General features: G+C 37.8%; 4 protein-coding genes across 4 annotated transcripts; 1 reads left to right on the forward strand and 3 right to left on the reverse strand.

Moving 5' to 3' along the window:
* The first annotated feature begins 39185 nt into the window (after positions 1–39185).
* On the forward strand, positions 39186–52669 carry adra1d (adrenoceptor alpha 1D). The gene is made up of 2 exons (XM_026945165.3): positions 39186–40668; positions 50029–52669. The coding sequence occupies exons 1-2, from the start codon at positions 39741–39743 to the stop codon at positions 50580–50582; spliced, it is 1482 nt and encodes a 493-aa protein (XP_026800966.1). The 5' UTR covers positions 39186–39740; the 3' UTR covers positions 50583–52669.
* Positions 52670–53942: 1273 nt separating this feature from the next.
* On the reverse strand, positions 53943–56618 carry LOC113545740 (5-hydroxytryptamine receptor 4). Its single transcript, XM_034301326.2, has 2 exons — positions 56427–56618; positions 53943–56027 (listed from the first exon to the last, which is right to left on the reverse strand). Exon 2 carries the CDS (start codon positions 56010–56012, stop codon positions 54939–54941), a length of 1074 nt encoding a protein of 357 aa, XP_034157217.1. The 5' UTR covers positions 56013–56027; positions 56427–56618; the 3' UTR covers positions 53943–54938.
* A 12186-nt stretch (positions 56619–68804) lies between these two features.
* Positions 68805–94433, reverse strand: si:dkey-37g12.1 (atrial natriuretic peptide receptor 1). The gene is given in 28 exon segments (XM_053230704.1): positions 68805–69317; positions 70230–70321; positions 70509–70607; positions 71726–71900; positions 72014–72082; positions 73186–73309; positions 73567–73710; positions 76843–77017; positions 77742–77895; positions 77897–77916; positions 79380–79527; positions 81001–81072; positions 82846–82950; positions 83896–83973; positions 84192–84290; positions 85041–85140; positions 86693–86771; positions 88066–88204; positions 88327–88418; positions 88567–88702; positions 89805–89959; positions 90044–90190; positions 90835–90956; positions 91849–91994; positions 92156–92245; positions 92382–92503; positions 92619–92810; positions 94221–94433. Coding segments are annotated over 28 exon segments (3177 nt in total). The 5' UTR covers positions 94276–94433; the 3' UTR covers positions 68805–69269.
* A 3306-nt stretch (positions 94434–97739) lies between these two features.
* Positions 97740–111764, reverse strand: smox (spermine oxidase). The gene is made up of 7 exons (XM_034301323.2): positions 111608–111764; positions 106618–106852; positions 106206–106432; positions 104225–104398; positions 101515–102214; positions 99871–100031; positions 97740–98041 (listed from the first exon to the last, which is right to left on the reverse strand). Exons 2-7 carry the CDS (start codon positions 106823–106825, stop codon positions 97895–97897), a joined length of 1617 nt encoding a protein of 538 aa, XP_034157214.1. The 5' UTR covers positions 106826–106852; positions 111608–111764; the 3' UTR covers positions 97740–97894.
* Between the last annotated feature and the right edge of the window lie 480 nt (positions 111765–112244).

Consider the following 112244-nt stretch of genomic DNA (forward strand, 5'->3'; position numbering starts at 1 on the left):
GTAACTGCCCATGAGGATGCTGGGCCAGAATTTATGAAAGAGCACCACTTGAGTTAGAGTTCTGTCTGAGGCATCCATTTTATTCTTTTTCACCACAAAAGAGACAAAATCTTTCACCTGCCAAAAATGTCTTTGTAATATACAAGATCTGGAAAACAAAATGATATCCAGCTTTGATTTAAAATCGGCAAAAAATATATCACCATTTTTAAACTATTTTATTTATTTATTTCTTTGTTTGCTTAACTTTTTCCTAATTACTATATTTTCTGTATTTCCCTAATTTTGTCATTTTCCCCAATTACCTAATTAATTAATTAATTACTTTGTTTTAATTTGTTTAGTTATGTTACCCACAAACAAAAACACTTCCCCTATTTTATTATTTTTTATTTTATTATTATTTTTTGTTTAAGTTTTTCAACTACTTTAAGTGTTTGTTTGTCTGTTTTATGCTGAACTAATTGTTTAGTATATATATATATGTTGTTATTGTTGTTTATTTGTTTTATTTGTTTCTGAATCTCATCGTGTATGTAATTATTGTCTCCGTCGACGTCTCGCTGAAGATGCTAAAGGATTTGACTTTGTCTGGTTAAATATTAAAGCCAGAACTTTGTAAGCAATCTTCCGGATGTTTAACCAGAACATGCCCCAATACGGAGTCAGTGATGTGTGTAGATGTGTGTGTGTGTGTGTTTTCTCGCTCCTAGCAGAGCGTTTCTCTGAAGACTCGTGACGTAGCTCCAGCTCTGAAGTAGCGATGTGAATGCAGGTGATGGTGATGTGCTCCATCTGCCAGCTGCCTGTGGGAGCAGCCAAACTCCTCGATCTGCTGCTTCCTTCCCCAAAACACTGCAGTGAGAGATTTAACCACACTGCTCTCCAGCAAACATCAAGCACATCTGCTGTCCCTTTTCAGCTTTCCTCTCACACACATCAACACTGAACACTTCAGTCTGCACCTCGCTGACAGTCAGCAGGAGCACAGAGGCATCACATTTCATCTACGACTCATCAGGTCCTTTTTATTTGTTTTGGACTTTTGAAGCACAGACAGCTGGGAGTTACAGGAGCTGCTTGTTTATCAGACACTAGATGGGAATAAAACACTCAGTTTCATGCTGTTTTAGAAAAATAATCAGTGATGGGGTGGGGTGAAGAAGCTGAGTTACTGTAATAGAAAGTCCACAGGTTTTATTCCTCTTATACCACAGCAATTTGCCAATGATTATATATTTTTTTATTTATTAAGGAACGCTACTCTTTAACCATTTATAGCTCTATTTAATGTTATAAACCTGGTCTCATGGAATTACTGTAAAAAAAAATGAATCGTATTTCACCGAAGACCTAGTAAAGTGCACTACCAAGTATACAACACGTTATAGGCGATCACAGCTGCATAGATAACGAAATCTGAGCCAGTCAAATGCGCATATTAAGTTTGCCATTATCGATATGTTGTAAGAGCCATAAGTTATTTATTTCTTTATGTAGATGTGGATCTAATAATTGTGCATAATGTGTACTATAATATTTTTAAATATTTCTGAAAACTTTGAAAGTGAAGCTCCAATAACATTGCTTAATGATGGTGACATTATTTCCTGCAATGAACATTAGTTTACGAAATGTAAGATTGGAGCGATACAGTTTTTTGACAGTGTAACTTTTTTTCTTTTTCCAGGTAATTTTGTTAATAAATGTTCTTAAAAGAAGTTACTGATATGTTGAATGTTACTCGTCTTCAACTCACACTCACAAATCACAGGTGCAAAGAAATACGAAAATTGGACGGATTGCTACTTCAAATGTTATGATACATCTTTGAAACAAAAGCTACCATAAGCAATGACTTCACTGTAGACCCACTCGAGGGCACCAAACACGTGCTAAAATGTATACAACACGATATAGGCCCTCTCAGTTGCATAGATAATGAAATAGAGCCCACCAAATATGTGTATAAAACTTAATATACATACAGGTACTATTAATATATGTATAGGTATGAAGTCTTTTATAAAATCTCAGAGTGTGAGCGCTGCTACGACGCTCATCTAAAATCCACCAACAGGATGATGGCAAACTCATGGTACAGCTACAAATAATGGTAGTGGTGATAACGGGCAGAAAAAAAAAATCTACTTATTACGTCAAACTCAGTTTCTGCAGGAGCTGATTTCCGGATCGCGCTGATTGATGACGTAAGTCGGAAAGTAGGAACTGTCTTTAATTACAGGTCTAGCTTTAGAGAATCTTCATTATGTAATCTGATATTAAGCCACTGCGATGTCATACAGTGTGACAAGTAATAATTTTAAAAGATGGCTTAAATCACAGTTTTAGGCACATCTTCCATATGTTCACTTTAAAAAATGCTAAATATATATATATATATATATATATATATATATATATATATTTTTTTTTTTTTTTTTCATGAGGACAGAAAGTAGGAAGCACATCAGCTGTTCTGAGTCAAGGGAAGAGCTGAAGAAGAACCTAAACACTGTATATTATTTACATGTAAAACCTACTCTGTTAATTACATTCCCACTTAAAATGGCCCCCAACTGGACTCCAAAACAAGTCAGTGCAGTGAAAGGGATAAAGTGACAGACAGAGAGACGCTAGCTCTGTAAGAGGTAACGTAAGCGACGGCTCAGAAGACAGTGTGTGTTCAGGATGTCTCAAAGAGAAGAATCACTAAAACTTAATAAGGTCAGAAACGCTGACCTTCAGCTATGGGAAAGTCCTTAAAATGTCACAAAAGTGCAAACTTCGTCCCCTGCTATTTTATAGCAAGCGTGAGCCAAGACAATCAACAGCGTGATCTGATTTCGGCTGAAAACCTCGGAGTGAAGATGGAACTGAAATCCCAAATCCAGATTCATCTTCGGTATCTTTAGAAGCAACTTTTAGCTTTAGCTTTTATCAAATATGTTTGTTGTATCATTTAGCATTTTATAAGAGAGAGAGATGGAGAGAGAGAGAGAGATTGTGTGTGTGAGGTACCGTGTTTCTATTAAATACTGAAGCTGTGAATTTAACTACCGTATGCAGCTGTAACTGTATGTTACTATGGTTACACTTGTTTATAGGAAGTGTATGAATTTAGATTAAACTGACTGGAACTACCTGCACATTCAACGGTTTGAACGCACACCTTACAGCCAATCAGAATCGAGTATTCAGACACACCATGGTATACATAAAATATGAAAATCTTCTTCTATAATTTTTGAATGTTATAAATTATGAATTGGTTTAATAATTTATAACATTTTTATTTTTTTTTTTTCTGAGCTGCAGTTCCATGCTTTACCAAATTCATTAATTAATGTTTTATCACGAATCCTTATTTATTTTATCATTATTTATTACTGTTGTTTTATAATTATTCAGATTTTGACACGGCCATGATGGACAATTCCTTCCTAATCCACCAGAGCGCATCCTCACTCACTTTTGAAGCACTTCTTCTGTTGTCTGCTCCATTTCCTGTTGTGATCCTGCACACCTGTTGTGTATTTCCCCATTATCTCACCCTATTTAAGTTCAGTGTGTTCCCTATTTGTATGTGGAGCATTATGTTTTGTGTGCGTGGTAGATTACTCTTATTGTTTGTGCTTTGTATGGCCTTTGTTTTCTAGTTCAAGTTTTCCTTGCCTTGTCTTAGCAAGCATTAGGCTAGCATTAGCCTAGCCCCTTGTTATTTTAGTTTTTGGGTTTTTTCCCTGGTTTTTGTTTCTTTCTCAGTGTTTTTTGTTCCCATTAAAGAGGTTCTACATTTGCATCCATCTCCCTGAACAGAATTTTAGAATTTCTATTAGTTTTATTCTACCCAATTTTTGCTTCTTCTTCTTCTTGCTATTGTTGCTGTATAAAGCTGAGATGATGGTTGGCACGCAGCATTGTAGGACTTTTGAATAGAGATTTATGACTAAAGGCATGTGATTATCTCCACTGGAAGGTTAGCATAATTGCCTGAGGACAGCTGATTAGCTTTATTGCATTTACATCTGTCCAGCCATTTGCTTCCAAAACAGATGTGTCCCCTTGATTTCTCCCCTCAAAGCACTTTCACGTGAGCTTTGTAAAACTGAGGAAGTGAAAAGGCTAACTCCAAGATTTGAGAAAAATGTGATGTCTGTCATTTTTGTTTAGCTTGAAATTCCAGGATTTGTTCTATACCACAGAGTGCTTAAAATTAGCATTGTAGCTCACCAGCCACTCTAGCTAGCATGCTAAATATAACTGTATACACCTTACATTTTCTATTTGCAACAAAACAATTAGTTCTTCTTCATAAATCTGGTTTGGGGAGGTGCTTCACTGCTTTTAATTAATCACATCCAAGATTAGAAGATGACAATGTGGTATCTGGAAAATTTCAGCCAAAGAACTTGCATGCTAACCTAGTTAGTTAGCTAAACTAGCTAAACAGTGGTGTTGTGTTTTTTTTTGATGGTGATGAAATATAAGTAACTGTGAAAATGACAATGGAGATCAGGACTCTGATACTGATGCTACTACATTAGTAGTAGATACTAGTTAACTAGTAGAGATTAGTTAGCTAGCAGGTAACTAGCCAGCTAGGACATGAAGCCATTTCCAGTATACATCCATATTCTATGTTTTACTAAAAGGAAAACTGTAGGGTATTTGTAAACAAATTCAATTACATTAAAAACATATTAGACAGTTTATTACTTTATGACTTTGAATGTGATTTTATGAAATTTTGCATAGCCTGATAGCCTGGTGTTTCTTTTCCCCCATAAGAAAAGCTAATAAAAGCTCCACCATGTTTGTTTTTTTTTTTTATCCTTTCTGATGACTTTCCCGGCACAGGTCTGGTTTATTGCACCGAGATCAGACACTGTTTTGTCATACTCAGCTTTTATGAGGTGAGAATGAATAAACTGTATATAAATCTAGCTTTATGTGGGAGCACGGTTAAGCTAAGTAAGCTAAGAAATTCCACATGCAGTACATACAGTGTATATATACTTTTTTTTTTTTTTTTTTTTTTTTTTTTTTTTAAGGATTAGCATCAGTGCAAGGTTCCTCACGTTATTCCCCAAAGTGGTTTGTAAATGAACAGAGCTTCCTGCCAGTGTTGAGTTTTGCCCTCATTTGGCCAGTGGGCTTGCTGTTAATCTCACGCTGTGCAGCCATCACTAATCTAATTAGTGTGAAATCAATATTGTTTGTTCGTCAGACCCCTCATGATCATGCTGTAATTAGAAATGATAATGGATTAGCTGTGTCGTGGAAGCTGCACTGCTCCTCACACACGACTGTATGGAGAACTATTCCGCTGTCAGTGACTGTCCAAATTCACTGAAGGTTGAAGTTCAAAAGTTACATCAATATTTCCAGGAAAAGTTCCTCGTATTCAGAATCGGGTTACGCACCTTCTTAAGTGGATTTTCTGAGTGTCACATTCAGATTATTAAAATTACCAGCTTGTAGTGCACAGGGATTCCAGATTTTTCTTGAGACTTATTTCAATGTGGGCTGAACCAAAAAAAAAAATCAATTTAGTGACAATAACAAATCAACATCTCTTGTGTTTGTTTACCAGCAGTGATCTGAAAAGTAGGTTCTGAACATACATCACCTACAAAAACACAATGAATAACTGCAATTCTTTATCAAAAAAATAATCACAGTTTCCAAATTATGGTTTAACTTAAGATAAGATGTACCTTTATTGATATAGTGTGTACCCTACAGTGTGTTGCGTAAGTATTCACCCCGTTGTGCTTTTCCCCTTGGAACTTGGAAGTGAAATAGACTTACCTGGGATTATATTTCCATTTTATAGGTTGCTAATTAAGAATTGCATTGTCAGTAGCTGATTTTATGTCCGTAATGAGTTTATTGTTCTATTTCACCCCTTAGTGGAATAATAGACACTGGCTCTTTACAGTCCACAAGACAAAATTTAACATAGAACACGGGTTATAAATTTATTTGGTCAGATTAGACCCGTTATTGGACCGGTCCTGGCCCACAGGCTGTATGGTTCACGCCCCTGATCTCGACCACTTAAAATCTACTATATAATCCATGTACCAGAAACCACTAGTAGCTATCTCATTTAATATATTTTTTCAAAATAGATCAAGGAATTGAAACGATTACACTGCAAAACCCTGTCCAAAAAGCTGGGGCATGTTTAAATATGAACACCATCAGAATAGCATTTAAAGATTGTTGTGTGTGTGAGGAACATCCTGATCCTTGTGTCCTTGTGTCCTTGTGACGGGCGCTGACAGAGGGGCTCATGGTCCACCTCAGAGGACCAGGGCTATTTTTATTCCAGTTTGGGATTTGGGCAAACAACAACTAGCACCATTGGGAACATGGGAAAAATCTGATGCTGGGTCAACTCTCTGCCAAACCAAAAGTAAATCCTTCCTTAATTTCCATGAGGCTTTGTGACAGCTCAAAGGACAGGTTTTATTGCAGCTAAATGATGTCTTGTACAAATACCTCTTTTTTTTTTTTATAATTCTGCTAATAAACCCTGCAGGTATTTTCCTAGGATTTCTATGGATTGTGTTTTTGTCCTCTATTAAATGTTAAGCTATGTCAATTACATTGCTCAGTTATGACTCGGAATTAAAGGATCACGCAGAATCACAGCCCGAGGCTGAACTCCGACTCGGAGGATTTACAGAATGGACAGAGAGACATATTTATGTCTTAAGGTAAAAGTTGATGTCTCATTCAGGCAAGAAAACAGCATTAGTTTGCAATAAGAGGCTGAATGGAGGTCAGATCCAGGGCACCGTATTTTCTGAGAAAAATAAATCACAGGTTTAGTGGAGGTACAAAAGCATTTCAGCCTGTTGAGTTGCGTAGACGTGGATGTGGACTACAGAAATATTAATAATGTTAACAATGCCACAGTGCGGATGCAACGATTTCAACAACTCGTCATCTTGTATAAAACTCTAGGAAGCTTGGTAGAGCTTTATAAGATATTACAGATATATTTTTCTCATGCTTATGTAGTTAAATCTGTTGCAGTGGAGAAAATCACAGCTTACCACAAACCACACCAGTTTCACTGGTCAATTCCATTGAATTGGTTTCAATTCAAAATTCACTAACTAAAAAAAATAATGTGTTCAGTCTGTAGAAAGTCCAGGAATAAAAAAGTTCTATATCTATGGAAATTTCTAAAATATTATCGTACTCATTTGAATAGTTGGATTTTGTGAATTAAGTAACTGTGCTGAATTTTTTACAGTTAAAGTTCCTGGCTACAAAAATGTTTGAGAACCGCTGATGTAGAGCATCGGTTTCACTTATAAAATCCCACAATGCAATGCAACAGGTTAAATGATGTTCCCTAGCAGCATGCAGAATACCCATAATGCATTTGCATGCTTGTAGGGAATAGGAGCCTCATTTCAGACACACAGAATCCATCTTACAGGAGCTACATATATGGTAACTCTGAGTGATGCTTCCACCACCATGCTTCACAGTGTGTTCTCAGGGTGATGAAGTTTGGGAGATGTATATATTTTATAACCAACCGCTAACTGACACTTTGACAACTTTATCCTGGACTTGTCTTGATAGTTCTTTGGTCTTCATGATGCTGTTTGTTCAGGTATGCTCTCTAATAAACTCTGGGTTCTTCCAGGAACAGATACATTTATACTGAGCTCATGTGACACTTGAATTGCACTCAGGTTGACTCCATTCAACATAGTGTGTGCAAAATTACTTTACACACTCACACACACACACACACACACACACACACACACACACACACTTCAAAGTTGTGAAGATTGATGACATATAATCCCAATTCCAAATCAATTTCAGTTCCAGCTTGCAACACTGTCACTGTAAAATGTCAGCATCAGTTTGTCTTTATGAATCTAATGTGTGTTATTACTGGAATTTAAACAGTCCTTTAACCTTCAGCGTGAGAGATATTGTAATCTGCCACTGGTACAACAACACAATTCCAAGAGAATGACTCGAGTGTGTCTGTGTGACAAACAGAAGAACAATTCGTCCTCAAGCAGCTGACGTGATAAAAGAGAAAAGAAGAAAGGACACGTCTCTGCTCGTGATTCATCTCATTCATCCAGTCACACACACACTCATACACACACTCATATACACACACACTGCTGCTGTAATCTTACATCCAAATCAATACCTACTATTATTTTGTTCCAGGCAAGTCAAAAGCATGACTAAATCATGACTGTTTGGATATAATGAGTATTACATTGAACATTAGACATGAGAACAGGGAAATTTTACTAGTGAAGGTGTAATATTTTTTTTTTAGGGTACATAATATGAGACAGTAACGTAATATTAGCAATCACAGATCCATCAAACCTTGTTATTTATTAAATATAGTACATGAGGGTTTTTCTTGCATTTCCATATACTTGAAGAATAAAAGTATGCTTTAAAATATATACTAGCAATTTATTTTATGCAAATTATTTATTTTGTAGCCAGGTTCACTTCTGAGTGTCAGGTCAGCTCCTTCCCAGAACACACCATGGCCTACAGACATGGCTGCACCGGACTACGCTTCCCAGAATCCATCACTGCTAATACGTTTTCAATCCCTGGACTTCTGGTTACTTTCACCTGTTCCCAATTACACACACACACACACACACACACACACACGCTATAAAAAGGACTCTCACTCACTACACATTGTGAAGTTTGTGTTTGCATCTGAGCTTCCCAAGCTGTTGATTTTGTGATTGTTGTTCTGGTTTCAACTTTGCATTGTTTCCTGTTTTTTTGTTTGTTTGTTTGTTTTCGATAATCTGATTTGTCTACGCTGTCCTTTTGCCTGTTTTTGACTTTGATCCTGCAAGTTGTTTTGGAGTTTTATTCCTGACTTTCATTAAAGTGAAACCAGCCGCATTTGAATCTGTTTCCACCTCTGAGAATTTTTATGCAAAAGTGTTTTGGTGCTTTAATTTTTTTTTTTTATGTAAAAAGAAAAATTCTCAGATACAAAAGCAAAATGTTGTCAAAACTTTTTTTTCCCATTTAAGTGTAGTTTGGTGACTCAGAATAAATGAAATTCTGGAATTGGCCATAAATTCAGTGTCATGTGACAGGAATTTCTTCCAGATAGACAGATAGATAGATAGATAGATAGGTGCTTGGCCCCCGAACAATCACTGCTAAGATGTTGGTGAGTGTGTCGGTCAGTGAAAAGGTTAAAACACAGACTGAGTTAGTGAATGGGATTAGAGGCTTAACTGTAGTGGAATCGTGGCTTCTGTGAATGTCATTATCGTCATCACACACTCAATCCCAGAGCCGTGCCATTCCTGCCTTTCCATTTTCTCAGGTCTCTGAGCCGGAAAGTTCCAGAGTGGAGCAGTTTTAACTTCTAATAATTTGAGGCACCATAACGCACACGGTTATTCACCCAACAATTAGCATTTTCATTCCTTTCTCATGATGAAACCAATTCATTTATATATTTATTTTCATTTTAATTTCACTGAAAAGTGAAAGCATGGAAGAGCTGAGCAGATCGAATTAGCTAGATTTTAGCCGTATACAACAACTAATTAAAAAATCTGCCAAAACTAGGGCAGGATTTTACGGTATTATAATAATGCAAATGATTACTTTGTGTGTTTGCAAAAAAATGCATAGTAAAGCTAAGCAGTGCTAGGTAATGTTACGCTAGCTAGGTAGCTAACGTTTGCTAACTAGGCTGATATTTTATATTTTAAACTGATAAACAGATAACTGATTTAGCTTACTTTCTTGATGTTTAGGGGTTTTTTTTGTGTGTTTTTGTTCATTTTGGCAGTTTCCTATTGTGAATTGTTTTTTTTTTTTTTTATTTACCTGACTTTTTATTTGACAAAGTTCTTATTGTTCAATTCAATATCTAGAAATTCAATCAATTCTTCACTTATTATATAGTTAACATTTTGATGTCATTTTAATTATTAGCTCAGCTTTTTAAAAGCAGAAGAAGATCTTTTTTAAAAGCATTTTTATAGAATAAGACTGTTTTTATTAACTGAATGAACTGATTTACTGATGCTTCAGTAAATTCTTTTTAGGATCTTTTGTCCATTTTAAATTTATTTAGAAAGTATATTTTCAATTAATGAGTTAAAATCGCAGTATATAACTGTAAAACTTTAGCAGTGGTTCTATAATATACAGTACAGCGTTTACAGTAATATACCCATAAATTTCTGCACTCTATTTAAAAACACAGTACAGTGTGCTGGTAAATATGAATTACAGTAACTAACTGCAACTCTGCTGCCAGTAAAAAGCTGTCATTGTTTGTGTATTTTTTTTTTTTTTTTTTTTTTTTTACAGCGTAGAGTTATCTACTGGTTTGAAGAAAAGTGATGCTGTAAAGCTGATTAAATTTTTAAAAAGTGCTGTTTTCCCATTAGATATAAATGCCTGGACTGAACAGAACGTGTGCGATGGAACTGAATGTCTGATGTGCTGCTATTTTCTTTTTCCAGTAAACACCAGGCCATAAACAATCTCAGAGCCTTCCGGAGTCATTTTAATCTGCTGTGGGCGTCAGAAATGAAATATTTCCACACAGATGGATCACACGAATGGTTGTGTATACAGGTGGGATTTACAATTCACAGGATCCATGAAGCAATAAAACAAGCAGTGATATGAGCAGCGCTTCAGTGATGCTACAGGAAGCTTCCGAGGAAAAAAAAAAGACACAAGTGCGCTTCTTTGTTTGTGATAATGGGTGTAATTTAACGCTTGAATCAAAATGCAGTATTATTTTGTTCCATGTAAGCCAAATGCATTATTACATAAGTCAGTCTCACTCACAACATTGCATGTAGTACCACATTACTGAAAAAATTGCATTAAACCTTCATAACATGTTCATAAGCTTGCATAAATCTTTAAAAATGCAACGCTGGAGAATTTCTGCACAAGCTAATGTCAACTTGTCTTATAGAAGAAGCCCAAATGCCAACTGTGTTAATTATTTTCAAGTTCTCAAACTAAACTGGCTATCAATTTTGTTATGAAGCATTATGAAGCATTATACTCTACTCAAGAAGTAACTTTATCTTCACATAGAAGAGATAAAGAATCTTCTCCATTTTTCATTATGACTCATTGTTCATGATTGTCAGCATAAAATATTCATTTTTATTTCACAAGGCATTAGTTTGTTTTGACCAACAGCATGTTCATTAAGCTTTAAGGCTCTTCTATGAAGTATCTATTCCTGTACATTTAGCTGACATATGTGCTGCTTAAATAAGCAAGGTTGTATGTGGTAGACAGAGTGCTGGATAAATTGAAATTAAATACCACTTTAGTGTGAGAACTTCAGTGTTCAGGTGACAGAAAATTCTAGACAGTATAGATAATGCTTCATTCACTGCTAAATTGATTACTATTTTAGTTTGAGGGAAAGAAATCATTAATTCAGCTCACATCATGTTCTAAAAGGTATACATAATGCTTCATAACAGCAACATTTATTGACCACTTTGTTTTGTGGACGTGAACATCATTATTAAGCTGACAAAGTTATAGATGGTGTATAATACTTCATAACAGTCTTATAAATGCAAAACTCATCACTTTAGTTTGAAGACAAAAATACTTATTGTCATGGACATAGCATTCTAGATGGTATACATAGTGCTTCGTAGCAGAGTTATAGATGTAAAATTGTTTACGGCTTTAGTTTGAGGACATGAAAATTGTTCATTCAGCTGACATATGGGCTTCATAAACAAGTTACACAGTAACAGGTGTACATAGTGGTTCATAAGTGTAAAAATGCAAAACTGATTAGTCTGAGGACAAGAAAGTCATTAATTCAGTTGACATAAGGGCTTAGTAAAGATGTATAAGATGTACGTATACATTCATAACAATGCTTCATAACAGTGTGCTTCATAAGAATGTTATAAATGTTATAAATTGATCACCACTTTAGTTTGAGGACATGGAAATCCGTAATAAATGAATAAACTTTGCATAAGAGTTAAATACTCCAGCATTGCTTTATGAAAGATGTATGCGATGCTTATGGGTGTGTTATGAAGTCCTAATGTAGGCACTCTTTAAATAAGACTATATTCTGAGCAAATATAGCAAACAAGTCAGAAACAAATCAGTATAAATTCCCAGTATTTCTTAAATACAATCTGATACTCAGCTCTCTGTCCAAACTACTTGTTTAAACAAGCATTCGTGGCTAAAAAGAGTTCCTGGACTTTACAGAACAAAAAAACATTTGCTGTTCATGCAAATATGGTAAGAATTATACTCTCCACACACACACACACACACACACACACACACACACACACACACACACACACACACATAATTACACACCTCGACTAACACAAAGAGATCTTTATGAACACAGGGAGAACAGAGAACATGAATTTTAAAGACAGAAGAGGAAAATAAATGAAAGTTTGTCATAAAAAGTGAAGGCTGCAGGATGATGGATGCAGGTTGATGGATGATGATTGACGGATGACGGATGGAAGTACTGTACATATTTTGCATTTTTTTTTTATCTCCACTCTAGAAGATGACTCATACATCCCTGAGCCTCACAGGCGTTTCACTTGACATTTTACCAACTCGGCATGTAACAACACTTTGGAGGGTGAAAGTCATTTTGTGGCATGAGTGCAAAGAAATTATGTGTAATTATTTCATTTTCAGTCTTCAGAGACAAAGAGAAAACTGTGTACCAAATAATGCATGTCGATTCTTTTCCCTAAAGGCTCTTGAGTAATTAGTGACACATAATGGAGCTCTATAATGGAAATCACTCAGGACACCTGTACAGTAAAATAAATAAATAAATTCCACTTAATTTCTGTTCAACTGTTAAACAGTGTTATAAATGCTAAATTGATTAGCACTTTAGTTGCACGGACATGGAAATAATTTATTCAGTTGACGAAGTAGTAGACAGTATACATAATGCTTCATAACAGTGTTATAAATGCTAAATTGATTGATTTTCATGTCTTTAAACTAAAATGGCAATCATTCAGCTGAGGTAAAGTTGTAGACAACATACACAGTGCTTTATAACTGTTATAAAAATAAAATTGATTACCATTTTAGCCTGAAGACATAGTAATCAATTTGGCTGGCATAATGGCTTCATAGTGATTCATAACAGTATTCTGTACGATTTTATGTATTCAGCAATTCTTGAATAAGTGAAACCGTAGAAGATGTACATAGCGTGTCATTATAGTGTTATAATTGTAGTTTGAAGACATAAAAATCATTAACTTAATTTACAAATGGCCTTCATAATGATTCATAACAGTGTTATAAAGGCTAAATTGATTAGCCCTTTAGTTTGGAGACATAAAACTCATTAATTAGAATGACATAGCAGTGTTGTAAATGGTCAATTGATTAACACTTCATCATGTTTTCAGACATGAGAATCATTCTTTCAGTTGACATAAAGTAGTATACGGCATTCATACTGCTTCATAGCAGTGTTATAAATGTACAATTAATTACCATTTTGGTTTGATGACCAAAAAAAAAGGCATCCATTCCACTGAGCTGAACTTGTAGACGGTATACATAGTGCTCACTAACAGTGTTTTATAAATGCAATAATCACAATAATCACAAAAACAAAGGAAAGAAAATAACAGCTGTTGTATATATGGTTACATGGTTGTTGCTATGGTTACATCTTGCAGGATGTTATCTTAGACTGGTCTTGTTGCTAGTAATTGAGATGTTTTACAACACTATACCCTATAAATAATTCAGTTTTCTTATTTTCTTTTTGTGTTGGGTTATTTTTTTTTTTTTTAATAATTATTGGCACCTTTCAAGAGAATGAAATGACGCATCTAATCAGCCTGTCTTATGAAAGTATGAAGTAGGAGACAGTAGGAGATCAATACGGCTAATCCTGTTTCGCAGTGGGGCTAATAATGTCTCAATCAGTAGTGCTAATTAGTTTTGTAGAGATCAGAATGCCAGGCCACTGACATGCCTCGACTGAACCTTTTGTAATTAACCGGAAATAGAGAGAGGGATCACAAAGGAAATGGAAAGATATGGAAACCATTGTTCATTTTCACTTCATTAGTCTTGTCCGACTGAAATTACTCATTCCTCTAAAGTTATTAGATCAAAAATAATCATTTTGGTAACCATCTTTGTTTCCGTCACATCACTTCATCACTTTAAAGAGCCCTTTATGCGTAATTAGACAAAATGATTTCCTTCAGCCGCTTTGCGCTGATGAGCCATTAGCATTATCACACAATCCAGCTTCATTAATCCATAATGTCAGCTTCGTAAGGGCGTGCCTGCGTGAAGGCAATATGCATATTTAATTATGTAATCACCATCATTATTATTATTTTTGCTACCCTGATATTATACATAGGACTGTAATTAAAGCTTAGCCAATTATTTCCTGAGCAGAAATCCATCCTGGGAGCCGATGTTTATTTTTTAAGGTTAAAGTGAACGGGAATCATTAACCTCGGAAAAGGTATGTGTGTGTGTGTGTGTGTGTGTGTGTGTGTGGAGTTTATCATCAGTATTAGCGCTGACACACAGAAAAGGTCACATCGTGTCTCTCGGCCGATTTACAAATGTGGCTAAATATCAAACGTCTTGCGTGCATCACAGACGTCATGGCTGACAGCGCTGTTCTATTTTATCCCTGTCATTAGACGTGAGACACGTTTAGGAGGAAACTGGCGATTTTTCAATGTGAGCGATGGGACAGTTTATTAGACATGGTATTCATGCTCACTGCCCTGTAATTCACCAAATTAAGGTGAACTGGAGCATGACAAAGTGTGACACATAATAGAAGTGTGAGGCATTATAAACCTTCATTGGCTTGTGTCGTGATTATTCTGTCCCTGTCTGTTTGTCATCATTACTGTACGTTTTCAGTTGCAAAATACAAGTTTTGTTCACGAATCATTTCCTTTTGTCCTTCTTTCTAACACACTTTACCTCAAACTGCCATCATACGACTGACATGACAGGTTTCATAAGCGTTCGTAACAGATTATGTCTACCTGAATGTGTGTGTCATAATTCTGTCATAACAACATCATTAACATGCCTGCATCCATCTGAACATTGCATCACAACTGCATCATTTAAATATCACGACAGATCATGTCCACCTAAGTGTTGTATCATAAGACTGACATAACTATATCATTAATGCATCATGACAGATGTCATGAACAGTCATACCAAATTATGGCCAGCTGAACATGGCGTTATAAGACTACTGTTATAACTATATCATTAATGTCTCATGACAGGTGTCATCAGTGACCATGACAGAATGTCTTCCTGAACATCGCCTCATGAGACTGTCATAACTGTGTCATTAACACATCACATGTCATCGGCCATCATAAGTATGATTGTCTGCCTGAACATTGCATCATACGACTGTCATAATTGCGTCATTAACATATCACTGATGTCATCCGCTGTCATTAGTGTGATTATGTCTGTCTGAACATCGCGTCATAAGACTGTCCTAATTACGTCATTAAGAAATCATCACGGATGTCATCAGCTTTCATGAGTATGATTATGTCGGTCTAAATATTGTGTCATAAGACTATGACATATGTAGTTATGTCATGCATATGATGTTTTCCGTGACAGGTTAATGACCTGGTTATGCCATTCTTATGATGTAATGTATAAAGCTTTATTGCATTATTACATATACTGCAGGCTTTCGAAGGTTTTTGAAGAGCTGGTCTGGAGTATAAAATGGCAAAAAATAAGGAATAATATTAAGCACGCTTTCAGAACAAGTCAAGATTAAGATCCTAATGTTTTATTAAAACCTGCTGTACTTGGAGGATAAACCAGACGAATATACAGTGTGGCGTGATTAAGCGTGATTAAGATCTCAGCATTTTCAGATTGGATTGTGTCCAATTAAAGATTTATCAGCTCACTAATTCCTGATTATTGCTTAGACTTTCAAATTTAAGTACTTTTAAAATAGCTCTATTTGCAGCATGTCTCATAAACGAATATTAGAAAGGTTTTAAGCAGTTATATATGCTGTGGAGATTAGAAATGATGTCAGAAATGATTCATACTCCTATAAGCCTGTGAACATTCATCATGTCTCTTTGTGTGATTTGTTTAATATCTTCAATGACAACTTCAATAAATCAGGGTGAAGGCTGCTAGTGACGAGTTAATAATTCTGTGCGTTCTGCAGTAAGAGCACTGGTACAGAATGTCACCTTAGTGGTCAGAGTGATGAGGTTTGGTTTTGCTGAATAAAGGTTACGTAAGGAATAAAACACTGAGTGGTGTCCGCTAACAACGTGTCCTGTATTCCTTTTATAACACAAGCAAGTTGCTTGCTATTGATTGCAATATTTTTATTTTCAAAAGTATAACATGTTGATGCATCCAATCAGAATCAAGAATTCAGCAGCATATTTTGTTGACTTTAGTAATTAGTTGGATATTTATACAGTCTTTTGTGACTGTGCTCTCTCACAGACTCTGGTGTGAGACGCGCTCTAATGCTGAAATCCTCTCCATCCATGCATCACTTCTCGCCAGCAGGGACAACTGAGGAAATCCCAAGTGAGTCACTGCGTGCTTCATCGCTCCTGACTGCGTGTAATTCATCCTTTTCTCTTCTCCCGCTTGTGGTTAGCGCTGGCTGCGGCCTGCGAATTGAGGCTGGATTTATCCATTTCATGTCTCTTTGGCTGATGAAGTGCTAGCTGCCAGCGCCGCTCTGATTCACGGTGGTTTGCCATTTCCGTGCTTTCTTATTACATCACGCAGATGGTATATACAGGATTTGCTGTACTGGGAAAAATTCCATAGCTGTGAATAATATTGTGAGTAAATGGTAGAGACATTAGCGTAGAAAGAGTGTGAAGAAAATAAACACGTGACAGATGTAGAAATCTGGAAATGAGCCAACAAGTAATGGAAGGATTTTTCACTCACAATCTTCTCCTTAAATGCAGTATAGTCAAACACTTCACACAACACTGAGCTATATAATCTCTTTTTTTATTTTTATTTTTATGGAGAATAGGAACTAACTTCTTTCGCAGAAATCCCACAACATTCAGTGTAAATATAAATGGATAAAATGTGTAATTTGTTGTTGTTTAATTAGTAAAAAAATTGTAAATTGTGGTGTAAAAGGAATAAAAAACTTCAGGATGTGCCACCTTAAGAAAAATAATCAACTTCAGGGTGGCAACAGTAACTCCACTTCATCACACCCTGCTGTCGTTGATTATTTTCCTATAACAGCACAAAACCGAGTGTTTTATTCCTTAAAAATGAATCAATATTTCAACATAACATCAGTTACACCCTAATAAACTAATTTAATGCCTTCAAACTAAAGTGATAATCAAATCTGCATTTGTAACATGAAGCTCTTATGAAGCTGTAATGTAGACCTTCTACAACCTGTCATGAACATGTTGTTAGTTATCAACAATTTGCAAAATAAAGATATAAAATTACAGTAAAAATCTCAATAATTTGACTCTTAATGTTAACTGAGGCTTTATTCTTTCTTCGTTCTCAAATGTCATATGTCACCTCGTGAGTTTTGACGTAAAAGAGTTATTTAGTGCTCATGAATGTGTTATAATGGCTTTATGTAGACACTCTTAGACTAAATTGTTAGATTAAGGAATCAACATAGAGACTGTAAGAAAAAAAATTACTCTGTAAATCTCTCAATGACAGAAGAAATGAACTTCCTGGTTCTAATCCCGGTTCCTCAAAGTTAACTTGATATACCATGTAGATAACGAACAAAAAAAAAAGAAAAAAGCCTTAGAGACTCGAAGCTGCGAACCTGGCAGCTGTGTCTGCACCACTCTGTGTGCCAGCTTGAAAAAGTGTTTTTATTTCTCTTGGATTTTCTCTTTGCTTTTATAAAAGCAGTTTACGCTCCACAGGTTGATCTAGCAGAGTGTTTTTTTTTTTTTTTTTACAGCGGAGAAGGGCAACTTTGGGTCAGCGTCATTTTGAAGTGAAAATAAAAGCAAGCTCTTGTGTGAAATGAAAAGGTTGGACATTTATGGTTCAGGATGGAGAGCTTTGGCTTTGATTCGGTCTTTACACGGCCGATTTATAGAGAGTGAAATAAATAATTCAGTGGAATTGAGTTTTCTTTTTCTAACTCTTTGTCCAGCCGGAAGAAGTGGCACATCCACTTATAAGGGCAGTGAAGTCATTGAGGAATCATTTTAACCCTTACACCTCTTAAGCATTAAACTTTATATTTTATAACTTTTCAATACAGAAACTAAGAAAGCATGAATTTAATCACAGTCAGTTTTAAAGCGATTTCTTTGCTGCTCTTAAACCACTAACAGGGTTTAGAATTTTTTGCTTTTTTTTTTTAGCTAATACACAAACAAGCGTCTGTGCTAATGACATGGAGACAATAAGAACATTCGAATGATATACTTTTTAATGAAAGTTAATTTTTTTAATTAATGATTTACTTTCAGTTTAGATGACAGGGTTGTACTTTCGCAGTGACCTCATCAGTCAATATCACATCATCATAAACTTGAAAAGAGAGCGAAAGGATTTTCTTGCTTTCCTTGTTTTTCATCAATTTTGCAGATAAAATTAACAAGCGATCTCAATTGTCCTGGATGCGAATTAGCGATGAAAGATCAGCATTAGAGTCTGATGCTAATCTGGATCGCTATGTGCTTTTTAAAAACACTACCAAGAGAACGTCAGTAAAGGAGGACGACATGTCAGCTGAAACAATTTGCAGGATTTTACAGGGGCTTCAATCTCCGAAAATCACCCGAAATGTATTTATATACATGTTGATCCCCTTTTTTATCATATATGTTATGAAACCAGAAGAAGGTTCCAGAGATATCGAATATTTGATTTCTAGACTTTGTGTGGTGAAATGTGGAAACAATTTCAAAACAAGTCAATATAAAATTTTTTTAATCATTTTATTTTAAAAAAACATGAATTAATTCCCTATTTTAGTGTGTGCCAAAAAATGAAATAAAAAAAATAAAAATCTGTTTCCTTGACTTCCTATTTTCATTTTAAAAGGAAAACTGAATGAACACTCCAAACAATAGACTGTTATTGTACTCTGAGTAAAAGGTGAAAAGGTGAAGAGTGTTGCCTCCACCGTGCTCGCCTTGTTTTCCTCTCTCACCTCACCGCTCTCAGTGCTGCCATCACACAAGCTTCCTTCCTGAAGACTCTCTGTAGGTACCGTCTCATAAGTGTGATTCTCTGTACATAAATAAAGTGAGGACTTTGAGCTGAGGCTGAATATCAACTTCTCTCTCTGCAGAAATCTGAATCTCACACATGCACCACCTCCTCACTGTTTCCATCCTTCACCCCCCACCGCTTTTGTTTTCTTCTTTTGCTCTTTTTATTTCACCTTTTCTTCTCCTTTGAGATGACCAACACCCATTTCCTCTGTTTAACCACTCTGTTTTCATTAAAATGAAATAACAACCCTCAGAAAGAAAGGATAAAAATTGCATGACTAAACACTGGAGGCTCACCAGGAGTGTGTGATCGGTGTGGTAGCAAAAATACACCAGACTTTCATTGGATAGAGTTTACAGGATGCTTAGCTATACGACACGTGTCAAAATAAACTAGGTAGTTATGTATGGAAGACATGGTGTCAGTAGTTTCCCTTCAGTTCAGGTAATATTAGTAATCTAGCGGCAGCTAATGAGTGGTCAGCACTGCTTCGTGAACAGGCATCAACTATCTGGTCTTAAACAATCTGGATTTTTTAAGCATAATTATTATTAGATTATTATTAGAAAAGTGGAAAGAATATGGAATGAAAATGGGACAAGGAGTCCGTCCTGTGAGGAATGTCAGTGAAAGAAACAGAGACGGGATTAGTCAGAGAGTCAACCAAGTGGCCAAGGGTAATGGTAAACACAATGCTACCACCACCGTGCTTCACAGTGAATATGTTGAGCTCAAATTGTTGGGTTTCTGCCTAATGTACAGCTTTGTACCATCCAGGATTTGGTCTCATCAGAACACTGCCTTTTGGCAAACGTTTATATTTCAGTAATGTTTTTCTTCTCACCAGGATTTTGAGGTTTGTCCTGTAAACAGCTTCTCTATTGAGCTGTGGATCTCTCCAGCTCCTTCAGTTACCCTTGGCTTCTTGGTTGCTTCTTTGACTAATCTCCTTTTTAACCATTCACTGACGTTCGGCAGAGTCAAAATTGTGCCATATTCATTAAATTTTGATTTAATGAAAAATTTAGTGTTGCTCTGTGGGATGTTCAAACTTGATTGATACTTTCCCAGAGCTTTGTCATGGATTTGTTTTGCTTGTAGCATCTACATGATGCTGTTTGGGTAGTATGTTCTCTACCAGACTGTTCTTCCAGGAACAGGTGTATTTATATTGATTCGATTGGTGTATTTAACAAGACACTGATTGGTGTATTTAACATGACATTCAACTAATTATGTCACTTCTAATGATAACTGATTGCACCAGAATTAATTTATGGGTTTCACAGCAAGGGTGTGAATACTTATGCAATCACAATTTTTCCTTTTTTTTATGTATGTAATTTTATATCCCAAATAATCCCACTGAAGTCCATTTCAGTTCCAGGTTGTAACATTATACATTGTGGAGAAGTCCAGTGGGGGTCGAATACTTATGCAACACACTGTAGACAGCAGCTCTATAATGCATGTATTCATGACGAGTTGAAACAATCCACACAAGACTCGGACTGTTGACATGCGAACACTCGATCAATCAAACTCCCTGTCCGTGTCTTCTGCTGCACTGAACATCATCATCAATAAATAATTCCTGTGAATTGTGTGTACTTGAAGAACACAAGCCCAAACACCTGATCATCTCGTCTACAGGGAGACAAAGAACACTGCTTTAGCACCAGGTTACAGCAGCAGATCTCTCTCCTCGCCTCTTCTTCTGAGTTCATTCACACTTTGTGTTAAAATCTGAAACTATTTGACCCTCGAGTCCTGAGATAAAATCTAAAGAAGGGCTTCTAGCTCTGAGATGTTCAGGGGTTTGGAGTAGACCAGCTCCTTCTCCTGAGGTTCTGCTGCCTGGATCAGATCAGAGATGGACATTATGATGAAGACAAGACAAGCTTTATTTATAGAGCACATTTAAAAACAAAAGAAGTTGACCCGAAGTGCTTTACAGATCGATCAAACAAATAAACAATGACACATATTGTGTATTATTATTATTATTATTATTATTAGATACCTTTAAATTCAGCATTAAGTATTTGCTCATTTCAACATAACAAAGGACCTATTCAAAAGCTAAAGTATAAAAATATACTTTTAAACAAGATTTAAAAGTGGCTAATGAAGAAGCTGACCTCACATACAGCTAAATAAAGACACGATCGCCTTTAGTTCTATAGTGACAACGAGGAACTCTCAAAAGAAGTTGATCAGCAGACCTGAGCGCTCTAGTGGAGGAGTAAGGAAGAAGATCACTGATCTATTGGGGTGCAAGACCAGAAAGTGCCTTATAAACATAAAGCAGAATTTTAAAATCACTCCTGAATTTCATGGGAAGCTAATGTAGAGATGCTAATAGCGGGGAAATGTGATCTTGCTTTCTTGACCCTGTTAAAAGCCTAGCTGCCGCATTTTGAAACAGCTGTAGGCGGGATAACGCAGTTTGAGAGAGACCAATGCACAATGAGTTACAATAGTCGTGATGAGATTAGCGAGTGAATCACAATTTCCAGGTCTTTACTAGATAGAAAAGGGTTAACTTTAGCAACAGATCTCAGATGGAAAATGCTACCCTTAACGACAGCACTGCTTTGCTTGTTGAAAAGTAACGATGAATCGAAAACCACTCCAAGACTCCTTACATGATCTTGTACATTCAATGACAGAGGATCTAACTTGGCAACCAGTCCAGGTAAAGAGGACATGGAAGAACTTAAAATCAGAACTTCAGTTTTGCTTTCGTTTAATTGTAAATAATTACAAATTAAAAACTTTTTTGCCAGCCATTGCTTAATATTTTTGAAGAAATAAATGGGAAATAAATTGATAATCGTCAGCATAGCAATGATGAGATAAGCTATACTTCTGAAAAATAAAGCTCAGAGGAAGCATATACAAGGAAAATAGCAAGGGTCCTAGAATCAACCCTTGAGGGACACCACAATGTAACTGAGCCACTGTAGAAGAAAAGTTTACAGAAAACGTTCTATCTTTTAGACAGGAGACAAAGTACTGAAAGACCATACCCTTGAGAAGAATGTTATGGTTGATAATGTCAAACGCGGCACTGAGATCTAATAAAACTAAGTCAACATGTGACCAGAATCCATGGAGAGAAAAATATCACTGGTGACCTTCAGCAATGCAGATTCGGTGCTGTACAAGGGTCTAAAGCCAGACTGAAATGTATCTAAAATGTTAAATGCATTTAGATAGGAGTAGAGCTGCGAATATTCCACTCTCTCCAGAATCTTGGAAAGAAAAGGCAATTTGGAGATCGGCCTAGAATTATTGTGTTTTGCCAGATACAAAAAAGATTATTTTTTTTAACAGGGGATGTAGAATTCATGTTTAAAACTGCTTGGAACAACTCCATTCACTAAGGAGCTGTTAATTATAGATGTCACACTGGAACTAAAAGTCATAAAAAAGGCATGGAGAAAGAATATCCAGCTTGTAACTGGAGCACTTCTTCTTGGAGACTGCATCTGCCAGCTGTGCTGATGAAACTGGTTCAAAGTGAGTCAGTGAGTCAGAGAGCCAGACGGGGAAGGTAGTAGTGGTCGATCAAATGGGGAAGGTACAATAGCGCCTTTAATCTCCTCAATTATGTGAGTGGAAAAGTTTAAGAATTCCTCACAGGTCTCTTGGGTAGCATCCAAAAAAGCATGTCTCCTAGGGTTTAAAACAAAATCAATCGTATTAAACACTACTTTTGGTTGATTTGCATTATCAGAGACTACTTTAGAGAAAAACTTAGCTTTCGCTTCCTTCACTGCTCTTTGATAGTTTGTTCAACACACCTTTAAGATGTCAAAAGAGACCTGAAGCTTATCTCCATTCCACTTGCACTCGGCTTTTCTACACACTTGTCTGAGAGTGCGTGTGACGTCATTTAGCCAAGGCTGTGAAACACACTTTACTCTCCTTGGTTTTAATCGGAGCGGCATTATCACGAGTGAAAGTACAAGATTTATTGAAAGCTTCACCCAGTGAATCAGTGTCTACTCCAGCTGAGACATCATTTATAAAATGCAATAGAAATGAGATCTGAAAAAAAGATTAGCAGTAGACGAATTAATAGACTGGGAGTAATGGAACGGCTGAGAAAGAGTAGGGAGAGGACAAAGACAGACAGACACAAACACTATCGAGTAACAGTCAGAAATGCCATCATCTAAGACCTCTAAATTAGATACAGAGATAGCATAAGATAACACTAGTCCTAATGTATGACCCATATTGTGAGTAGGACCAGTGACATGTACCAGTAAAAAAATTATTTTAAATTTAAAGACTCAGTGAGGGAAAGAAATTCCTTTACTATGGACAGCAAACATGAAAATCCCCGAGAATCAAGAGTCTGTCACCACGAGACACCAGTCCAGAGAGACAGTCCAAACATTGTTGGATGATGATGTCATATCGACACTGTGATAAATTACACTGTATGTGTTAATCCAAAAAAAAGCCAATTTTAGTTTTCCATCCATTCATCTGCCAGAAAGATTAAAGGTTAATTAAACAAACAAACAAATAAATAAAAAATAAATAAAACAAATTTAATATTTCCAACCACCCTACAGTAAAAGAAAGAAAGAAAGAAAGAAAGAAAGAAAGAATTTTAACATTTCCAAACATTAATTTGCCAAAAATATTAAATGTTAAATAAACAAACAAGCAAATAAATAAATTTTGAAACATTTAAACATGCGTAGTTGGAAAAACATTTAATTGTTAAATATTATATATTATATGGAAAATATTCAGCATAATAACATACGGATATTAACTAAAGCTGGACTGTAACTGAACTATTGCGAGAGGGAGTTTCAGCTCTTCACTTTTCTTTCTTTCTTTTTTAAATAAGACTCAAATTTGCAGAAGCCTGAGTAAAACAAAGGGCTCTTTTTGGTCGTTTCCAAACATCTCCATTACCCAAAAGTTCATTAAAGTTCATTAAAGCCATTAGTGCAAATCTGATTGTGGTAAATAATTATCAAATCATTTTCTCAGGAACGGGCACGGTACCCATCTACACAGAGGACCACCGGAGCAGCCGGTGGAAGGGGTGTGTGTGTGTGTGTTGCGACACTTCCTGAATATAAGATTTTTTTAAAACTCACAGTAATGAGCCATTTGCTATGTTCTGTAAGGAGTAAAACACTCTGTGTTGTGCTGTTTTGGGAAAATGATCAACAATGTGGCGGTGTGATGTAGCAGAGTCACTGCTACCACCTTGACGTTGATTATTTTCCTGTAACAGCGCATAAAGCACAGGTGTTTTATTGCTCTTATATCGCAGGAATTTACCAAGGATTACTTTTTTTTTACTTACTAAAACCTTTTATCCATTTATAGTTACTTTTGAATGTTGTGAGTTGAATAGAATTAACTGATTTGTGTACATCTGAGGTAAAGGGAACATATGTGTGTGTGTGTGTGTGTGTGTGTGTGTGTGTGTGTGTGCATATGATTTTTGGCTAAACTCTTTGTTAAAGTGCTTCCAGCGGATGGCAACATCTCAGTTATTCCAACAGTACTTGAGAAGATTGTTTCTTCCGTCTGCTAATTTTTTTCTTTTACAATGTATGAGCTGTTCGCTGAATTGCAAACATGCATCATTAGTGTGCATATCTAAACACGCTAGTCAACTGCGTAGATTACAAATCGTTAGCATCACAGACTCGCTCCGAGTACGGCTGATGAGGTGGAGATTGCGTTTGCGTAACAGGTGGTTAAAGCTGTATAGTGGAATTATTCCTGTAAGGAGACACGTGCACTGGCTAACAACGAGTGTGTTTTTCTGTCTCACAGGATTATTCTGGCTCTTACACACAGGCACGCTAACTATGATGGGCAGTAAATATCCGCTACACATAGGGAACACTTCTTTACAAATTACAAACAGAGAGCTTCTCTGCATCAAGTTTCCAGTGTTGTTTTACGCCAAGACAGTACGTGCACTGGCACACATCGACACAAACACCCACTCACTCAATACTCACCAGTGTATCGCTACTTACACACACATGAGATCAAATTAAAGAGAATCTCTGCTAATCAGTCCTGGTTTTGTGTGTGTGTGTGTGTGTGTGCCCATGGGCAGGGCTAGGAAATGCTCCTTCAGCAATTTGTAAGATTAAAACATCTTAGCAGAGCAGGTAGAAATAATCATAGACAATTTGAATTGGGTCTGAGTGGAAAACAATCTGAGTTTTAATAAATGACTCCTGTTTGGCCCGAGTCTGTCTACACCTGAAAATAATCCATCACTCCTCCTGAAGTCTGGCGTGTCAGTGATGGATGAACAACATCATGCAGTTCATACAACCAGAGGCTCCAACTGGACTCACGATTCACAGTGCAGGTCATATTTTATAAAAAAAAAAACACTTTTACCCAAAAAGCATTGTTCAGTTTGGTGTCCCTTTAGGTTAACAAACAAAGAAGCAAATAAGTAACTAGAAAACTACCACTATTTATTTATTTGCTTGTTGCTTGTTTATTTATTTTATGCTCATTTGATTATTTATTTGTTTGTTCGTTAACCTAATGACAGTGTAAACTGAACAAACAACTAACTAAATAAACTAGAAACACTGAAACTCATTTTACTGTTATATTTTATTTATTTATTTACTTACTTACTTACTTATTAATTTGTTAACCTAATGGGGGAGTAAACTGAACAAATGAACAAACAAACAAACAAATAAATAAATAAATACGAACATACATTTCATGACCTTAAACAATCTCTTGAAATAACATTTATATTAGATGGCTTGGGTTCTTGTGATACGTGTTATAAATGAGAGATATTTAACAAAATGGAGCGTTTTGTCCCTGTCACATGACCTCGGGCGGGGCTGTCAGGGAACCGCCGCACTGCAGAAACTTATTATTCTACCTTATTAAACACACTTGATTTAATTCATTAGCTAATTAGCCATGACTTCATGGGCTGAATATGTTGCATTAGAAAAGGGAAAACACAAATCTCAGTACAGCTGTGACTCGACAGGACCCAAGCGTGACACTCCCGCTTTAGCGCCAGCTCTAATTTACACTCACATCTGCGCACACGGGAAGCAGCATCAATGAATCCAGATTATATTTCACTGAAATGAAGATAAAATATATCCGTCAGCTCCAGAATGGCTGGAAATCTTCTATTTCAATTGGGTAGAAAATTTGCTTTAATCCAACTGAGCAGATCAGAATGTGGACAAGAAGCAAGGAATAAAATCATGTTGTGTTCATACAGGAAAATCATCAACAACCTGGAGAACTTGTTGTTGTTGCTGTCACCACCGCAAAGTTACCACGACTCGCACGTTTTGGGGTTTTTTTTAAGTGGGAGGAAATTGGAGAACTCAGAGGAAACCCACAAGGACACACACATGGAGAACATGTGAAACAAGCAGTAATCTGAACTCAGGACCAAACCGGGGACCAAACAAACAAACAAACAAACAAACAAACGGCAATGGCTCAATTTTCAAAATGTTCCTGCCTGAAATTTACTGTCTACTATATGTATATATATATATAAAGGATACATATATATATATATAATGATTTTGGCAGGCTTTGTACACTAACACATGTTAAACACATAAAAAAGACACATGCACAAACACAAACACTTTATTACTCTGAGTGAAATGGTCCCTATTTACTCTGTTTACTTTGTTTTAATCGCCTCCTGTCCACTATTTCTGGACGCAACTGTAGCGTCATTGCGTCCAAAACGGAACCGCTGTTACAGAGAGCAGCGTGAGAACAGACGGGTCAGAACAGACGCATCCGGACCTGAGAGGAGCTGAACCCGTAGAGAACCGGTCCCAGGGGAGCAGAACTGGGAGAACTCTGTGTGTCAAGCTCAGGACATGAGGACGTGTGTGTGTGTGTGTGTGGTATGCATGACTAGCGTGCAGTGAGTGTTTGTATGAACACCAGTCCTGTGTTTTTATAACCACACTGACACAAGTTCACAACAGAGTAATACGTAATGACCAAACAATCCCACAATGCATCAGTCTGCATTGTTATTTTAGTTATTGTTGTTGATTTTTCCATCTTAGAATGTAAGATAACAGGGATAATACGAGAGAAAATGTTCTCTATATTTTGCACCACACCCCAGTCTTATTATTCTCAGTGTTCTCGCCGTCCTCCTGAGTGGGTGAATAAATCAGTTTTTTGAACTCGTCCTGAATCTGGATGAAAAATCTCATACTGAGGCCACTGATGGTGCAGAACGTCAGCACCGCACCTCCCCGCGGCTCACCGGGGTCCTGACGGGAGTTTTTCATTTATAATCCATGTCTTATCACCACACGGTATTGTAGTAGAGCCTCGGTGGGTGACGAAGAGTGTGTGTGTGTGTGTGTGTGTGTGTGTGTGTGTGTGTATGTGTGTGGAGCTTCTCTATAAGCCTGTCTGAAGATCTGGCTGCAGATTACAGCTCATTGTAACACACCTTTCGTGGATTAATGAAAAAAATCATGTCCTGATGTTATGGTGAGACCAACCACAGAGACGGAGCCGCTGTACATTAGTGTATCAAGACAAAAAAGGAAAAAAAAAAGATAAGAAATGACAACTAAAATACAAATACATACAGTATTTATTTATTTATTTATTTGTTTATTAGGAAAGCAATGAGGAAAAGAACAAATTTATCTTAAACAAGAAAAAAGGAAAAATGACAACATGTACTCATCTATAATAGAAATACATATTTAAAAAAATAATTAAATGAATGGATTAAGTATGGAAAGTAGAGCTAAAAATAATAAACAAAATTCCCCAAAATTATATTATATTATTCAGAAGGAAGTATCTGTGGTAGTTGTGTGGCTCTGTTGGCGTTTGGATACACAAAGCGAGTTCAGGAACATGTAAAGTAACCAGAACTAGTTTTTACTCTATTGCTCCAGTGCTGGAAAGTTCAAACTCAAACTCCATGGGCTGTATTCGGAGTTTTACAATGTAATACCAAAAATGCACACGTCGATATTCAGGCAATTTAGACGTAAATACAGACTTAAGCGCTATTCAGAAGTTGCGTACGCGTTACGAGTGTTTACTCTTGTGTAGTGGAGTTCACGTTAAATAGTCACATATCGACAGAATTCAGCAACTGAACTAAAGACGTTCGTTGTTTTTCTCCTTTCAGGGAAACGTGTGGAAATTCTCGTTAGATGCAATCACACGTACGGTACAGATACTTTGAACAGAGATTAGATCGAAAGATGCTGAAGTTTTCCTTTAACTTTTTTTTTCTGTGCAAATGTAAATTGTGTGTATAATGAAATGGAGCTCATAATTACCTTCAGGATTATTAGCATAATGTATTTATTGTGACACACACACGCAGAAAAAGTAACGACGCATATGCAAATCATACAGAAGGAGCTCTTACACAGCGCAGTGCAATTACGCAAACGTCCATATGGAGCCGAGCGATGTTTCTCTCCTCCTCAGAGCATTAGCATTAACAGGAAGACAGGAAGTGTGTGATATACTCAGTCATTTGCACGTCGAGAAACAAAATGAAAGTGGGGTTATTTTCCTTGTTTCTGTGTTTTAAAAAGGTTTCTGCAGGAGAGTGGAGACAGATGGAGCATTAAAAAAGTGGAGAAGTGCTCAAACACGGATAAACTAAAATGAATTAAATTAAACCTGACTAACTGGGACAAACTATTTTAAGTCGTGTATCACGTGTAAAGATTTTTACACACACTTGCACATGTCTCTTGTCTCTTACTTTAGTGCTGTGTTGCGTTTTGAGTGTTGAGGTGTAATGTTTTGGCCTCTGGTCAAGGGTCAGGCCGAGGATCAGAAGCCAGTCAGGAGTGTGTGTGTGTGTGTGTGTGTGAGCATGTACGTGAGAAACAGGGCGGTCTTACACTCTGTGTGATGCGGATGTCTCCCCTGCTGGGAGAGATCTGTGAAAAGAGTGACCCCATGGACCGCAGCTTTCCCTGTCCTGCCCCGCACCGCCCCCCTGTGCTGCCCCCCACCACCCTGCCGCCCCCCGAGACCCAGCTGTGAGTGCTGAGGAATGACTCGCTGAGATCATCACAAATCGCTGAGCACAGAGCCACAGGACGCTGTTTGAAGTCGTTCATCTGATCATCAGCTGCTCTGAGATCAGTGTTTGTTTAGTGTTTCTTTACTCGTGTAAAGAAATAAATTCCAAAATATAACCATTATAGGTTGGTCATGCTAGTTAGGGACTAGTAAAGCTGAAAAATAATAGGTAATAAAGTGAAACTATTACTAATGTCAATAATGTGAATGTTTTTATTTTTTCTAGTATTAAAGTCAGACCTTATTATTATTCCCTGATGAAGAACAGTATGTTATTAACCCTCAGCACTGTTGAATTCTCAAAGCCGATTGGTCAGAATGTGTTGATTAATTTCCTTTAACAGGTTTATATTATAGCTCTCGTTCTAATACGTCGTTTCTATGGTAACAGCTCATTCAGAGGCGGATGCGCCACATAAAGTGAGTAAAAAAAGTGTGTAATCGTCGATATGGTGAAGTTTTCTAAAAGTAAGGAGACGTTTATTGAATGTTTCTGGAAGGAGTCTCCAGTGTCAGCGCTTTGTAACAGTCAGAGGTAAAGTTGTAACTGTGACAAACCCGAGGGAGGTGGATGCAAGTGAAGATAAGATTTATTAAATTAACAACTAACAAATAAACAGAGGCAAGGAAAGAACCAAAAACTAGAAAAACTATAACAAAGGACTAGACCAAGGCAAGGAATGCAACGTAACCACAAACTAGACACAATACACACAACACAACAACATAACAGTAATGCTTAGCTCTAAAGAGGGAAAACACAGAACTGACACCAATCAGTCATAACATTAAAACCACCTGCCTAATATTGTGTAGGTCCCCCTTGTGCTGCCAAAACAGCTCTGATCCTTCGAGGCATGGACTCCACAAGACCTCTGAAGGTGTGCTTGGCACCAAGATGTTAGCAGCAGATCCTTTAAGTCCTGTAAGTTGTGAGGTGGGGCCTCCATGGATCAGACTTGTTTGTCCAGCACATCCCACAGATGTTCAATCAAATTGAGATCTGGGGAATTTGGAGGCCAAGTCAACACCCTGAACTCTATGTCCATTCCTGAACAAATTTCGCAGTGTGGCAGAGAGCATTATCCTGCTGAAAGAAGCCACTTCCTTTAGGGAATACCGTTGCCATGAAGGGGTGTACTTGGTCTGCAACAATGGTTAGGTAGGTGGTATGTGTCAAAGTAACATCCACATGAATGCCAGGACCCGAGGTTTCCCAGCAGAACATTGTCCAGAGCATCACACTGCCTCCACCGGCTTGTCTTCTTCCCAGAGTGCCATCTTTTCCCCAGGTAAACGACACACAGGCACCCAGCTGTGCACATGATGTAAAAGAAAACGTGATTCATCGGACCAGGCCACCTTCTTCCATGGCTCCATGGTCCAGTTCTGATGCTCACGTGCCCATTGTAGGTGCTTTCAAACTGCATTGTGTGTTCTGACACCTTTCTATCAGAGCCAGCATTAACTTTTTCAGCAATTTGTGCTACAGTAGCTCTTCTGTGGGATCAGACCAGACGAGCTAGCCTTCGCTAACATACGCAGCAATGAGTCTTGGGCACCCATGACCCTGTCACCGGTTCACCAGTTGTCCCTCCTTGGACCACTTTTGGTAGGCACTAATCACCGCATACTGGGAACACCCTACAAGACCTGTGGTATTGGAGATGCTCTGACCCAGTCGTCTAGCCAACACAATTTGGCCCTTGTCAAAGTCGCTCAGATCCTTACGCTTTCCCATTTTTCCATCTTCCAACACATCAACTTTGAGAACTGACCGTTCACTTGCTGCCTAATATATCCCATCCCCTGACAGGTGCCATTGTAATGAGATAATCAATGTTTTTCAGTGGTTTTAATGTTACGGCTGATTGGTTTATATAGGGTAACTAGGATTTAGATTAGAGACAACAGAAGAAGACATTAAAAAATGTGAGTGAGGATGCCCTCTGGTGGTCTGGGGGATTTGTCCATCATGGTTAGGACTAAACTTTAAGTTTTCCAACATCTACAGATCTGAGGAGTTTACACTTTGGGTTATTTTTCTATAATAGCATGATAAGGAATGTTTTATTCCTTACTTATATGCACAGTGCAACATAAGTGGTGTTAACATGATGACGTCCTGCAGGCCATGTTCACACTGCAAGCATGTTGATTGATTAAAGAAACAAACCTTAGAAACTACAACAACTATTTATTTACTATATTTGTTTTAGGATTTCAATCTAATTTACTTTCAGTTTAAAAGAAATTAAATGTTACAATAATCCAATGTACAAAATTTAAGCACTTCCCTATCAGAGAAAGTTCCTTTAGCAAATCAAGAACATTTTCTCGCTGAAATATTTTTAGATGTAGGAACACTTTTTCATGTTCACATTTGTAAGAACATTGTGAATCAAACCATAATTACAGCAGACGTTTTTTTAATGTTACAGCTTTAACCTTCTCAGAATTTGTTGAACATGTATTAAATGTTCTAATAATGTTCTCTGACAGCTGAGGAACCTCATTAGTAAAAGGTGAAAATACGTCCTTTATATAATGACAGGAAGAAAAGGTGATCATCTAATATACGTAGATTCACAAATCAAAATCCGACAGAAATCCCCTCTCAAAAATAAGTCAGTGAAAGAAGTGTGATTTAAGGTGGAAGGTGGTGGACGTGAGCATCCAGCGTCGGCTCAGCTCAGTATGATGATGATGATGAGGGCTCTTATCAGTGCAGCTCCAGCTCCTGGGGATTCATTTGCGTTGTAATGGCTCTAATCTTAAGCTCCTGAACAGCTTTTTACTGCAGTGTGGAAGACATGACAGCATTCAGACCTATACGGAGGTGATGTCGGGTGTCACGTCAGGATTAACGCAACCTGTGAGCATTAAGGCTCGCAATGTTTTAGCTCTCTAAAGCAATAACCTATTAGAATGAGTGCATTAATATAAAAATATACGAGTCTCTGTGAACGAGCTGCTACTATAGAAACGATAATGTATTAGAACGAGTGCATTAATATAAACCTGTGATTTTCAGCTGCACTACTGTCAGAGCTGCTGTTATAGAAAATTAATCAGCACCTTCTCATTCACCAATCAGAATCCAGGATTCATCAGCATTAAGATCTTTATGTTCAATTACAATTTGTTATATGACTTTTACGCCAGAGATCGCAAGTTTGAATCCCGACGATGCCACACACGTCTGTAGCTGGGAGTCCAAGTGAGCAAAATTGCCCGTGCTGTCTGGGTGGGAGGGGCATACCCTGTCAATCTCAGAGACACTAGCCAATCATGGGCATCTGTGAGCTCATGTATGCAGAAGAGGGTAGATAGCGCTTTCCCCCGAGTGTGTTGTGCTCTAGTTCAAAAAGATGTGCTTGGTAGCGTCACGTGTCTCAGAGGGAGCATGTGTTAGACTTCACCCCATCGTTGGAAGATGTAATAATAATAATACTAAGAAGAAGAATGCTTAAAAGCTACACATAAATGCAAATCCACATTCCATAACCTTTGTTTAATTATTTATTATTTTTGAATTTTTGCTTTTTGACGTCAGTCACAGCAGTAATTAGGTCACTGGGATGTTCAATAAAAACCACAACACTTTAAAATTAAACACATGCTTGGATTCTCCTTCTGCAGGCGATGTTGGGATTAACTCTTCTCAACCTCCTGGTTAGTTTCAGAGCATAGGTTGTCACGGTAATTAATCCTGATTTCATCTAATCCTTGTATCTGGAATGGAAAAGTCCACATTTTCATGAAGGTTATCAGGCTAACTCGCAAATCCTGCTTTCTGGACTGGAGCCCAGACTTAATTAAAAACACACACCTGAAAGTCAGACAGGCATGATGTGAAAAAACAGTTCACTCTACCAAAAAACCTAAAACAACAATGGACTCAGATCTGTACAGGGACGTACCAAAGGTCTTCAGATATGCACGGATTCTGGCAAGGCTTGGTTAGGAGCACTGAAAGCGAGTATAATCCATCAAAGGAAATACCAGGGATGTTTTTCCAGTGCAGACTCGGGAGTGTCAGGGTGCTCAAGGACGAGCCTCTGTCTCATCATGTCACACATACGGTGTGTATAAAGGGCCACTCATAAACCTCCCTGCTATAATTCACAATGTGTCACAAGACCTTCAGCACATCACCAGGAATGCAGGAAGCAGCATTTAGGATGTGTTTAAACTGCTGTTTTTTTCATGTATCCACATGTTCCAGATCACGTTTTAACCTTAAACACCACAAACAGACAGATTATTGCTACGGTAACGATTAAAACCACACGTACAAATCACATTTACTGTATAACAGGATAAATGCAGGTCCATTACGAGTATGGATTTCCATAACAAGTTTAATAAATAAAACACTCTCTGATGTGCTGTTATAGTTAAATAATCAACAATGGCACAGTCTCATGAAGCAGAGTCACTGTTACCACCGAGAAGTTGATTATTTTCCTATAACAGCATGTCCTGAAGTGTTTTATTCCTTTAACACCACAGCGATTTGTCAACAATTGCATTTTTCTAATTATTAAAGAACAACACGTTGTACTTTGTATCCATTTATAGTTACGGTTCAGTGTTGGGGAATGTTTGTGAAAAAAGGTTAGTTCCTGTTCTCACTTATAGCAGCTGTAAACAGTCGTTCCCTCACCAGCCTTTCTTTTTTCTCTTTCTGAAAGTTAATAAGACAAAAAAAAATGCAGCTTTTCATGTTACCGAGAATGCAATAAAACGCAAACTCCTCTGTCCGGAAGATGTCAGAAAAAAATGAAAGTTACAGGTTTACAAATAAAAACCTGCAAATACAACATATCAGCATGTCTGTGACCCGGGACTCAGTTGTAGGTGCACAGAGTGTAGAGGAGGGGGCTCAGCTCTGTTACAAAGTCCTTAATCCATAGACACAAGTAGTGAATAATGCCCAGGTTGTTTAATTTGGCAACCATTCTGCTGGGGATGATTGTGTTATAAACGTCGAACTATAGTCTGTGAACGTTATCCTTACATACTGTATGTCCCTCTCTGTTCAAGATGGAGCAGTGTAGTGTGGAAGGCTGTGGCAATGGCGTCTTCTGTAGACCTGCTGGCTCTGTAAGGATCCTCGATCTGGGCTAGTGTGGGTGATAGGGCAGACTCAATGTAGATAAATAAGTCCCAGTTGAAACAGTCCTGAAGTTGTTCAGAAGCCCCCTCAGGGCATACTTGCACTGTCCTGACAGTTGGTTTGACCCTGGATGCTGGGGTTAGGAGCAGAGAAAGGTGATCAGATTGACCCAGGTGGAGGAGGGGTGAAGCATTGTATTCATTCTTAACATTACTGTAGAGATGAGGTTGGCTTGATTAAAGTCTCCTGTGACTTTGCAAACACCATCGAAGTGAGCAATGTGTCATTTGCTAATGGCTGTAAGCATATAATCAAGAGCTGCTTTGCTGTTAGTATGCGGTGGGACGTAAACAGCGGTAACAATAACGGCAGTAAATTCTCTTGGCATGTAAAAATGTCTGTATCTTATTATAAGGTACTCCAGGTCTGGGGAGGAGTGTTTGTCGATTATGTGTGAATTGTACACCAGTTATTATGAGTGTATATGTAGAGCACTCCTCCTGAACAATTCACGTAGACCCCGGCAGTCTGATGAGTTACGTTGGGATGCTGTAGCTGTAACGAAAGCTGCTCAAAACTACTCACCGTATATCAATCCGATGTGCAGTAAGTCATTTCAGCTGTGTGTGAGATTCACCGATGTGAAGACAGTGCTACACAGTAGACATGCTATTAAAAAATACTTTTAAAAAAGTAAGAAAATGGCAGCGGATTAAGGAGCTCGAAGCTGCTGATTCTGCACAAGCCGCCATCTTGCCTAAACTTGCCCAAATACGGTGGGTTTGTGTGAAGCCAACATCCGAAGAGCATCTCAGGAGCTACAGCAAATAAAGTCATCGAGTTTGTTTATCATTTGCCAAGACGTATGTACATTGAAATGCTTGTAGCCAGGTTAGGAGTATGATTGTCCGAGTGGCACGGGGGGGAAGTAGGGGGAAAAAACAGCAGAAAAGTGTGTCAATTGACCTAAAAAGCAGAAGCTGGAGTAATTACAGCTCAGTAACAGAGGACGATCAGATACAGATGCCTTGTCTCTGTCCATAAACCTGTCAGATAGGAGACACCAATGGCAGAGGACGAGAAACACACCAGCGTCCCTGACATCCCACCACCGTTTCAGATGGACATTCAGCTGACATCCGAGGACAGAGGGACTCAATACTTCATTCCAATACTGAAATAACTCAAATAATCGACTTTAATTAAAACACCAGGGGACTGTAATGTGAACTCAGTCACAAATAAGTTCATGACTTACGCAAAACAAATATACGACTTTTAAAATGTAAAACATTTTTATATATCTATAATATATACGTATGTAAAAATGTTTTACAATATAGAGCTTGTCATCACTTCTCATGGAAATAGAAGAACGTGTTGACTATAGAGACACAGTTTCATGTATTTCACATATTTTATGGTTTATATGGGTTAAAATATTATAATATAATGTGTAATATGGCAGAAAAAAATAACACAGCAACACAGCAAACTGGAAATATTTTTTATTAAGTGAAGGATATATTGTCATAGTTTTTTTTTAATCCATTTATAGTTACATTAATGTTATGGAATGTCCACAAAATAAGTTAGTTCCTGCTATCCCTGAAGTTAATTAATGATAGTTCCCTCAGCCACCTTTCTTTTTTCTCTCTCTTGAAGTTAATAAGAAAAAAAAACAGCTTGTCATGTTACAGAGAAACCACAAAGCATAAACTCCTATGTCCTGAAGATGAAAACTTCAAGTTACAGCTTTACCTCTGACTGTTACAAAGCACTGACACTGGAGACTCCTTCCATAAACATGAAATAAATGTCTCCTCACTTCACCACATCAGTGATTACATGTTATTTTTCTATTTCTGTCCCTGTGAATGAGCTGTTACTATAGAAACGATAATGTATTAGAACGAAAGTGTTAATATAAACCTGTGATTTTCAGCTGCACTACTGTCAGAGCTGCTGTCATAGAAAATGAATCAGCATCTTCTGACCAATCAGAATCCAGACGCCAGCAGCACTGTGGGATAAAATGATTATAAAAAATGCTCTGCAGTGAATATTTTACACAAAATAGACACAGTTTATCCTACACAGTAAGCGTGGATCATCATGGCCAAACCAGACTGTCTAACCGATGAAGAATGAAAGTGAAGATTGTAAGTTTTCCCGTGGTACTGAGCAGGGCTTCAGAGAAGCTTGTTAAAGGAATGTGGCTCTGAGTTCCATCTGATTTTCATCTCATTTGCAAATGGATGCTTGCAGTTGCCAGTTAGCTGCAGGGCTAATTTAGTGCGTGTTGCAGCATGGGGGTAAGTGCCTTTCTGAAGTGTATAGTGGTCGTTTTCAGCCTCTGTTACTTATTAGTTCTCGTCAGAGCTAATCTGATGTTTAAAACTGAGAAGAAAAATTCCAACACAATCACTCAGAGTGGTCAATAATGTATAAAAAAAAAAATAGTTCCTGAGCAATGTTCACAAAACTCTGGACAGAAGTGAATACATCTGCAACTGCATTTCTCCACAGCATTAACACTTAACCAAGATCACTTCTCCTTCATGCAAATTGTTCTCAGTACAAAAACAATTTATTCTGTAAGACTTCTTCGGTTCCACTCTGAGGGATCCCTTAAGATACCTTCACGTTAAACAGGAGGAAAACAATGACCAATATCTATCCTTTGGAGTTTGTTCTGTAGGGGTTCATTGGATAATTAATGGTGCTTAGCTTCCAACAAATCATTCTGCTTGGAACACTTTCTGATAAGAAAACCTCTTTGTTGAAGACATTTGAAATTTTTCAAAAGGTCTTTTAGATAGTTATATGACCTAGGTGGAACCGTTTCTACTTGAAGAACCCTTTGAACGATGTACAGGTTCACTGCACCCCAAAACAGTTTTCAAAATCCTACAGGATTCTTATTGGCTAACATAAGTATTAACTGGGTTAACAAACACTTAACTCCAAATTATTGGTAATTACTTTGTTCTGGGTTATAACCTTAAAAAAAACTACTTACAACCCATCATGTGTTTAACATTTAGCTAAACCACCTTGGTACTTGGAACCTTTTCTGATTGTGAAACACTTAGCTGTAGATTTCCTCACAGAAACACCCCCCAAAGAGGCAAACAAAGAATCCTTCAAATTGCACCTAGTATTTCATGCAACTTCTCGCTTGTACAAATGTACAAAATGTATTGAAGTCCAGCTATCAGTGGTTTGGTCAGGACTGATTTTGTTTAACGTAATTTACAAATTCGCTGTTCACCTAGTGTTCTGTTATCTTTCTCTGATGCTCTGCAGTGCCATTTTCTCAGATCTGTCCTGTCCAGAGTTGTTAACCCCTCATCTACAGCCCCCAGGAGTATCATAAAGACGTGTCCCTTTAGGTTTTTTAGCTTTGTGTATTGAACCCAGGGGCAGCAGCTGCACTGCGTCATCGTAAAGAGAACTAACAGACTCCACCATGTTACTTAACATGTTATTATAAGCAGGATAAAAGACAAAGACAACACGTTGTGTTCACGTCATATAACAAAATAAGCCACATTTGTAAAAGAATTGAAGGTATTTAGAAATAAGATAAAGTAATTCACAGACCACCTCAGCTCAGATTTATTTCACACACAAACCAATGTAAAAATTATGCACATTATTTAGATGTGTTTATAGGATTTCATGCAAGTACTAAGCATACAGCAAATTTACAAAATCTGACTGAGCTGCAGTTGTGAGATACAGTGTTCCCAATAACCAATCACTGATCACCACTGTTCCCAATAACCAATCACTGATCACCACTGTTCCCAATAACCAATCACTGATCAGCACTGTCCCCAATGACCAATCACTGATCACCACTGTTCCTAAAGACCAATCACTGATCACCACTGTTCCTAAAGACCAATCACTGATCACCACTGTTCCCAATAACCAATCACTGATCACCACTGTTCCCAATAACCAATCACTGATCAGCACTGTCCCCAATGACCAATCACTGATCACCACTGTTCCCCATGACCAATCACTGATTACCACTGTTCCCAATAACCAATCACTGATCAGCACTGTCCCCAATGACCAATCACTGATCACCACTGTTCCCAATAACCAATCACTGATCACCACTGTTCCCAATAACCAATCACTGATCAGCACTGTCCCCAATGACCAATCACTGATCACCACTGTTCCCCATGACCAATCACTGATTACCACTGTTCCCAATAACCAATCACTGATCAGCACTGTTCCCAATAACCAATCACTGATCACCACTGTTCCCAATAACCAATCACTGATCACCACTGTTCCCATTAACCAATCACTGATTACCACTGTTCCCAATAACCAATCACTGATCAGCACTGTCCCCAATAACCAATCACTGATCAGCACTGTCCCCAATGACCAATCACTGATCACCACTGTTCCCTATAACCAATCACTGATCACCACTGTTCCTAAAGACCAATCACTGATCACCACTGTTCCTAAAGACCAATCACTGATCACTTTTGATAGGATTCTGTAAGTATGTAAGTATAGAGTATGTGTCTGAGTGTCTTCAGAAGAGCTTCCTTCTTCATGTAACAAGTTTTGCTACACAAATGATCATGATGATGGAATCAATATGCAAATTACGCCTTTCGTGACGTCATCTGGCGACTTCTAGCGAGTTTTTCAGCATGCATTTAGCTACTTTCCCTTGAAACCACTTGGCAACACTGTAGCAGTGGTTCTCCAGAGCTCCAGTCCCTCTGGTGGTGTTGCTATGAACTGCATGACTGGTGCAGCGCGTCACTCATTCGGGAGGAGAACCTGTTCACAGGGTTACGCACAGCCAGTGTGGAGCGCGCGCTGAACGCGAGCCACTAACACCAGTGACAAACCTGACGGCGCGTCCGGCGCAGAACAGCACTCTACCTCACATGACTCAGCAGGTGAACGAGGACCTGAGAGAAGATTCCGAGATGTATTTCAGCCCGGTGAATCGCTGAAAGGGACGCTTGAGTGAAAGGAGGAGAAATGGATGGATGGAAGGATGGAAGGATGGATGGATGCGCGTTTCTCTCTCAGCTATGGAAAAGGAAAGTGTGCTGCGCTTTAAAATGAGCCTCGCTGCCAGCGGAACACACGTGTAAACTTTTCTTTATGGAGTTTCAAAATGACCTTGTCTAATCTGAACCAGAGTCATGACGCGCTCAACCTGTCTTTTTCCGAGCTTTCCAACAGCAGCGGAAACGCGACGTGCGCCGGCACCGTGCTGGACGCGCAGGTCGTGGCGGTGGGAATCTTCCTGGCTGTCTTCATCCTGGCTGCGATCGTCGGGAACATTCTGGTCATCCTGTCTGTTCTGTGCAACAGACACTTGCAGACGGTGACCAACTTCTTTATAGTCAATTTAGCCATCGCGGATTTGCTCCTGAGCGTCGTGGTGTTGCCCTTCTCCGCGTCTCTGGAGGTGTTTGGATGTTGGCTGTTTGGACGCGTGTTTTGCAACATCTGGGCTGCTGTGGACGTGTTGTGCTGCACCGCGTCCATTCTCAGCCTGTGCATCATCTCCATAGATAGATACATAGGAGTCAAATACTGCCTCAAATACCCCACGATCATGACCGAACGCAAAGCCGGGGTCATCCTGGTGCTTGTCTGGGTCTCCTCGGTGGTCATCTCGGTGGGGCCGCTTTTAGGCTGGAAGGAACCTCCGCCGTCGGATGAGAGCATCTGCAGCATCACTGAGGAACCCGGTTACGCGCTGTTCTCCTCGCTGTTCTCCTTCTACCTCCCGCTCATGGTCATCCTTGTCATGTACTTTCGGGTGTACGTCGTGGCCCGGAGGACCACCAAGAGCCTGGAAGCAGGAGTGAAGCGAGAAAGGAACAAATCCATGGAGGTGGTGCTGCGGATCCACTGCCGGAGCTCACCGGAGGACGCCGGCGCGGGGTCGAAAAGCAAGACCCATCCGCTGCGCAGCTCGCTCTCCGTGCGCCTCATGAAGTTCTCCAGGGAGAAAAAAGCAGCCAAAACTCTGGCCATCGTCGTCGGGATGTTCATTGTGTGCTGGCTGCCCTTTTTCTTCGTCTTGCCTCTAGGTAGGTGATGTTTCTGTGTCGATTTATTGTGGGGTTTGGTGAGTTCCGCGCGTAAAAACGTTACAGCAGCGGTGTTGAATTCATCCCGGAAGTACTGAATTAGCTCTCAAAATGAGCTTATTTTAAAGTTCACTTTTAAAATAAATTCCATGCTTTGTTGCATTTTGATTCAGGACTGAAACTTTTAACGGGGGGGATGGGGGTGTATTTTTACTTCATATGAATTTGTTGGATCTTTTATTTTCATTATTTTTTTGTTCTTTTGAGAACAGATAATTAAGTGCACAGTCCTGCTGAAGGTAGTTTCTTATAGCTTTAACACTGGCATCTTTTTATTTTTTATTTATTTATTTTTTATCTTTATTTGTATATTGTGCTTTTTAAGCAGATGTAAAATGACCTGCACAATCCAGATTCAGAAGAGATTTTTTTTCTTCTGGGAAAATTAAACACTGGTATTAATTTTTATTATTATTATTATTATTATTATTATTATTATTATTATTATTATGTATTTTTGCTCTTTTAAGCAAGCATAGCTAATCAACTGCACAGTCGTGCAACAGATGAGCTGTTTTTGGCTTTTTTTTAAATTCTTTTACAAATACACACATGCATTTTCCCTACATGTTGGTTATTAAATGCCACTGAACGCATCTTTTACAAACTCACACAGAGCAAAATCACCAGTGTTGAATAAACAGATAAACATCTAAAGAACATAATCCACTCGTTACAGTTCATTTGAGCTTTAAGAGAGTTAATTAAACACTGTGGATTTGCTACGAGCATCAAACTGAGGCGAGTCGAGCTGTGTGTAATCCTCCTGCACCCCAACACTTAAAAGAAAAGCACTTTTGTAGAAGCATTGCACACACGCATATCTATAGGCTTATTAAATACCTATAAATACTTCAGGCACACGCATACCTATAGGTATAGGGGTACTGAATTCGTGCACATACTTTGCACAAGTGCATACCGATATAAACACCTGTACTGTACACATAAACATGCTTACATACTGTACACATAAACATACTGTACACATAAACATGCTTACTGATAAAACAAAAAACAAAGTAAGGTCTTTCTTCATGTGTTCCAGATTTAACTCATGAAGGCTCAATGTTCATGAACATCACTTAAGGAACATAGACATTAAGAACTGCTGATACACCCCTGAGCTTCCGCATTGGCTGTTCCTCAGGGAACAAAATGTTCCTGTTTTCCTGACAAGTCTAAGTAAATAAGAAAGAAAGGGCTTGGGTTTCATAGCTAGGACAGAACAGTCACATGAACTTCACGTGTGAATAATCACATAATTCTTCACTTCTCGTGTTATTTTACACACATGGACTTTTCATGTGTTTATATTTCTCACATGTGATTCATTTATTTTCATGCGATCACATGAATTTATTTGCCTCTTTGACTGTATTCGAATTGTGTCTACACAATTTAGAACCTTGAAGTGTGCTAAGTGCGGCTGTCCTACTCAGGGAACCCTTAATGGTTCCATGTAGAACCTTGCAACAGCGTTTCCCTATCACAAATTCCACGTTGGATGGCTAAGGTGCACTTTGTTAGGATAGTTCTTCACTTGTAAGTAGAACCCTTGTTGTAGGAGCTAAGAACCCTTAATGATTAAATAATTTGGAGTTTGTACTGCATACATACCCAAGGGGTTCTAATCTTCCAAAAAGTGTTCTCCTTAGAAGCAAAGAACCCTTAACTATCTGAAGAACCCCTGAGGAACATGTTTATGTAACTGTTAAATCTACAACACATGAGTGGAACCCTTACATTTTATATAGAACCCTACAACAGAGACTTTCCCTTTTAGAAAGCATTGCAAATACAACTCTTTAGGTATCTAAGAACCCTTAACTACCCAAAGAACCCTTGAGTTCCTCTGGTAGGTCTTGCATTAAGCTGTAGACCTGGATGTTAGATGTAGATAAAGGGTTCTTCTGTGGTTCACTGGGGAAATGGCTTGTCGCAGTGAGGGAAGCTTTAATGTTTTATGTAGAACCCTTCAAGAGAGGGTTCCCTTATCAGAAAAAGTTTCGTAGATCTTTCGTAGATCTTTAAAAAATGTAGATCTCTTTTAGAAATCTAGGAACCATTAACTATACAAAAGAAAACTTGATGATGTTTTTTTAATGAGTGTAATGTAACTCAAATCTCTATTTGTGAACATATAACCTGGGTTCTCCATGTAATAGGGTATTCTCTGTGCAATTCTTTAGCTACAGCTTTCTATTTTGTATTCCCATGTGTTTTGATAATTGATTGACAGCTTTTTCGTGCATACCAAAATAAATACGTCTAGTCAAGTAGAAACGGTTGACAGTAACCTGGAGAACCAGTCCGTAAATTCTCTGATTTATGAAGGGCATGATGAAGGCTTTTATGGGCCAAAGCTTTCTTGATGTTGCATAACGAACAGCGTCACGATCAGTGCTAATTACAGCAAGGTACACCTGGCCATGATTTATCCCTCTATCCCTTAACTCTTCCCTGAGTTATTTCTACACGGAGTTACCATTAATTAATCAGGGTTGAAGGATTTTATGCATCGAAAGTGGAAATAATCTAAAGGAGCAAAAGCCAAGCTGCCATTCACATAACACATCCAGTTAGCCACACGTTCAATAATTAAACTCTGCTCAGAATGGATATTACAAAAAAGAGGCTAAAATGTAGATTAAAATGAAATCTGGTAAGAATATCTCTCAACATTCTAAAGGAAATAGTTTTGATTAACAGTAAGTGGACAATGTTGTCAATTTTTAGTGTAGCAAAGCTCTAACAAGATTAGTGAAGCTCTGTGAATTAATCCGTATCAATTTTAACAGAATTACGTTGGTCTTCTTTGGCCGATGGTGCATTTCCCACATGTGCGCACACATGCATGACCCATAATTATGCCCATGCCTCCAAGTATTTTACCTCATTCCTTGAAGGTCTAATCTCAGCATCTCAGGGTGAGGTCTGAGCAAACAGCGTGGTAGGAATTCCATATTAATGCAGACTGGAGACCATGCTAGCTAAATCTTTTCCAGTGCCAGAAGTTGCCATGTTGCGATGGATATTTGTCTGAGATTTGCCACGAAATATGCCAGTTATTCCCCTCTGACTTGCTTTGTATTTTGCCGTAATCATATTGAGTTGAAGAGGGCAGTCAAGACAAACACACACACACAAACACACGCACACAAACGCACACACTCACACATACACGCACACATACAAACATACAAAGAGCTTCAAGAAAAGAAAGAAGTGTGGAGGCCAAAATGAGCAGAATTAGGTCACTGTCTGAGAATTTTACAAAACAATTTATTTCTACACCTTTTGATTAAAGACTTCTTCAGTAGAACATTTTTTGAAAGGAAAGCATTGTTCAGGGTTCATAACTGGATCTTAAAGACTACAGTAATCCCTTTGAGGTAGAGGTGTCCTTTGGGATTGGGATGCCACAGGATCCAAAGAAAAGGTGTCAGGGATGGTCAGTTTTTCCGTTCACATGAACAGTGAGATCAAGAGTGTCTGTGAGAGTGGGCGGGATTGGCCAGAAATGTCACAGGGAGTGTATTGGATTGGTTCAGAATCTCTTTAGGAGTTGGTGGGATTGGTCAAGAGAGTCTTTTGGAGCAGACAGGACTGGTCAGGATTGGTCAAAAGTGTCTTGCGAGAGTGAGTGGGACAGGTCAAGAATGTCACAGTGTCTGTGAGAGAGGGTGGGATTGATCAACCGTGTGTTTGGGAGCAGGTAGGGTTGGTTAGAATTCCTTCAGGAAGGTACACACATGTTGCTTGTGCATTAGAAACCAAGCCATTGCTGTTTTTATATAAGTGTATAACTAGTGTCTAATTTCTAGGATTCGTCAAGGGTTCTTCAGGTAGTTATGGGTTCTTAACGTACTAAAATGGTCCTACTCTGAATTAATTCTGCTATAGAAACACTTAATGATTGGTTTCTAAATAGAAACTTTAGCGGTTCATACAGAAGTATAACCAAAGGTCTCAAAAAAGGTTTTTAGAGTTAACCTTTTTCTAAGACACATTTTGGCCAAGGTTAGCATCTGTATAGCACTGCTGTCGGGTTCTACATTAACCTTTAAGGGTTGCTCCATAGGGACACTCTGAAGACCCATTTAGGATTTAGGGTGCTAAATGGAACATTTTCTAAAGTGTTCATTTCTCGAAGCTCCATGAAGTTACTCACCAGGCTAGCGGTATTTTGAAAATGAAAATCCTGCCATTCCTGAAAGTCCCCCAAACCCACAAAAATTAATGAGACCACAAATATTTAATTTCCCAAATAGTTACCAAAGGACACAGCAAACTACCCGTGAAATTAGTGAGACATTTCACAGATCTAGAGTAAAGCTTAAAGCCGCTGCACTCTTCGAAAATAAAACTAAGTCTAAAACCCTAAAGGGTGCTTCAGCTACATGAGTGTTTTCCTTTCACTGAGGTTTTCAATTAAAGTCCCTACAGGAAGCAAAGAACCCTCGAGGATCCTTTTTTTTTTTTTTCTCAAAGTGTAGTGTGGTACTTTACATCTTCTGGGATAGAAGACATGGATATTGCATTGCAGATTTATCCAATTAAATAGAACTGAAAACTAATAAAAGATGATGGATATGAGCAAAGTGAATCATCAACTGAGTTTCTGCTGAATCTGCAGCAGAACACATTTCTAACCAGTTTCAAATGGATTGCATATAAAAATGCTGTTTAAAATCAGTTTTATGTTTTTTATAAAACTCCTTTAAAAATAACAGTGTAAAAAATGTAAATATTTCTACGGGACTATTTCTATAGATACCAAACTTTAGGTATTATATTAAACATCCAATAAATATTTAATATAAACCTAATATTCCCATGAACATTCTTGACAGCCTGAGACGTGACTCAAGCAACTAATCACTAGTTTGACTTCATAAGTTAGCTTTTGCTTACTAGGCTAGTTTTCATTTCATTTAGCCTGCTACGGTAGCTTTCCTCATTATGCTAGCAATTGGTAGCAAGTTTTCCTTCACTTGTTAGGTTAGCTTACGCATGCTAGGTTAGATTTGACTCAGTAGACTAGCTTTCTGTCGTCTTTTGCTCACAAAGCTTGCTTTCGCTTGCTGATTTTCATTTAGTCATTAGATTACATTTTATTTACTAGTTTCCATTTACTTGTTAGATTAGCTTTCACTCACTAAGTTAACTTTTGGTCACTTGTTTTTGTTTTACTCACTTGATAAGCTTTTAGTCACTAGTTTTGTTTGTCACTCGCTAGATTAGCTTTCACTCTAAAGACTAGCTTTTGGTCATCTTTTGCTCGCTAACTTTGCTTTCATTCTCTAATTTTGTTTCATTAGGTTGGCTTTTGGTCACTAGTTTTTGTTTACTTGCTAGGTTAGCTTTCACCCACTTAGCCAGCTTTTACTTGCTAATTTGCTTTCACTTACTATGCTACCGTTCACAGATGTATAATTTTGATTCAAAAAAATGTGTAGGTGGCTTTTATGCAAGCTCCGCCCCCTTTACATGCAAAGAACAGAAATTCTGGTGACCTACATATAGACATTGGAAAGTGGCCAATTCATGTGTACACTTTGGACGGCAGATTGTAAGAGCAACATTAACCTGATTAGAAAGCAATCACATATTTGTGGTTCACTGGGACCTAAAAAAGGACATTTATTTGTTTTCTTCTTGTTCAACTGTTTGTAACTGAATGTGTTTGCCCTGAATCATCAGTTAATGTTATGTTTAAGCCTTGTTAATGGTCTGTACTTGACATGTCGAATAGACAAGCTGCTACAGGCCAAAACAAAGTGCACAACGTGTCCCATGAAACAGGGCCTGGGATGCCATGCTGATATTTTATTACTGGCTCATAACTGTATTTTGTGAGTAATGTGTTTTTATTTTCCCATAGCACTGAGAACACCCTGCTGTGAAGGAGCATTTATAAAAATATCATGCCAAGGGAAAAAATTAAATCAGGCCAAGGCCAAACTTAACTTAAGGCTATTTGTCCACATTTTGTGACAATTCTATAAATACGTCCTGTACATACATTTCAGCAGTGGAACAAGTGGAACAAGCACAGTAGCTTTAACAGTAATATTGTTTCATATTTCCTTCTCCATATCCAAAAAAGTCTATTCTTTTTATTGTAGTTTATTTTTATTGTTGTTTATGTAACTCACAGCAAAAAAATATCTTAACAAGGGAAAATATCATAGGCAAATGTGTCTAATATTTCATAATATAAGATTACTGCTAAACAAGTATAAGATAATTAAGTATAAGTATATTTTCTAGATATTTTACTGATTCGCAATCTGTAATTAGCAGAAATAAATTCCAAATAAAACATTTTCAAGCTTGAAATTTGTAAATATGGCTAGATTAATTAGGCTTAATTATCTTATATTTGTTTCATAATAATCATAAAATAAGAAATTAGACAAATTAGCTTATATTCCAGCCTACATTCAAGGTATTTTTCACTCACTGTAGTGTAATTTTTCAAAAAGTCATCTACACACTGGTGTTTATGTGGTGTTTATTTGTTTATTTATTTATTTATTTATTTGTTTTTTATATAAATATCATTTTATAAAGTTAATTTTGCTTCTTTTTGGAAAAGTTTTCCATCCCTGCTAGAATTTTTAAACATTCTTTTCCAAACATTTTCCATTTTCTTCAGTGTTTTTACACAATTTTCAAAAACTTTTTTTTTTAATTTATATTATTTTTTTTATATATAATTTTACAAACACGTCCCTGTTCACATCAGTGTTGTTGTCATTTTCAAAATGTTTTTCATTCACATTAGAATTTTTATGTTTTCATTATGCTTTCTATCCACACCAGAATTATTAAACATTATTTTCAATATTTTCAATATTGCTATCCATGTTAAAGTTTTTGCATCATTTTGAAAAAAGTTTTCCACACACTGGCATTTTGAAATAATTTTCAGGAATTGGTGTGAGCCATTTTAAAGTCGAAAATATTATTTTAGTGTAGATGGAAAGCCAAAGCACAGAGCTAAAAGATTCAATTTTAGATGCATCCATGAAGGTGTGGACAAGGCCTGAGTATTGCGACTATCCCTCACTAAACTACAGTCTCAGTTTGAAATACACAATGTTGTCATGGTTTAAAATTTCCATGTTTATAATTTACATGTTTCATGCACCATTGTTCGCTTCTCGTTTAAGCACCTTATCGTGTACTGCTGATGTGTAACTTGACAGAATCTTGGGAATATAAAGTTAGAAGAGTGAGATGAAAGTGAGTGTTGAGAAACGTGATTGTGTGAACACAATCCTAATAAGAAAACAGAACCTTGTGTTCATGTGTCTGGTGAGGTGACGGATGTTGATTTATGGGAAATGAGATGAGGTCATAATCTTTGGGGTTCACAGGAACACTCATTACACTGAGCAGTGACGTCACTCTTCCATATCCAACATGGATGAAGCTTTCAGATGTATGTATCATTCTTTTGCCAGACTGGTTAAAGAGCTTACCATGTACAGTATATTCAATAATTCAAAGCATTTTTGAGGGTTTTGCACAGTGTGCAATTATTTTATGACATTTTTTGAGCAATTAAAATTAAACCTTTGTGCAGGTTGAGAAATAAAATAGTCCTTTCTTCTTTTTTTAATCTTTTTTTTTTTAAATTTGTGCATATGGTGTTCTACCATGTGTGCTTGTACATGCCTTAGTAACGGGCTGTGCTGTTTGACCACCTTTAAGTACCATTAGTTCCTGCTGGTACCGGAGTTCTACAACACAGATTCCCAACCCTGGTCCTGGAGAACCCTGTGTCCTGTGTTTATATAGCAACCTGGAAGTTTTTATAAGGTGCCAGATGTTTGTGAATTTGTACAGCAGAAAACTTTAAATTTAAAAATTCTGTGCAGCTCTGTCACTTTTAGATCATGATTCTGAGATTAGCCAAGTGCTCAAATTGACAAAAAAATAAAGCTTTGAATGAAGAACCTCACAGAAATGGCACCTTAAATTAAGGCCATTTGTTGCCCCGTGATCCAAGAGATAGAAGCAGCACTACAGTGTGATTTTAATAACAGCCCTGCTGGGGCATTTATAAACCCGGGCACTGATAGGGAGCAACCCTGACCTCTTGGAATTCTCAGAATGGCTGCATGGCATCCAAAGGCTGGCAGATCTGACAACTGTTTTATGTGATACTGTGACACGGCAGCTCCTTTACTCCCTACACAAAGGGAGCACAAGGCCAGGTGGTGATTAGGCAGCTAGCCAAAGTGCACTAAACTGAAATGCTCACTATGAGAATGCATGTGTTTGTGTGTGTGTGTGTATGTGTTTGTGTGTGTGTGTGTCCGAGTGCAGGACTTGAATGGAGCTGAAGCATGAATGTAGGAGTGAGAATAGCAGAGGCCAAGTGAACGCTGAGAGAACGTGCATCTACAAACTTGAAGCAGATCCAAGTTTGGAGAATTCCACTCCTCTCAAATGAGCATCCTATCCTCTTATTTTTTTTTCTCTATGAGGATCTGTCAAATCTTATTAGTGTAATGGTCCAACACAGTCCATTTCATAATTAAATTGAAACATGGGTATCAAATTATAGTAATAGTTACTTACTTTTTCCGTGCTGCATCGAATGGAAAATATGTTTGTCGGATTTATGATATTAACTCTATCACATCAGGCGCCTCTCACCCAAGGATCCCAGAATGTCAGATCTTTGAGAGAGACGCAGTTCAGCTCCTGTCAAACCAGAGATACTGAGCCAACTAACAAGCCCCAGTTTGTCAATCCAGACTGTTAGTGTCTATTATTAACCAGCGATTTAAACTGGTAAATTGTCCATTTTTATTTGGTTTGACAACACACTACTGTGTCATTTGAACACAGTCACAAATATGAAGATATTTTAGCTTACAGGAGCATGTCAAAGTTGAGAAAAGTGTTGCAGTAAGCAGTGGTTGTGTACGATAATGCTAATCATGTGCCTTCTGTATGATAGATTTAATGTTAATATGTGACGGTACTGAGTGCTTTTGATTTCACCATCACTGTAATTGTAAGTTCTGAAATGTAAATCTGACCTGTGTGACGAGAAACATGGTCATTTTTCCTAACTTTACTCCTTCTACCTGAGACATTTTAACAATAAGTACTTTTCCTTAGGTTTTTTTACTTCTCTGCCACTGGCTATGGTCAGGGAATGGCAACAAATCAGCGACAGTGATAGCGAATGTGTCGCTGAACTGAGAACATGAACTCTGATTTGGTAAAAAAAAGTAAACAATGTCTCTCCCTCTCTTCTCTTTCTACCCCCAGGATCTTTCTTCCCTGCTCTGAAACCTTCAGACATGGTGTTTAAAGTCATCTTCTGGCTGGGTTACTTCAATAGCTGCATCAACCCGGTCATCTACCCCTGCTCTAGTAAAGAATTCCAGCGCGCCTTCACTCGCCTGCTTCGCTGCCAGTGCCATCATCGACGACGCAGCTTACGCCGCTTCTACGACCAGCGCTGGCGTACAGCCCTCAGGGGCCCGGCCAGAGACTCGCGGGGTGTCTATCAGCCCGGTTTCTCCTTCCATGATTCCCGCAGCAGCTCGATTTTCTCATGTCAGAGCAAAGGCCGCTCCCTGAACCTGAAAAGCTGGAGCCTCTTCCCTCCCTTGCAGAAATCTTCCTTCCATCTAAAGGAGAAGATGAACAACTTGTCTAACAAGATCAAGAGCGGTGCAGGGAAGAGTTCAATGCCCTCGTTGGACAGGACTGAGATCGATACGGTGGCCATGGGGATCTACAGCGAGTGCAGCGAGCCAAGCGGGTATCAGATATACGATCTGACGGAATGTTATGGCTTGAAGGAGACAGATATCTAAACAGAGGCGTTCTCGTTTTGCTAACGTCTGGCAAAGAGTTGCTCAGAGACAGACACGAAACGGGCAACTTGACAAAAGCACACTCTTTTAAGAGATAAACTTCAAGATCAAGACGAGGAAATGTTTTTGTTTTTTCTAAGACAAGGACAGACATTTATTTTCACAGGGGTAATTTAAGCATTTGATTTTCAGAAGTGAACACAGAAGGTGCAAATATTTGTTATTTTCCCTGTAAAGTAAAACTACTGCTTTACTCCAGACACAACAAGTGCCATCACTTGGCATACAAACAGACTGTGCCCTCTGTAAATTCACGTGGCCTTTCAATATAATCCTTTAAAGTCACCCAAAACTTTGTGAATTATACAAAACAAAGGTCATCAGGAAATACTGTTGCTATTCTAGCTTTCTTGTTATTACACCACAAAAAAAAAAAACGTTTAGGGGCACCTGTACTGTCACCCTCATCCAGAAATAAAGAAATCAAGATTATATCAAGAATCCTGATCAAGAACTCGAGATTGTATAAATATTTAAAATACTCTGTCATGCTGTTAGAGGGAATTAATCAATGACGAGGTGATGTGATGTGAAGTGGAGTTACTGTTCATCACATCAACCTAAAATAGTTTTTTTCCCTGTAACAGAACATCATGAAGTGTTTTATTTCTCTGATACAACAGCAAATTTTCCAACGATTTCCAACAATCTTTTGTTAACTAAAGAGTGATATTTTATCTGTTTATTGTTACATTTAATGTTGTGTAACATCCATGAAACAAGTTAGTTCCTTTTCTCAGTTACGTTATAGCAGCTATAAACAGTCGTTCCCTCACCAGCCTCTCTTTTTTTATCTCTCCTGAAGTTAATAAGTCAAAAATAACACAGCTTGTCAAGAAAGTTAGAGAGACGTAACTCCTCTTTCCTGAAGAGTGTCAGAAAAAAACCTTTGAAGTTACAGCTTTACCTCTGACTGTTACAAAGCACTGACACTGGAGACTCCTTCCATAAATGTTTCCATAATTGCTTCCAACCAATGGCTGTAAGTCACAGTGGAACTTAGGATGCCTATTTTTTCTCTACTGTGAAATTGTGTCTTTCTTTTGTTTAGTTCCTGCTTGAGATGGAGGAGAAATTGGTCAAAATTGTTATGGTTCATTGCTTCCAATATGTCAGGACATAAAATTAGGCAGAGATGCTTGGAGAAACATCTTTGATGCTGTAGGGATCTTGGGTTAGTGTGATCAGCCAATTAGAAGCTTTGGACATACTCTGGTGTAAATTTTATGAAACTACTTGTTGATGCGGATGCAGAGTTAGAATTAATTGCGATAAAATCTTTCGGTTTAGGTACAGTATGTTTCAGTCTTTAATAAGATGTTTTGACCTTGTAGGGATTAAAATTGGTTTATTCCGTGTTGCTAAATAAACGCACATATACATCCATCCATGCAGAAAGAAAGGTCATGCATGTGAATGGGCTTTAACCACTAAAACCATGTCTGTTAGCAGCCAAAATTAACGTCTAAGATTTTCAGCTCCCTCCACAGGTTACCAAAAACCACTGCAGTGACATGTTTACATTTTTAGCAGAAAATTAAACGTTAACACATTTTATAAAGTTTAGGGTGACTTGTAAAGGAGGTCACAATCAGAACACCACTAAGGAGCTCATTCTTAACATCGGAGCTCAGCTATCCTCTGAAGCAAAAGACCTAAGTACAGGGAGCTACCTATAACTGTGAGACAGCCGAGGAACTGGGAAACCCGTGGTACTGCTTGCTATTTATATACTGACGTGCCAAGACGTACTGTGGCGTTTACATATGTAGAGTGCTTATGGTTTAACCGAAACAGATTGTTATTTAAATGGAATGCAACACACTACTTCTATACACAGATTTTGACTATATGTTGATATGATTTGAATTCAAAGTTGTCCTTGAATCCATGCAACGACCACATAACAAGAACTTTTCATTTTAATTCTTGAAACATGCTCTGAATTCATTTGTATTTGCAGATGTGATGTCCATCCATGTCTGATGTAACACAAAAAATAAATCGTAAAAAAAAAATACACAAAATGTACAGGTTTATTATTTGGTTTGATTTTCTTATTCTCTGTCACTGTTTGACCAACTTCAGTCTATTGGCACCTCTTTTAGGAAAAAAAAAGAAAGTTCAGTTATACACTTGTGTGTTCTGTACTGTAGGTGTCCTTAGCACATAGCTAACTGGCTGAGCATAAGTGGGATTTCAGTATCAAAGTCTGTTTTGCATCGTCAATTCTCAACACAAGATTCTGGCCCAACCACCAAGCTATACATAAGTCTGTGTCATATATCTCTTAAGTAAAGTGTTACCTAAAAAAATAACCACAAGAATCTTGTGAACAAACATCTCATGTTTAAAAAAAGAGCATGACATTCTGACTAGTCAGATTAATTATTATGTATGTGAGCTGGCTGAGTCTAAGACTGACCTGGGATCAGGTCGACGTGTTGAGCTTTAGCCAAGGAAAATGCTGATGGAAGCAAATAATCACGTAAACTGTTCCCTGAAGTTAAGTGAGATGTCATCACCTTATGTCCTACCATCACAGAATTCTGCGAATTAGCCCAAGCTAGGAGAAAAGGAAAGGCACGCCTGATGGTACAAGTCATCACAAAGACTTCCTGTTGTGGCCGATTTTAAAACCAGAGAACATGGCATGCTGTAATAGCAAGGACGGGGGCGAGAACATTGCACTTCCAATAGCTGCAAAAACGTTAGAACATTTTACACTAACCGTCTAGAATTAACCATCTCTCTCTCTCTCTCTCTCTCTCTCTCTCTCAGGGTAGACTCGCTGGTGCCAGTCCTCTGTCCAGTACGTCTAGCTCCAGACTAATTATATAATGCAAACAGGACCATATCCCACATTTCTATTTTTGCACCACTATTTTTCTCTTGTGAGCATTTTTTAGAGCCTGCGTGTGACACTGACTGTGTAATCTCTTATTCATAATCAAGCAATGACAGCAGATGGATGGGTGAGATGATTAAATTGCATGTGGCTGAGGCATACAAGAGAGAATCAGTTTCAGCTGGTTTATCCTGAAATAAGCCAAAAATTTATTTTTATTTATTTATTTATTTATTTATTTATTTTACTTTATTACATAATTAGTATTATAGAATTTAGTTATACATGGTGTCAACATCTTAAATAATGTGCAAGAGCGGCACATTTAAGGGTTAAAGCTCAGCAACAACAGCAAAAAGTATGCTATCTGACAAATAAATAAATAAATTAATAAGATTTGTTCTGAGGAAACATATTATACTTGTGAGAAATGAAAACCCAGAAAAGCAGACTAGACTCATTTATTTCAACAGCAGACACAAACACTGAGTGGGAAAAGGTCTCACATTTACATTTACAACTACAGCATTTGCATACAGTTCTTCAACTGCCATAGTTTCTATCTGTAAAGACTGTAAAAAGGTTTCTGTGTTGTTCTATTGTGCCTTAGCTGTAAAAAAAAAAAAAAAATACAGTTAAAAAGTTTTCATTAAAAGGATGTACTCAGTAAATAGACAATAAGAAAAAAATAGGGGGGAAGGTTAAAGAAAAATATATAATATTTTTCTTGTATAAACATATAATTTTAAATAATTACAAATAATCTATGTTAAATAAAAAATACATTTACAAAACATTCCACCTACTTCCCTGGTTCCAATATACTATTAGTTATGGCATACTACGCTATTAATGCTACACTACTAAGCTACTCTGCACCTCTGAGTCTGAAGAGAAAAGATATCTGTCCATCAACATTGAGGTATTGTTGACGTTTTCCATCAGTAAGTTCACTGCGTCCTGTACTGTTGGTGTCCTTAGCACATAGCTAGCTGGCTGGTTAAGTTTTAGTAAACCAGCTTGAATTTTTCACACGGTAACATAAGTGGGATTTCAGTATGTTGAAGTCTTGATTTGCATCATCTCAACAATTCTCAACACAAACTTTTGGCCCAACCCCCAAGATATACATAAAAATCAAAAAGATTTTGGGTGCAAAATAATTTTGGACACTTAACATAAGCAAGAGACCACTTCAAGCTTCACAGGTCCTCAAAGTGGTCTACACTGGTCGAGCAAAAGAAATCCTTTTCAAATTTGATCTGCAGAATTGCAGCTCAGTGGTGAGGTTGTGAGTTCATATCCCAGGACCACCGAGCTCCCACTGCTGGGTCCTTGAGCAAGCTAATTAACTTTCATCTGCTCAGCGTAATTGTAAGTCACTTTATGTAACAGTATCTGCCAAATGAACAAATGTAAATACAGAATTGAAGGTGGAACCACATGCCCTATTGTTTTTCTGTGCGCTCATTTGTGTCCTTCTTAGAGTGAGAGAGGTCCATGCTTGGAGCTGATCCAGGCAGACATATCCTGCAGCCCATGATCATTAGGAAAGCCCTACGGAACGACCTGTTGAAGAAGCCATAGAGGAATGGATTCAGGGAGGAGTTCACATACCCCAACCAGAGGAACACATCCCATATCACACTTGTTGTTCTGTATTCAATAAAAGGATCCACAATATTCACAGTGAAGAAGGGCAACCAGAAGAGGAGAAAGACACCCATGATGATACCAAGGGTTTTTGCTGCCTTCCTCTCCCTCCTCAAATAGTTGCGGTGCTTCTGTTTCTTGCTTGAGCTCTTGCCCACACCATTGGCCATCTGAGCTTCCAAAGCACTTATCTGCATGGCTTGTCGCTTGGCTGCTTTGTAAATCTTCCAGTAAGCAATTAGCATTGTGGCCATGGGAAGGTAAAATGCCACTAGTGAAGCTATGATGGCATAGACACGGTTTACCAGAAGGATGCACACATTCTCAGGCAAGGGTACATCCACACCAAGCTTGTGTAGCCCCAGGAGGATGGGACCAAAGGAGATGAGCAGTGGAACAGCCCAACATATGACAATTAGCAGAGCCACACGACTACGGGACATCTTAAAGGAATAGACCAGCGGGTTACAGACGGCGTAGTATCGGTCAAATGCAATGCAACTCAGGTGGAAGATGGAAGCCGTGCAGAGCATAACATCCAGGCTGGAATGCAGCTGGCAGAATGTTTTGCCAAAGTTCCAGCAACCTTCAACGGTTCGTACCATGCTGTAAGGCATGACCACCAAGCCCACCAGGAAGTCAGCCACTGCCAGAGACATGACAAAGGAGTTTGTGTGAGACTGGAGCTGTTTGAAATAAGCAATAGCCAGCACCACTAGAAAGTTTCCAACCACTGTGCAGAAGATTCCAACGATTATGAAGCTGTACAGAGCTACTCGGAGACTTGGGCTCCTTGCTTTAGCACAATCTTCCAAATCACCAACAAATGATTCATTGCTGCCATCCATCCGCTCTGAGCTGTTTGCCATGGCTTTAGGTGATGTCTAGTAGGGAAAAAAAGAAGCAATACACATAAGCATGAGTTAGCATCATTTTCACTGATATACAGGCCTCGCTGCTAGGTCACCAGTACTTGTCCCCTTTGGCCATGCTTGGCTGTATTTTCTTCTAGTATGACTGGTTCATTTTAGGCTATGCCACTCCTGATTCCTTTGCTACTAATCTTGGCAATAATCTATTCTGTGAAAGAAAGCAGGCATTTGGAAGTTTACACAGGGTGACACAAGCCTCCAAAAAATGAGGGATCTGTGCAATATCTGATTATGGCAGGCTCAAAACAACCAAACAAATGTCACTCAGCCACTCTGGCATTCTGGTAGTGCAATCCCTTTCATGCTGGTGGTGTGCCAAAAACAACAGGAAAAAAAAAATCTTAATTTAACCTCTTTCGAGGACTGAATGGAGTTTCTGCAAAAGGACCAAGTGAAACCATCTGGATTATTCCAAAGGGGAAATGATCAGCAAGTGTAACATTATCTCTGTCTCAACTCTATGCTAATTTGTCCCACTGAATGAGTGATAACAGAATGCTAACAAAATTACATCATCAGTGAGAATGAACAATCCTAAGAATTGGTTCCTCATGAACCGGGTTGCCAGATTTCAGAGAAGGACATCTCAAAATATGTACATCAAAGACCTGAAACTGGTGAAAAAATGTTGATGGTATATGACAGACCAGTGGCAGCACAGTTTTATGTTAATTCATTCAGAGTCATTGTTTTAGTCACTTAATTTAAGTGAACATTCGTCTTGTGTTCTTGATGTCCCAATTTTTCTTATTTGAAAAACAAAGAAACACTTCACAAAGCTATATACAGTCTCTGATTTTCATTTTGGCTAATTTCGGTTTTGCTAGTCATGGCTCAGTGCATTGGGACATGAAGTAAACTGGAATCCCTGCTGAAAAATCCACCTTAGTCTGACTAGCTACCAGGCACTACATTTTCTGCCTGAATGAAAAGTGTTAGCCTACTTGCTTGCCTTCCATGAAATATCCTGCTTGTTCTGACTGGCTACAAGTTGCCAAATCTCAGGCTGATCAAACTGGTAGACCATTTTTTGCCAGCTACTAAGGTATTTCCAAACTTTCTTATTATTTGTTTAAAATGATCAACAAATGTTTGAGTTTTTCTATTTGGCTTTGATGTAGCATTATTAAATGTAGTAATTCAGAAACTGTTTTCTTTCTACCAGCTTGATTAGCTTGCCCAGTGTTTTGGTAACTGGTAGCTGGTCAGACTAAAGTGGATTTTTCAGCAGGGATTTCAGTTTGCTTCCTGTCTTTATGCACAGAGATATGACTAGCAAAATCAAAATTAGCCAAAATGAGTCGATAAGGAGTCAGATCCAGGGTGTGTTCCTGCCTCGTTCGCAGTGTTCCCGGCCCTGAATAGGCCTCAGATTTACAGCAACACTGACCAGGAAAAAGTGCTGACTGAAGAATACTGAATGAATGCATGAGTGAATGAATGATTGAGCCGATAATGACATAATTAAGTCGCTCAGTGAACCAAACATGATTGTTGTCAGCCATGTCTGACAACATTGTGATTCCATTGTTGATTGATTTGCAATCGATTAACCCCCTCAGTCTGACCAGTTGGGTTAAATGGTTTCTGTCAATAATTTCAATTTCAAAATTCGTCTAAAAACAGGAACGAGCTACTGTAAACCAACCTGATGTTAGGGTACTAATATGAGCTTCTGCTGTAAAGGTGCAAGGCTTTTCTTAAATTTACTTGAAAACTTGTACTTGATAAAGACGTGGTAAGGACAGACTTTGACTACGTGGTGTTTAAATCCCTTGGAAAACCAAATCTCTTAAAATTCGAGGTACAAACTGTGAATGCAAGTGCACAGACTACTGTACAATCTAGTTCAGGCTAGTTTATCAGTCAAATTTAAATTTAAAACTAAAAAACGCTGTTAAAACTCAGCTTGGTAAATTGACTTCTCCTCATCCCTAAAGTTTTCAGTGAGACAGCAAATGACTGCTATTGCTACGTTATGATTGACTGGTTCATGTTTATTTTTGCAAATTCAAGTCTTCGGGGAATTCAGACAAATCCACAAGGCTCGTCAGTTTCTTAGCCCGTGACGGAAACCTGTAAACAACATCTGGGAATGTCTGGTTCTGGCAAAGATTCAAAATAGGTGGGAGGGAAGGATGGAGAGAGGAGGGGCATGCAAAATCGTTTTAGTTCAATAAGAATCATAATTTAATGACCACCACTGGGAGAAGTGAGGGGTGTGGTATTTTCCAATGTGATTCTGTACAGAATTTTGTCATGGCTTGCCAGATTAAATATGTCCATAAATATGTTAAATTATAGCTGCACTTAAAACTGAGCTAACGCAGACTAAGACGATGTAATATAAATGAACAAAATTGTTTTTTTTAATAAAAGTCTCGATTGTGGTTGTAGTAGAATAACATTAGTTTGGATGGTACTTGAGGTTTTAAGGGGTAAATGCAGTGGTATAATTTTAAAAAGCAGTTGAAGTAATAGCTCTAGTATTGACATCATGTTGACATGTTCCATCAAATCTCTAAATCTTTGTGTTTAATGGCATATTTAGTCTCAGGTGATTACACAGAGTGAAATACTCTCCAGATCTAGATTTGATCTCTATCATCTTTTTTTTTTCTCCAAAATGACTTTGGAGGAGAAACTAAAAGTAAATTGACTTAGCGCATGACAGAACTGGAATCGTTTTTTGACTTTGAATGAAGGGGTTACGACTTTTCTGTTTGCTTGGTATTTGGAGGAAACACAGCATGAAGCCAGTAGAGCATTACAGAGTTGAAACACTTAAAAAATTTTGAAATCACAAGTTCAGCTGTCAATCTGGCTTTAAGGGTGTGTGTAATAATTTGTCCCACATCATTTGTATTTTGCTGTCAGTGAAGCAATAACCTTTTCAATGTCAATCTATTGATAGCTATTAGATTTTTTGCCTCTCATCTAATCTTAAGCAAATATACAGTATGTTGTGCTGTAAGTGTCTAATTAGAGTGATCCAGATTGGCTTTTTTTTTTTTAGATTACAGTTAGATCTACATTTTTGTGCAATAAAATAAAATGTTACAAACATTCCTCAGTTCACTTTTACCTATTTCTTAGATTGATTTTGTAATTCTAGAGGATTTAACCTGAACCCATTTAACAAAAAATGTTCAGAAACATTTCAGACCAGCCATTTGTCCATATGTTCTAGCTGTGTCCCTGGCTGCCTTCACTGTAATACATACCGTAGCTCATGTCGTTTCCAGAGGGGCTTCAATTTGACATTTTTTAGTTTGGGATTATAACATTGAAGTTCAGAAAGGCCAGTTCTGCTCAATATCCCAGCACGTCTATGCAAACAGAACCCCTACAGACAAGAACCCCCATCCATCTGACCACTCACACACAAGTGGCTGCTCATTAAGAACAGCCTGTATGGACATATTGCGAGAGGAAACATGTGTGCGTGTGTGTGTGTGTGTGTGTGTGTGCGTGTGTGTGTGGTCCTTTCCCATGTCTTACCCAGGCAATTAAATCCCTCATAGGAAAAGATATAAATAAAAGATAATTTTGAGTGCACGGTTAAAAAATACTACTACTTTTTTCCCAAGGCAGCTGATTTTAAAGTTTAAACCCAATCAGAAAATACTTCTGTATCAGGTTTAAAGACCTACAAAGTGCTTTTTATTTATTTAAATCCCTTCTTGTGGTAAACACTCTCTACGGAGAGCAAAGTAAATCGTTCGTAATCCTTACAGAGTGCTCGCACGCTAATTTGCTGTGCTTGTTATTTTTGAACAAGTCCAGCTTCTGCTCTCACCAAAAAATGTCGTTTATCTGCCTCGCTGCAGGAATAAATTCTGCCCGTGGAACAAAAGCAGAACTGTTGTGCAGGGCATGGTCTCTTTTTAATAGGAACTTTGTATTTTTTTCTAGTTTACCTGGATTTATACACTTTCAATAATGGTGAAAATTATGAGACATAAATAAAAAATTAGTTGTAGTAAAATCCAATAATTCAGGCAATTAATATTTTAAATTAGTGGCACAAAGTCTATGTCAATTTAGTGTACAATGAACAAAATAGCAGGTTATATAAGAAAATACTGTTTTTATTTATTTTTTTAAATCCAACCTACTAATAACAAAGAATAACCAGAGAAAGATAATTATCACTAATCTAAAGCTAGAAGGTACAGGTTTAATGGTTCTTGCATCAGGTTTAGAAGTTTATGGCTTTATTTTGAATCAGTTTTAATAATCAATCTGCTTCTATTCTGGGATTATGTGTGTGTGTGTTTTTTTTTTTTTTTAATATTTGCATAAAGGACATTTTCAAATATTTCCAATAATATTCGCAGCTGCAAATCCCAGTTTTCCAACATCTTCAGGAGTTTCTAGTTTGCGGTTGCTTAGTAACATGACAAGCTGCGTTTTTTTGTTTGTTTGTTTGTTTTTGTTTTGTTTTTTGTCTTATTAACTTCAAGAAAGAGAACAAAGAGAGGCTGGTGAGGAAAGTGAGCACAGGAACTCACTTATTTCATAGATGTAACACAAATATAAGCAAAAATAATAATAAAAAAAAGAATGTTGTGTCATTCTTTAATGAATAAAAAAAGTGTAATTGTTGGCAAATTGCTGTGATAAAATGGGAATAAAACATTTGAGTCATGCAGTTATAGGAAAATAATCAACTTCAGGGTGATAACTAATCCCCTGCTTCATCACACCATCTCATTTTTAATGAATCCAAACTAATGATAGCTTTAACAGCAAAAGAAAACTACTGAATTAATATTAATATAAGTATGCACAATGGTCTGGTGTAATTTTTAAACTGTTACTGATACAATTTTTTAGTAATATTTGAATATCAATCATGTGTGAAAATGACTTATGGTGATATCCCTTTGCATATGCGATACAAGTGCTGTTTGTGATGCATGAAAAGACGAAAAGAAAAGCAATAATATCACAAGCTTGACGTTTACACACATTGTTTTGTCTTTTTGGGTTTTTTTCTCCACCAAAACTACGATCTTCCAATTAAGAACCCGATCATCCTTTTGTTTTTAATCTAATCAAAGAACTGATCGAGAACCTTACTGATGTTAACTAAAATATAACAACTACTATTAATATTAATAATAATGATCATGAAGTTATAATGATTTGTCATTTAAACAATTTGGTCCTTGTTATTTCTCCAACATCAAAAATTCGAGGGGAAATGAAGGATACTCACTTCCCAAGTGAGAAAATACTTACTTTCCCGTTTTCAGCTGGTCGTACGTTTCCCGCTTGCCCTCCTTCGACCCATTGTTGATGGATAGAAGCTCCGATGACAGGTCTGACAATGATCTGATGATGAGGACGTTGGCGATCTCACACACACTCGCTCTGTGATGTGGGGAGGTAAGATGCGTCTGGGTGCGTGCACACGTTCGTGCCAATGAGTGTGTGAGTGTGAGCATGCTAATTTGAATGTGCTACATTAATTACAGCAAAAGCAGAGCTGTGTTTGAATGTGGGCAGGCGTAAGGGGCAGCGGCGTATTCAGAGTCGGCCATTGTGATGCTAATGAGATTTTTTTTTTGCTTTTCATGCGCAAAACATTCACTGAATTATTTCTGTTTAATGTGAATCTTCAAAAGCATCCCAACTGAACATGACTACATGTTTGTGATGTTTAAATAGGCTTAAGTTTATAACCAAAATGTGAAATTCACATTTTTCTAGTTGAAATACAAACCCAAATGTCCTTCCTGGTCTTGCACGTTTTCAGAAGCAGTGAGATTGAATGAAAGACCGAGCAAATTCAAGGACAGAATGTATTTTCAGGAATATAGAGCACCTGTGTTCTGCTGGGATTCGGCTTCCTGTGATGAGATGCCATCCATAATGAGTTCCGAGTAACAGCTTGGGTCTCTGACGCTGTCAAGGAGAGCATGAGTTAGGTGTCATCTGCATACCAAAGTGGTAGAAGAAGCCATATGAAGATATGACCAAGAGAACGGGGAAATTATTACACAGAAAATGGAAAAATTCAATTAAACAGAACTGGACCGAGTGCTGAGCCTTGAGGGACGTGAATGAAAAGTCTATATTAGTGATGTTCAAGCCAAATTTCTAAAGGTCCAGCTACATTAAATTCCTTACTTAGGAAGGTCTGGATTAGCAACGCACATGATTGACTTATTATTTTTTTACTCAGTTCAGTCCACTGACCTTCTTTCAGCCAACATCTGGACTGCAGTTTATCAGATGATGACCCCTGGTTCTGCTCGCTAGTTTCTGCCTTGCTAATCTGTTTGCATAGTCTATAATTATAGTCATTAAGTCCATAACAGTAGAATTATTATTTTTTTAATAGTTTCATTTATCTCCCAGAGTTTTCTACACAGGTCTACACGTGTTATAGGTGGAGGCGTGATGTGCCTCAATTCACTCCTGAGCCAACCAGCCAATCAGAAATGAGGTTCTTTACATATAGCAGTCTTAAAGATACAGTAACAAAAATAACCTGGTCATGTGAAAATGATGGATGGTGTTTAGTACCTAAAGCTACACTCATGTAGAGTAAAGGTCTTAAAAGCAAAAAAATGAAGGGAGTCAGCCTGGTCATGACAAGATGCCATCCATAATGAGTTCTGAGTAACAGCTTGGATCTCTGTTGGTGTCAAGGAGCGCATGAGTTAGGTGTCATCTGCATACCAGAGTGGTAGGATAGTATATTACGAGGAGAACAGAAACATTAAGAAGGGAAAACAGAACTGGACCGAGTACTGAGCCTTGAGGGATGCCAGTGAAAAGTCTACATTCAACTAAAATTTCTATATTGTTCATTTGAAATACACAATCCTCCATCAATCCTGTTAGCAAACTAGCGTACATTATTTTGTAGGTGTTCTTTGTAAGTTCTTACGATGGCTTTTCTGAAAGGAACTCCAGTTTACATACCTGAAGCGCATGATGACCCGAGTGCCGTAGCCACCATCCCTCCAGTGTCATCACATCTGCTTTAATTAACTGTCCCGGGTTTTAAAAGGCACATAAAAGGCTCACCCACTCGCACGCCATTGTTATTACAGACCAGTCATTCATATGTAAGCAGAAGCAGTGTTTTTGAACAATGAGCTCAAGAGAAGCAGCCAGCAGTATGTTTATGCTGAGAGAATGACTCAGCTGCAGTAATTATGAATTTGATAAACTGGATCTTTTCTCCATTTCATTTGTTTGTCCATCATGTTAATACATCAATTGCACATTTACTGTTAACATTGTAAGCAAGCAAGCATTGTAAGAGTCTTTGGGGTGAATATAGTGTGATACAAATATATATAAAATCTCATTTATTCATAATGTTATTGTCACTAATAGGAGTAACAGGAGTAGTATTGTTACAGTTATTGATTATAGTAGTAACAGGAATAGAATTCTTGTTGTTATTGATTATAGTAGTAATAGTATTAGTATTGTTTTTGATTATAGGAGTAACAGGAGTTGTATTGTTATTGTTATTGATTATAGTAGTAATGGGTAGTATTTTTAGTGATTATAGTAGTAATAGTATTAGTACTGTTATTGATTATAGGAGTAACAGTAGTAGTATTGTTAGTGATATTGATTATAGGAGTAACAGGAGTTGTATTGTTAGTGATATTGATTATAGGAGTAACAGTAGTAGTATTGTTAGTGATATTGATTATAGTAGTAACAGTAGTAGTATTGTTAGTGATATTGATTATAGTAGTAACAGGAGTTGTATTGTTAGTGATATTGATTATAGTAGTAACAGTAGTAGTATTGTTAGTGATATTGATTATAGGAGTAACAGGAGTTGTATTGTTAGTGATATTGATTATAGTAGTAACAGTAGTAGTATTGTTAGTGATATTGATTATAGGAGTAACAGTAGTAGTATTGTTAGTGATATTGATTATAGTAGTAACAGTAGTAGTATTGTTAGTGATATTGATTATAGGAGTAACAGGAGTTGTATTGTTATTGATTATAGGAGTAACAGGAGTTGTATTGTTAGTGATATTGATTATAGGAGTAACAGGAGTTGTATTGTTAGTGATATTGATTATAGGAGTAACAGTAGTAGTATTGTTAGTGATATTGATTATAGGAGTAACAGGAGTTGTATTGTTAGTGATATTGATTATAGGAGTAACAGGAGTAGTATTGTTAGTGATATTGATTATAGGAGTAACAGGAGTTGTATTGTTAGTGATATTGATTATAGGAGTAACAGTAGTAGTATTGTTATTGGTATTGATTATAGTAGTAACAGTAGTAGTATTGTTAGTGATATTGATTATAGGAGTAACAGTAGTAGTATTGTTAGTGATATTGATTATAGGAGTAACAGTAGTAGTATTGTTAGTGATATTGATTATAGGAGTAACAGTAGTAGTATTGTTAGTGATATTGATTATAGGAGTAACAGAAGTAGTATTGTTAGTGATATTGATTATAGGAGTAACAGAAGTAGTATTGTTAGTGATATTGATTATAGGAGTAACAGTAGTAGTATTGTTAGTGATATTGATTATAGGAGTAACAGGAGTTGTATTGTTAGTGATATTGATTATAGTAGTAACAGTAGTAGTATTGTTAGTGATATTGATTATAGGAGTAACAGTAGTAGTATTGTTAGTGATATTGATTATAGGAGTAACAGAAGTAGTATTGTTAGTGATATTGATTATAGGAGTAACAGTAGTAGTATTGTTAGTGATATTGATTATAGGAGTAACAGGAGTTGTATTGTTAGTGATATTGATTATAGTAGTAACAGTAGTAGTATTGTTAATGATATTGATTATAGTAGTAACAGGAGTTGTATTGTTAGTGATATTGATTATAGGAGTAACAGGAGTTGTATTGTTAGTGATATTGATTATAGTAGTAACAGTAGTAGTATTGTTAGTGTTATTGATTATAGAAGTAACAGGAGTTGTATTGTTAGTGATATTGATTATAGTAGTAACAGTAGTAGTATTGTGAGTGATATTGATTATAGTAGTAACAGTAGTAGTATTGTTAGTGATATTGATTATAGGAGTAACAGGAGTTGTATTGTTAGTGATATTGATTATAGGAGTAACAGGAGTTGTATTGTTAGTGATATTGATTATAGTAGTAACAGGAGTTGTATTGTTAGTGATATTGATTATAGGAGTAACAGGAGTTGTATCGTTATTGATTATAGATTGATTATAGTGGTAATGGGTAGTATTTTAGTGATTATAGTAGTAACAGTAGTAGTATTGTTTTTGATTATGAGTAACAGGAGTTGTATTGTTATTGGTATTGATTATAGTAATAACAGGAGTAGTATTGTTAGTGGTATTGATTATAGTAATAACAGGATTAGTATTGTTAGTGATATTGTTACTATGGCTGCTATTGTTATTAATTATGTTGCTATTGTAACTGTTGGTTTTGTTGCTAGTATTTTGTTTGAGGTTTTTTTCCACTATTATTGTTTTTACAATTATCTTAGCTATTATTGTTATAGTTCCTATAGTAAATAGTAAATGTTATTGTTGTTGTTGTTGGTCATTATTATTATTATTATTATTATTATTATTATTATTATCATTATTACTGTTGTAGATGTTATTGTTTTTACAGTTATTGTTTAAGCTGTTATGCTGTTTCCTGGTGAATTACGGACAATACTGTATACGCAAACGCTCTAGTTATTTAGCAACTTAAAACAAACAAACAATAACAACTACATTTGTGTTCTACATGGTTAGTATGCTTGGAGCTTTTTAATCTTTGTAAGCGTTAAAGACAGGAATCAGGACATGCATCACATGCAAGTAAAGCTGTCTGACCAGCATAAATTCTCTTATCGCTCCGTTCGCTTTGGCCTGACAGAACAATGACACATCCATGATTTAGCATGTGAGGGGAAACCCACTTGAGGACCTATTGGCTCACCCGAGAGTAAAAACAGCCTGTAATTATTCAATGGCTGTTTAAATCTATGTGCATGGGGGAAAGCTGCCAGTCTGGGAAGACTGATAGAGTATAATGTAGACTGGCAGGAGGAAACATGTTCCGTTCCCCAGGGCTAAAACTGGGTCATATCCGACTTGTGCTAACATTCGGCTGTTGTCTTCCTTTCTGACCAAATGAATGTATATGTGTGCTGTGAGTTACTGCTGTTCCAGCAAAGCTCCAAAAGCAAACACGCAGCGAGGTCGTTAGCGTACCATTGTAAATATGACCCAAAGGAAACTTGGGGGGAAAAATTCTGTCTAGTGCAGCAAGAAAGAAAAAAAAAAAAAAGGTGCTTCAGAAGCATTTGGACATTTTCTGTATTATTAAATAAAACTGAATGCAAAATTTAAAAAGGTCAAAATAAATCTATCCCCAAATCCACACCGGAAACTCCTCCAAACCGCTTCTTCGTGCTTCATCTTGCTCCATGAAAAATTGATTTACGATTCAATCAAGTCCTCTTCATGTTGCTTTAATAATGCTTTTAAAATAAGCATATGAAATGTTTTCATTCTAAATGTACTTAGAGAGGTTCTTTTGCAGCCATTTTCCGTCTGATTTGCATTAATCAAACCATTATAAGTTCCGGACAATCCGGGAAATAATTTTTGAGGAACGTTCATGCAAGGCAAATGGACTAATTAAACATGATTCAGCGTATTTCCATATTCAAATGCTTCAAGTTAAATTCATTTTATAGTTGCTGATGTTTTAATAGGAAATGTCTGAGAATAAGCTAGTTCCCTATCCAACCACTTTTGCACAGAGTTCTTGTTCTGTGTGCTGTATTTGATTTGTCTTGGTACCAATATAATCCTGAAGCTTTTCAGCACCTATAACAGGATACCAAAGTGTAGGATGTCATTTTAAACAGCCAGAAATAGGCTTAGACCTCTGAGGGTTCAAACTTAGACAGTGTTTGTTATTGGGATGAGCGGTGGCCAAGGCTGATAAGACATATCGTAGTTTTCTATCAAACCCAGACTCCATGACAAAACAGAGAGATAAGACTTTTTTAAAGCAAAGATTGTTTTGATGGCTTTTCCTTTGTGTTCACAAGCGAAAAAAAAAGCAATGTTTTGAGACAGTGTAAGAACTGAAGATCACAAGAAGACACAAGACATTTTGAAGTCCTCATCCAAATCCTACCACTTTCATTTCATTCCCGCTACCAAGTTACTCTTTCTTGGAGAGAAAAAAGAGAAGAAGAATCTGATAAGGACAATAAACTTAAACATCCTAATGAATTGAATTGAATTGAAGTATGAATTGTATTTAAAGGAACATGGACAGAGGTGGATTGAGTTGCCAAACACTTTACTCAAGTAAAAATAAGTAAAAGTAGTTTTGTTTGCTTGTTTGTTTTGCCAAAATATGACATTATTCAGGATTAGGATCAAATTTATATCTCAAGTATGCAGGGATGATGATGATCATCATCATCATCATTTGATGTAGACAAAAGGATTATAAACACATATTAATATATCTATTCAACAATGATATGCATTAGCAGATAGCATGATCATAAACGATCACAAACTCTTCTCAAATTTGCATTTTTAGGGCACAGTGAAGACACCGATGGTATTTTTTTCCCTTAAATTTATCTATTTCAATCATGAATTTAATCCTAATGTAATGAACTCCATCGTTAGCCCTATTCTGATGGGATTAGTTTCACTGCATGACGTCGTAATAACTTTTTTTATACGACTCTTCTGTGATCAAACTCTCAAAAACTAGACGACAGTTAAATTAACACAGGAGAGATGAGGGAGAGATGAGTTTCTGCAGGTTGTTTTGTCTACGAATCGGCTGTTTTCAAGCATAGTCATGTGATCACTGCATTTGCAACATGGAGTCCAGAAGATTAAACACCAGGCGCTGGACGAGAGAAGAGACGCCGGCCTTCATTTCAGTCTGACGCTTTAGTCAGCATGCAGGATCGCGCTCTTCTGATTTTATTTTCCTTCTCCTGAGATGAAGTTGTAAGACCCAAACCAAGTAAGCTGTTCTCCAAAGCATCACCAAAAGAGAAAATCACCAACATGTCAATCTGGATGAGATTAAAATGATCAGATGACTGCATAGTTGGTCAAAAAACTGTTTAAACGAAAACAGAATTAAACTGGCTGTAAAATCACAGAGGAGCAGCTGGAAATGATGGAATTACTCCAATGCACCATGTGAAATGAATCCTGTCTGAACAGGACTTTAATGTGATCATTATTGATTGGTAAAACTGTGGAAGCTTTTAAACTGTGACCCATATTGTCACTTCACACGCAAAGAAAATATTTACTGAGCAGATTGTAGCCCAGTGTAACAAGATAAAAAGTTAATCGAGTTTAGTAAGAGTAAAGAGTGCTAGCTATTTAATGAAATAGTTAAAGTTCCCTTAAGTAAAAATAATGGAGTAAATACTGCAAATTACTACATACCTCTGAGAATTAGTTTTTACTTGATATGTACCAGTTCATCAGATCTGGTTTTTTTTTTTTTTTCAATTTTATTTAAATGCTACCTTAGGGAAAAGAACTTATGAGAAGATAAAAGAGACAACACTCAGATCATAAATTAAGATTTTATTAAATGATGGTAAAATTTGTTACAGTAAAAACACTTTTTTTCAAAGTGAAGTTACACATCAAGGGTAAATCTTTTGTATCACTACAGAGAAACATTATTAACATAATTATTATTATTAACAATATTTAGATATTATAGGAATATTATAGTACCTTTAAGGAACAAAAATGTTCCCTGTTCCTTTTCTCTGACAAATGCACAGGTTTTCTTATGTACTTAAACATGTTTATTGGAGCCATTGTATTAAAATACGTTTGAAACCTTCCCTCAGTTTCTGCCCTAAACAGTCATTAACAAATGTTCGTGTTCCTTCTCACGTCTTCTGTTTGTGTACAACATAATGAGGTTCTGCGTATGCTTGTTGGTACACGGCGGGTGAAATTGGCACTTAATCAATAACAGATCTACGGTGTCATTTTCGACGGTGCAGGTAGAATCACAGCTGCGGAAAAATGATACAGTGTGGAAATCGATTTAGTGGGAAATTTGCTCAGTGAACTGTGATATTGCGAAAAGAATGTAATGAAAAACAGAAAACTAAACTGTGTAAACCTCCTTTTTTCAGGTCACATAGCAAGTGAAGAGAGAAATACAGTATATTTAGCGCCGCTCTCCCAGAAGCCAGTACGTTCGTACCAAACCTTTTCCCTGTAACGGAATACATGTGGTAAGAAAATGCAGAGATATCGTACTGTCACAGTGGCTTAAAACAAGAACGTAAAAGGGTGTAATTGTGAAAAGGGGCAGGGCTAGAATGAACTCATAATCAAGAAGTCTGGTTAGATGTACTGCTGCGATATCCAGACAAATCAGCTCCCTTTGTTCCGTTTTTCTGGTGGTTTAGTGCGCTGACATTTTTGTAATAATATACAATTCATTTTAACTCTGTTTCCAGCTGTGCGTCTGCGCTAAGATGAGGTAATGTGCAATACTGGACCCTTTAGAATGCTAGAACCAAAAACCAATAACCCTCACTGAACTTCTTTAGGAAGATGAAACTCATCCAAAAAACAACCTTAAAGAAATCTGTTTAGAAAGATAAATGCCTTTAGAAGCTAGAGAAGAACCCTTGACATCCCCTTTAAAACGCTATAACTATTTGAACAACCCATTAGTTAAAACTCACCCCAAGAACCCTTAACAAACCCCTTTAAAAAGCTAAAACCCACTCAAAACCTTCAGCGAACCCAGTTAGATACCTAGAACCCTAGATAAAGGCCTTTAGAAACAAGAACCCATTTGAAGAACCCTTGACAAAAGCTGTAACTATCCAAACAAGCCTAGTTAGAACCCATTCAGAGAACCTTTAACGAATCCCTTTAGAAAGTAAGAACCCATCTGGATCACCCTGAATGAACTCCTTTATAGAGTGAGATCATGGGTTTGTAAAATAGCACTACACCTGCACATCTCATTTTTCACAATCAAAATAGCAACCAAGCAAGAACAGGAAAATTCTTACTCCCAATCAAATTAGCAACACATCATAGCAGGAACAAATGGGGCCAGTGGAGCTGAATGGCGTGATTGCATGCTGAATTTGACACTCGTGTGCTGTACCTTGATGTGTATATCTCCTCTCAGCTCACACTGGAATGTCGTAAAAGTATCCAGTAGAGATTTAGTAGAACTGCTCACATGGATTTTCAATGCTGAAGAAGCAGAAACATATTGTTTAAACTCACAAACACTTCAACCACAACCTTGTCTCTAAAGTTTAGCAGAGAAAATGTGTCTAATTCCATGGCTATGTTTAAGCTTAAATGTATGCAGTGTTTACGACACTGGAGTTAGTCCTTATCAAACTGTTGTCATAACATTCTCAGGATTTTATCTTACGTAAACCATATGACTCCATCCTCGAGGCAGTGTTGACAGTGTCTCCGAATAAGCAGTAGCGCGGCATTTTTAGACCCACGACCCCGGCCACGCACGGCCCTGGAACAAACACAGCATATTTTACATTTCAAGCACGCTGCTGTGTTGTGTGTGTTGACCTGTTGCAGGGTAATAGTGAGTCAAACTATGAAATATAGCAATAATAGTAATAGTATGTATAAATCGAACTAGCAAGCAGCAGTAAGATCAGCTGTTTTTCTTAAATAAACAGATCCCTCATATGGCTACAAATGTACTTCTGATGAACATGAGGTGTGAGGTGCACAAGACCAGAGTGGGTCCTGTTGACCAGAATTTACAGAAATTTTCAATTGATTAATGCTAATTTCATCTCCATCCTACTTACACCCTACTTACACATCGTTTAAAAACAGGGTTACTGTGTACAAGTAGCTGATTTCAACACTGCATGCAATGCATATTCCTGAAATTTCTGTTTATTGTTATTTTACTGAACTTCTTCAGAAAGCAAAACGTAATCCAAAAACATTTTGATGACTCCATTTAGACATGTAGAACTTCTACTGTATGAACGTTACCCCATTAGAAAGCTAAAACCCATCTGAAAAATACTTTTGCACCCATTGAGAAAGATAGAACCCACTGGAAGAACCCCTGACAGCCTTGAACAAGCTGTGACACCACAATGAGATAGATTGTGATACTGATATTATATCGCCATATCAAGTCATACTCTTTATTCGTCTCCAGACAAAAGACAAACGTTCCACGAATCAACACAACATACAACCAATCGAATAATAACAATGTAAGTTTGTGATGTTTCGGGACATCGTGAAATCACCACGCAGAAACCAACGATGGGTAAGAGTCTGGAACATCGTCAATTCTTGAGGATCCCCACAGATCTTCCCTTAGTCAGTGTCACATCTATGAGTGAGGGCTTGGAAGTTTTGGGAGCCAGTTGGAACTGGTTTATCAGTATCAAACTTGGGCTCACTTGCTGGTATCCAAAACCCCCAAGTTTCTTTTGGCCACGAAGGTAGAGCAACAAGCAGCCAGGGCCTTCATCCAAACCATGTCTAGATCCTACATGCTGATTCTTGAAGGATCTCCTGATCCCCCAGTCTCCAGGTTATTTCAGTAAATATTTAACTTCATGCTCATGAATGTTCTACTGAGTCTCTTGGTCTAACCTGAATGAATTCCGATGCGGACCTTCAGTCGCTGTTGAGGAACGTGTGCGCTCTGGAAGTGCTCCATGCCCTGCACTACGGCTAAGGACATTCTGGCTACCTCTCTGGCATGCTCGTCTCCATTTCTTATAGGAAGACCTGACACCACCATGTAGGCGTCGCCTATCGTTTCTACCTGAGGAGATAAGAGGAACCAGATTTGCAAACCTGATCAGTTATCCAACTTTTTCATCAGTCTTTTTTTCACTGATTAATGACAATCGTCATCCTTTCATGTTATATACTGACCTTATACACATCATGGTTGTCAATGATGTTGTCAAAATGCGTGTACAAGTCATTGAGCATGTTCACCACCTTTCAGAAAAAAAAACAAAAAAAACTGCTTTTGTTATAGGTTATGCGCGCAAGCTCACGTATTCTCACACACATTTCAGATTCCACACATGCATGCAGCTGTACATACACACATGCCTAAGAAACAACAATGGTCCTGTACCGATGAAGCAGCAATGCTCTTCAGTTACCACGGTTACATTATTTCCTTGATGTGGAGACATAATTAAGGAATAAAATACAGGGTCATGTGATGAAGCAGACTTCCTGTTATCAGCCTGAAGTTTTATTTCTCTTATACCACAGCAATTTGCAAACGCACATACATTTCTTTATTTATTAAAGAAAAAGATATTGTACATTTAATTATTTAATGTTCCCAAAAAAACAAGTTAGTTCCTGTTCTTACTTATGTTATAGCAGCTATAAACAGACGGTCCCTCATCAGCTTCTGTTTTTCTGTCTCTCTTTAAATTAATGAGACAAAAAAAAATGCAGCTTGTTTTGTTACCGAGAAACCGCAAAGTGTAAACTCCTCTAATTGATTAATTAACAAATTGTTCACAAAAAAATGGGAGGAAATGGATACCATTTGTTACCATTTTACCATTACCAATGTTACCATTTTACAATTTAATACAAAACAATGTTATAAAAATATATTTCCAGACTCACGATATCTTAGAAAAGTGTATTGTGACACCATTTATCATGATATTGTGAATTCAAAGTGCTAAGAAATCCGATCTTAACCGCACAATTCAGGACACAACATCCCACTGATTTTATAGCCTCCATTAGCTAATCTCACTCAGCTAGCATCATCGACTTCGTTAGCTCACCTGACTATGTTAGCTCAATGGCGGTCATTAGTTTAGCTTACTTTAACTGACCAATCCAAGGCCCTGATTTATTATCTTGGCTGTCCAATCACTGTTAGCAACAGTTTCCGCAGTTTCCGTTGAATATACTGTATTTTTGAAATTTGAGGTCCAGACATACTCAAACACCACACTTAATGAAACTTTATTCTCATTCCAGTTTGATCCTTGATGCTCGTTATTCCCAAAATCTTTCACTGCGCTTCGGACATGTGAGTGATTTAGCTTAGTGAGAGTCATCACCTGCATCGGTGTGAGGGAGGCCGACATCGCCGTAAAGCCTTCAATGTCACTGAAATAAACAGTGACGCAGTCGTAGGTCTCGGCTCGCACCGTCCTCCCGGCTATGAGCTGTGCGGCTACGGATCTAAAAATACACAGGAAAGTCAAGTGGCTTTTAAGAGGCTCTTTAACGGCGTCACGAGGTTATCGGGTCAGGCGTCAGGACAGGTGCTACTGTGGATTTGGCAACTTCATGACATCACTGTATCTGCTAAAATACACGAGATGTAGACATATAGCGGTGGCTAATGCGCTTAAGGCTTAAGTGATGCGAGCCAGCAGGAGCATCTCATCATCATACATTCCCAGGAGTGTGTCACTGAAAGGACATGGAGAGGTTACCGTGGCAACATCTGGGTAAGGAGAGCTTCGGCTTTCTTCTTCTCTTCCTGCAGCTGAGCCGTTCGGTCGCTTACCACCTCCTCTAGATTGCACGCATACTGCTCCAGACGTGACAACAGATCGTCCAGGATCTTCTCACTACCACTGATGCACACACACACACACACACACACACACACACACACACACACACACACACAAGTGGATTTGGATGAATTTTACACACTCTAAAACCTATTCCACAACCAATCCATGAATTCCAAGTGTACATTTCAACGCATCATTAGTGCATATTGATAAAATCCTGATGATTTATGGAATCGTCAATGAGCCAGGACTTTCTGACTCACACACTCCAGGGAGACACACTTAACACACTTAGCAAGCGATAAATAACATTCACGTCATGTAGAGGCTATCAGATGGAGCAACGCTGTCTGAGATAAAGGAGAGTTCTTTAATAGAATGGCTGCTTTTATTACAACAACAAACAAAAATATTAGAAATGGAAAAACAATCTATTTTTAGATGCATTCTTGAACATCATAAAAGCACTTATTCACTGGATTATAGTTGAGTGCAAATGTTTTCACCCCCTTGTTTTTTTTTTTTAATGAAACAAAGCCAAATGTTTCTGTCTCTCTACCACTTTCTATCTCTCTCTCTCCCTCTACAACTGTATCTGTCTCTCTTATTTGTCTCTCTCTCTACCACTTTCTCTATCTGTTGGTCTCTCTCTCTACAACTTTCTCTCTGCCTTTTTACCACTTTCTGTCTCTCTCTACAACTGTATCTGTCTCTCTTATTTGTCTCTCTCTTTGTCCATCTCTCTCAACCACTTTCTCTATCTGTCTGTCTTTCCCTCTACCACTTTCTCTGTCTATCTTATCTGTCAGTCTGTGTCTATCTCTTTTTTCTTTCTATATAAACCGCTTTCTCTCTCTCTCTCTCTCTCTCTCTCTCTTCCACCCTGTTTGTCTCTCACTACTACTTTCTCTATCGGTCTGTCTCTCTATGTGTGTGTCTCTCTACCACTATTTCTCTCTCTCTCTCTCTCTCTCTCTCTCTGTCTCTCTCTCTCTCTCTCTTGCACCCTGTTTGTCTCTCTTATCTGTCTCACTCTCTGTCTCACTATTACTTTCTCTATCGGTCTGTCTCTCTATGTGTGTCTCTCTACCACTATCTCTCTCTCTCTCTCTCTCTCTCTATCTCTCTCTGTCTCTCTGTTTTTCCCATTCCCTCCTCCTTTCATCTCCAGGAGCAGGAAGAATACTTTGCGTGATACACAGTGACAGCTTTGTTCTCGGGGGATGCCGTGTCTTCCTCGTTGCGTGTTATTGGTCCCTGGAGGCGTCCCATCATGCCTTGTGTTTGTGTAGCTCATTAAGTGCCGTCAGAACTAAGTGTTATTAATGATCATCTGCGTCTCGCTTCTGCTGCTTTTTATTAACAGTGAAAGCCACGGCAGAGCGAGTCTCACTTACACATCCTGAGGACAAGCGGAAAGAAAAGAAGCAACTTCCTGTAACCACTGGGGAGGAGAGAGAGAGAGAGAAAGAGAGAGAGAGAGAGAAATGGAGAGAAACAGAGAGACTGGGGCTTTTTCACATCAGAACTGTAGATGGAGAGAGGAAGTGGAGGACAGACTGAAGAGAATTGTTCATATTTTAGTATAAAAACTCCATCTTTATATCAGATAGACAGATCTCAGATCTCAGAAAGAGTGAGAGAGAAGAATAAGAATAAAGAAAGAATGTGAGAAACTCTCCTTTTATTTTTCTCATTTTATTAATTATTGTTTAATTATTGTCATTTTATTGATAATTCTATTAAAATAGATTAAAATGAGTTTATATTTGAAAGTGATTCAACTTATCCTACAGTGCTGCTGAATTCTTGATTCTGATTGGTCAGAAGGTGGTGATTAATTTTCTATAACAGCAGCTCTGACAGTAGTGCAGCTGCAAGTCACAGGTTTATATTAATGCACTCGTTCTAATACGGTATCATTTCATTTATTCTTTTTAGGGTGGTATCAGTAAAGTAACATCGCTTCATCACATCACCCTGTTGTTGATTATTTTCCTATAACACCACACCATGGGGTGTTTTATTCCTTACATAGTGTGTATAAGTTGCTTAGACATCATATACATCATATACATGAGTGCAAATGTATTTACATGTATTTAGCAAATACATCTGGTCCAGTTCATGCCAGTTTCCTCTTCACGAGCATTTATGGTTATCATAAGTAATGGCACCCCCTTGCGTGGAATAAACACCCTGCTAAACATAAATGAGTGAGTGATTAAGTGTGTGAGCTACAAGCCAGGTCTATCTAAAATGCCTTCTCTCTCACTAATTGCTTGTAATCGTCCCTGGACAAACATCTCCGTCTCTACAGGGGACCTCAGAGGTCAGGAACAGGGAGGTTCAGCATCAGATGAATTCTTTTATTACTGCACGGATCAGGACTGCCACGTGGTGTTTTAGATACAGAGTCTTTAGTCGAGACCCTGCAGCAAAGCAGTGACTCAGCGCACGTCAATGTATGACTCATAAGAAAGCGCTCCTACTTCCTGACCTCTCGCTTTTCTGAGAAAGGAATGAAAATCTCGCATCTTGAGTAGGTAAATTAAGGGAAAAACAGACATGGACAAAATCAAACATTACTTACATAAATAAGAAATGGTGAAACAGTACCTTAGAGTGTATCGCAAATGTAAAACAAAATCGATTCGTTTGTGTTAGTTCGTGTCCCTGATCACATTGTGCTCAACTCATCAGTATCAGTTACTTAAAAGACAGAAGTCTTAAAATATTTGTTAGAAGTGGCTCGAATGATTCCTAAGACCAATCAGACAACACGCGTGGTCCAATGTTTCTTAAGTTCACAGCGACTTGACACCTGTTAGTGTAAATGTTAATGAGTTAATCTTATACACAAGAGCGCTGTATTTTCCTAAAAGTCTTTCTTTTTTCATGATGTCACTATGAACACGTGGGTGGGGAAAACCCACAACTGAACCAACAATATCCTGTTTTTCACAAAACAATCAATCAAAAGTTCAAGGAGATTTGTTTGAAAATACATCACGTTATGGGGAAAAGCTTCATGATCTCTAGTTTACGTCACAATTTCCATTTCTGGTTTGATAACTTATTTACCATCCAGCCAGAAAAGCTAAGCTCTGTACTGTATTTGTGAGAGATAACATAATAATATTTAATATGATTTTTAAGACAAAATTGAAATGCCGCATCAGTACTGACCCGCTGGGGCACATGTTCTTGACGATGGTTCTGAGGGAGGAGAAATCCAGCCTCTCTGATGCTCTTTCTCTCCAGCAGCTTAGTAACAGAGCTTCCACACCGTCCTCACACTCGCAGGGGTCCACATGCGGCCGCAGCGGCCTGCTCCCACCCGCCTTCACCAGCTCCACTATCTCTGAGGGAGAGCGAGAGAAAACATAGGGGGAAAAAAACTACAAAAATAATTATTAAATAATAATAATAACAAAATTTATTAGAATTAAATGAGTATTTTTCTAAACAATACATATCACATTTAATCTTTGCCTGTTGATATATATATATATATATATATATATATATATATATATATATATATATATATATGTATATATATAGAAAGTTTTCAAAGAATTTGCATTTATTTATGCAAATGAGGCTTCATCTACTTAAATATGCGCATATTTGCATACTTAATACAAACCTAGTCTTTGCATGATGCTCGAATACCTTCATTCAAAGGATCATCTAAATCTCTTTTTTATTTACATGCTAGACTGTAAATAAAACATTTCATTTTATTTATTATATATTTTGTTGAAATATTATTCCTTTCTCAAGAAAATAGTATGTTATGCCACGTTTTTGTCACTACTTGTTTGTCTAAAGCAATTTGATTTTAAGGAAAAAAAACTACTTATTAATAAATATATTTTATTTCCAAAATAAATGCAAACATAAAAAAACCACTATTTAAATTTGTCTTAGAAACAAATGTCTTTGAAAGAATTAAAAAAATACACAGTGTGTCCAAACTTTCAAGCATGACTCATCCGAAAATCTCTCGAGACGTCTGAGAAGGATTCTCTGCAGAAGCCTGGTGTGTTTAAAAGCATTTGTGTACGGAGGCTCAGACGCACCTCTGGCCTTAAGCGAGCTGTTCGGGATGTAGAAAGGTCCTCTGCGGTACACCACTTCCTGAGCGATAATGCCAAAACTATACACGTCTCCTTTCTGAGTCCCGTTAGCAGTCACAGTCTGCCTCAGGATCTCAGGAGCTCTCCATAACAGCGCTGAGAGGATGAAGAACACACACTGAGACACACTTATTCGAAGAGATGGATACAAAGTTTGAAGTTTGCTCACAAAGAAATGTAAGTGGTCAGAAAGATGTTTCAAATTGTTTCTCAATATGTCTTTTTCATCTAGTATATACCAGAGAGACTGTGATAATAATATTGTCTGGTGAGTTGAAACAATTAAAGCATCCATTTGCATTTTTCTGGCCTGGAAATTAGCTTTGCCCTCAGGTTGAATGGCTGCTCAGCCCTGCATCTTTCCAATAAAAATCAGCTCATGAGACATACACAATTTCATCATTACATTTCTATTGCAAATGTACTTCATGTACTGCTCTTTTTGTTGGTTTAATCGTTTAAAGCATCGGTTTGCAATTTTTTTTCTGGCCCAGAAATTAGCTCTGCACCAGGTTGAATGGCTGATAAGCCCTGCATCATTCCAATAAAAATCAGCTTATGAGACATACACAGTTTCATCATTACTCACCAATTTCTATTGCAATTGTACTTCACATACTACTCTTTTTGTTGGATTAATCATTTAAAGCATCGGTTTGCAATTATTTTTTCTGGCCCAGAATTTAGCTCTGCCTAACTATAGGTTGAATGGCTGATAAGCCTTGCATTTGCTCTTTAAACAGCATTTCATAGTGAGACATACACAATTTTATCTTGAGGTTTCTGTAAAAACCACATGCAGCTCCTTTAATTAGTTTAATCATTTAAAGCATGTGTTTACATTATTCTGGCCCATAAATGAGGTTCACTCCCAGGTTGCCCTTATCTTTAAATAGCATCTCATGACACAGACTGTTTTATCTTTGTTTCTATTGCAATTGTAATTCATCACACAGGCAGCAGAGGGCATTCAAAATTACATACAGCTACTTTAATTGGTTTAATCTGTTTGTGATTTTTCTGGGCTGGAATTAGCTTGGCTCACAGGTGTTTTCCTTAATCTGTAGCTAATAAAATAGTTTTATCTTTGTTCTATTATAATGTGTAATTCATCTTGCAGGCAGCAGGTGTAAAAAATCACATACTGCTTCTTTAATTAGTTTTATAATTTAAAGCATCTTTTTACATTTTTCCTGCCCTCTAATTTAGCGCCACCTTCAGTTCTTTTTTTCTCTTAAGACGCAGCTCATCAAACAATTTTATCTTTATGTTTCTGTTACAATTGTAATTCACTAAGCTTACATCAATGGGCTGTAAAAATCACATACTGCTTCTTTAATTAGTTTAATCATTTAAAGCATCTGTTTACATTTTTCTGGCCTGGAAATTAGCTCCACCCCAGATCTTTTCCTTAAGCAGCAGCAAGAAGAAACAAGAAAAAACAGTTTTATCTTTTTCAATGTGTAACTCACCTCACAGGTAACAGAGGTGTAAAATCACATACTGCTCCTTTAATAATTGTCCAAAAAAACTCAAATATGTGTGTTTTTTTCTCTCTTTAATCCCAGGACATGCACTCACAGCTCCAGTGGTCCACTGTGCCGGCGTGTCTCAGCTCGCTCAGGCCGAAGTCAGTGACCTTGAGGACGAAGCGGCTGTCCACCACACAGTTGGAGGAGGACAAGCGGCCGTGGGAATGTAAAGGGCTGCGGTGAAGGTAGTCCATGCCCTAAACCAGGGGTCACATGACTTCCCTTACTGTTTATTCATGATACAGTGGACAAAATATCCATTATATATCTAATACACACATTTATACAGAAATCAGCATGTTGGCTTTCTATCTTAATATCTATATCAGAGATTTGTTCTTTATAGTTGACAAAAATAGCCATCCAATAATATTTTATCTGATTTATTTTGAGTTTTGGGATTGATACACTCCAGAAAGATGAGAAAAGTTCACTGGACATGCTGACTCGCTACTACGAAGCTGAGATGCAAATGAAGTCTTCAAAGTGCGGTCTTCATTCTAATGCCCATACGATCTGGTTCCTTTAAACATTTAAAGCATCTGTTTGCATTTTTTCTGGCCTGGAAATTAGCTCCACTGCCATGTTAAATGGCTGCTCAGCCCTGCATCTTTTCTGTAAACATTAGCTTATGAGATCTACACAGTTTCATCTTAACATTTCTATTGCAGTTGTAATTCACATACTGCTCCTTTAAGTAGTTTAATCATTTAAAGTATATTTTCTTCCGGGCCGGAAATTGGCTCTGACCCCAGCATTGAGCCTTTTCTTTAAACAACATCTAATGAGACATACACAATTTTATCTTTATGGTTCTGTCACACAAATGTAATTCATCTAGCTTAGAGCACTGGGTTGGAAAAAATCACATACTGCTCCTTTAATTTTTTTTGTTTGTTTGTTTGTAAGAAATATGGTAGAAATGTGGTTTTATTTTGGCGCTCAGTATGGCAGAGTTTAGTTCAGGCTACTGGAGAAAAAACTCTGATAAAACAAAAAAATAATTGTGCACCTTTTATTCGTTATCACATTAATGAAGGTCTTTGTCCTGTGAGCAGGGTTGCCAGGGTTGGGGTTTTTACACTTCATCTGGATTATTTTGCAACAAAGTTGCTGGTAAAAAAAAAAAAGTCAACTCCAAAGGCTATGACAAACAAAGGGAAAGTGTAAGTGTGGACAGTGTGTCTGTAGTGTACAGAACAATTTCTGTTTTGAGATCTATTGTGAAGTTTGGGAGAGGAAAAAGGGGAATTCATCAAGGCTTTTTGTGCAGATTTTGAGAAATATTTTTCCATATAAAAACCTCTCCTTCAAATTACTTTATTTTTGGTTTTGTTTTGTCTTGTGGGATTGCAGTCACAATACAATACACACCTCAAGCTTCTACTAGAGTATAAGCTAATTATTAAAAAGGAAATTAAATCAGAAATACATTTATACATGGGCCTTTGCTATTTACATTTCTCTTAGAAATAAATTTCAACCCTAAGCCTTTATTTTCTGAGAACGAGGTCAGAATTTTCCTAAGTGTCAAGTATGTGCATTCCTCGAGGCAACTTGATAGTCGCTGGGAGATTTCAATTCCGTGGAGAATGGAACATTGGAGATTAATCACACACACACACACACACACACACACACACACACACACTGCATTATTAGTGATGTACCTTTACAATATCCAGCATGAGGGAACATTTGAAGCTCCAGTCCAGCTTAATGGAGTCATTCTTTAAAATGTCCTGCCAATTTAATGACAATGTTTTACTTTACATTATATACATTTTATATTAGGTTTACAGATAGTTTATATTATAACACACATTCTTACACATCTGCACTTCATCATTAAACTACAACCCCAACACCCCACTTATTTATCTTTAGTAGAAATAGCCATAATTTTGTAATATTCTATAAGTGCTATATTTAAAGTCAGCAAAAGTTATGCAATATTTACATGGGGATGTCATGTCCACCATGGACAATTCCTCCCCAGACCACAAGAGGGCACTCTCACGCTTCACTTTTTGAATTTCTTCTTTGGTTGTCTGCTCCATTTCCTCCCTAGATTGTGTGCACCTGTTTCCCCAATTAGTTCCCTATTTAAGTTCTGTGTTTTTTCCTTCCTTAGTTATAGAGCACTCTGTATGTTTGTGTATGAGTGGCAGGATTTTATATTTATTATATTTTTGTTTTCATGTTGGAGTTTCTTTCTTTTTTTTCCTTTGCTTTGCCTTGCCTCACCTTAGTCTAGATCACTGTTTTAGTTGTTCAAGTTTTTGGGTCCTTTTTTTTAGTTGTTTTGTTATTTAAAAAAAAAAATCTGCACTTGCATCTGAATCCCTGGATTTGATGACAGGGGAAAGTTACAGATATTATTCAGGCCACTCAGAAATCAGGCCTGAGTAATCTGACTCTGAATACACACAAACTTCCCCAATTTTGCTAGTAAGATTATTAAATATTGCTAAGTTGCTAAATATGTGCATGTACCCATTCTGGAAATGTTACCCTGAGGAATATATTCAGTTGGGGTCATAAGTTTTCACCTTGCAGAATCTGCAAAATGTTGATTATTTAAAAAAAAAAAAAAAAAAAAGGAGGGATCATTAAAATTGCATTTTTTAAAATTTAGTTCTGCCCTGAATAAGCTATTTCACATAGCAGATGTTTACATACAGTCTACAAGATACAACAATAACTGAATTTACACAAATTAACCAGTTCAGAAGTTTACATAGGCTTGAATACTGTGTGTTACCTGGATGATCAGTGACTGTTGTAATGTTTTGTGAGGCCATTTGAGGGACTCGCACACAACTATTTCAAAAGGTGCTGAAGAACTATTACATTCACTGATGCTGAAGAAAGCAACACGATGCATTAAGAGCCAGGGGGGTGTAAACTTTTGAGCAGGATGATTGGTGTAAATTGTTATTATTTTGTTAAAAGATCTTTTTTTTTTCCATTTAGTATTGCCCTTCAGAAGCTACATAAGATATTTACATGTTTCCAAGAAAACAAAATGATAACAGTTTATATAGGAATTTTATTTGATCCCTCTTATTTTTTTTTTTAAATTATTAACATTTTGCAGATTCTGCAAGGCGTATGTAAACTTATGACCCCAACTGTGTGTATATATATTTAATTAATAAAATACTGATATCTGAATAGCCTGTTCACACACCAATCTTTGATAATATCTATTTAAATGTTGCTGTAAGTGAGCTTTGCGCTGAGCCTACACAATGAAGTGCAGGTATTTGAGGTTTTATCACGCCAGACATCTTGTATTAGATCACAATTATAATTACAATAGTTTTACTGATTATTATTTAAACTGCATTTCTAGACCTGTAGTTATTAATGAGAAGCAGTTAACACTTACATAACCTACAGTAATGCACCGTACCAAATATAATGTCACGCTCTATATTAAACTGTTGCAAAAAATACATAGGTGCTGGTTAATATTTGCAAAAATTAATAAGTTGAATGTGTGTGAAAACCTGCAGACTTCCTTTAGGGCAATATTCAGTCAGAATAACCGGCTGCGGCGAGTCCAGGCAAGCTCCAACGAACTTACAGATGTTCTGGTGGCTCAAATCTCTGCACTGGTATAAGGATAAGGAAATGAGATACAGTGGTTCTTGATTATTTCCATTATCATCTATATATTCCACCACTAAAATCAGAACTCTAACTGAACATGCCAAAAACTCTGGTGATGCAGTAATGTCTAGAGCAAGACATCCAGTTTAAACTGTGGAAAAATCTTGCAGATAGACTTGGTCAGTGCTGGTTGGGAATTCCCAGTGGTTTCATAATGGCTACACAACAATTATGCAAAACTGTGAATTCTCTCAAAATGCTAAGGCTGTGATATAATGTGCTACAAAACAGAAATGAGATTCGAGTCTCAGATTGAAGGTTTAAGTCACACTCAATTCCCTAATTTACTGACTTTGTGACTAGACACAGATTTCAAAACCTATGACTTACTACAGGACATATGGCTTTGGACTCAGAGTCTATAGCTTGAGAGGCTTGGGATGCTTGGGATGGTGGACTCAACTCAGGCTACAACTTGGGACTCTGGACTTGACTAGGAGTTGACTTAAACTCTGTAGCTTGAGACACTGGACTCTATAAGTACAGACGCTGGACTCTGAAGTCTAAGTCTTGGGACTCTGGACCTGACATGGACTCCATGGCTTGAAACTCTGGACTTGACTTTGAACTTGCCCTGGACTCTACAACTTCAGACTTTGGACTCTACAGCTTGGGACTCTGAGATGCAACAGTGACTCTTGACTCAACTCTAAATCTATAGCTAAGATGTTTGCACTCAGCCTGGACTCTAAGACTGTGGACTCTCCTTGTGTTAATGATTGAGACTATGCTCTTGACTTAGAATCAAAGCAAGCAACTCATTACTCATAAAAGCACATGGGACATAAGACACTTTGCTACAGAATAATACATAATATGACATACTAAACTGTAGTTTTTTTTTTTTTTTTTTTTTTTTTGGCTACAATGTTCCTTTAAGTGCTCACCCGTTTTAGCTCGGTCAGCAGGTCACTGCTCAGATGCACACTTCTCACACTCAGGAAGCGAACACAGCACACAGTCCCCTTTACCAGCAGAACAGAATTAAGACACACTCCACTTATGCAACATTTAACTACATAGCCTTTTGAGTGGTTTGATGAAATTTGTTTCTGAGGTTAATTATACTATAATTATAAATATTCTGAGGTCAACATGACCAAATGCTCCCAGGTTAATTGATACACAAACATGATTTCCCCTCTGTGAGTGCTGGAGAAATGTCAAGGCCTTGTATTCTCACATTATAAACAGCAGTTCGCTGGGCTGAGGGTTTGTCCTGCATGCTGCAAATGATGGACTCGAGTGAGGCCTGGATGGATTTGCATCCCAGCAGCTGGGTCTGGTTGGAGCGAGAGACAGTGTAAATGGAAAATCTAACTACCTTAAAAGTGAGCTACCAAAACTACTTATTTACAGTGTGTGCAAAATGTCAGCTGGCTGAATGGTACTGATGCAACCGCATGAGCATGGAATAAGCGTAGTGAAAGGCCTATCATTATGACCAGGAGCAAAACCACAATTAGTGACTTAAAGAGAACGACATGCAGTGCAACATAAAGCCATTTATCCTGCAGTTATTAAGTGTTTAAAATAAAGATAATATGCGGTAGGGAGAACAGGATATTGTACACTACTCTCAGTAGGCTGTGGGGAAAACTATAAAACTATAACTATAATTGCCTTTTCTATGGAATAAAACGCTCAGTATCCTGCTGTTATAGGAAAATCATTATACCACAGCAAACTGTCAGCACTAACATTTTGTTAAATTTATTATAGAACAACACATCATACTTTTTATCCATTTAAAGTCAAATTTAATGTAGCAGAACATCCACAAAACAAGTTCCTGTTCTCAGTAATGGTAATATAAAGCTGTGATTTGAAGCTGCGCTACTTACACTTCAGCTGATGTAGGACTTTCTACACAAAAAAAATATATCCCATACAGTGAGGATAAAAATGGATGCACAAGCCAAAAGATCTAAAGGGGTTAAATGTTCGTAATCATTCATTCAGATCACGACAGTGAAAAGATCTCAGGTCAGCGTGTAAGATCATCCCCAATCTCTGTGTATTGACCTCTCACCTTGCCTGCCACTGCCGAGCAGCGAGACTCCATCGTGATGACATCACTGGCATCGATCGTCCACAGCATCATGGAGGCCTTCTGCTGCAGTTTGTACTTCCTGTTAACAAGATCCAAGATTCACGATTCACGATTCTTCTTCCAAACTGCAACATCAAGGTGCAAGCTACATTCACCGTCCACCTCCACCCTCATGACTCATTCAGCAGTTATCCAATCAGCCAATCACAATGCATCATCACAATGCATAAAATCAAGCAGATACAGGTCAAGGGCTTCATTTCCCATCAATCATCAGAATGGAGAAAAAATCTCACTGACTTTGACCATGGCATGGTTGTTCTGAGGGCTGGCTTGAGTATTTCTGAAACTGCTGATCTCCTGGGATTTTCATGCACAACAGTCTGTAACGTTTACACACAATGGAAAAAAAAACCATCCAGCGAGCATCAATTCTGTTTGCGGGAATACTCCTTGTTGATAAGACTGGAGACCAAGTGTTTTTCCAATCTTCAAACGTCTAGTTTAGGTGAACCTGTTTCCACTGTAGCCTCAGATTTGTGTTCTGAGATCACATTTTTCCCTGTTCTGATGTTTGATATGAACATTAACTGAAGCTCCTGGTCTGTATCTACATGACTTTATGCACTGAGCTTCTGCCGCATGATTGAAGGATTGGATAACTGAATAAATGAGCAGGTTCTTGAATCGTGAATCTAACAAAAGGTAACAAAAAGCTCTATTTACAGGATTGACTGATTCTAATCCAGTGCTAAAGTTTTTATTTTGTTCCCTTGAAGAGAGAGAGCTGGATGCAGCGTACAGACGTAACTGTTACATAAAGCCACCATCTCCACATCTGAAAGTGCTTTTTATTGCTTCGTTTATTCTTATGTAAGTTCATCACTACTCGTGCCAAGTCATGCTTACATTCCAGCTGTAGCTTCATTTACGAATATTCAGACTCTGAATCTAAAAATATAATCTAAAAATAGCTTTACGGCTCGTTTACTCTTATGTAAGTTGTTAAGGTGCATTAATCTTTTGCACCAGTGCCTCCACTGCTTATACTTGTGTCCAGCTGAATATTGGAAATGAACTAGGATTAGTCAGAGGATGGATTTTTTTGGGTTTGAACACCAATGAGATATTTTCCAGTTCCAAATGCTTATAGGTGGATCATGGATAACACACTCATGAAATGAATAAAAATGTCTAGAAAAGTTTAGTAATATCATATATTTGGTTTATTATGATCTTTTAATAGGAAATTCTAGATCAGTTTGACTATATTCAAGATTTTTGCAATGGGAATTTGTTAAAAAATATATATATATATACATAAAATATGTTTTCTCTCATTTTGGACATCTAAGTTTTAAAAACAAAAATAAAAATCTTGGTGAATAAATTGGTGTAAAATAAATTCTTGGTGACTAAATTGCCACTCGGCAACTATATTTGTAAAGTTTTTTTTTTTTTTTTAACTTCATTCTACTTTTACTTTACGGCTGCTAATTTTTGTTTCTTTTTTTCATATAAGTGAGTTTTAGACAGAAAAAAAAATTAAAATTAATTAAAAAAAAAAATGAATACCAAAATTTTGCATTAAAGGGTTAATAGATGTGTGTTTTTATTAAAGCAGGTATTACCTGTAGAGAATACCAACTGAGACGGTCCCTGTGGCGATCAATCCCACAATAAGACCCACTGCAATCGAAAATCTGCTCTCTGAAACACACAACAATCACAATATGCATCTTTTTTCTAAAATCTAGACCATAAAATGAAAGCTCATTAGGAGAAAAGCTGGTAGTATAAGCATTCTCACACTTTTATTACTCCCACCTGTCTGCTGAAGGCTGGACAGAAATCAATACATTGCTAAATATATATATATATATTCTAATAAAAAATAAAGTCAGATCTATATTCCAATAAGATTTTCAGGAGTTTCACATCTGGAAGGCACGAGTGAATAATTCAGAGCGATCTCTATATATTTTCTCTCCATTCTTCATCTTTTTTAATCAAAGCAGAAGAGCAGAGGTCATGAAGCTCTCACTTGGTGAAGTGGAAACAAGTTAAAGCGCATGATCTGTCCCAAAAGCTCAGGGTACGGGGCAAATCTGGATCTCTAGCTCCCCCTGTTGATCCGAAATGTTCAACTGCAACAACTCCAGAGCAGGTCAGATACTTCCTAAACACTCGCAAGATGATTTTATACGTGTGTGTGTGTGTGTGTGTATGTATGTATACATAAAGATTTGTTTTCCCAAAACGTAATTTCTAATAAATGTGGTTCTAGTTCTTATGTTGGAGTGTAAAATGAGATGTATTTCCAAGAAAAGGGAAAATAAACAGAAAAATTGACTTAAAAGAAATGAAAGTAAGGATCCAAACCTAATTCGAAGAACAAAGTGTGTGAATCAGGTCAGATGAAGGTTTTTTAAATTATTATTATTTTTAATTATGTTACTTTGTGTTACATATTTCGGTGTTAGAAAGGCTCTGTATGCATTGAACAAACACACACACACACACACACACACCATTGTTTTGTTTTTCTCTCTTCATTTATTTTACATTCAAAAATCTTTCAAATTGTGTTTTGTTGATATGCGCATGGATAATATTTTCTCTTGCATTTTTATTTTTTTTTTTTCTTCTCTTCAGAGTGGCTTTTAAAGTCCATAAAAATCTCATGTTATATGTTGTGTTTAATGAACTGATTTTTACTTTTTTTTTTTTTTGGTAAATATTTGTTGCTACTATTAACAATTCCATTTAGTAAATAGTAAAACACTCCATGTCATGCCGTTATAGGAAAATAATCAACCATGTGGCGGTGTGATGAGGCGGCGTTACTCTCACCACCCTGAAGTTGATTATTTTCCTATAGGAGCACGTCCTTGAGTTCCTCGTACGCCATAGTAATTTGTCGAAGTTTACAATTTTTTATTTATTACAGAATGTTACAATGTACTTTTTATCTGTTTATAGTTACATTTAATGTAAGTAGTACCTGTGCTGTTGCAGAGTTCTCCTTTAAATCCACATCGCGGGGAATCTTTAGGAGGACTCCGCCTTCCTCCAGGCCAGCTGATCTGAATTCCTTCCACCGCTTCATACACCTTACGAGTCCCAAAGTAGTTAGCAATGACCTACAAAAAGGAAGAAGCTTAGTATAATGCTGTGTGTCCTCACAAGTACTGAATCCTGATGGATGGAAAGTAAGTGTGTGTGTGTGTGTGTGTGAGTGAGAGAGAGAGAGAGAGAGAGAGACCTGACGCTGGCTGTCACTGCCCTGTATGTGTTTCAGCATATAAGCCGGCTCACGGTCCCCACTAGCATCCATCATCACATCTCCTTGGATCCCTGGTGGAACAGCCACAAAAAAACATCCCATAATAATCTTCTCTGGACTGAAATCTATCTGCTATTTTAACTTCTTAAAATCGTCTGTGAAAAAAACATGACTTTATGGCATAAATTCAGACTGGAGGTGTCGGCTGTTTTTACTAACCCCTGATGGTTCTGTTCCACATCCTCCGAGTGACCTCAAAACCGTTAAACGGGTCGGAGTTCTCTACCAACGTTTCATGCAAAGCCTGAGCGTAAATCCACACGCTGTCATGAGCGATAGCTGCCAGAACTGATACCTGTTAGAGGACATAAGGACAAAAATAAAATCCCATTTTACCACTAAAACTTCTACTAAGTGGCTAGTTACAAGTTTCGTCTTAAAGCATATTCACAAAAGTTTTACAAACAAATTAGAAGAAAATCTTAAAATTTAAATTAAAATTAAAGCCAGGATCTCCACTTAAACTCATAAATGAGATCTCAATTCACATTGCTGTATTAAAATACTTTTTTTAATGCTACTACTTGTATATGTATAAATAAGTATAAATTAACAAGATAAGCAACAGGTTTTGCTTTTAGTGCTAAAAATGCTTAATGTATTATTTTTTAAATACAAAATAAGAAGTCTAAAACTAAAAACTTTGTTTATTTCTAAAAATGTTTTTCAGTTTGTTGGTTTCTTGATTTTTTTTTTTTTAAATCAGATAGTTAGGAGTTACTTCTACCATTAACTAATTCAATTTAACATTAACATTAATCTAAAACATCATCTGATTAATTAGGCCCAGTTGTTCAAACCTAATTAGTAATTAATTTTTAGTTTTTATGCTGATGAACAATAGTGAAGCATTTATTTTATACAGGGCTTTAAAGATGAAGGATTATAAATATTCAGTAATGTATTTACACTGAGCCATGAGTTATCTCACTGACTGTTTTTGTTTCTCCTGTGAGGATGAAGAAAATCAGTTTCAGTTCAATTTTATCACCGTTTTAGACTGTTTGTATGTAAACTTGCTTCCTTTTAAAGAGCCTTGATGCTTTAAGTAATAAAAGTAAAAATGCTTATTAAAAAAGTTTATTTTTTTTGTTTATTGTTTAGTTTATAGTACAATTTCTATGCAATTTATAGCTTGTATGTCAGTAAAGAAATATTAGAATAAATAAATATTTTATTTTATATAAAAAATGTTAAATCCCATATCTGTTGGTCTTAACAAGTTTTTTTTTTTTTTTTTTTTTTTTAACAGCTTATTTAACTAAAACAGATTTAAACTAAAACAAATTCCTCGTATGTGTAAACATACCTGGCAATAAAGCTCATTCTGATTCTGATTCTGATTATTTCGTGAGTATTTCATGATTGAGATCATGTTTCTCACCACCCAGGCTAACCTTCTCATGAGGTTCATACGTGTATCCAAAGTCCCGTTCTGAACGCTTGATGACCTCCTCAGCGAAAGCTCTGTAACGCTCATCATTAGGCTTGTACATGGACAGGATGAAAAGTGCCTGATAGGCCTGCTTCGCCACCGAGTCATACTCATCTCCTGAGTAAAAAATCTCAATGTTAAACAGTTCGGTACTTTTCCATCATCAAGCCAGTTTACGTGTAACATTCATGAGCACGGCACCTTGTTTCCATTCGAAACTCCCGAACATCTCATCCTGACTGTAGGGCATGAAACAGAAGAAGACAAATTCTCCGCTGCTCAGACCTCGACCATGAGCTTCGATCATTAAACTGCGCACCACCTCGCCATGAGCTGAGATCACGACAACTACACCACAAGAGAAGCATTAAAAATGCGACAAGGTGAAACTTAAATCTACAAACAACAAAAAAATCTTATTTTACCACAAAAAGTCGCTCTAAAATTTCATAGCTACAAGTTTTTTCTTAAATTGTGGCTCTAAAAGTTCATAGCTATGAATTTCTTCTTAAATCGTTGGTCTAAAAATTAATAGCTATGAATTTCTTCTTAAATCGTTGGTCTAAAAATTAATAGCTATGAATTTCTTCTTAAATCATGACTCTAAAAGTTCATCGCTACTGAGTTTCTTCTTAAATTGTGGATCAAAAAGTTCATAGCTATGAATTTCTTCTTAAATCGTTGGTCTAAAAATTAATAGCTATGAATTTCTTCTTAAATCGTTGGTCTAAAAATTAATAGCTATGAATTTCTTCTTAAATCATGACTCTAAAAGTTCATCGCTACTGAGTTTCTTCTTAAATTGTGGATCAAAAAGTTCATAGCTATGAATTTCTTCTTAAATCGTTGGTGTAAAAGTTAGTAGCTGTGGGTTTCATGTTACAGACACAAAACTAAACTCTGAATAATTACAAACAGCATCGAGGTGAAACTTAAATCTGTATTCATTTGTGTAATTCATAAAAAAGCCACAGAGCTCCAGTGTGACTTACTGCGAGACGAGCTGGAGATCTCCGTCAGAACCTTCGACTGCAGCACAGTGGAATTATGGGTAGGAGGACCATCAATCTCCAGATACTTCGCCACTGTGATGTTATTATTCTCTGCTTGGTATCTTTAAGAAAATAAATGAAACAAAGAATAAAAGCATGAAAGGTATCAAGTCAAGCATTAAAAAGATTACAGGTATAGTTTTAATTATAGTATTTATATTATTTATATTAATTTATTTATTGCAGTTCTTATTTTTATTATTGTTTAAATTAGTGTTAATAATTATTTATTAGTAGCTCATAATAATTAGTTTCAGGTTTGTTGCTATATTTCTGTGTGTAAAGTTGTAACTGTTTTAGATCCTATTTAATTTTTTTATTTAAAATTTATTATTGTTTTGGTGAGTTGTTATTTCTATGAATCTTTTGTTTTTCTTTCATATATATTTCAGCTTCAGTTTTAGATTTAGCTTTAGTTTTAAATGTTATATTTTGGGCTTTTTTTTTGTCTGTTCTTAAAGACTTTCTTTAAATTTCTATATAAAAGAATAAAAATTAAAAAGCAAATGAATAAATAAGTCCAGTGAATATTGCTAGATTGTTTGTTTGTATATAAAAATGAAACAGTGAATGAATTTATATGCAAATTAATAATGTGTTTAATTAAAAGAAGAATTATTATTATTTTAATTTTTCATTCATTTTTTTCATTTTTAATAAAAAACATGTATGTGAATATCAGAAATGTTAACATACTTTTGAATTTGTTTTGTTTTGTTTAGTAGATTACATTTTCATGTACATTCCTTTCTTTTCCACACTGAACTAGAGAAATCCTGAGAACGTGTGGAAGATTTTTATTTTAATTTCAGTTCATTTCAGCATTTCTAGTTTTCCTTCTGATTTTATTTACTCAGAACACTATTTTTTTGTTGCAGTTTTAGTTTTATTAGTTTTATAATACCTGCACTGTATTTTTGCTATAATAAAAGCTTAAAGCTTGACTCCACTTACCGAATCCCCTCTGCCGGAGTGCTCCACGTGGATTCACTGTTATAAACGATGCTAATGCGCTGCCATCCAAACTGCTTACAGATCGCCACAAAGAAGGTTCCCAACTTAGTGAAAGGGCCGAACACTCGCGTCAGGGTGGGAAACGCCTGCGCTCGAATCACACACGAGAGTAAAGTAAGCACAAAAACACAAACTAGCATGAGACAAATGGGCTTTAAATACTACAAATGCTACAATATAGAACTCATAAATCATTCATAAGCAGGAAAATTATGCTAAGTGGCTTTAATATGTGTATAAGGTTTACCTTTTTATCTAAAAACTGCTGATCTGCACAGACAGGACTGACCATAGCGATGTTCCAGTAAGCTGCTAGCTTAGCCGTCACTGCACACACCTTAAACGACACACGATAAAGGGAAACATCACAGCACCGGTTAATTCTACTTTCCTGTTTTTGTTTTATTCCTTCCCTGACTGTGTGGCAAACTGCTATTTCTAGCGTAGTTATGTGATATTTCAGCGTCACATACGTTTGAGCAGCAGGGGCCGATGAATGCGCTGTAGTTGTGTTTGTGCTGCAGAGCGACGATCCTCCCAGGACCGACCAGATCATTACACTCATCATCCACATACTGAAAGTCGAGCTGGTGACCTAAAGACCTCAGTCAGTTAACTCTCAGACCAGACAGAAGCTTAAAGTCCAAACAGAACCAGTACTGTAATCTGTGGTAGTAAAGTCAGAAGGGTACGAATCTCCCAGAGCCGACCTGGCAGGATCTCCGTGCTGTTGTTCACCGCCTCGATGGCGATGAGAGCCGCGGCTCCGATGCGGCCCACGCTGAAAGGGGTGGAGGTGTTGGGCATGGCCAAGAGGAGGGTGAACTTGGCGCTCAGACACACCGGCACCATCACCATCACCAACAGCAGCAGCAGGACAGACAGAACGGCTTTCACGTGATCTGAGACACAACGGAGGAAAGCTGGCGTTTACCAAACACTCGTACCGCGTCCAAATGTGTATATTGTTCCAAATTACATGACCTTTATACCAGGGGTCAGTGTTTTAACCCATAACTACATAACATGAGACATAGCACATTACAGGAATAGGCTAGCTTGTAAATGTGCAATAAAGCTTTCATGGGAGTCGTGTCAAGTTTGGGGCATGAAGAAATGGTATGGTCAGAGATGGACGGGCAATTAAAATGAATTCATGTGCCATTTTTAAGAACAATCTCAACCTTTTGTCTTCAAAGCCAATTTACTGAAATTTGAGTCATAACTAAGGTGGGAACTGTGGGGTGGCAGAACCCCAAACCTCAAACCCCAGAGTAACTCGCAGCTCGTATCGATGGGTTATGAGCTGGTCAGGTGACGAGACTAATGTGGATGTTGCTGAGAATCAAAGTGAGAACTCATTACTCATTTCCTGTTAGAAAATTCTTTCAAATGTGTCAGTAATGTTATTTTTCCATCAGTAGATGAGGTTATAAATGTAGAGGTAGACATGGCGTCTTTCAGTGGAACTGGAATTAAATCTTTAAATAGGATTTTCTCTGTTTATCATTTTAAAATGCTAGGAATTGACTTGAATTGAAAAACATACAAAAATGAAACATATTTCAGTTCGGGGAAGTCTGAACATACTTATTTAGAAGTATGTACTGTGTGTGTGTGTGTGTGTGTGTGTATATATATAGTAGAAAATGTTAAACATATACATATAACAACAAACACATATACATGAAGTCACTAATCCCATCCTAATCTACACATATCTTTAAGAAATATTGTTAATCTGTATGTTTCCAGCAGGATTGTATCTTGCCATTGTGTAACATGTAACCAGGTTGGTTAAAAAAGGAAATCATTTTTTTATTCTCTTTGTGAAACTGAGATCCTTTTTTTTTCCTTTACACTTGAAAAAAGTGATATGAACATTAATGATACTTTAATCGCAAGATTATCATGATAAAATCCATGACTTTACATGTGTATGTGTTTGCTTTGTCATTAGTCTATTTTATTAGTAAGCTGGATGATTAAGTTGTTAATATGGGGTTAATATTGTTGTATCGCTCCATTCAGTGCTATCACTCCACCCCTCCGCTCAGCCTCCTTTCCATCATTTAAACCCCTTTATAATTCATTTACAGCTGGATTATTGGGTGTAACGTTGATCTTGGATGTCAAAATGATCTCTGTAGCCAGAATAAATACAATATAACAAGATATAACAACAGCCTTTATTTATTAGATTATTTCTCAGATATAAATGAAGCGTACTGAGCAGATTTTGTATCCAGTATATAATTAAAAAAAATAATAATTTTCTCAGCTGTAATCAGCAAACAAATTTGATCACTTACTGTTCATGCCTTGGGAGAAAAACCAGTAGATGCCAGGAGAAAAAGTCAATTCCATTAATATTTACATCCAGATTGTACAATCTCTCCACTAATAATAAAACGAGAAGAGAAGCCAGACCGACTGGGGCTCCAGAGATATCAGAGCGTGTCACCGCCTTTGACGTTGTTCTTCTTAGCAACCAGTCGTCCGGGAAAACAAGTGATACAGTCCATGGGAACTCACTCCTCCATTACAGAAAAAGAAAACACTTGTTTGTGTTTACCCTGACGATATCACTTCCTGTTATCACACAGCAGCTCATGGACATCATCTCAGTTTCATTAGTTAATTAATTAGCTCACATCTGTGGTTTGGTCCACTCTTATGTGAAAACTCCACACATTAAAGATGTTTATATTGAAATATTTAGTGATTCTGGTGCTAATTCGTTGGTTGGTGCTGTATTTTTGTAATTCCCGTGAGAAGTTAGTGGTGGTGTGTCTCTCTGATGTTATTGCTAGCATGGTTATGATGATGTTTCATAAGAAAGAAAACATTACTACAGTCTCAGACATGAGGGAGAACATGGAGGCAGTGGAGATGTTTGTGCAAACATTGGACTTGATGGTGGTATTAGTGTGAAAGTTGAAGCTGTAGAAGCTGATCTGTGTGAGCAGATGAGGAGGTGAGTGAGCCGGTCAGAGTAAAGGACTAAAGCGCCGCTGCATCACTCGCTTTAGTTAGAGATCAAACAAGGGAGAAATCCCACTGCACCACTATCAGCAGGCACAACGGCATTGTGGGTAATGTAGGAAAGTGAAAATAGACCAACATGTTAATGACATGCTTTCGTGAGCTCTTTAAACATTCTGACTTCCGCCCTGATTTTACATCGGAGTGGTAGATCCAGGGCTGATGGACCGTGTGGTGTATTCGGTCGTAAGCGCTGATCCTCGGCTTTCTCACACCACTTCTCATGGTCTGGAGGTTCGGTTGCGGTGGAGTGCTTGCAGAAGAGTTCCATCAGGATTTCAGGAGACATGAGTAGTGCCAAGCACTCAAACTCCACACAAATTTCCTCATAACAAAGTTTCCTCATAATAAAGTCTTTGTTTTCACTCCAACAACGAGAAGAACCGGGAGCTGCCACATGGAGCACTTCGCCGGCCTTCTCATGGCTTTTTAATAATAAAATAAATCTGTTGCACCACTGAAGATCACATATTTATAATAAATATTGATACGCAAGTCATTCAGGATGGAATTTTCCTTTTTTTTGTTAAGATCAGGCCTCCCTTTCCTGCTCTTGTACACAAAGCTCCACCCCCAGAGCCTACAGTGGTGATCACTTTCAAGCACACTCAGCTATTCAATTGCTAGAAAGCCAAGCTATAACTCTAACACTTCTTTCTGAGGTTAGTCACAAGGGCTTCACTGTCCTTTTTTCTGTGCAATGAGTTTTTGAGCTCAAGTTCCAGCATTAGCATCGTCAGCATTTTCCGCTACACAATAGGCCATTCAGCTGCTGGAAAGCCAAGTCATAACACGATAACCACGCTCATATTGATTTATGAGAATGCTCACGAGTGCAGTTGCTGTCCTTTTTTCTTTTTAATGAGAAAAAAAGCGTATCTATTCGATTCGTTATGTAACGTCAGCCATTTAAACGGTTCAGAGCTTTAAACAGATTGTGTTTACGGATCTGTCCAGGAGCAACACCGCTAATTCTGCGTTCAGCTTCATCCCTTTCACTAGTAATAAATGATCATGGAAAAGCACTGCCACTGTTTATCTGGTTTATTGTCTTTTTTTGTTGTTCATTTTTTAAAAGAACAACATGATTTTTTTTTTTTTGCTCACAGGACAATTATCTGGCTGTGCAGAGCGCTTGCCGATTTCAGACTGAGAAGTGGGCGGAGTGAAGAGGCATGTCCATAAAATGACAAACGAGCATTCTGGATCATAACACGGTTCTCCAAACAGGTTTTCCGAGCCATGTAATACATTTGTGCTGAGGCTATGGCTTAAACAATTACGTTTTATCATGTTGTTCTTGTGAGAAATAAAAAATAATTAACTATTGCTCCTTTAAGTTTAGAAAGCCGTCCCTAGTTAGACATTATTCTGTAATTACTTATTATTCTGTAATGTTTACTGGCTGCATCGAGTGGATCCAGGAAAAAGGCTCACATGTTACAGAGGCTATAAATGGAAGAAGCCTCACACTGGGCACCAGTGGATCGTGGGAATGTTCACTGATGTCTCTCTGCATCCAGGCCAGCGATCTGGAAGACGCTACTTGATTTCGTCAACTCAAAAAGTGACATGTCGGGTCGTGCTAGGAGAAACTTCTGCTCTGGCAAAAGCTTATTTTCAGCTGCAGCTATGTTTACATGAAAGGTCAGATTCAGGAGTGCTGTCTGAGACCTCTATCTTTCTGACCCTCTTTTACTGCACGTCTGGGATGAGAAATGAACCCTGTCTTGCTCAAAGTCAGTTACCAGGAGGAAAAATTAGAAACAAACCACAAACAGTGAAACAATCAGTTTATCATCATCATAAAAACAGACTGCAACAACTAGGCTGAGTCCCACTTATACATGTCTGAAAAAACACGATACGAACTAAATTAAAAAGTAAATTAGACCAAATAAACAAGCGATCAATCTCCGTCCTGACATACTGAGCCGTTTTTAACAAAATCATCGTGTTATTAGTAAAGAGTAACATGTTTTAATATTAAATATTATGTACTTGTTAGAATATTAAACTCAAGAGCATAAAACGTTTGTTACCTTTATACCAGATATTTACCACTGTGCCATTAAAACAAGTTTTTTTTTTGTTTGTTTGTTTGTTTTTTGTTTAGTTTTTTAAGAAAACACAAAAATTCTCAATTTTTGGATTCATATTTTAAAATCAGAGAATTTGTTTGTCAAAGCCTGAATTTAAAACATAAAACGTTCCACAAAATATAAAATTTATAACATGGTATGGACCTTACCATTCCAAAATTAAAAATAAGTGAGAAAATATTGAGAAAAGAGTAAGTTTTTCTTTTTTCAAACTTTGGCAATATCAAGCAGATAAAGTAGTAAAGCTGCAGATGGCTTACATTATCATATACCTCAACTTCCAAGTAATTTAACGCTCCTTAAAATTAATCTAAACTTTATGCACCATATTTAGGTGTAATTTCCTTCTCCAACCACCAGAAGGCGCTGCACATCAATGGACTGAGTTTAAAATTCAATTTATAACCAAAATGCTAATAAAAAGTTACTCAATTCTTTTTTTTTCACATTAATATACACTTTATTCTTTGCCACTGTGTTTCATTTTAAAGGACACCATTAAATACAGAAGGCACTTACAAAAAGTTAAATTACAGACGTGTTATAAACATATAACTTATTGATTAAAAAAAAAACAATCAGAGAAAAATAAGAACCAGAGGCCGGCGGCGAAGTCGACAGCCGTGTACAGTACATCTCAGTAATATCTAAATATCTGTAAATCTAACTATAGTATAAACATGATTTTTTTTTTTTGTTATTAGTTTAATGCCCCTACTAGTTTTTTTTTTTTTTTTTTTTAATACACGTTTAGTCATTTAGAATACAGAAATCATTAAAACATAGTTTTTAAGTCACGAGTTAGTGGTTTGTGTTTGATTCATTTCTTTTATTACGTATTAGGCTTTTGTGGTTTCTGCATTGAGGACGTCGTGGTACAGCTCGATGAGACGGTTCGCCTCCCTCTGACCAGACAGCAAAGCACCATGGGTAGTGGAATAGTATTTCCTGTGTGTGGCCTCGCCAGCAAACAGCACCTGCAATGGCTGTTACAGGAAGAAAAAAAAAGCAGCATGACATCGTACACGAGACCATAACGTATCAGAACGAGCGCATTAACGTAAACCTGTGATTTCTGGCTGCGCTACTGGCAGAGCTGCTGATATAGAAAATTAATCCACATCTTCTGACCAATCACAATCCAGAATTCAACATTCATACATGATATTCAAGTGGTTAACTCTGAGTAGATTTTTAATACATGTTTAAATTTAAAACAGATGTTCTCAATGCTACTAATAAAACTAATATAAATAAATAAAACTAATTCTGGGCGGAGCTAACAAACTACGTAACAAAATACGCTCGACTGCTTGAACAGTCTATCACAGTCTAATATGCTAATTATTCACGGGTAACAATGTGATAAATAAATAAAGCTTTTTCAGCCACAGAAGTAAAGCTTCATGTTAGTGAACAAAACTGTGGTTGCTATGGTAACACTGAAATATATTTTGGCTGCTGCTGAATAAATCATGATTGATGCGATTTGCGCTTTAGATGCTAAAGCTCTGCTAAAACACCAGCTAGATCCCTAGCAGTTCACTAATTGCAGGAGTTGAGGGGGCGTGTTCAATTTGCATAATCATGCATATTCATAGCTCCTTAATTATAAAGGCTTTGTAGCTTTTTTAATGAGAGTAAAAGTGTAAAGATATTTCCTAGGTCAATTTTAGTCATTTTTGGACATCTGAGGGAAAAAAAAAACAATACATAGCTATTATCTTACGCAATTTCTTTTCTTTTTCATTTATCCTGTGTTTTCTTTGTCATTTTTAGCTTAACTGAGCAAACGGTTCGAAATTTTGTGTCTAGATGGAGCTGGTTATTTTCAGCACTGCTTTTCAGCAGAAGTAAACTGAGTTCTGTCTCTAGCACACATTTTCCTCGAGGCGCAGGTTGTTCTTTCAAACCAGTAATTGCCTGTTCGCCCTCGAGCATGTCAGTGTGAGGACAAAAAATAGAGTGAGGAAAAAAAAACAGAAGGAGAGAAAGAGAGAGAAATCGGTCCTTGTTTCACCCTCATCATCGAACTCAGGTTACTGATCCGCGCCGAGTGACGTCTGTCAGGCAGAAAGTACTGTATACACACCGCCAGATCACGGACTGAAAATCCCGTAAGGAATGACAAAATACCAGAATGCTCCTCAGCAAGGCCAAGGACTGACAAACAACGGGTTCTGCTAGATATGTAAATGAGGTTTCTGGATGTGTTAATTGTTTTCGATAGCTACGGTGTCTTCGGATCTCGAAGAGACTAAAAGAGTGAAATGGAAAGCTGAAACAGATGGCAGTTCTGCTCGTTTATGCAAGTGTAACACTCATTTTTTATTTCTTTCTTTTTGTGTAACACTGATTTAATGTTGAGGAGATCCAGCCGATAAAACAGCAAGAGTGTTTGTCTGTTTATAAGGTAGCCTAAATGTAAAGAAAATCTTTTCACACGCTCTTTAAATGCTGAATGTATATTTGATATGACACAGTAATAATAATAATAATAATAATAGTTATTATTTAATTAATTAATACCTATTTTAGATACTGAGATCATTTGGGGGGAAAAAAGTTCATTAAATGCCTGTATTTTCTCATCGAATAGCAAGAAACGGGCTTTCACAAATTTAATACCTGCCCTTCATTTGTATTAACGTCTTTTCTGAAGCATCTTTTGGCGTTTTCAAATAATAGAATTATTTCTCAGCATTTTTCTACCAAACATGTTAATTATGCTAGCAATCTGTAATGCTAGGTGCAGGCTAATAAGGTTTCCAAGCAGATCGGAAGTGTGGATTGGGAAAGTGTTTGCGTCACTCACCGGAGCCTTGGAGCTCTTGGTGTAGGGCAGGGGTTCAGCCAGTCGCTCGACGTCTCCCCCGCTGGAACCCACGCGGGTGAACGAGTACGAGCCCCTGATGTAGGGGTTACTGCCCCACGACGAGCGCAGGATCCGCCGTGGCTTTGGAATGTTCTGGTTCCCTGCGAGAAACAACAAGGAAGATCGGGTTACCGAGAGCAGCACTACAAAAGTGTTGACAGGATGGACACAGATTGGAATGGTTCCATCCACGCTGTCTTTGTCTTATCCATAATTAACATTTTATCATTTTGAAAGAAGTCATACTCTGCAGAACAAGAGAGTAAACGTTACGTAAATGTTGCTATGGTGATTTGGCGGGATGGTGCTTCATTTTGAACAGATGCCAGTGTAGAATCATGGACGAGGAAACGAGCAGAGCGCTTGCTCGCTTAATGAATGACGAAGGAGACAGAAGGGTAATCAAAAATTGTGGATTTTTGCTTTATTCACAAAAATGAAAGAAAGAAACACAAACAGGATGAGAACTACTGGAGTAAAGAACCCGATCTGGCAGAAAAAAAATTAACAGGTACATCCATGGTTCTTAACCCGGGGTCTGGGCAACCCAGGGGGGCTGTGACTTTTTTTTACTTTTATTACAGTGGTTATTTATTTATTTATTTATTACAGTGGTTATTTATTTATTTATTACAGTGGTTATTTATTTATTTATTACAGTGGTTATTTATTTATTACAGTTATTATTCCTATATTCCTAACTGAATGAAAATTGGTGGAAAGTTTAGAAATTAATAAAACCCTCTCTGGCTCTAATAAATTGGCAAAATATTATTGTACATTTAAACAACGTGTCTAGTTGTTTAAATAGTTTGTAAAATTTATTTTTATCAGATTTATTTTTTACAGTTAAAGGAGACCCTGATTGTTAAATGTTTGAGGTATTCAGTAACAAATTCAGTGAAATTCAGCTGAGCAACGCTGTTTGCTTTGCACGTCACCTGACGAAAAAGTGATCTCAGCCCTCAGGCATCGAGGAACTGGTTTCTCGCTGATCCACCCCAAGGCAGTTGAGAGGACGCCTAAACGGAGCGTCTCTGAATATCATGAGCGCTGAGAACGTGACTTCTATAACGCTACTAAACACACCAGACGGCCACGATGATTACGTAATGTACACACCGGCGAAGAGAACCGCTCGAGTAGTGATGAATGAGCCCCGTAGCCCCTGGTGACTCACCAGGGAAAAATGGTGAGCAGCTCCAGGTAACGATAAAGCACTTACAGGCACCAAACTGTGATGTCATATTGTGTGTCTACATCCAGGGTGGAAATGATGTGTGGTGAGTCAGCGTGCATTTACAGGATAATGAGTAATGGCTAGCAGTTGCGACCGGTGGTGTGTCGCAGTGCTGCTGGAATCTGAAGTGAGATGTAGTCGCATGCCTGTGTGAGGCCATGGTGAGAAGCCCTAAACATATTTAGAGAGCTGAGTGTGATTAACTGTTAGATTTCACACCCAAAGTTGTCCAAAGACAAGCTTAATTTACAATCTGTTATGTCATTAAATCAAGCAAATTACATTTTTATTTTACATTTGAATTTGAATTACAGATTTATTTGAAGCCCTGCCCCCTCCCTGACCTGTGAACTTGCGGAGCAGCTCGGTGCACATCTCAGCCACGGTTTCGTCGTCGCAGCGCTCCATGAGCAGCGCCTCGTCTCCACAGATCCAGCCGCTCAGCATGTGGCCGTAGCGCTCGGGCGGGTAAAGCACGTCGAAGCTGCAGATTTTACGGTACCAGAGCTCTTCTGGATAAGCCAGGCTCTCCAGGTGTGCCTCGTCCTCCCACACGAACTGGATGCTGTTGCACTCTGGGCTCCAGAAGGGCTCGGAGAACTCCAGGAAGATCTTATCCGTGGTGCTGATGCCCAGCTTCTGGATGGACAGGGCCTTGTCCAGGGGCAGGCTCGGAGAGAAGAGCGTCTCGTGGGCTTTCTTTAAGACACCCAGCGAGGCCGTAACAATCACGTGATCGGCGAGGAACCACTCGCCGTCCTCGCATTCGACGCGCACCGGAGCCGGCCCGGGTCGCTGATCCTGGTTGTGGTCGGCTTGGTCGGCGTCGCCCTCGGCGTCCTGAGCGCTGTAATTCCAGTGGACGCGGCGGACGGGTTTTCCGAGGTGCAGCACGCGGCTCGGAATATCCTGGGCCAGCAGCTCTACCACTTTGATGAAGCCACCAGGGATGACGTGGTGAGCACCGGGGATCTCCGTCCACTCTCCGAACTCACTCAGTGACACCTCATCCATGCTGGCGGAGCTGCTCTCACAGCTTTCCACCTGAGACAAGAGCAACAGCAGAAAATATTCACAATAAATCATCAGATTTATATTAACACACTCATTCAAATACATTATCGTTTGTATAGTAACAGCTCATTCACAGGCTCTTGTAGGACTGACACTCTAATTATAAACGAGTTAAAAAACATGTTTTCTCGTTAATATAGTGAAGGAATTGTTAATGTAACATTTATGGAAGGAGTCTCCAGTGTCAGAGGTAAAGCTGTAACTTTAAGTTTTCAGACACATCTTTGTGGTTTCTCAGTAACACGGAAAGCTGTGTTTTTTTGTCTTATTAACATTAAGAGAGAGAAAAAAAGAAAGGCTGGTGAGGGAAAGACTGTTTATAGCTGCTATAACATAAGTGAGAACCTGTTTCGTGGACGTTCTGCAACATTAAACATTAATTATAACAAGATAAAAATACAACATCATTCTTTAATATTTAACAAGTAAAGAATGTAATTATTTGCAAATTGCTGTGGTATAAGAGGAATAAAACCCTTCAGGAAGTGCTGTTATGGTAATTCCACTTCATCACACCACAGCTGTTGATTATTTTCCTATAACGGAACAACACAAGGTGGTTTCATTCCCAACTTAAAACCGTTTCTTCTTCATGGCTGAATTCAGAAATAAATGAGATGAACCTGCTAACTGTAGCAGCCTGGGAGAAATTTTCAGAACCAGTCTTTGCACTTTTGAGTATTATACTTTTTAATTTATACATTTAAAACCACAACCATTGTTTTTACACATTACCACAACAGTTATTTTTACATTACAGGCTTTCTGCTCATTTCTCAGTAAAAGGAAACAGAATTTCAGACTTGTGGTAATCAGACATTACAGGTAGTGTGAGGAGATTAGGTTAATAAATGCCGAGGTGTTTTTTATAATATTCCCACGTTGACGCTTCTGGGACTGCGAAGGCTGCAGTTGGATTAATCTCAGCTCCATGTGGACAGATAGGATGTGGTAAAAGTACAGATATTAGAGCACAGCTTCTGTCTGACTTCTGTAAAATCACTGCTGTAATCATTTCCCCTTTCTCTTCCCCTATTTATAATTCCTCTTCACTTTACACTCGTAAAGACGCATTGTGCTCTGAGGACTCGGAAAAGACAAAAATACGCAAGAGGACACGTTAAAGCACGAGGCGTGGAACTGTTTCAGAGAGCTTCATGTTTATATTACAGTGAAACCGAGTTGCATCAGGCACAGGGGTGAGTACTGTTTAGGATTAGGTGTGGTGTTACTGAGATGCAGCTTGCACACAGTGGATAGTGTGTTTGTGTGTGTGTGTGTGTGTGTGTGTCATGCTCATGCATGTTCATGCACAAAGGCAGACCACAGTAATCTGTTAACAGCCATAAAAGAAAGAAAGAAAGAAACAAACAAACAAACAAAGAAGATACAGGAGAAAATAAATAAATAAATAAAATACAAAGAAGAAAAACAAACAAATAAACAAACTATATGAAGGAGAAAAAACAAACAAATAAATAAATAAACAAGGGAAGATAGATAGACAGATAGATAGAAAATCGATAGACAAACAAAAATATACAAAGTAGGAAAGAAAGATATAAAGGAGAAAGAGAGAAAGACACAGAGTGAGAGAGAGAGAGAAAGAGAGAGAGAGAGAGAGAGAGAGAAAGAGAGTGAGAGAAGATACAGAATGTCCTAAGCGTACCACACTATAGAAGGTCATAGTATTTTTCTAACCATGTAAATGGGCCTTATCCAGTCCAAACCAGTTCTCACTGCATTATGCATTGAGCACGAGCAAAAAACATGCAGGTCACGTGACTACAGACGTTCCCTCTGACAGGCTCTGTCTGTCACTTTTACGGCCTTCCATAAGACAGCTATAACGTCAGTTATTATCAGTAAGGCTGAGTGTTGCAGAATCCCGCAGCCGTGTGTTTGTGTGATTAGCGTTGTGACGTGTCCTAATGATCACGTGAGGAAGTAAAGGAAAGCAGACGCGACTCTTCACCTCACCTTGAGGTACTGCTGCAGCATGGACAGCTTCAGCTTCTTTGTGCTTTCAGAGTCGTCAGGGTCCATCATGATCTTTTTGCGCACCAGGTCACGTGTGAAGATACCCACGCTGTTCTTCGTCTCGGCGCCCACCGGCTTCCCGTTCTGGAAAAACTCCTGAGTCAGCTCATACACCTGAGAGAGAGAGAGAGAGAGAGAGAGAGAGGGAGAGAGATCAAAAAGTTAAAAAGAGATAAAAGAGAGAGAGCAAGGAAGAATGAAAGAAAGAAAGGATGAAGGATGGCAGAGAAGGAAGACAGAAGGAAAGATAGACAAAGAGTAACAAGAAAGATAAACATGAAGGATGAGCGAAAGAACAAAAAGAAAGAATAAAAGAAAGAAAGAAAGAAAGAAAGGTATAGGGACAGGGAAGGAACAGAGAAACATAAAGGCAAAGAGCAAAAAGAAAGAACAAAGAGAGAGAAGGAAAAAGAAGGACAGAGATAAGATAACGGTTAATACAGTATTTGTTACATCATCGAGACGAGGCTCAGTACAGATCACACGCAGCCTTGCAGTGGTTAGCTGTGTGGATGGAATGCATTAGCGTAGCGTGGAGGTTTAGCTGTGGAGACTTTTCCTGTAAGGGCGAGTTGCTGAATTAAATACATGCCTGAGCCGAGACACACACCAGCAGCCAGAATCAGAGAGAGAGAGAGAGAGCGAGAGAGAGAGAGAGAGAGAGAGAGAGAGAGAGAGACAGGAACTGAAAATGGAGATATGGGTCAGGTGAGGTTAGTGCTTCACAAAGTGAACTTTACTCATGAGCTTTGATAGCATTCTTCTGAAGCCAGGAAGAAAAAGCTCCTCACGTGAGAGTGCAGTCATGAGACGGATTGAGAAATCTGAGTTCAGATCCACACAGACCCTCATGGCTCACATTCAGGACTCGCTAAAGCTAATAACTCTGATACATGTAGCGCAAAACTGATTACACACACACAAACACACAACCAAAATTCGTCTACCAAAAACACCTACATTGTCATCGACACACTGAACATGATCACACATACCTTACAATGTGTTGCAACTTCCTGTGGTTGTGCGCACACACACACACACACACCAAAAGTAGCTTCATGTTGCAATCTGACACTGTAGATCCTCTGAATAATTAGGTCACCTGTTTGACATCACTCAGTATAGACTATCTGCCAAAACACAAATGCAGGGTTTCCCCAAGATTCCTCAATTTATCTCTTTTTCTAACTTTTAATGCCGCGCCATAACTCAACTCCGACTCCATGGCCTGATGCTCTTACTCAGTTCAGACTCTACAGGATGGGACCCTGAACTCCATGTCTTGGGACATTGGACTTTCCATAGCTAGGGATTCTGGACTCTACAGCCTGGGACTCTGGACTCAGTTTGAACTCCATGGACTGGGATTATGGACTTGACTCGGACTGTACAGGCTGAAAATCTGGACTCGGCTCAACTCTTCAGCTCAGGATTCTGGGCTCGATTTGGACTCTGTGGTTTGGGAATTTGGAAACTGGGCTTCAGGACCTGGCTCAAACTCTGGACTTGACTTGGACTCTATGACCTGATATTCAACTCAAGAGCCTGGGACTGATTTACTTAGCCCTGATTCACATATACTCAAGGGCTGTCAATCTTGATAACTGAAGATTTGTTGTGTTGTTTATCCACTGACAGAACTGCAAAGCATACGAGTCTGTGAGAGTTATCTTACTGGCAACATGGTGAATTAAAAACAATATATTTAATGGGATAAAACTTCAGTGTTTCAAAATCAAAGCTAAGGTCTTCTCACAGCTAGCAAGTGTTTCAGTGGACGACACGGGACAATGGACTGCATGGGATTATAAATACAACAATGTCTCTGTCTGAAGTATTGATCAATTTTAGAGCCAGTTGTGCACTTAAGTATATATGAAGATGAGAAAAAAAAACCCAGACCCCAGAGCCATCGTACCTCATTGTACAAGTCGCTGAACTCCTCCACCAGGTCCTTGGGGATACGCTTGCCACTGTTGGTCTGGTAGTGGGCCACACCGTTCTTGGCGTAGAGGCTGATGCGGCCCACGCTGCGCTCGTCCTCCGTGGTGTGCTCCAGAAGCCCATTATCCTCAGCCAGGTGGTAGATGGGGTTCCCGTTAGCGCCATGGATCCAGGTGGCTCCTAGTTCCAAAGTAGCTTTACCTGGGAGAGAAAAAAGGGAAAGAGAAAAACAGATAGAGGGAGAGTTTAAACATGGTTACGTAACGGACCATGTCAAATAATTTCTCCTAAGAAACACAACAAGCACAGCATTCTTCTGAAAGCATGCACTTTAGAAAGGCAACATTTTCAGGTCATTCTTTTGAAGGGTAAATTTAACGCCTCACCGAATTGAACGCTTTGCACTCTGCCTCCGATGCAGTCCGAGGCCTCTAGCACCGTGACATTGGTGAAGCCGTTCTCCAAGAGGGTTTGGGTGGCTGCCAGGCCGGCCAAGCCCGCGCCGATAACTACTATTCGCGGTTGGTGATGCCTGCGTAAGCCGCTACTGAGAGGATCATCTGTGCTGTCCGAAGATATTTCACAACTTTGCATGCCGTCCAAGCTCCTCTTCTAAAAGACCTGTAGGATGGAAAGGACAGCAAATGGTTAAAAGCAGACTTGATAGTGATTCTTTCAGGTCAAAAAGGTAAAAGCAGAAGCTTCTGCAGACTTTTTTAGAACCAAAATAAAAACATTTCCACTAGACTGTGTCATTTAGCAGCAGGTCTCTAAAAACTTGTAAATGTGTAAACGATGTCCTTCTGACTGACTACTGAAGCGCTCATTTAGAGAAGTCACTGTTTATTCAAATGAAAAGTTTCCCATGTATAAACACACCCGCTTCAACAGAGCCAAAAGGAAGCGGCACACCTGACAAAAGGCAGGCAGAGGAAGGGAGATGTTGGAAATAAAAAAAGCAGAGGTTCTAATTGTGTTATTACAGGGGCCGTCCTGAAGGGTGCTATTACGTGATAGACTAAACAGAGCTCTGGGAATAAACTTCCCTTTCATTAGGAGTCTGCGTAGGTTTATACCTTTCGTTTAAACACTGCAGATGGGCCATTGCATGTACCCAAAGGTACTACATTATGAGCACATACACCCCTGAGACAACTCTGGGAAAGTGTCATTATAATGGTTTATTCTAGGAGACGAAATAAACCAGCAGACAGCCAAGAGTTTCATAAAGCCCTGGTGACTAAAGCAGCACTGACTCCAGAACTAACACAGAAATCGATGTATAATCAGAGGTAGAACACTTGGTTGATTTGTATGTTGTAGTTAACATTCAGGGCTTTTTGGTGTCATTAAACTGATTATAAAAAGCCCATTTTCCGAAGGAGAAGAACAGTACTCTACCAGACACCAACATATAAAGAGTTCAATTCATGATAAATTCATAGCAAGAAAATGAAAAAGGAGGCTGGCAGTTTTAGAAAAGCAATAGTTTTTAAAATAATTGCCACCACTGGAAAACAGAACTGTTTTTTTTCCCCTTTAATTTGCCACCCATCTGTATGTTTCCAAAAAATGAAGGATTCAGAAACACTTAACTCGAGAAAAGTTTTGGAAAGAGACTTAAAAATGACCTTTAATTCAAGAAAACCTTCCTGGCTGGTAGTTGTTGTGTGACAGAGGAGAACTAGGTCAGGTGGGAATTGGCAGAATGGTCAGATTGGTAGAAAATGGGGGTCCGTTTCTTCTATGAGATTGCTGTGAATTATTTGCAAAACAAATTAATGCCAGAACTCATTAAAAAAAAAACACATGAAAACAATGCTTGCAAGCTAATCTTCCCAACGTGAACCAGACGTGACACAGAGGTAACTGATGCACAACATCCGTGTCATGGGCAGTTCCTGTGCAGACGCTGTGCATGACAAACAATGAGAGAAAAGTTCAGAGTTTCAGTGAACTTGAGCTGCTCAGACACCGCTGAGGATGTGGCTGTGGCTGAAAGGAGCGGGTGTCTGTAATTTCACATCACACAGGCAAAGAAGAAAAAAAAGGAAACAACGATAACAACAAAAAGACAGAAAAAAATGATGAAACATCACTTCCTGAAAATACTTCCTGTATGTAGTGCCCTTACTACAAGATTCTCTACAGCAGAGAACTGAAAGCTGACTGAACCACAAGCAGCCAGCGCTGAGTCAGAATCAGGCCTGTACTTTCACAGATGGATATCTTTCCAATTCAAAATGTCAAAAAAAAAAAACTGCTCAAACATATTCGGTGTTCAGTGTTTGACTTTTTACTTTTGTACTGGAGTTTAATGAGGTTAATATAGCTAACAAGTATGTCTATCTCTCCTAACATCCTCATTATACTTTCTTTCTATTTACTTTTGTACTGGAGTTTAATGAGGTTAATAAGTCTATCTCACCTGATATCTTCATTATACCTTCTTCAAATGACACTGTTAAGCTCTGTTAACTCATTTTAGAAAATAAAATGATCTGTGCCTCTAAATAATAGCCAGAATTATACTGTACAAATTTAAATAAGGAGCTTAATATTTGTAAAACTGCATTTACAATGTTAACGATAACCTTGGATCAATAATAATTCCGTGTACCTGATCACATCGTGCTTGGTATTTATCAGTTTCGTTACGGCCTACAAACATCCTCGGATCTTTAATTACAGCATCAAATGTGCAGGAAAAAATAAAAGAATCGATAAAATCCACCACACCTCACTATCATTACGTGAGTTTTACATTGAATTATTTTACGTAACTTTTGCTACAATTACAATTTCAAACACTGGGAGGCGGAGCCTAAGTGTTGGAGTAATAGCATATGTAAATGACGGCCCGAATCCCAATAACATTCATGTTTACAGATCAGCAAGTCGGAGTGACTTCAGTAAAGGAGTAGATGTGGTTAGAGACAGAAATTCTGGCTGAGGTTGACTTCTGTTCCCTTTTTAGTGACGATATTATACTTCTACTCATATCAGCTTAGTCTAAGACTAAAGAAGCAAACGGTAAACACTGAACATGTCCTGGCTGAGATGTATCTGGGATAAGAATAGGAAACTGTGTAAATCAGACTTTTTTGTCCTAGTTGAATTATCTGGAATCAGTGCTTCATGCTGTCTTTATCTTAAGCTGAGTACAGACTGGGCAAACACTGATCCTCGGCGCTGATGTCAGCACGTTATTCCTGTGGCTGGAAAACAACCACAACACATGCCTCTGTTCTTGGATAGAGATTAAAGAGGCAGCTGGTTGACGGGAGGAGGAGCGTATGTGTGACGAGGGCTTCATCGTGACCTAGAAACTCCAACCTACATCCTCCATAGAGTGGTTATCTTTCCACAGGAGAAGGCAGACAGAAGCGAAGGCTATCTAGCGGTACTCGCTGCCCGGATTTTCCACCTCACTCCAGAACACTTCCCAGAAACATCAATGCTTTCCTGACCTTAACATATAATTCCTCTTTGGTTATTCTGAGTCACCGTTTCATTAGGTTTCTCTCTCAATTCTGATTAGTCAGAAGGCGTTGATTCACTTTCTACAACAGCAGCTCTGACGTTACTATCGTTTCTACGGTAACAGCTCATTCTCAGCAACTTGTATAGTTAAAATGTTCCGCATAATCGAAGGCTAACAAACAAATTTTAAAAAGCGCTGTGTTATTTAACAAACGATAACTTATACTCGTTGAAATGGTGACATTTTCTGTAAGAAGATGTTTATTTAGCATTTATGGAAGGAGTCTCCAGTGTCAGCACTTTGTAACAGTCAGTAGGTTTTTATTTTTTTTCGGAAGTATGAACTAACGTTCTGGGAATCTGATCGAAATACATCGAAATGACGGCGCGTTTAAATCAAACTCGTAAAATTTTAATCACAATACAAATCTATAAATGTTTATAGTAGTGCTGTGATGTCTTTTTTTTAATTAAGTGTAATTACACTGTAATTGTAGTTAATAAACCAACTCATCTGAGAGAAATGTTGACATTCCTGACTGTTTTTTTCTCATTTTTTGTCATTCAGTCTTTATACTGTTTGTATAAAAGACTTCTTTGCTTCACATTAGCTAGCTTTAGTCATTAGCTAGCTTAAACCTGTCACGTCTTTTATACAGAGTCTTTTGTTAGAAATTAAGCAACTCTCCAGAGGGAAACGGTGATATTTCTGCCAGGTTTGTGTCATTCTGTCTTAATATTGTTTGTATATACGACGTAACCGCTTCACACTAGCTAGATCTTGTTTACGTCATTAACTAGCTAATGCGCTGTTTATATTTCCCTGTTGCTTAGCAACCATGTAGACACACCTTTGAGCTAACTTTAAATACCAGAAACAGTGATTTGTGATTGTGGGTTCGCCTTCAAATGTCAAAATTAGACATTAAAACATATTCAAATGCAACAATAGTTGAAAAATAGTAAAATAGAAAAAAAAAAAAAAAAAAACATTTGTTTGGATTTTTAAATGTATGTGTTTTTTTTTTTTTTAAATAATGTAAAAAAGTGTTATTATTAATAAAACATTGTGTGTGTTCTCTAAACTGTACTACAGACTGTACTCCGAGGTCTAGATGATGAAATCATGTTCCAAGTGTAAGTGAGATTAGAGTAGCAAAGGTTCACTTCACTTTACTGCAACCAAAGATAAAGAAAAAGGAAATGTTATCTGATGCTGCTCTCAGCTCTTTCATTCTGCTTTTCTTAGCCTCAGAACTCTCAAAAGCTTTTCTTTCTGTCTGCTGAAAGAGTGCTGAAGAAACTTGAGTTAGACAATCAGCAGTGCCACGTAGGAGCTCCTTTCACACCCAGGACCAAGTGACCAGGAACCTGAGCCTGGACACAACCCTTCTCCTGCTTCTTCTTCTTCTTCTTCTTTTTATTATTATTATTATTATTATCATTATTATTATTATTATTATTCTAAAACACCCCCCAGGGTTAAAGGTAACAGATCTGACTTGGTGCACAGTGAGGAAATGGCATTCAGGACACTGGTGCCTTTGGCGCAGGAAGAGCGCACTGCTCCAGACGCGCGTTTTGGAGACGCAGGTGAAAATGTAAAGATGTGAAAAACCGCTAATAAGAAACACAAGACCTGAGTGGAGGGAAAAAAAAAAAAAACACAGAAGCAGGAGGAAATGAAGGTGGGAATGTAGGAAGAGAAGAGCAGGACACAGTGACAGGTCATGTGCAGGAAAGAGAGGAAATACAGAGACTCTGAAGCGCGTCGCGGCTGATCTGCTTTTTCTTTATTCACCCCATTTTTTTTCCTCAGCTCACATTAATAAGACACACACATTCAATAATAAACTAAAACACAGTCAGAGAGGCGTCGTGAAGGATTATTACCTGCACTCCTGGTCGGATGTGAGTGTGTCTCAGATGCAGTGCTCTTCTTTTGTGTGTTTTTTCCTCTTTCCCGCAGACTCGGGCTGTTTATGTGCGGGAGAACCAGCCGCGGCCAGTTCTTCCTCCTCCTCCTCCTGCGGCCCCGACTCCCACAAACCACGCCCCCTTGCGTGGGACCTGGCTGCAGAGTCCCGCCTCCTGCGCGCTGATTGGCTAACACCGCATACTAACGCGCGTTGCGTTGATTGGACAGCTTTACTGAACTATTGGCCAATCACAGCGCAGGAGGCGGGACGTTAACTCACAAGTGATAACAAATTTCTCTAAAAATAAAAAATTTATTTTTCGTTTGCCTCTTTTCGCCAAACTACCTACTAAAAAAAATAACTGTGCACATAATGAACTCGAACTCTTTATTAAACCAAGACTTTTCTGTTAATCTATGCTAAAAAAAGTTTAAACTAAATAATAAATAAACATTAAATATATATTTTAAATGACAGGCATCACTCCTTTAATGTCTTATTGTTCAATGTATTTATTTACAGCAATGAAATTTAACCTGTTAAAAGTGTAAACCAAAGCTTTGTGTGTGTGTGTGTGTGTGTGTGTTACAATGTTATAATATGCAAATGAG

Source organism: Pangasianodon hypophthalmus, chromosome 28, assembly GCF_027358585.1.
Source record: "Pangasianodon hypophthalmus isolate fPanHyp1 chromosome 28, fPanHyp1.pri, whole genome shotgun sequence".
In the NCBI taxonomy this organism is placed as follows: Eukaryota; Metazoa; Chordata; class Actinopteri; order Siluriformes; family Pangasiidae; genus Pangasianodon; species Pangasianodon hypophthalmus.

Coding starts and splice junctions, on each gene's coding strand:
- smox (XM_034301323.2), bottom strand. CDS start 106,825: ATGCAAAGTTGTGAAATATCTTCGGACAGCACAGATGATCCTCTCAGT. Junction 102,215..104,224: donor TGCTGCAGCAGTACCTCAAG/GTGAGGTGAAGA, acceptor CTCTTGTCTCAG/GTGGAAAGCTGTGAGAGCAG. Junction 98,042..99,870: donor CCAAGAGCTCCAAGGCTCCG/GTGAGTGACGCA, acceptor TTCCTGTAACAG/CCATTGCAGGTGCTGTTTGC.
- adra1d (XM_026945165.3), top strand. CDS start 39,741: ATGACCTTGTCTAATCTGAACCAGAGTCATGACGCGCTCAACCTGTCT. Junction 40,669..50,028: donor TTTCTTCGTCTTGCCTCTAG/GTAGGTGATGTT, acceptor TTCTACCCCCAG/GATCTTTCTTCCCTGCTCTG.
- LOC113545740 (XM_034301326.2), bottom strand. CDS start 56,012: ATGGCAAACAGCTCAGAGCGGATGGATGGCAGCAATGAATCATTTGTT.